The sequence below is a fragment of the Dromiciops gliroides genome, chromosome 3, assembly GCF_019393635.1.
Source record: "Dromiciops gliroides isolate mDroGli1 chromosome 3, mDroGli1.pri, whole genome shotgun sequence".
NCBI classification, from domain to species: domain Eukaryota; kingdom Metazoa; phylum Chordata; class Mammalia; order Microbiotheria; family Microbiotheriidae; genus Dromiciops; species Dromiciops gliroides.
In genome coordinates, this window is record NC_057863.1 from 555,091,078 (window position 1) to 555,235,256 (window position 144,179).

General features: G+C 35.9%; 1 pseudogene; it reads right to left on the reverse strand.

Annotated features, from left to right (window-relative positions):
* Positions 1–38,148: 38,148 nt before the first annotated feature.
* Positions 38,149–119,871, reverse strand: LOC122747937 (annotated as a pseudogene).
* Positions 119,872–144,179: the final 24,308 nt, after the last annotated feature.

The following is a 144,179-nucleotide window of genomic DNA, read 5'->3' on the forward strand; positions in this document are numbered from 1 at the left end:
TTTTCCTTCCTTCCTTCCTTCCTTCCTTCCTTCCTTCCTTCCTTCCTTCCTTCCTTCCTTCCTCTCTCCCTCCCTCCTTCCTTCCTTTTTTCCTTCCTTCCTTTCTTCTTATGAAGAACTACAAATGCCATCTAAAGATCAATCCACAAGAGAATTTTAACTAGGATTAAATCCTTACAATAAACAAGCTAGTTTAGCAAAAATAGGAAAACTCCCATATTAAAAGACAGAACTCAGAACATGTAAAGAATATTAAATCCCTGCACCCATCTCAACTACCACATCCTTTAGCCTGTGGTAGAATCTCTGAAAATCTATGGAATCTATGAATTCTATGAGAATCCTAAGTCCAAGAGCTTATAAAATAGCAGCATTCTTCCATCCATCATTCAATCAGTCCTTATTTTTACCCAGCCCCTGTAACCTTGATCCAGGGAAGAAATCCTTAAGAATAGACCTGAAAATCTTACTACCATCTACACCAATTGCCAAAGAAACCAGCTACTGCTATCTAGCAGGTAAGCCCCAAAGATCTGATACTAGTAGTACCTTCCAGACAATGAAGCCTAATAGCAGTTCAGCATATTCAACGATACAGGGAAAAAATTCTTGTAGAAATATATTCTAGAAATTTCTGCAGGCTTCTTTATCATCACCATCCATGCTTAGCAAAGACTCAGAAAGAAAATTCTCATTGTTCAGTACTTCAACACCAGAAACCAAAATAGTGTTAATGACTTTGAAGAAGATAAACTAACATCTCATTTGCTGCTATTCCCTTTTTATATGACTTGAAATATGACTTTACATGAGTTGAAGACTTATATACATTTTGTTGCTTATTAAAATGTTAGCTCCTTGAGATTCAAAGCCATCTAACTTTGCTACTTCTATCCCCAACCCTTATATATAGCAAATAGTTACTAAATGCTTATAAATTCAAGAGAAAATCTGTATGATGAAAGAAGGGAAGGAATAATCATTTATATAGCATGTAATTTTGCAAAGCACTGTGCTAAACATTTTTAGGGATATGATCTCATTTTAAGGAACTTCGAACTATGAAATTATTGAAAACAAGTTTTAGAGTGAAAATTATATTCAGTACCCCTTTCTTTAACAGGACAGAAGTAATTACCTCTCCTGAATTTTAGATCAGAAAGATCATTCAATTTTGAGCCAGGGAAAACTTATTTGTATCTTAATTATGAAAATGTTTAACTGTGTGATTTCCAAATATATAATTGCATAAGAAAATAAGTTCAGAGGTGCTTGACATCAGAACATTTGTCACCATATGGTTTTTCCTTCCTTTCATCCTTCCTTCCTTCTTTCCTTCCTCCCTTTCATTTTTCTTCTATAGAAACTCAAAACTAAGATCTCCTAAAGTAAGGGGTAAGGGCAATAGCTCCTTTTGGGTAGTTACTCCAATAAATTCAAAGATCCCTATTAATAATATTTTCCCCAAACTCAAGTTTGTCATATTGAAAGGATGGATTAAAATTCCTTATCTTTGTAAACCTTTATAGCAATACTGTTGGATCCTTTAGAGTTTTAGAGTTTTTTTCATTAATAAATACTTATTGCATGTCTCCATTGTACATGGCACCAATCACAGTCTTGAAATCTCTTTACACATCATTTCTTTCAGTGTGTTATGTATAAACACTCTTCTTTCACTCATAATAAAGAGAGAAAATTATTCTGTCTCATCAATCGAATGAAAACCACTTATCTCCCTTTCATCTCCACAATGACCTTTTCTCCCAGTCTGAGCAATGTCTGCCTAGGACTGTTTGTAACAGGGATGGATTACTTCCCTTTCTTTCTGCCTGATGACATACTGATTAATAACAGCAAAAGTGCTAGCTCCTTGAGATCAATTAATCACCTGCCATAATTGTTCAGCAGTTAAATCATTATTAATTTGGGATGCACAGAAGAGTAAAGGTTGACAGTGTTAGGAAAGGGGAGAGTATTCTCATTAGGAGGCTGGTTTGTATTATTCTTTGGCAAAACATGTTTGACTCCAAATTTCCAAATTATGACTGGATATGGAGGGAGGGTAGGTTCCAACCACATTACTGAATGCTGAGTGTCCATATGGATCATAAAACTTTAAGGACACTATTTCCCAGTCAGTGACTTAGGATACCATTTTGTTCATTGCCTAGGTGTACTTGTTGTCATTGATTCACTCATTGATTCATTTATTCTTTCTTCAATCCATCTATCCATTCATACATCTATATATCCCTTCATTCATAGTATAATTTCTGCTGGTCAGAAGATCTGGATTCTAGTTCTCCCTCTAACAACTTTGTAGCTATGTGACCATAGACAAATAAATTCCTTTATCCCTCCACTTTCCTCAATATCTAAATGACAATGATACTTATACTAGCTACTTCAAAAGGTTGTTCTGAGAATGAAATGTGGCTTTATGTAAAGTATAAGACCTGAATTATAATCTTTACTCTATTTTCTCCCTATATGACCTTGGTTGGGTCTCTTAGCTTATATGTGATTCAGTTTTCTCATTTATAAAATTAAGAGATGGGTTACCTTTAGAGGTAATGCTTAGGATACCCCTAAGGTTCTTTTCAACATTAAATATATGGTCAAGTGAACAATGATATTTGATGAAGGATTAAGTGCCAGAATCTTGGAGTTTGAAGGAACCTTAATTATTTATTTTGTGTTTAATGAATTTAAGGTATTATTACAAGGTTATATAATATAATGCCTAGTGAAATATAAAATCATTTATGTATATATATACATATATATATATATATATATTCAATTATATAAGTAATAAGCTACTATGTACAAGGCACAATGTTTGATGATAAAGATATATAGGAAAAAAGTCAACATTTCCTGTCCTCAAGAAGAATAAAGTCTATTAAGGGACAAAGGAAGGAAAAAAGAAAGGAAGGAAGGAAGGAAGGAAGGTAGGAAGATAAAATAAACATTTGTTCATACCTATTATATATCAGCATTGGGTTATGGCTTTACAAATATCTGGTCTTCTACCCTGTGAGGTAGGTAAGATTCTCATCCCAGTTTTACAGGTGGAATAACTGAGGCAGAAAGAAGTTAAATGAGTTGCTCTGAGTCATACAGTTAATAAGTGTCTGAGTCTGGATATGAACTCAGATCTTTCTGATTCCAGGCCCAGTACTCTATTTGCCTTGCCACCTAGCAGCAGTGAGAAGAAGAGTATTTATGTACATAATTACAAGAACTTTTGTGAAAAAAGAAAACACAACAAACTAAGTGGAACAGAAAAGTCTTCCTAGAATTAATGGCACCTGAGTTGAACTTTGAAAGAATATAAGACTTCTATATACCAGGGATGAGGAGAGAATTTATTCCCGGCTAAACTATAACTGGAACAATGTGACCAGAGCTTTGGCCCAAGACAGTGGTGTGGAAGTGGTCATACTTCCTCCTCCCAGGACACCAATATCTGGAGCACTACTCTTACTGACTATAATTCCAAGTAGAAGGGACAGAAAAGGACTTTGAGTAGTCACTGAGGGCTCCACTGCTGACATGCCCTTCTCTTAAAATCTTACTCCCCATTCCACAACCCCCACCACAGGGCAGAATGCCTATATACCCATGTGATTTAGAGGACCACACTGTATATAGGGCACTCATTACTACAACCAAAGGCAATGACACATGATCTTCTTTTCCAATCACTTCATTCCAAATTATTGCTTTTATCCAGGCATTCCTATATTTGTCTAAGTGACCTTAGACAAATTGCTTAACTTCTTGGCATATAATTCTCATCATATTTCACATGTATAATTTGATATCATACTATTTGCCTTCTCACTGGATAGGGAAGGAGCAGGATGGAAAGAATCTGGAAATCAAAATTTTAAAAGAAAGAATGTTAAAAATAAATAATAAATATTCAAATTTTGAAAATAAAATCATCATAAAATAAGAGGATTAGACTAAATAGCCTCTAAGTACCCTTCTAGCCATAAACTTATGATCCTAGGATCTCAAACAGGAGTTAATGAATAAATAGCAAAACATAATAAAAGCTTGTCCCTAAAGTGGTCCCCAAAATGGTACCAGTAGAGTGCAAAAAGGGAATAAGTAGTCCCTAAGAAGGCTTTTTTATTTTAGATATATGAGGCTAAAATGGATATGTGCAATGCCCAGTGTCTGGCTATCATATTTAAGCTGATTAGTGAATGGAAGGCACAAGCAATGCATCTCTCAGACACACATCCTCATTTGTTTGAAACAGGCATTGTGATGGCTGACCTAAAAATTACACATTTGAGAACACCAAGTTTTAACAAAAGAATGGATTATGATTAATGGGTTCATGCCAAAGGAATTAATGATTTTCCATTAGAAAAATACTACACTCATGAGTCTTGGTCTGAATTGTATGAGAGATTCCATTAAACTATTTACCCTTAATAGATTGCTTTTTCATACATAGTTTGTGTGTGCCTATAAAACATTAAATAAACGAGGGAGAAGGTTGACATTGTTCACAGTGGCCAATCCTGACTCTTATTTTCATGATACCAAGGACAGAAAGAAGGAAGTTGCCTGCAGATTTGCCAATGTCAGAATGGGACTGTGTGCATGGTAGTTAATTAATATTTGTTAATAATCATAGAATCTTGAGGCACAGAGAAAAATGAGGAATCTGAGTGAGAGATGATGGAAAGGAATGAAAAAATGGAAGAGACTTCAGGAATAGATCAAAGGAAGGATGGTGAAGGTGAAAGATTTTGTAAAAGAAAAGTTGATAAGATTTTGCAACTGATTGGATATGGGGGTATCGTAGGGGTGGAAGGAAAAGGAATTCAAGAATGGTTCTGTAGTTGCTAATGTTTCCAGGAGGCATGGTCAGTAAATGTCTTGTGTTGAAGATAAGAACTGAGCTATATTTTGGAATGAGTTAAGGATTCCTACAGGTAAACAAAAAAGAAAAATAGTAAACCAGGTATCAGGGCAGCATACGGAAAAGTGTGTAGGTAGGAGATAGAATTTTGCATACTGAAGACATTAGGCTAGTTTGGCAAAAATAAATAAAACATGAGAAGGGGTAAAGTGGGCTCAATATGAGAATATAGTTGGGAGCCAGATTTTGGAGGGTTTTAATTACCAAAAAAAAAAAAAGCATTTGTATTTTACCCAAAAGGCAAAAGGTGGGCATTGAATATTTCTCAGGAGGAGAATCATATAGTCACAACTTTAGGCTTTAGGCTTTGGGTGTAGTGGATAGTGTTGGGCCTGAAGTGAAGAAGACTCATCTTTCTGAGTTAATATCTAACCTCAGACACATATTAACTGTGTGATGCAGGGAAAGTCACTTAACGTTATTTGCCTCAGTTTCCTCATTTGTAAAAATGATCTGGAGAAGGAAATGGCAAACTACTCCATTATCTATGCCAACAAAACTATAAGTGGGGTTCACAAAGAGTCAAACACGACTGAAAGAACTGAACAACAACCATAAAATTCTTTATGAATATAAATTTGACTGCTATATTAAAGAAAATTGAGGAAGGTAGAGAATGAAGGCAGAAAGGAAGGGGTAATATGTAGAAGGTTATTGTAGTCATCCAGATGAGCCAGAATAAGGGCCCGAACTAGAGGGATTGTGATATGGTTCACAAGGATGGGCCAGATTTTCTAGTTGCTGAAAAGGTAAATCAACAAAACATGGACTGATTGGATGGAGGGCTGGACAATGAAAGCCATGAAAAATTCAAGGCTGACCACAAGTTTGTAAACCTGGGTGACTGAAGACTAGGAAGTGCTCTAAAAAGAAATAGATAAGCTATAAAGAGGGACAAGTTTTGTTGGGAAGATGACACATTTGGGATGTTTAAGATAATTGAGTTAAAGAATCCTATGGGGGGGATAGCACAGTGGATAAAGCACCAACCCTGGATTCAGGAGTACATGAGTTCAAATCCTGAATCTGACACTTGACACTTACTAGCTGTGTGACTCTGGGCAAGTCACTTAACCCCCATTGCCCTGCAAAAAAAAAAAAAAAAAAAAAAAAAAAGAATCCTATAAGGCACCTAGGTAAAGATGTTCAGCAGGTAGTTTTTGACAAGGAGCTGGAAATCAAGAATGAGATGAGGGCTGGATATATGGAATTATGAATCATTTAAATAGAGATGATTACTGAACACATAAGGCTTGGAAGATCATAGAAAGAAGGACTGTGGACTGTGTTTGTGTGTGTGTGTGTGTGTGTGTGTGTGTGTGTAGTGAATAGAGAAGATGAGTCAGAACAGAACCCTGGGGTACATTCACCAAAAGGAGGGAGGGTAGGACATGCATGGATAAGAATCTAGAAAAGGCAATTGAAAAGGGGCAGTCAGGAAAGGAGGCAGAAACAAAAAGAACAGTATCATGAAAACCCAGAGACATGAGAGAAATGATAGAGAAATCCAAAAAGAAATTTAAATTTATCCAGTAGGAAAAAATGATTAGCAGTAACAAATACTTAAGGGGTATCAGGAAGAATGAGGACTGAGAAAAGGGCTGTGTATTTAACACTTGTGACATCACTGGCAGCTTTGATGAGAATAATTTCATTCAAGGGGTAGACTCATAAGTCAGAATTCAAAGTGAGAAATGATTATGAAGTGAGAGTGGCAAAAAGATGTCTAGCATTCATTTAATGCCATCCAATTATTTATTAAATGAATATTTATTATTTTCCTATGGTGTGCAGGGCACTGTGCCTGCTTTATATAATATACATTCCCTGCCCTTAAGGTACTTATAGTCCAATGGGGTATAAATCACATACACATGGTGGAACAGAACTATATGTCATCAAAATGTGTCTCTCAATAAAATATAACTATCTCAAATGAACTTTACTTACAGCTTTCCTCTGAAGCAGATAGAGCAAGAATTTTTATCCCCATTTTATGGATAATGAAACTAAGGTTTGGTAAAATGATTTGTCCAAAGTCACATAAGTAATAATAGCAATGATAACTCACATTTATGTAACACTTTAGGATTTGCAAAGAACTTTACATTTATCATATCTTTGGATCTTCACAACTTCTCTGTGAGGTATGTCCTATTATTTTCCCTGTTTCACTGATTTGTAAATTGAGCCTGACATTTTAAGTGACTTGCTCAGGCATATGAGGATTAAAATTCAGGTCCTTTGGAAGTGTTCTGAAAGAGTCAATGCTTAATTGTGTGTGACTGACATTTCTGAGTAGGGAAAGAGGCAGTTAGGACTGATGGGAGAGCAGGGAGAAGAAAATGAAGAGACACAAAAGGCTACAAGTAGTAACATAGCTGCCTCCCATTCAGAAAAAAAAAAGACAGTAGACAACACCTACTTCAACCATTGGGGAGATCAGGTGAAAATAGCTCTAAAGTATTCTGGTTTAAGAGAATATCAAGTTTCCCAGATAACTAAGCATTACGAATTACTGTAGGCATTTTACCCTGCTTAGATGTCTCTCCTTTGCTATATCTTATTACTGGCTCTGCTGATCTATTACTTTGTCTCTTTGTTCTAATTCTGCCTGTCCTTTGGATCCTCTAGCTGACTTTCTGGATGACTGTAGCTATAGTTAGTATATGGACACATTCATTCCCTCTGGACTTTTAAGGATCATCCATGGCTTACCTCTTGCTGAGACAAGCTTCAACTCTTCCCATTCTTTTGACCTGAGCATGGTTATCAGAGCCTATATTTCTGTAGATTTTCATTCCTATATACCAGAAGGATGCTCTAGCTTCTCAAATGTGGACTAGAGAGTCTTGGAAGTCCTGGGGCCCTCTTAGGTGGTATGCAGGGTCATTTATAATACTGTATTGATTGATTGAAATCACCCATATAAAAAGTTCTTTTGGGGGCACCCAATAATTGTTAATGTATAAAGGTTTCCAAAGATCAAAAAAGTTTGAAAACTGTTATCCTAGGAAAAAAAATTGGCAACCTATGCTGAGGCCATTGCCCCTGGCCAGAACTATGCTGGATAAACAGGGAAGATCACCCTACAAGTTGGGAAGGAAGGAATAAGAGATGCAAGTGAAAGAATCATTAGAACATTGAAACATCTGAAATTATGTCAAAATATAAGATATTCAAAGATGGAGAAGGAAAGGCAATAACCCTTCAGACTTCCTGACACAATTATTAAAAAAAAAAAAAAAAAACAACTCCAAACACAGCCAGAAAATAATTCCTTGAGCAGCAGAACCCATAAAAAGACAGCTGAGATTATTTTGTAGCCAAAGACATCTTGGAAGTTTGGCAGAAGGGGGAGCCAGGCTGGGAGTGGAGTCCAGCCCTGCATTTGGTCCAAGACAGGCCCAGGCAGGCTGAACCAGGGAAACTTACCCCCAAGCCTCCAAATCAGTTGCAGTTCGAGCATCTACTGCAAGTAAGCTTACAGTCTGCTGGGAGAGCTGAATGGCTGGCTGGGGGGTGGGGGGGGAGTCCAGGAGGTGTATGCAGGAGCTAAGGAGGAATTTGGATGTCCTAAACCTGCAGGGAACCAGGAAGAATCCTTGAGCAGTGGTGGCCCAGGTAGGGGAGGATTGCAGGCTCACTGGAGCTAGCAACCACAACACACATTGCTGCCTGATTGATTGCCAAGTTGGCCTGGGGTTAACTACAGACCAGAGAAAGGGCCAGGCAAGTGAAGAGACTGCCTCTCATTAAATCAACACCTGAAGCTTGGGATAGTATATCCTGGAAGCAGGACCCTATAGTAAGAAGGAGTTAAAAGTCAACTGAAAGACAGGCAGGATGAACAGGCAGAGAAAATTGTGGACCTTAGAAATCTTCTTTAATGACAAGGAAGACTGAGGTGCACCCTCAGAAGAGGACAGCAACATTAGGGCCCCTACATCTAAAGCTTCCAAGAAAAATACGAATTGATCTCAGGCCACAGAGTCACTTAAAAAGGACTTTGAAGATAAGGGCAGAAATATAGAGGAAAAAATGGAAAGAGCAATGAGGGTGATGCAGGAAAGACATGAGAAAAAAAACAAAGGGTTGCAAAGCCAAATGGAAAAGCTCTCTGATGAAAATAATTGCCTAAGAGTTAGGATTGGACAAATGGAAACTAGTGACTTTAGGAGAAACCAAGACACAATAAAGCAAATCCAAATGAATAAAAAAGTAGAGGGCAAAGTGAAATATCTTCTTGGAAAAACAGCTGACCTGGAAAACAGATTCGGGAGAGATAATATAAAAATTACTGGACTACCTAAAAACCATCATCAAGGAAAGAGCTTAGACATCATCTTCCAAGAAACTGTCAGGGAAAATTGTCCTGATATTCCGGAAGAAGAAGGTAAAATAGAAATTGAAAGAATCTACCAATCACCTCCTGAAAGAAATTCCAAAAAGAAAACTTCCAAGAATATTATAGCCAAATTCCAGAGCTCCCAGCTCAAGGAGAAAATATTGCAAGCAGCCAGAAAGAAGCAATTCAAATACTGTGGAGCCACAGTAAGGACAGCACAGGATCTAGCAGCTTCTACATTAAAGGATCAGCGGGCATAGAAAATGATCTTCTAGAGAGCAAAGGAATTGGGTTTACAGCCAAAAATCAACTACCCAGTAAAACAGAATATAATTTTCAGGGGAAAAAATAGGACTTCAATGATAAAGTGGACTTTCAGGTATTTGTGATGAAAAGAACTGAACTGTAAAGAAAATTTGACTTTCAAAAGCAAGACCCTGGAGAAACATAAAACGATAAACAGAAAAAATAAATCATGAGAGATGTTATAAGTTTAAACTGTTTACATTCCTACATGGTAAGATGATATATCTAAATCATAAGATCCTTCTGAGTATTAAGGCAGATGGTAGGAATAAATTTAGATAGAGGGCACAGGTGGGAATTTATTATGAAGGAATGATACCCATGAAGCATTTATTTTTTTGTTTCTCTTTTTTTGGTGGTTGGGGAGGGGGGTGCAGTCAGAGTTAATGAGTGTCTTGGGTCCAAGGCCAAATTTGTGCTTGGTTCCTCCTGGGTCCAGGAAGGGTGCTTTGTCCACTATGTCACCTAGCTGCCCCATGATGACATCTTTGGGGTAAAATTGAGGAGGGAGAGGAACACACTGGGGGAGCAGGGAGGGGAGTGGCAGAATGAGGCAAAATCTCACATGAAAGAAACAGGAAAAGGCATATGGAGTGGGGAGAGAGATGGGGGAGATGTGGGGAAGTAAAGGAGCCTTATACACATAAGAATTAGCTCAAAGCACTTAATCTCATCAGAGTTAGCTCAAGGAGGGAATACATACACACCCAATTGGGTGGAGTAATGCATCTAACCCTACAGGAAAGTAGGAGGGCTAGGGGATAAGGAGGGAAGGGTGAGAGCAGGGAGGGCAGCTTGGGGGAGGAGGAAATCAGAAGCAAAACACTTCTGAGGAGAAATCAGATCAAAGAACATAGAAAATAGAGTAAATATAATGGGAAGGGAATAGGATGGAGGGAAACAGTTAAGATGATTGATTATAATGGCAAAACGTATGGTAATTACTGTGTTGGGCTATTGTGAAGAAAATTCTTTGTCAGGTTTAAGGTACTGTAGAAAAGTTATGATGAATAGGATGTTATCAGAAAAACCTGTAAAGCCTAACATGAACTGAAGCAGAATGAAATGTATTGTATACAAAATAACAGCCAAAGTGTAAGATGATCTGCTGGGAAGGACATGGTTATTTTCAGCAAGGCAATGATCAAATAGAGCCTCAAAGGACTCATGAAAATTGCAATCCATCTACAATGAAAGAACTAATGGTATCTAAAACCATCTTGAAGCATATTTTTTTGATAGTTCCTTAATCTGAAGTTTTATTTTTGTTTGTTTTCTTTCACAACCTGGCTAATGTGGAGATGTTTTTCATGACTACTCATTTATAATTTATATTGAATTCCTTGAGTTCTTGGGGGTGGGGGATGGGGAGGGAGTAAGAGAAGTTGGAACACAACGTTTTTAAAAAATGATGTCAAAACTTTTTACATGTAATTTGGAAAAAAATTCTAAAGATATATATATATATATTATATTATGTACACATATACATATATATTATGTACACACACACATAAACATATATATGTATATATATGTATATATATGTGTGTATATATATGTATATGCTATTCTTATATAGTAAAAGAACACTGGTTTGTAGGATTATAGCTAGGATTTGATTACTGGCTGTGTCCCATACTGACCTATGAGAGCTTGGAAAATCAGTCAATCAACAAGCATTTATTATGCATCTTCTACTTAACTATGCTGGCACCTATATGACTCAGTGGATAGAGTGCCAGGCCTGAGTCAGGAAGACCTGAGTTTGACTCCAGCCTTAGAATCTTACTAGCTGTGTGACCCTGGGCAAGTCACTTAACCCTGTTTACCTCAGTTTCCTCATTTGTAAAATGAGTTGGAAAAAGGAAATGGCAAATAGTTCTAGCATCTTTGCCAACAACACCTCAAATGGGGTCATGGAGAGTCAAGCTCACCTGAAAATGAATAAACAACAAAACAGAAACTTATCTATGCATGAAACATTCTTTAAGAAACTGGGGAAACAGTGATGAAAATGATGCAGTCCTTGTTCGTGATGAATTTACATTTACCTCTCTGGGACTCAGTTTTCTCAGTTGATCTCCTACAGGGTTGGACTAGTGACTTCTCTCCCATCTCTCAAACTATAGTTCTATGAGCCTACATCTCTTCTCTGTGTGCATGTGTATGCCAACAAGGAGCCAGCTATACAAATTATCTCTCTCTATATATATTATTACATTCTCCTCTTTTTACTACTCTTAGATTTGGCCTCTGGACAATACAGGTATGATGAAGAAATTGGAAGAAGTCAGCATATTAATAAAGAAGATTTATTCCCTGTGGTAGATCAGGATTCATTAAATTGGACTAAATTATATTATATATCTTATATTTTTAATGAATGGTTTGAAGTAGCATGACGATGAATCCATATATGAGCAACTGAGCAGCGATCAAGGTTGGTCAAATAAATTACAGTAATACAATTTTCAGAATATGGTCATCATTTTGATCATTCTAGATTTAAAGTGCGTCCTTCATATTTCCCAGTAGCTTTTAAAATTCACTCAATGGCACATTATTGCTATAAAACCTTCTCTGGAAACCCCAACTTCCAAAATAAATGTAATACTGAAATAAGGAAAGTTAAAGGGAACAAAATGTTAACAACTGAAAAAATAGAATATTTTTAAAAAATGTTGTTGTTTTCTAACACAAATATCACCTTTAGTGCCCCTAAGGATACATTGTAATTCTCTGCTACTAGGCTAGGTCCATTCATTTATCAGGAAAATCATACAATATCTGAATTGAAAAAGATTCTTTAGTCCAACTTTCATCTTAGAGATAAAGAAACTGAGGTCCACAAGGGTGAATGCCCTTCTCAAAGGTCATATAGTAAGTGGCAGTGGAAGAATTTGAACTGAGGCCTTTGGATGCTCTCTCCAATACCCTTTCTTCAGGACCAGTCTAAAGATTAATGTATTCAAACTCAGTATACTGTAGATCTGAGGAAATTTTCCAGATAACTTGACTTTCTCTATCCCAGTGCTGCCACTTAAATAGCCAGCCTCCTTAAATAAATAATTCTACATTTCTTTTAGTTTTGGAAAAAGGATAAAATAAATCCTTCTCCCAATTCCATTCCAAACTTTATTCAGTTTTCAAAATTGATCTTCCTAAAGCTCAGAGTTAACATGTCATCCCCCTACTCAGTAAACTCCACAGACTCCTTGTTGCCATCTGTACTGAAGATAAAAATCTTCTGACCCTGATAGCTCTTCATCATATTTTCCTTCCCTTCAACTTTTACAGTCATCATATAACGTACTGCTACCACTTTCTCTCTGATACATTGATATTGACCTCTCAAAGTTCCTTAAACAAAACACTCTATCTCCTGACCATGGCTATTTTCACTGGGCAACCTTCATAACCGGGAATCTATCTGTATCTGTCTCTTTCTATCTCTGTCTCTCTGTGTCTCTCTATCTCTGTGTCTGTGTCTGTCACTGTCTCAGTCTTATTCTCTTTGTCTCTGTCTCTCTCCTCTCTCTTCTCTCTCTCTGTCTCTCCATCTCTCTGTCTCTCTGCCTCTTTCTGTATCTGTCTTTTCCTGTCTTTGTCTCTCTGTCTCTTTGTCTCTGTCTCCGTCTCTCTTTCTCCATCTCTGTCTCTTCTTGTTCTGGATTCCTTGGCTTCCTTTAAGTTCCAGATGAAATCCTACTATCTAGCAAAAGCCTATACTGATTCCCCCTTACCTCTAGTCCCTTATTTGTGAATTATCTCCAATTTATTCTACTTATAACTTGTTTGTGTATAGCTCTTTACATTTTATCTTTTCCCATCAGACTGTGAGTTCTTGAATAGAGGTCTTTTGTCTTTCTTTGTATCCCTAGTGCTTAGCCCAGTGAATGGAAGATAATGTCTTAATGTATATTGACTAACTGGGAGGTGGGGGAGGGAATTTGGGAAATTAACTATTTCCTTTAAACAGGTTCCTTTAAAAAATCTGAATGTAACAGAGATCCAAGTAAAATTACTATTTCCATAAAGAAAAGTAGGAAAAGTATATAACATACTTAACCCATAATATTTTAAAACATAATTTGGAAGACTAAAAACTATGCTGAAATGTTGCAGGGGAAGTCAACTTAACTATTAGAATTATATCAGATGAAATCCTCAGTCAATAATCTCTATTGGTGAATGTGTGTAGAGAAAAAAAAATATAGACACCCAAGAAACAAAGCTAGATATCAAGGCATGTTTTTTAAGTAAGGCAATTAGGGTTAAGTGACTTGCCCAGGGTCACACAGCTAGTAAGTATTAAGTGTCTGAGGCCGGATTTGAACTCAGGTACTCCTGACTCCAGGGCCAGGGCTCTATCCACTGCACCACCTAGCTGCCCCCAAGGCATTATTTTTAACTCAGAAAAAATGTAGAATTTAAGGAGATGAAATTAACAAATAAAACTAGTAAGCATTTGTGACCAATACTTCTGAAAAACATTATGAACCCAAAGATTATTCCATTGACCAAAAATGAAATGTTACTGGATGAAGAATAAAACCAATGATCAAAAGCAAATGATATTTCACTGATATGGTTTTTAAAGGAATAGGAAGTGACCTTCCTATTGTCACTCAAAGGAGTCCTAATGTTTTCCCCTCCTTGACTGACACAAATTAAAATTAACATCATTAGACTCACTTCTTGCTGGCTGCCTATAGGAATTTCATCCGACATCAGGGATTATATTACATGAGAAAGGTAAACGATTATCTAGCTACTTCATAAAATGTTATTTATCCCATATCCATGAAAGTCCTAATGTGATGCCTCCTCATGGTACAAGGGTGATGTTAGTTTGTCAAAGCCTATGTCACAAAAATATGAGGTCTTTTAGGTCTCACCAAGATGGAAAGGGTCAGTGTATAGGTCCTGTAACATATTGCATGAGAGTAATTCTAGCCTATTTTGAAGAGGTTTGCCACCAGATTGGTTCTTGTGGAAATTTTTTTTAACTCTACTATCTCTTAAAATTAGAGAAGTATTTGCCCCATCAATGAAATAGTAGATTCTTAAAATCCTGCAATCAGTACCTCTTCATTGTCCCCTAGCAAAAAAGCAGCATATAGAAGAATAAGATACAAGACACAGACACTTTATGAAAGGAGGGAAAGAGAGGAGTGCAGGGCCTTAAGAAGCTAATTACCAGCCAAAAAAGAAAGGGTGAGTTCCTCAAGAGCAGCAGCTGTATAGTACATTTCTTCCCAGAGCTTAGCATGGTGACTGATGTATAGTAAGTGCTTGATAAATGTTTATTGACTGACTTTTCTTCACACACATCCGTTAGTTTGAGTGGACTTCATGGTAAAATGAAGACCCAAAAGACAAGGAAAGAAAATAGCCTAGCTGTTTATAATTAATGTCGAAAGCATCATAGAAGATTTGACTCACAGAAAAACCAAGGAAGAATATTAAGAGGATGAGGGAAAAAAGTAGTCAGCCTTGCTATACAAGATCACAAACCTGAATAGCTATAACTCACTCCAAATTTAAATTATATAACATCATCTGGGCCCTCATCACTGTTTGATAGTCATTTCATGCTAGCATCCCTGATTCCTAATCTCATTATATACAACATATGTTTCAAACTATTTTTTCTTTCTTTTAGCTATGCCCCCCAACCCCATTCACATTCCAAACTTATGCCACTGAGTATATTTGGAGTAGATGATCTATAATTTCCTACTTCACAGTGAAATTTAAGTCCATCTGGGGTTAGTTCCATCATTCCCTCCCCACTCCATTGCAGACCCTTTTTTAGCATCAACACCCACTCACTTCTTTTCCTTCCCAGGAACAAATGATGTTAACCCTACCACTCAATAATACTAATTCTTCTACCTCTAATCCTCTTCTCTCTTCCTCCCTCAGAATTAGTTCCAACAGTCATCCCTTCTCATTAATGCCACCCTCTGCAAAATTTCTCTTTCCAGTGACTTCTTTGTATTTGTCCAAAAACATGTGTAAGTGTGCCCCAAACTTTAAAAAATTAAAAGAATTGGTTTTTTTGTTGTTTTTTGAGCGAATTAAGGTTAAATGACTTTCTCAGAGTGACACAGCTAGTAAGTTTCTGGGACTCAGGTCCTCCTGACTTCAGGGCCACTGCTGTATCCACTGCAAAACCAGCTACACAAAAGATTTCATTATTTTAACTTTTCAACCGCACTCAGCAATTTCCTGTCCTTGTCATCATCCCCATCATCCCCATCCTTCCTCCTTCCTCCTTCTCCTCCTCCTCTTCAAAACTAGCATTTATTTAGCACTTTAAGGTTTTCACAGTGCTTTAAAATCATTTCAGTCTCTCCTCACCACAATTCTGTAGAGTAGGTTATAATATTTCCATTTTACAGGTTAGATTATAAACTTCTTGAGATCAAGGGTTTTCTTTGTTTTTTCTTTGTATCCTCAGTACTCATCACACTGTTTGATACATAGAAAATACTTAAATGGGTATTGACTGAATGATGGGGAGACAGAGCTAAAATTAATTACAAAGCAAGTATCTGAGGTAAGATCTAAACTTAGCTTTTGTTTAGTTGCATTTGTTCCAATTATAAGTCCAATACTTTACGGCAGCTAGGTTGCACAGTGCATAGTGTGCTGGTCCTGGAGTCAAACTCATTGTTTGTGAGGTCATTTCTGGCAGACACTTACTAGCTGTGTAACCCTCTTTGCCTCAGTCTCTTCATCTGTAAAAATGAGATGGAGAAGGAAATGAAAAAAATACTCCATTGTCTTTGCCAAGAAAACCACAAATAGAGTCACAAAGAGTTGGACATGACTGAAACAACTGAAGAAACAGCACTATAAAGGTCCATTCCAGCTCTAAATCAATAAGTTGATGATTATGATGATGCCACCACATTCTGTCATTGAGCTTCTCTACATTTAAGTAGGTTAGTGGTCACATGGCTGACACATGGTTTCATTATAAACCTTTAAAGCTTTTCAAACATTACCAAAACCTACATTTCACTGTCTATTGTCTTTGAGAACCCAGGATCTTGTCCTTTTCATGATAAAGTATTGTCATAAGAGTAGGACTTTAGTGGAGGAAGTCACCTGTTTTGGTCAGACCATATTTTAGGAGGGTGGGAATTGAGAAGGTGATGTATGTCCAGATGAGAGCAACCAGAACTGTGAGGACATTAAAAACCATACCCTCTTTTCTGAAATAACTGGAAACATTTAGCCTGAAGAGAAGGATATGATCATTCTGTCCAAATATCTGAAGGATTAAAGTAATTCAAAGAGTATTATCTAGAAAAGAAGAAGGGATTAGCATCATGATACAAGGGGAAGAATTCTAGATTTGGAACAAGAGAACCCGGAATGTCAGCCCTGTCTTTCCACAAACTAACTGTATGATCCTGTATAAGAAATTTAAATATCCCTAGATTCTACTTTTCTCCACTCTACAGAGATTGGACTAGATGAGAGCTGAAGTTCTTTCCAGTTTGAAATCTGTGCATGAGATCTCTTTCTCTCTACTGTTCTTAAATAGAATTTTCATTCAAAGCAGTTGCTAATAAAATTAAAGCTCATGGTATAATACCTGGCACATAGTAGGCACATAATAAATCATTATTGACTGACTGACTGACAAACTGCTCTCACTAACACAGAAGCAGAAGGATGCCTATCCTCAAAGGGGTCCTTTTCCTAAGATTACTTTGAAAATTAAATGAGTCACTATTTCTTATTACTGCCCAAGTTTATGGAGAGAGGTTTGAAAATCCAATAATGAGGCTGCTCACTGGCTTGCCAAGGCCCTTGATGGGGAGAGCAGTAGTTTTCTATGTCAGTTTGTGAATGACAGTTTCACTCCATAGAAAATATATACTGGCTAGGAAAGTCTCAAATAAATCTTACATAAGATTTTTGAGTGCATGCACAGATACACATATGTATGTATGCACATATATATATATATATATATATATATATATACATACACACACACACACACACACACCTTTGGAACCGGTGTTCCAAAGGTTTGTCGTGCCAGGGTGGGAGTGGGGATAAGCTCCCACTCTCTATAAAATGCTCCAGTAGCATTCATCTCAAATAGCCTCTGATAACCAAAGCCCAATTCCTGTCCTTCTCGTGGCAGAACTGTTTCCACTATCAGGAGAAGGGGCGAAGGCGAGTCACTGGTGCCTGAAAACCAGTCACTTCGGGCAGGTGGGGCTGTTAGCCTTGGCAGGCAACCCGCCTAGGGGAAGGAAACCCTGATTTTAAACCTCCACTGCCTTGTGGCTATACCCATATATGGGAAAGGCTTTGGGAGTTAACCAGAGGAAAAAATCAGGAGTCAGAGTCCCTTAGGCAGTTAGATGTTGGGCATCACATCCCCCTGGCAACTCCTGCGGTGGCACTGGTACCAAACTGTATTGGCTCTGCCTCTCCTTTGGATCCACAAATGTCGTGGAGAGGGAAAACCTGTTGCATGGGCAACAGCTTGTTTTCCATATTGATTCGCTCAGGCCAGCGCCCTGGAGAGGACACTCCAGCTACTCCTCATAGGGTAGAAACAACACGGGATGCAGCAGTTACTGGTTATAAGTCACTCAGGAGCTGTGGCTCCCATATCAGACTGCACAGCCACACTGTGGCCTGTGGCTCTTCAAGGCACTGATTCATAGGAGTCTGCAACTGGTGGAGGCCTACTACTACTATATACACACATGCAATGATATTTATAACTATCTAATACTTACACATTACAAATAACAGAGAACAATGAGGAAAAAGGAAGAAGGGAAAATGCTTTTGATAAAAGAATTGGTAGATGACCAATGATAGGAGGGAGCTAAGTGGTGCACTGGATAAAGCACCAAACCTGGATTTAGGAGGACCTGAGTTCACAATCAGCCTCAGAAACTTGACACTTACTAGCTGCATGACCCTGGGCAAGTCACTTAAACCTCATTGCTCTTGGGGAGGGGGGACCTACCTGACTAAGGTAGATGTTTTATGTGACTGCACATGTATAACTTATATTGAATTGCTTTATTTCTTAGGGAGGGGTGGGGAGGAAGGGAAGAAGAGAATTTGTAACACAAACTTTTAAAAAATCAATGTGTGATGACCAATGATATTTGCACCTAGATTACCAAGTCTATGACTTACATTCAGCTGATCTTTTGTGTTGGACAAATACATAGATGAGAGAAATCCCTCAACAATAATATTGAAATTGAGATTTATATAGACCTGTAACATTTGCAAAAATGCTTTATATACATTGTCTTTTTTGAGTCACTCAATGAATGTGTCAAGGAAGAATTAATGATGGTATCATTCCCATTCTGAATATATGGAAAAGGAAAGGTAATGGGGAAGAGAACAAGCATTTATTAAATGCATACTATGTGCCAAGCACTGTACTAAATTCTTTACAAATATTATCTTATTTGATTTGGACAGTAATATTGGGAGGTAGGTACTATTGTCATCCCCATTTTATAGTTGAGAAAACTGAGGCAGAGAGGAGTTAAGAGATTTACTCAAAGAGCTAGCAAATATCCATGGTCAGTTGTAATCTTGGGCCTTCCTGATTCCATGTCCACCATTCAATCTATTGTGCCACCTAACTACTAAGAGAGGATATGACTTACTCATGAATACACAGCCAATAAGTGCTGAAGCCAGGATTAGAATACAGGTATTACACATACCATGTTGATTCTACCATACTGCTTCTTGGACCCTAAACTCAGGGATGAATAAAATGAATGATGGATGCTTGGAAGCACATATAAGCAGGTCTGTGTAATTAAAAATCCATCAAAATATGACCAGTCATTGGTAAATTGTGACTCATTCTACATTTGTCTGATACAAAAAAGCACATCTTATAAAGCAACAATAATTCACCTTGGGAACAAAAGCATAATCAAAAGTACAGTTAATAACTTTGCAAGTGTCAACACAATCTGTTGATGTGCTAATTCCTTCTAATATAGGCAGGTTGGCACTTGCTTGACTTTAAATTTCTTTCCTTTTTCCAGAGAGGAGAAAATTTAGTCATTTTCCTGCTCATAAAATATTTTCTTTATGATTAAAGATGTCTGAAACTCTTCTTTCATTTGCTATATAAACTAACTCCCCTGTCAAAAATGAGAAATTAATAGCAGGTAGGAAAATTCATGTCTCATTTCTGACATCCTTTATTTGGGGTAAATAATAGTCCCTACTCTGTGGCCAGGTACTGTACTAAATACAAGGCATATAACTGTCTAGTCTTCAAATACCGTGTAGCATCAAATTAAGTGTCCTGATTAAAAACTTAGAATAAAGGAAGATGTTTTTTTCAGCTCTTTTTTCATAGGAATTTTTGTGTCATTGGTGTTAATTGTGATTTCTTTTTACTGTCAGTGTGTCTATTTCCAGTAGACTTCTCTCCACACTTCAAAATGATCTCACCTACTCTTGTGGACTGGTAAACCATATTACAAAGGATGTTATAACCATGTGTACAGTAAAAGTAACCAGGGAAATAGTGAGTTACTAATGTTCTTCTGTGAGAAAACTATGTGTACTTTATGCATTTTCTAGAGTGCTCTTCAGTACTGGACAAGGCATCCATTTTGTAGTTCATAGAGTCTTAGATAAAACTCCTGAAGTGAAAAGGATAATGAGGGTCAAATGTTCCTTATCCCATCGTAAGTCTCCAGAAGATAATTTTAAATGTCATTCCTTTTATTCAATTAATAAAGATAGTTATTTTATCCCCCTATGGAATAATCTCCAGAACATTAAGTTTAAAAGAATAATAGCAGAATAGTGAGTGACTGTGCTCAGGATTATTTCCATTGAACATGAGTAGAAAAATGAGATAATGATAAGAATTTAAATTTATATAGCACTTCAAGTTTTCCAGAGAGCCTTCCACCTGGTATCGATTTCTTCTGCTAGGTCTCTACATTTTAATTGTGTTTTTCTTAGTTTCACATAAATTGAATAATTGGAGTGTTAGGAATAGCACATTTTAATTAATATTTTTCATGCCTTTATGGATCATTTTTACATCTGGTTGATTATGGACAATTGTTTTGTCCATGATAATGCTCCAGTTCAAATACATTTTATTACATTCTTAAGGATATTTTGATGTTTCTATTTGTGGTATGGTACTTTAGCATCTATTAGTTTGTAAAACATAGTAAGCTTCTTACTATCATGTCATATCCTGCTAGCTGTTCATTACTAAATTTTTGCAACCTGAGGAATTATGCTAGACTTTTTTTGTAACCATTCATTTGTATGCTTTTCAATGGCCAATAAGTGTCCAAGTTTTAGGAATTACTCTTCTGTAATTTCTCATGGGGATGACTTGATATAAATTTGTATGAAAAACATTTCCTTTTCTATTAATAAATCCAGGGGGAGCTATGTGGCACAGTGGATAAGGAACCAGCCCTGGATTCAGGAGGACCTGAGTTCAAATCCAGGCTCAGACACTTGCTATGTACTAACTGTGTGACCCTGGGCAAGTCACTTAACCCTCATTGCTCTGCAATAAGTAAATAAATAAATAAATCCATAAGACTAAGACTGGACATTTTTATTCCATTTTTCTATATTATGTGTTTCTTAGGCTTCAACTGGAGCTGAACCACTCTTAGTTACATACAATAAATTTAGTGCAATGGACCTATTGTTAATTTCTCACTCTTACATTAATAGAGCCCAGGATCTAAGGCTAAGATGACCTGAGTTTAAATTCATCCTCAGACACTTACTAATTGTGTGGTCCTAGGCAGGTCACATAACTTTGGTCAGGTCAATTTCCTTATCTTCTGAAAAGTATGGATACCAGTACAATATAACTACTAAGGATGTTATGAGAATAAAATGAATCAGTGTTTTTAAATCACTTTGCAAGATTTAAAGATATAAAAAAATTTATTATTGTTGTTATTTCTATTTTATTTTAATTTCCCATGTACTCTAAGAACATGTATCCTTTTGTCTGGCTCTCCCTAAATGTGTGTCTATCTCTGTCTCTGTCTCTTTCTGTCTGCTTCTTCCTCTGTCTCTGACTTTGTCGCATTGTGATTGATATTGTAGAAGTTTTCATGGTTCTAAATATTCAGTTAATGGATATTGTATTGGAATAAATTGCTTTTAACACATTCTTTAGATTATGTTTTGATTATAGGTAACATCTAAATACACTTCTAAATAAATAACTCAATAATTTCTTTTTTGGGCTTGACATAACTTCATTGGTATTTGGAATGACTGGGGATCAATGCCCTTCTAGTAATGTAGATATGTGTTTGCTCAGCCAATTATAAACTGAAAGAATTGCCTAAGGCCCTGAGTAGTTAAGTGACTTTCCCAAGGTGACACAATCTATATATGTCATAGGCAAGATTCAAAATCAGGTTTTTCTGATTCTGAAGGTTGTTCTATTTAGATTTTAATAGACTGCCTCTTGCATATATCTAATACAAAGTAGAATAAAAGTACATATAAGATGTAAACATTGTGCATTGAAAATTAAAAGGAGGAAAATCATTTCTATTTGACTGAGTAGGAAGTAGAGAAGAGAGGTATCAAACATGTGGTCCACTGACTGATAGGCCCTTACCCTTCCATGTGTAGTCCAACCAGATTGAGACTATGATAAAATAATGGGATTTGGCAGACCCCAGTGGCCCCCACCTGAAGACTGATTTGGAATTGATTGAATTGGGTAAGAGTGACAGACTGACTGAGAACCTATTTAAGGATGATTAAATTGAGACCACATCTGGATGGCGCTGAGTGGGGTGTTGTTCTCAGAGGCTGTGGACTACGACATCAACAGGAGACCACCCTCAAACAATTAACTTGAAGGTCCTCCCCTTTTGTAGAAGAAGAGAGGAAATAGGAAGGGGAGGCTGGCTCCCTGGATTGCCCTTTTTTTCATCTGGGACTTCAGTTTGGTGACAGAGAAAAAGGAGAGAAAAGTAGATAGACTGTTCTGGCATTACAGGATCCCATGTGTTGTCTTTACTCTTTAATAAATACTTAAAAGCCTAAACTCTTAATGAATTTATCTGTAAATCTTACCCAGTTTCTCCCCGAGAGCAGGGGAGGGAGCAGGTAAGGATCCACATTAGATTTTAAACATCACAAAATGTTGTTGAGAAATTTTTAACAAGGGAGCCAAGATAGTGGAGGAAAGGCTATGACTCTCCCACGCTCCCAACAAACCTGTCCAAATATTACAAAAAGAATGACATAAGACAATTCCTGGAACAGCATAAACCATGAAAGAACAGAGTAAGACTATTTTCCAGCCAAAGATGGCTTAATTAGGTGACTGGAATCACCTCCTGTTTGTGGTGAAAGCATACGGCATGGATCCAATCCTAACCAGGCTACACCTCCAGAGCCTTGGAATCTTCAGCAGCTACTTCTGAAACTCAACTCACAGACTGGTTAGGACATTCAGCAGTTGGTTAGTGGGAAATAATTTTTGTCTCTGCTGGAGCTAAGAGGGAGTGCTGATATTCTGATCCAGGCACAACCAAGCTTCCAAACATAGAAAATCAGATTTCAACCAGACTTCTGCTTCCAGGTTAAAGAGAAAGCATGCCATGGTTACTTACAGGCCAGGCAGGCTAAAAACATGCCAAATTGTAAACCTTGGGACCCACTAGCTTGGGTCAGTGTCTTGGAAGCAGTGCTACACATCAAGAAGGGGTTAAAAGCAAAGAAATAGAATACATCCTCATAAGAAGATAACAACAGAGTCAAAGTTCTTACATCCAAAGCTTCCAAGAAAAAGATGAATTGGTCTCAGGCCATGGAAGCTCTTAAAAAGGATGTTGAAGAGAAAGTAAAAGAGGTAGAGAGAAGATTTAGAGAAGTAGAAGTGACAATGGAAAGAGAAATGAATGTGATGCAGGAGGGTAATGAAAAAAAAGTCAAAAATTTGAAAAGCCAAATTGGTCAATTGGAAAAGGAGGTACATAAACTTCTCTGAAGAAAAGCATTGCTTAAGAATTAGGTTATAGCAAATAGAAGCTACTGACTATATAATAAATCAAAGTAAATCCAAATGAATAAAAACAATAGAGGGCAATATGACCTATCTCTTTGGAAAAAGAGCTGACCTGGAAAATAGATTCAGGAGGGATAATTTGAAAATTATTAGACTACCCAAAAACCATGATCAAAATGAGAGCTTAGACATCATCTTCCAACAAACTGTCATGGAAAATTGCCATGATATTCAAGAAGCCCAAGGCAAAATAATAATTGAAAGAATCCACTGATCATCTCCTGAAAATATCCCCAAAGGAAAACTTCCAGGAATATTATAGCCAAACTTGAGAGATCCCCGATTAAGGAGAAAATATTGCAAGCAGCTAGAAAAAAAAGTAATTCAAATACTGTGGAGCCACATTCAGAATAACAAAAGATCTAGCAGCTTCTACACTAAAAGACCAGAGGGCATAGAATATGATATTCCAGCGGGCAAAGGAACTGGCATTACAACCTAAAATCACTTACCCAGAAAAACTGCATATAATCTTTCAGGGGAAAAATGGGACTTCAATGAAAAAAAGGATTTTCAGGCATTCATGATGAAAGGAGAAGAACTGAACAGAAAATCTGACTTTCAAATAAAAGACCCTAGAGAAGCATGACAAGGCAAATGGGAAAAAGAAATCATGAGGGATACTAAAAGTTTAAACTGTTTACATTCCTATATAGGAAGATAATACTTCTAATTCATAAGAATTTTCTCAGTATTAGGTCAGCTGAAAGGAATATACTTAGAGGGCACAGGTGTGAAGTGACTATGAAAGGATGATATCTGTACAGCATTTATTTTTTGCTTACCCTTGTTTTTTGTGGGGCAGGTAGGATGGGATGGCTTATGTCTGGGGTCAGATTTGGGTTTGGGGCCTCCTGGGTCCAGGGCTGGTGCTTTGTCCACTGTGTCACTGGCTGACTCATGCTTACATCTTTAAAATAAAGTTAAGGGGTAAGAGGAAGGCACTGGAAGAAAGAGAAAGGGAGAGGTAGAAGAGCCTAAAGTTTCTCACATAAAAGAAACAAGTAAAAGCTAATGGAGTAGAGGGGAAGATGGGGAGCGAGCAGGGGAGTGAATGAGCCTTACTCTCATAAGAATTGGCTCAAAGAAGGAATAACATACATATTCAATTGGGTATAGTAATATATTTTTCCCTGAAGGACAGTTGAGGGGAAGGGAAAAGGCAGGGAGAGGCAGAGGAAGGCAGGGCAGATTTGGGGAAGGGGTAGTAAAAATCAAAACACTTTCAAGGATGGATAGGGTGAAAGAAGATAGAAAATAGAATAAATATCAAGAAGAGGGAATAGGATGGAGGGTAATACAGTTAGCAATAGTAACTGTGAAAGAAATGATGAGCAGGATGATATTAGAAGGATGTATAAAAAATGCAAACCATCAACAAAGAACTGATGGTATCTGAATACAGACTGAAGTATAATTTTATTTCTTAGTTCCACTTACTAAAGTTATTTAGAAAGTTATTTTCAGAATGTAGTTATTTTCAAAACCTAACTAATGTGAAGATGTTTTGCATGACTACACATGTATGACATATTGAATTGCTTGATTTCTTAGGGAGGGTTGAGGAGAGAGGGAGGGAGAAAATTTAGAACACAGTTTTAAAAAAAATCAATGTGAAAAAAAGTTTACATATAACTTAGGGAACATTCTAAATAAAAAAGAGAACTATTTAACAAAATAATTACAGTACAACAGAGAAAAATTTAACATGGGGCTTTTCTAAAACAAAATTTATCCCACAGGGATTGCTGTTTAATATTTAGAGGCTCCTAGTTGAAAATAGATATGGACACCACTGAAACAGACAACTACATGATATTATCCCCATTTCCAAGATGAACAAAGCAAGGCTTGGAGTAGCAGCATGCTTTATGAGGTGAGGGGATTTATGTCTGCTTCTCAGAAAATTAGGAAACCAACTTTTAAGAATTCCTTTTTTCCCATTGGAACTGTACAGCAGGAGGTTGTTAGTCAGCCTTGTTTCCAAAGGCTAGGCCTTAGAAACAGATTAAAGCTGGGTTAGAACTTCCCTGAGCTAAAGAAGTATTCAAGAATAGTTAGAAAGCTACTACATCTAACAACTAACACACCACAGCTGAACCGCTTCAGAACTATAAATCCAACATAAACCAAAGCAGGTTTGATGACCTGAAAAGCAAGATGTAGTATTCACAACTGGAAAGATTTTAAAGAAAAAAGCACTTTCTTAGAGAGGAAAGGACCACTCATACTCTTTCATTACATTTCACTTGATTTTGCCTCTACATCCACACATGGTATATCAGAGAAATAATAACCTGAACCTGCTAAGTGCTATTCAATTATTTAAACTGTTAAAAATCATTTCCAAGATTGAAATCCACTTGTATCCCACTGAAAGAATGAAAAAAATATATGACTAGCCATGTACTGTGTCTGGCAGAGAAATCTCTAATTGCATCAGTCAGAGCAATAGACCCCAGTAACCTGTTTAGCTCAGGGGATTCAATGATATTTCATGCTTTGCAACAGCCAGAACTGAACTAATAAAATAAATGTAACTGGTTTTTGTTGATATGAGCTCCACCTCTTAAACTTCTTGAGAAAGAGCATAAAAACTAGATGATTCAGGGGTGAGGGGTGACAAGAAGAAGAGGGAAGGAAGAAGGAAGAAAACAAGAATTTATTGAATGCCTATGTGTCAGACATTGTACTAAGTGCTTTATGAATATCTCATTTGATTCTTACAACAACTTTGGGAAACACATGCTATTCCTATTCCCATTTCAAATTTGAAGACACTGAGGCGAACAGAGGTTCAGTGACTTGCCAAGGGCAACTCAGCTAATGTCCAAGACTGGATTTAAACTCAGGTCTTTCTAACTCCTGACAAATGTTTATTGAATTCTTATATGCAAGGGAATGTGGGGAAATGAAAAAGTATGAGACAATTCAAAGTGAAATGACTTGATCAAAGACATAAAGGTCACAAAGCAAATTGGTAGTGGGGAGAATGAACCAGAATTGTATGCTTAACCATGCAATGCACTTTTGAGTGTACAACTGTTTCTTCTTATGAATGCCTATCATGTAAAACAACTTTTTTAAAAAGGGAATGGGGGTGCCCAGTGAAACCAGCCTTTAACAGCAAGTCTGTTGTCAAATAGAATAACCTCCTGAAATTTAGTATCTGGCTATACTAAAAGGTAATGGACAAGAGGGAGTTTTCCAACATGGGAATCTTTAAGCATAAGTTGGATATAACAATGTTATAGATGGAATTTATCATTTAAATGTACATTAGCGTTAGATTAGGTATTGTTAGCCCATGTCTATGAATAGATTTCAAGATTTTCTATGAGCTTGGATGGGAAAAATGCACCTTTTATTTTTACTATCACCTAACAGAAATGATCATATCTTTCAGTTGTGTTTAAAAGAACAGGAGGGGTGGAGCCAAGATGGCAGAGGAAAGACTGTGACTGTCTCAGCTCCCAACAAACTGTCCATATACCTCCAAAAATAATGCCATAAAACAACTCTTCAAACAGCATAATCCACATAAGAACAGAGTGAGATTCTTTCCAGCCAAATACAGCTTAATTAGGTGACTGGGATCAATTGCTATTCTGGCTGAAAGAGGAGTGCAGCACTCAGAGCAGGACCATCCTTGAGGAAGCAGCATTTCCAGAGCCTTGGAATCTCCAGCTGCTTCTTCTTGAAGTTTGGCTCATGGACCATTGAGAGGGTCCAGTGGTTGGAGGAAATAGCTCCAATCTTTGCTAGAACTGGGGCAGGGCACCCACATTCTGAACCAGCAAGCAAATTTGAGGTATAGCCACCCAGTGGGGGAGGGGCACAGGCAGTCTAAGGTTCAGGTCATAGAGAATCAGGTTTCAATCAGACTTCTGTTTCTGGGTCAAAGAGAATATGGAATGTGGTTACTCACAGGCCAGGTAGTCTGAGAACAAGCCCAATCACACCCTGAGCCAAGCTGTAGCTCAGAAGAGTGTGTCCTGGAAGTAGCACTACATTTTAAGAAGGAGTTAAGAGCCAAGAAATAGGAGGTCATGATAAGTAAGAAGAGAAAACAGAAGACCATCAAAAACTTTTTGGGGGAGAAAGGTAGACCAGAATACACTGTCAGAATAAGATAATTACAAAGTTAAAGCTCCTACATCCAAAGCTTCCAAAAAATATGCATTGGTCTCAGGCCATGGAAGTACTCAAGAAGTACTTTGAAGAGAAAGTAAGTGAGATAGAGGGAAAATTTAGAGAGGTAGAGGAAATAATGGAAAGAGAAATGAGAGTGATGCAGGAGAGTCATGAAAAAAAGTCAAAAGTTTGAAAAGCCAATTGCAAAAAGAGATACAAAAGCTCTCTGAAGAAAATAATTTCCTAAGAATTAGGATTGAACAAATGGAAGCTAGTGAATTTATGTGAATCCAAGACACAGTAAAGCAAATCAAACTGAAGAAAAAAATAGAGGGTGATATGAAATATCTCCTTGGAAAAAATAGCTGACCTGGAAAACAGATTCAGGAGATATAATTTGAAAATCATTGGACTACTTGAAATCCATGATAAAAATAAGAGCTTACATATCATCCAACAAACTGTCATGGAAAATTGCTCTGATATTCTAGAAGCCCAAGGTAAAATAGAAATTGAAGGAATCCACTGATGACCTGCTGAAAGAGATCCCAAAAGGAAACCTTCCAGGAATATTATAGCCAAATTCCAGGTCAAGGAGAAAAATACTGCAAGCAGCTAGAAAAAAAGGAATTCAAATACTGTGGAGCCATAGTAAGGATAACACAAAATCTAGCAGCTTCTATATTAAAAGACCAGAGAGCATAGAATATGATATTCCATCGGGCAAAGGAACTGGCATTACAACCTAAAATCACATACCCAGCAAAACTGAGTATAATCTTTCAGGAGAAAACTGAGACTTCAATGAAAAATAGGACTTTTATGCATTGGTGATGAAAAGACCTGAACTTAATAGAAAATTTGACTTTCAAATACAAGACCCTAGAGAAGCATGAAAAGGCAAACAGGAAAAAGAAATCATGAGGGATACCAAAATGTTAAACTATTAACATTCTTACATGAGAAGACAATACTTGCAACTCATAAGAAGTTTCTCAGTATTAGGTCAGCTAAAAGGAATATACTTAGAAAGAGGGCACAAGTGTGAAATGAATATGAAGGGATCATATTTGGAAAGCATTTATCCTCGTTTTTTGTGGGGCAATCAGGGTGGGTTGCCTTATATCCGGGGCTGGATTTGGGCTTGGAGCCTCCTGGGTCCAGGGCTGGTGCTTTGTCCACGGTGTCACCAGCTGACTCATGATTACATCTTTTAAATAAAGTTAAGGGGTAAGAGGAAGGCATTGGAAGAAAGAGAAAGGGAGAGGTAGAAAAGCCTAAAGTAGCTCACATAAAATAAACAAGAAAAAGCTTATGGAGTGGAGGGGAAGATGGGGAAGGAGTATGGGAGTGAGTGAGCCTTACTTTCATCAGAATTGGCTCAAAGAGAGAATAAGAAACATTCCAATGGGTATAGTAATATATTTTGCCCTAAGGCAAAGTGGGAGAGGAAAGAGTAAAGGCAAGGAGAAGCAAAGGAAGGGAGGGAAGATTGGTGGAGGGGGAAGGAAAAATCAAAACACTTTCAAGGATGGATAGGGTGAAAGAAGATAGAAAATAGAGTAAATATAAAGGGGAGGGAATAGGATGGAGGGTAATACAGTTAACAATAGTATCTATGGAAGAAATAATGGGCAGTATGCTATCACAAGGAATTATGAAAAATGCAACCATCAACACAGGAAGGACTGATGGTATTTGAATACAGATTGAAGCATAATTTTATTTGTTAGTTACTCTTTCTAAAGTTGTTCTATTTTCTTTCACAACTTGAATAATGTAAAGATGTTTGACATAATTACACATTTATGTCTTATATTGAATTGCATGATTCCACAGAGAGGGGTGAGGAGGAAAGGAGGAAGAAAATTTAGAACACAAAGTTTTAAAAAATCATTGTGAACAAACTATAAGCAGGCAGATTTCAGAGAAATCTGGAAGGATTTACATGAACTGATGCTGAGTGAGATGAGCAGAACCAGGAAAATATTGTTCACAGTATCAACAGCATTATGTGATGATCAACTGTGATAGACTTGACTCTTCTCAGCAATACAATGGTCTAAGATAGTTCCAAAGGACTCATGATGGAAAATGCTCTCCAAATCCAGAAAAAGTGAACTATGGAATCTAGATACAGATTGAACCATACTATTTCTATTTTTTGTCTTTTTCTATTTTGAGATATTTCCCTTTTGCTCTGATTCTTCTTTCACAGAATGAGTAATGCAGAAATATGTTTACTGTGACTGTATATATATAACCTATATGAAATTGCTTGCTGTCTTGGGGAGAGGGGAGGTGAAGAGGGATGGAGAAAAATTTGAACCTAGAAAATAATAAAAATAATAAAATATTTTTTAAAATAAAATAATTTAAAAATTAAAATAAAAAATAAAAGAATGAAAAAAGTTCTCAGGGGGAGCCATAGCCATCATCAGACTTCTATATGGATGCAGCACACACATTCACATGCATGCACAAACACATAAACACACACACACACACACACACACACACACACACACAGATAAAATCCCTGATTTAATCTGGCCAATCTGTCCTGTGATTCTTATGATCTTACCAAATCTTTGTTCTTGTAAATAGTGTTACCTCTACTCTTTTCCTGCTATTTGCTTCCTAAATTCATTGTTTCTTTATGTGTGGTCTAATGTTTAGATTGTGAGATCAATTACTTCCTTTCGGGAATATCGATTTACCTTATCTATGCTCCTGCTAAATTGATGAAATACCCTGGAAGATTTTGGTTCTGTTGTTTCTCCTATTGCTTTATCTTAGATCTTTTTTTCTTCTGTTTATATTTCTCCAGCAGAGGAAAGTGGAACCCTTTCATAATCTTTCTCATAAGCCCCTCTTTGCTCTTTTTTCATCGTTCTAACTACAGAGCTTTTCTGCTTCTCAGATTTATGACATTCTGTTTGCCTCTGGATATTGGCCTCCCTTGATAATAAGGCATAGGTCATTTCAAGTCTATAGAACTGGAGGCAGCTAGGTGGTGTAGTAGATAAAGCACCAGCCCTGGATTCAGGAGTACGTGAGTTCAAATCCAGCATTTGACACTTACTAGCTGTGTGACCTTGGGCAAGTCACTTAACCCTCATTGCCTAGCAAAAAAAATGAATAAATAAAAGTATATAGAACCTATGAAATTATTATTCAGTTTTGGCAAGGGTCCTCTGCTGATTACATTTTGCTCTTCTAACCCTCTAAACCAGGAACACAAAGTTTCAATAATGGTAGAGATGACATGGAATTAGATGGATCTTCTCATGTCATTTAGTACCAGAAATGAAAAATTATTATTAATAACCAATTATTTGGGGAGATCGAAGTTCCCCCTTTCATATAGTACTCATTTAAAATATTAGTCTCTTGAAAGACATTAAATCTTAGTCAGACCTCACCCAACCTTACAGATGAATGAACTAGTAGCATAGGATTTATAAATAAAAGGAATTCTAAGATGATGTAGTCTCAGAGGAAACAGAGATTCAGAAAAGTGGAATTGCCAAAGGTCACCCAAGATGCATTTGACAGAGCCTGGATTTTAATTCAGACTTAAGACCATGTGGAATGCACTACAGTTAATGTGCTGCTTTGGCCATCTTTCCCAAAAGTCTCCCAGAAGATTCTATTACAACCATGAGTTGGGAATGCCATGGAAGGATTTTCTTTCATGTACAGGTTGCAATAGATGATTGCTGAGGTTTCTTCCAACTCATGAATTCTTTTACTTTGTGATTAAATAACCACGGTTTCCTCAATTGGACTTTTCCTGAAAGATATTGTGAAATATACAAGTTCAGACCTACTAAGTGGTAGGGTTGAGGAATATCATATAGTTATTCTGAAATCAGATCTATAGATCTTTCTGGGACATTTTGTATTACTCTTCATAATAACAACTTCATCTTGTTGTGGTGGTGTTTGTTCAGTCATTTCAGCTGTGTTTGATTTTTCTTGACCATGTTTTGAAGTATTCTTGTCAATGATACTATAGTAGTTTGCTATTTCCTTTTCCAGCTCATTTTACAGATGAGGAAACCGAGGCAAATAGGATTAAGTGACTTGCCCAGTGTTTGAGGCCAGATTTGAACTCATGAAGTATAGTCTTCCTAACTCCAGGCCCAGAACTCTATTACTACATTACCAGGCCACCCAAATTTGATACACACACACACACACACACACACACACACACACACACACATGCACACACACACACACACACCAAGGCAAAACTTCCAACATGAGTTCTCAGTTTTTAATGCAATCCTCCTTTTTTTCCATGATCATAATAATAAAAATTAAGAAATTAAGAAAATGAAGTTATGACTTGCCCCAGAATCATAGTATGTCAATAGTAGCATGTTAAAACTAGGGAACCCTAGACATTATCCCCTCATTTTACCAATGGGGAAATTGATCCCTAGAGACTTTAAATAGAGTGACCAGATTAACATAGCAATTTAGTGCAGTGCTGGGACTAAATTTCAAGATGCCAAGGCCAGTGCTGCTTTTTACTGTACAACCCTACCTTCTTCCCACATAACTGTAATCAATGAATGGGGAATTACAGTCTCTAAAGAAATTATCAAAGCCCCAAACTGGGAGGTTTATTATTTCATGCAGTCAGATTCACAATTCATTCATTCAAACCAATACTTATTAAATATGAAGTGAAATTGCTCAGGGCCATGTTAAGAAGACACATTCACAATACTATTAACTGAAAGTAATTGAGAGGCCCAGGTATATTTCTTCAGTGGACATTAAGGGGTTTCTCTCTACACAAAACTTCTATGTGTTCTTATAGTTAAGATATATTTTTGAGACTAAGGACACCAAATTTTCTCCAGTACCCCCTTCCCACCAACTAGCACAGTTACATTAAAGCTCAGTTCTTTCACTTCCCTATTAGATGAATATTTTCCCTGAGGACTGATATGGAGCTGTAGAGTGCTATCTAATCAAGAATGTTACTTTTTGAACACTTTACATTATTCTTTGCATGACAAAGATGCTTTTCCACAGATTAGCAGGTCTACTTCCACTGGTAAACAAGCAGTCACCCTAGATGACTATTGTATTCCTTTCTCTTGAACAAAAGAAAATGTAGAAATTTAATGGCAGTTTAAACTGGTCAGAAATCTTCAAGCCTGAGATCCAAATTCTGTCCCAGGGAACATGGAAGGGGTCATTCAAATTTTGTAACCAATTTTAGCAATCATTCCCAATTTATTAGAATAAATATTTATTTCAGTACACAGAGTAGATTTTATTCAATTAGTCAAATATGTCAAAAGCATCTAATCTTTGTCAAGTACCATGCTAGCCACTTTAGACTTTAGATACTTAAAATCTTAAGAAGGGAATCATATAATCCCACAGGTGGGAGGGTGAACAGAGGTTGAGAAAGAATCATTTCCATAGCATCCTTCAAATACTCTTATACAGTTTCCTTTTGAGAAGAACTAGTGGAAAGAAATATATTACCACTAGACGTAGCTCTTTCCACTTTTGGACAACTCTAAGGAAGACATTCTTATAATTTGTAGAAATCTGCATCATCAATGGTCCTAGGCCTGTTCTCTATACAAAGAAGAGCATTTAGAAAAAAGAATGAATTTTTCAGGACATTCTTTATATTGTATCATTTTAAGTTTTGTTGTGATGTTATGTTATATCATATCATAACATATTATGTTAGCTTAGGTTATATTAAATTAAGTTATATCATATTAGGTATATTATACTATTCTATACCCTTTGTGGGGAATTTAGGTGGTACAGTAGATAGAGTGGCAGGCCTGAAGTCAGGAAGACTTGAGTCCAAATTTGTCCTCAGACAGTTAGTTACTAGCTGTGTGACACTGGGCTAGTCAGTTAATCATGTTTTCCTCCATTTTCTCATCTGTAAACTGATTTAGAGAAGGATATGACAAACCACTTCAGCAACTTTGCAAAGAAAACCCCATATGGGGTCATAAAGAGTTGGACACAACTGAAATAACTGGACAACAATTCCCTCTGCACCTTTTTATCTTTAACGTATTTGAAGAGTGTCTAATCCTTCATTTAGTCCCTATGAATATGCCCAGCATTCAGATATAAGGACAGAGATCCAGAACATTGGGCTCTTGATCAGGGTACATATCCCAAAGCAGGGATTTGCCATCCCCATGCATATATGCATGGGTCTGAAGGGCTGGAGAAGCAATTGTTTGCATGTCTGTGATTAATAAACTGCCTAGGGGCAGCTAGGTGGTGCAGTGGATAGAGCACTGGCCCTGGATTCATGAGGACCTGAGTTCAAATCCGGTCTCAGACACTAAACTCTTACTAGCTGTGTAAGACACTTAATCCAAATTGACCCTCAAAAACAAACAAACAAACAAAAACAAAAACAAACAAAAAACAAAAACAAACAAAATAAAATAAACTGCCTGGCTTGTGATCCTTTGAGTGTTTATGTTCCTTCTCGGTTCACCTAGCTTCTTCTTACACTTTCTACCTATATTTCAAGGGAGAAATATTTAAAGGAGATGAGGGGCAGCTAAGTGGTGCAGTGGATAAAGCACTGGCCTTGGATTTAGGAGGACCTGAGTTCAAATTCAGCCTCAGACACTTAATACTTAATTAGCTGTGTGACCCTGGGCAAGTCACTTAAGCCTCATTGCCCTGAAAAAAAAAAAAAGATGAATGATTTGTGTAAGTGACAGAGTCAGCTTTATGATTCTCCTTTGGGGTTAGCCTTATGATACAAGATGGGTGTAAGAAGTCCTATCCAACTACTTCCCCTTGGCTTACTATCAGCCATCAATGAATCTGAATACATAAGACTTGCTCCTATTCTTTTCTCCCTTGCTACCCTACTCTGCCTTCCTCACCTCCTCTCTGCAGGCTTTTGAATGAAGGTTGGGATGTAATAAGCACTAAATGGTTTTCATTAAACATCCAACCTACATGTTTTTAGGGAAATTAACAATAGCAAAACCAACCACTGTTGATTCCATTAGAGCAAGGAGCCAATGGAATTACTGTTGATCAAGTATAATTGTAATTTGGAGGTGAAGCATGAGGGAAGAGGGGGAGGCAAGCAACCAAGTATGACTAGGAAGCCATTGGAGGGTACTAAATAATGCACTATTAAAATAACATGCAACACAAGCCATTTAGAGGAGATATATTGGAAAGGAGGGGGCACTAATGAGGTGTGTCCAAAAATATACAACCAGAAATGGATGTGTAGCATGAGGCTAATTTCCCCTCCACTGTGACCATATGCTCTAAGAGTGCTTTAATAGGCCTAATCACCAGGGCAGGATTCCATGAGATGCATTGTATCCCCCTTGCCAAAACATGATTCGGTCAAAGCATCATCTCAAGATTGTTGTTTCCAACAACTTTACAAATAAGTCAAGATTTATCTGTGCCATGTTTGGTGTGATAGGAGCAAGCATATTTCCAATCTGTGAGGCCCCAATAAATCTCAGCCCAACCTCGAGGAGTAAGGTTCTGCAAATTAACTCTTCATGGATGAGTTACTTGATGCCATTTCTGAATCAACACAGATGGGGATGCATATTATGATACTGTTCTTTATGTGATACTCTGATTATTAAAAATAAAGGAAAGGAAGTAAAAGAAATCAGCAAAAAGGAAAAGAATGTATATATGAAGAAATACAGAATTTAAGAACTCTTAGAACTAGCCATTTAGTCTGATCAGCTTTTACCTAAAAAAGTATTCCTACTACAATGTACTCAAATTGTCATTAAACACTTTTTTGAAGGTTACCCATGAAGGACAACAGTGCTCCTTATATCAGCCCTTTCTGAATAGCTGATAAGACAATTTCTTTATGTAAAGATTAAATTTGTCCCTTTGTAATTTCCACACATTGCTACTAATTTTGCCATCTGGAACAACAACAAAAGTTAGATCCAGTCTCTTTCTCATCAGGTAGCCTAAACTGCTTATATCTACCATGTCCTCCCTGAACCTTCCCTTCTCAAGGTTATTAACCCCTAAATCTCTTGACCAATTTTCTGTTGACATAGGGAATAAACTGAAGTGACTTTTTTCCTTCATTGGTCATGTTGTTAAAGAAGAATCAGAACAAATGGGAAAAACCTCAAAAAGGAAAAAAGCAAAAACAAAAACAAAAGTACAAACAGTATGGTTCAATCTGCATTCAGAATCCACAGTTCTTTTTTCTGGATGTGAAGAACATTTTCCATTATATGTTCTTTGAAAGTGTCTTGGATCATTGTATTACTAAGAAGAGCTAAGTCTATCACTTTTGATCATCACACAATGTTGCTGTTACTGTGCACAATGTTCTGTTGGTTCTGCTCACTTCATTCAGCATCAGTCCATTTAAGTCTTTCCAGGTTTTTCCTTAAATCTGGCTGTTCATTTTTTACATCACAATCATATTCCATTACATTCATATACCACAATTTGTTCAGCCACTTCCCAATTGATGGACATTCCTTTGATTTCCAGTTCTTTGCCACCACAAAGAAAGCTGCTATAAATATTTTTGTACATGTGGGTCCTTTTCCCTTTTCTATGACCTCTTTGTGATACAGACCTAGTAGTGGTATTACTGGGTCAAAGGGTATGGACTGCCCTATGGCCCTTTGGACATAGTTCCAAACTGCTCTCCAGAATGGTTAGATCAGTTCACAAATCCACCAACAATGCATTAGTATTCCAATTTTTCTGCAGTTTCTCTCACATTTATTATTTTCCTTTGTCATATTAGTCAATCTTATAGGTTTGAGGTGATACCTCAGAGTTGTTTTAAATTGCATTTCTCTAATCAGTAGTGATTTAGAAATTTTTTTTTTCATAAGGCAACATAGCATTGATTTCTTCATCTGGAAACTGCCTGTTCATATATCCTTTGACCATTTCTCAATTGGGGAATGACTTGCATCCTTAAAAATTTGATTTAGTTGCCTACATATTTTAGAAATGAGGCCTTTATCAGAAACACTGGCTGTAAAAAAATGTTTCCCAGACTTCTGCTTCCCTTCTAATCTTGGTTGCATTTCTTCTGTTTGTACAAAATGTTTTTAATTTAATTTAATCAAAATCATTCATTTTGCATTTCACAATCTTCTCTCTTTCTGGTTTGGTCATAAATTCTTCTCCTCTCCATAGATCTGAGAGGTAAACTAGTTCTTCTCCTAATTTATTTATGGTATTACCCATCATGTCTGAATCATGTACCCCTTTTGACCTTATTTTGGTATATGGTGTAAGAGGTTGGTCTATGCCTTATTTCTGCCATATTATCTTCCAGTTTTCCCAGCAATTTTTATCAAATAGTGAGTTCTTATCCCAGAAGCTCGAGTCTTTTGGTTTATTAAACATTAGATTATTATAGTAATTTTCTACTGTGTCTCCTGTGCCTAATCTATCACATTAATATACCACTTTATTTATTAGCCAGTATCAAATAGTTTTTGTTTGTTTTTTGGTGAGGCATTGAGGGTTAATTGACTTGCCCAGGGTCACACAGCTATTAATTGTCAAGTTTCTGAGGCTGAATTTCAACTCAGTTTCCCCTGAATCCAAGGCCAGTGCTTTATCCACTATGACACCTAGCTGCCCCAGTATCAAATAGTTGTGATGACTGCTACTTTATAATATAGCTTCAGATTTGTTTTGGCTAGCCCACGTTCCTGTGACTTGTGACTTTTTTTCCTTTAGAATTATTTTATTAAATTATAAATGTATAACAGCTTGTTAACTCTCCACACACACTTAAATATTTTTAAAGGAAAACATTATGTCTTATTACAACATGATCCAGTCTTTTCAAAACTGAGAAAAATCTTAAAAAAGGTTTCACATGTCACCTGAAACTTTCAAATTTAAAATTATCAAAGAAGGAATGCTTCTACACTCTTGCAAAGACCACTAGAAAGGAACAACAATTAAAAAGCTAAGAAGAAACTGTCTCAAAGGCAGTGTGTGTGTGTGTGTGTGTGTGTGTGTGTGTGTGTGTGTGTTTTACAAGCCTTCCTCCACAGGAAGGTAATGTTATTAACTAATCCAATCCATTCACAAAATGACTTTCTACTTCTGCTCTGGTGTCTTCTGCCATATCACTGCATATTTATGCATGACTGAGATAAGAGTTTCCTTAAAATTGTTATTTTGATAACCTGAATCTGTTCTGTTACCTCTGGGCTCTCATCCTCTCCTTTATATATACTGAAGCCCATGGAAAACAGGCAGAAAAGCTCAATAGTGGCTCCTCCCTCTATAATCCCCACTTCCTCCACTGCCTCCTGGACCATAGTTTCCTCCACTATATGGTCCTCCCATGTTCCTACTACCACCAAAGTTTCCACTTTTCATTGCACCATAGTTTGAAGGTTACTGATTATAGTTTCCAAAATCATGGTAGTTCCCACTTCCATAATTTCCTCCTCCATAGTTGTCCTAACCACCTCTGTAGCCCCCACCCTGGTTGCCATAGCCAGGTCCTCCACCGCCATATCCTCCTCTTTCTCCTCCATAACCAGGACTACCTCCAAAATTGAACCTCCTGGTCCTTCTCCATATCCATTGTAACCATCTCCAAATCCATGGCCACTTGCATATCCCCCTCTGAAATTACTGCCTGGGCTTGGTCCAAAATTTCTACCACCACCACAGGAATCCCCCAAACCTAAGTTTCCTCCTCTTCCATTCCTAGAACCCTGAATTTCCTGCATCTCTTTTGTAGATTAAGTTTTTCTTACTTCTGCATTATGGCCATTGATGATGTGGGATTTTTACTTTGTGCTTTTATTCACTTATTCATTTGTTTGTTTATTGCAGGGCAATGGGGGTTAAGTGTCTCGCCCAGCATCACACAGCTAGTAAGTGTCAAATTTTTGAGGCTGGATTTGAACTCAGGTCCTCCTGAATCCAGGGCTAGCTCTTTATCCACTGTGCCACCTAGCTGCCCCTGATGATGTGGTATTTTGCAATACAATTTTATCAAAAGAATCATGGTCATCAATTGTAACAAAACCAAAGCCCACCCCCCCTTTTTTATCAGACTGTCTATCTGTAATTATTTCAATAGTATCTATTTTCCCATATTTCTCAAAGTAATCTCTAAGGTGATATTCTTCAGTGTCTTATTTAATTCCACCAACAAACAGTTTCTTCACAGTAACATGAGCACCAGATTTTCCAGATTCTTCTCTGGCCACAGCTCTCTTAGGCTCAACTACTCTTCCCTTGATCAAATGAAGTCTTCCAGACATGGCTGCATTTACTTCAGCCCCAGGTGAAAATGTTACAAAGCTTAATCCCCTGGATTCCTCATAACCACACAGTCTGTGAGTTTTCCCCATTGTTCATAGTAGTTTCTCAAATTTTCTTCTGTCGTTTCAAATCTCAGGCCTCCAATAAAAAGTTTATGGAACTAGTCCTTTTCTCTCTCTGTGGTGGTGTTGGTTGCCTCGGGTTGGGGCCCTGAGACCAAGTGAGATGAGAGGGATCTCCACTGATGGTTGTGAACCAGACTCATCCTGGTGGACTCAAGTGACTCTTGACCATTCTAAGTACACTCCTAGGTATTCTCTTTGGTTTATCAGCATCTATACTATTCAAACTCTTCTTGGCAATATAAGAAAAACGATTTGAACAATCTGGGAAACCACAAGGCAAATAGATTCAACATTATTTCATTTACAGGTAAATTGTGACTCAGATACTTTTCCTGTATTCCATGGAGCAATTCAGTTATCAAAGAAATTTTCATTTTCTGACAACATTTTAAAAACAATTATTATTTAAAAATCATATCAAATTGCTTTCATTCATATGGTTGAGAAGAGGTAGGATCAAACAGACTTGTAGAAACAAAAGAGGAAACAAAATAGACTTGAGAGGTCATTTGTTCCAATAACCTGACTGATGCATATTATCTATGAGATCTCTGTCAAGTGGTAATCCAGCCTTCATTTGAACACCTCTTAGTCTGAGGAGCTCACTACATTCTGAGGTATTTCATTTTTTTTTTTAGAATGAGTACAAAGAGTATTTAATAATTAATACTTTAATAATAAAAGATATTTAATAATTTAATAATTAGATATTTAATATCTAGTAAACAACTAAGAAGTCTTCTGATTTCATATCCAATGTTTTTTGGTTTCATTTTTATTTTCCTGACACCTCTGATTTTCATAGGGGTCTTCCTTATATTAAATATGAAATTACTATAATTACTTGTTACTGATAAAAGTTAGGAAATAAATCTTTAATTTCATATTCTCTTAGTCAACAACCATTTTTTAAGCTTTTACTATGTGCCAGACACTGTTACTTCCTGTGGAAAATCTTTAAGATCACAAAAATACAACCTGCCAGGGCTCTCAATGAGCTCACATTCTAACGAGGGAGATGGTACATATATAATACATACAAAGCCATTGAAAAATCATCTTAGAGGAAAAGGCAGTAGGACATAAAAGGACCAAGGAAAGCTTTCTGCTGAAGATGAGGGAATCCAGGGAAGCCTAAAGGCAGAGTTGAAGCGAAAGAGCATTTCACATGTGGGGCAGAGCAAATACAAAGGTACAGAGAGACAATATGGAGTATTATGTGGTTTTGTAGCCATTTTGAAGAAAATAGGAGGCACAAAGAATGGATCAGATGACTCCCCCGAGTAGATAGGGTTATTATACTGGATGAAAGAGAGAAAACAGTGCTGTTGAACATTTATTTTGCTTCTGTTTCCCTAGCCAAGAGGGAAATGTAAAGGACAGAACAATTACTGAGTTGAAAACCTCAGAAAATAGGGGAATAGCCAGGCCACCTAGATTCTCTTGATTAATAGAAGTCACCTGACCCTCAGGAACTATGTCACAGGATATGGAATGGACTGACATATTTGAGGACTGATATCCAGTCAGTGATCTTTGAAAGACCATGATTAAGCATAGAGATAGCACAGGATTATAGAAAGGAAAATGCTGTTGAGATTTTCAGAAAAACAGAAGAAGCAGAACTCTTCAACCTATATGCCAATGAGTTTGACTTTGATTCTTTGATTCCTGGACACACACACACACACACACACACACACACACACATGATATGTGTGTGTGTCCAGGATGATGTGTGTGTTTATGTATATATGTATATATATGTATATATAAACTTATATATTTATATATCTATTATATATATTATATATGTATATACATATATATGTCTGTGTATATATATATAATTATTTAGAGCAGGTAAATAGGCATCAAACCAAGGAAGGTATAATTTTACAAAGTCAGGACACTTTCATAAAGAAGCGATAATCTAAATTATTTCCATTCTTGACTAGTGTCATATAATCCGATCATTTTCTATCTTCAGGATGTAATACTCATTTTGAGTTTTTTTCTCCATTCCTGTTCCCACACCAGTGGTCTAATTCTCATGCTCTACCCTGTCATCCTTTGAATCAATTTCTGTAAATGATGGAGTATTATTGTAACATGCATTAATGAAGTCATGTGCAAAACTGACCTTATTTCTGGCCCACCACTTATACATTCAACATTGAGAGGGAATGGTGCACTCGCATGATAAAAGAATTTCCTTATTGGCCACTGAGCAAGAAGAACTGATGGACTGGTGGTTATTTAATAGTGAGCAACTGGGTGTCCTCTTTCCTTTAGGCTATGTATTAGGGCAGCAGGGTTCTGCATGACTATCTATGAAGTGTGGGGGAAGGGCTGCTCAGCTCATCCTCCTTCAGCAAGGGGCCTAGGCATGCGTGATCCTCAACTCTGGGGCTGTATCTTTGGTGTTTAGTCTTTCTCTCTCTAATAGGAAGATATGTCCAGAATGTACATATCCAGGTTCAGTGTCACTCTGGTGAGTTCAAGAGGCATAAAGGCCTAACCAGGGCAGAATATGTTGAAATTATCACCTGTCTAGTCTTAAATTAAACCATGCCCCTATTAATGCAGCCCATGTTTGTGTTAGCTTTTTTTTTTCCTTCCATGTCACACTATTGATAGTCTTGATAAACTTGTAGTTTATTACAATCCTCAGAGATTTGTTTTGTTTTGTTTTCTCACAAACTATTCTCCAGCTGCACAAAGCTGCACATGATAATGGGCACACATTTAGGGTGAATAAAGGATTAGGTAATGTGTGTATTTTTATATTTTTATTGAGTCACAGTCCACTTGCCTTTGGACCTGAATGAATTCCAACATTATTCTGATACACTGATTTTAAAGATAGCTGAAGATTCTGAACACACTCCTTTTAAACATAAATAATATTAACGATGCTTTATATTTTGGGCATTAAAGTTGTCACCTTGGTGGCAGGGCCCTTGGAGATAAAAATCATGAAATAATTCATTTCCAGGATGTTTGGGGGGGAAAGGGCTTTATTTCTCTTTTTTTCTTCTTCATTTAGAAAACATGCATACAAATTCATTAATGGAATGTGACTCAGTGGAATAAGTAGCTGAAGCAAACACTGGATGATAAAATTCAAAAACAAATAATCCAAAATCTTGGAATGCAAGCAGGTTGATGTCCAACCCAACTTATGGTGCTCTGTCAAAACTCAGTGAGAATAGCATCTTTTCTTTGATTAGAAAAGAAATGAACAAGGAGTGTACTATCCCATGGCTTTCTTGTTACTGAATTTCCTTTTCAGTTTTAGATTAAAGTCATAAATTCAATCTGTCCAGGCACATGTTCCCACCGACTCACAAATTGATCTTTTACTTAGAAATGGCAGGTTGGGTGGCTTTGCCTGCTAGTATCTATAAAGACAATTAATCCTTTCTACCCCATCATAAATATTTCCTTCCCCTTCCATTCCTCACCCCCCTACCCATAATACTTTATGTTTACTATTTTTTTCCTGATAGCTCCCTCTACAGTTAGAGACTCGTGAAATTTCAGATTCGTATTGACATTTATGAATTTTTCACCTAGTATTATACTATTTTTTCAGTGATTGATAATTTATTTTTACATCTCAGTCACATTCTAGGGTTAGGCCAGGTACAGAACCTTCCATGGTATAAGTCTAAAAGTCTTCCATTGGTATAGAACTCTCCCCCCATCCCATTATTTATTTATTTATTTTTGGTTATGAGTTATTTAGCAGTCTGTTGAAACATATGGACATCTTTTCAGAATAGCATTTGTAAGTGTAAGAAATAAAATAATCATTTTTCAAAGAAAACAAATTACATTAAAATGCAATTATTGGAATGCATTTGTGAAGAGCCAAGAAGGGGAAAGTAAAGGTAGCAACTCAATTGAACTCTCCCACTATTGTCCTCCAAACAACTTTGAAATGATGCCTCGAATATAATTCTGGAATGGCAGAGAACACAAAAGGTCAACATGAGACATTTTGCCAACCCAAGGCAACTTATGATGTTGTCAGGAGAGGTCTGTGCAACCAGGGTGGGTTATGCCAGCTGTGGGCCTTGAAGTAGCAACAGCAGCTTCAGGAACTCTCAGCCTAGAAAAAGCACGGGGCTCACACAACTGGTCAGAAAGAGAATACAGGATACTTTTGGCTAGGGTCAGGGACCTGTTGATTTGCCCATATGTAGTTTCAGGTCACAGTTAAGGAAGGAGAGGGGAGTACTTGTAGTTGGGAACAGGAGCCCTGGTGTCAGTTCTAAGAGAAATAGAGAGAGAAGAGCCCTAGTACTTGTGGATACAGGGAAACAGGGACCCTTCATGGTAAGCACCCTGGGCACAGACCAGGAAAGGAATGACCACACCTCTCTCCAGATCATGCCACTTTAAAAGCATTGAAAAATTAGAGACCTCCAGAACTAGCGCTGAAAACAGTAGCTCAATAAATCTGAAGCTTGAAACAATGCCTTCTCACCTCCAGATGAACAGAACCCAACTTTAACATAAAGTTAAAAGTCAAGAAATAAAAGAGAAAGAAATGAGCAAAAAACCAAATATGAACTTGGCCATAAAAAGCTGTTATGGTAGCAGAGAAGAACAAGACATGAACTTAGAAAAAAGACTACAACATGAAAACAGCTAAAACAAAACCTCACAATAAAAATGTGAGTTTCACACAAGCCCAACAAGAAATCTTAGAAGAACTAAAAAGAGAGAAATGAGTGATAGAGGAAGAAAAAAGGTAAAAGAAATGAGAGTTATACCACAAATTTATGAAAACAGAATTAACAGGTTGGTAAGAGGCACTTAATCCTGTTTGCCTCACTTTTTTCATCTGTAAAATGAGATGAAGAAGGAAATGACACACCACTCCAGAATCTTTGCCAAGGAAATGCCAAATGGGGACCCAAAGAGTCAAATACAATTGAAAAATAACTGGACAACAATGATAAAATATTTTGCTAAAAGGTGTCATGGACAATGAAGTGAAATCAACACATTTTATAGTAAGTTTCTCTGATAAAAGCCTTATTTCTCAAATAAAAGGAGAGCTAATTCAAATTTATTAAAGGATATGAACAGATAGCTTTCAGAAGAACCCAAAGCTATTTATAGTGATATAAAAATATTCCAAATCACTATTTATTAGAGAAATGCATATTATAACAACTCTGAGGTACCACCTCATACCTAGCAGAAATGACATACTGCAGGGGATGTGGGAAAATGGTACACTAATGAACTATTGGTTGGAGTTGTGAGTTGGTCCAACCCATCTGGAGAACTATACCACAGTTTCTTTCTTTTCTTTAAAATGGGATTAATTTCATTTCCATTTTAATGGCTTTTATAGACCCATTCTCACTCATACAGATCACAAATGTTCTCCAAGGTACAGATGTACTTGTATTTATTTTTCCAATGTTGAAAATAACTGGGAACTGAGAACTGTTATTTAGATATTGTATATTTGAGGACTCTGCATTACTGCTCACACTTGTTGATTGTGCCTATGAAAAACCACAAAGACCCTAGGCTATATATAATTTAGGGGATCAACCTATTAAACAAGACTTTCAATTTTGTTCTAAGCTCACTATCCATTCTTTCCATGTTCCCCCAAAGCAAGAATTTTCCTAAAGACAAATCAATTTCCTAGGGATCTACACCCTGATAATTGTTCACAAAATGTAGTATTGACACTTTGCTTCCATACAACTATAACACAATATTCCTTTTTTCTTCTCTTTCTTATTAACACTTTCATCAGGAAACACATGATTATTCATTGCATCAACTGAATTACAGATGACATCCATTCACTGTTCTCTGAATAATCTTTCACACCAGGGACATGACCTCACAACATCAGACCAAACAAAGTCATTTAACTAAAAAGTAAACAAACAAACAAACAAAAAAATAAAACCCCAACAACTTTATGCTCTATCACCAACCAAGAAACTCAGGCCAATTGTGATGAACCATGGATTCTCTTTGTCTTCTATGAACAGCTGTGTGGCTTTTGATATTCAACTTGTTGCAAGACTGTTAACTACAGACTTATTTCAAGGAAACCATTTGGTGACATGGTATGAATAAGAAACTCAAAATATATTAATAATAAGGCCTTTCTTATGAGCTGTAGGATAAAAAATAATCCTTGAATGTATAATCAGTGAAAGAGATATACTAGTCATTTAATGAAAGAGATAAGGAATGGCCATCTTAAATGCTGAATAGGTACTATCACAATACACGTGACAAAGAGGAAGAGAAAGGCCTCCTGAACATCACATGTGTCCTCTGTGGAGAAGTTAATGAAAGGCTCTAGGTCTCAGTTTCCTCCTCTGAAAATGCAAAAGTATAAAGCAACCTGATTTCCATGAACCTATTAGACAATGATAATTTTCAGGGGCCAAGATGATATATAGGTGTTGCTTCTGGTATTAGTAGAAATAGAAATATTCCTGATAAGATCATCTAATTAACAAATAATCTAAGCAGAGATTTCATGAAGAATATAAAGGGAAATACTTTATAAATTTAAAAGGATGCTATAACTGTGAATTCCTATAAAGTTCTAGGAGAGTAGGAATACATCTTTTTTTATTTTTTTTAACTTGGTTTAGTACAATGTTCTGACTCAAGTAGTTCCTTAAATGTTTATTGAATAAATAAGTGTGTTACCCACTCTGTTCAGATCACCTCTGTTCCTTGGTTAATGTTTGGTATATAAATTTCATTAATGCTATTAGAGCAGTAACAGATAAGTTACTAAACATCTGCCTAAAATCAATATTTTGAGCAAGATTACAGAAGAAAATTAATCACTTAAAGGATAATGGATTTTGTTTTGAAAATTCTTGCTATACCTGATTTTAGGTTAAGTGATTCGACTTTGGTCTTGGGTATTGGACATGAAATATCAAATCTCTTCTGTCATGGCGATTTGTGCCAGGGCTACTCAGGGGGGAAAACTCCACATTTCCATCCATAAATAAAATAAAATAATAAAACAGAAGAAAACAAATGGACAGTAAGAGGGGATTCAGAACATGAGAGAATACTGCTGGTGAGTAGTGCCCTTGAAGATGATCAGGAGATAATTTACAGGGTTATTTATGGATCAAAACATGGCATATCTATAGCCTCTCCGTGAGCCATTCAGAATATTTCTTAGTTGCCAATATGGTCTAAAGATATTCATTTCAAGAGTAGTTTTTAATAAGTCTCTGGGTGCACTATTACATTTAAACACAAGAAGGAGAGTTAGAGAATGTATGCTAAAAAACTATTAGAGAGCTGAATATATTGTGTAATTTAACATTCACTGAACTGCCAAGGGATCATTTCTTTCCCTCCTCCCCTTAACCACAATGAATGTATCTCTCCCTATGGCAGTATGTCTAATTCCTTGATGGCCAGAGAATCTTGATTGCCCTTCAGTTAAATTATTGTATAATGTTTATATGAATGCACACTATCACTACAGTTCATAAATGTAAACCTACATTTTATTGTAATAAGCTTGGTGTGTTGGAAAGAAGATTGACCTTAGAATTAGAAAACCTTGGTTGAAGCCCTGGCCTTAAAACATCATTCATTAAATTCAATATCTATTAAAATTCCTTCTGAATACAGGACAGTATGCCATGTTACTTAATAAAATGCCGATTTCATATATCACATTCTAGCTGTGTGACCTTGGGAAATCACTTGCCCTCTCTGAGTTTAGCTTTTTCATCTGTCAAATGGGAACTGTGAGAAGTATTGTGTAAATAGTAAGGTACCATAGAAATGAAATTGGACATTATTTTTACCAAAAAGTATTTATTTGAAAATGTAAAATATTTCTCCTAAAAAATCCATTCGTTTCAACTACCAATGATTTACAGAAGAGATTCATTCATTCGTTCGTTCATTCATACAACCATATATTCAATGAGAATTGAACACTTATTAAACATCTACTATGTTCCAGGCACTGTGCTAAGTATTGAGGATGCAAATAAATGCAAAAGACATTCTCTATTCCCAAAAACTCACAGACCAGTTGGGGCAACAACAAGCAAATATCAAAGTACATACAGGCTGAGTTAAAAAAAAAAAAAACACCAACAACAACCAACTACAGAGAAAATTAAGGATAAAGATACAGGAACTATAGAATGTGATATTTTGGTTAGGATTTGAAAGAAGCCATGAGACAAGAATGAGGAAAGTGAGAATTCCAATCTTGGGGGATGGTCAGTGAAAATAACTTGAAACACAAGATGGAATGTCTTCTCAGAGGAATAGGAATAAGGTCAGTGTCACTGGATCACAGTGTGTGTGTGTGTGTGTGTGTGTGTGTGTGTGTGTGTGTGTGTTGGTGTTGGTGTTGGTGTTTCTGTGTATAGGCAGTTTAGAATTATGAGTAAGGTACAACAATAAAGAAAAGAGGGGAGACAAGTTCTGAAGTGGTCTAAATGCCACACATAAGATCTCATTTTATATTAATAAAAATTATTTGAATATTTAATAAATATTTGATTTTAAAGGGGGTAACATGATCAGGCATCAGCTTTTGAAAATCATTTTGACATCTGAGTTTAGAAGATTGACTTGATTGGAAAGTGATTTGTGGCAGGGATATCAGACAACTAGGTAACTGGCCTAAATATAGATGACCCACAGATGTTCTGTCATAGGCCCTCTTCTCTTTTTCCTCTATATAATTTCACTTGGTAATTTCATAGACTCATGGATTCAACGATCACCTCTATGCTGATGATTCCTCAACCTACTTATCCAGCCCTAATATCTACACTGACCACTTGCAGAAATCATTTAGAAAGCTATTACACTAGACCAGATGAAAAATGATGGAGATTTGAACTAGAGAGATGACTGAGGTTGGAGAGAAGGCATGTATAGGCAGATGTTCAGAAGAAATAAATTGAGTGGATATAAGAATTGAGCAAGAGAGAGGAGTCAAGAATGACAATGAGAATGACAGAAGAAATGGTGGTAAAAATAATAAATTAATGTAATGAAATATTTTTGTGTCAAAAACTGATGAATATGAAGAATGGAAAGAATTATTGAATACATATATAATGATACAGACAATCCATAAATAAGAAACAAAAAATGGACATAATTATATTTTTCCTTGACCAAGGACCAGATTTTCTTCATGTAGAAGTAATGTATTGTAGGACAAAGGACACTCAAATTGAAATGAGAGCACCTTACTGGAATTAGGAAGATTTGAGTTAAATTCTGTCCTCAAACACTTTCTTTTTTAAGGATGGGCAATGATAGCTAAGTGACTTGCCCAGGATCACACAGCTCGTAATTGTCAACTGTCTGAGGTCAGACTTGAACTCAGGTCCTCCTGAGTCCAGGGCCTGTGCTTTATCCACTGAGCCACTTAGCTGCCCCCTCAAATATTTATTAACTATGTGACCCTGGCAAGTCACTTCTGTCTGCTTCAATTTCCTCATGTGAAAAAAATAAAAGATAATAATAGCAATTCCCTCCTAGGGTTGTTGTAAGGATAAATTGAGATTGTTTGTAAAGCACAAGGCACATAGTATGAACTAACTAACTAAATAAACTAAATAAATACTTGTTTCCTTCTTTTCCTCCTTTTAATTCTTACTAATATCACCAGGGACAAATGAGCCTTTAATTTGGAGCTTGGAAACCCGATGATTTCTAAGTTCCCTTCCAAATCTACACCTCCCTCCCCCATCCCAAACTAAAACAAAAATGAAAACAAGTTTTAGTTTTATAGAAAGTATTTATGAACTTGCACTGTGGAGTAATGTTGAATTCCCCTTTACTGATGTCAGCAGTTCCATGTTTAAAGTTACTGGAGAATGAGGGGGCAGCTAGGTGGTGCAGTGGATAGAGCACTGGCCCTGGATTCAGGAGTACCTGAGTTCAAATCCAGCCTCAGACACTTGACACTTACTGGCTGTGTGACCCTAGGCAAGTCACTTAACCACCCCATAGCCCCGCAAAAAAAAAAAAAAAGTTATTGGAAAATGGATAGATATTCAATATGACTTTATATTCTAATGAATTTCTTTATGCAGTAAAAGAAATTTAAAAATAGAGTAGTATAGAATAATTATACATATATACACATATTTGTTTATAATGGTAGCCATCTTTAGGGTGGGAGGGAAAGGAAGAAAAAAGGGAAAACAATTACAACATAAAATTATTATATATTTAAAAGAAATAGCAAGTTGTACATAATACATTTGCAGTTTCATGTGCAATTGTTCTTTTATTATACTAAGTAATGGAAACAATTGTTTTGTTCCATAAATTAGAAATAATGATGAAATAAATAACAAAAACAAAATAAAATTTAAAACAAACCTCTTGTGCTTGCAAGTAATTTGGGTTGTATCATACATGGGATCAATTAGAAATTCCATGGGATCAATTAAAAGACCTGGACTGGGCTTAAATTCTGCCATTTCCACTTAAGACCCACATGACCTTGGGCAAATTATTTCCTTTTCTGAGTCTCAATTTGTACATCTCAAAAGAGGAAATAAAGTAATTCATAAAAACAATGGACAAATAGTTTGGTTTTGCTTGCCTCATCTTTTCGGGGAGAGTTCTTAGATATTCCAAAGACAGTATTATCTCCTGCCTAGCACCTCCTTCCTCTTATGACATTGGAAGTGACCTTTTATGCTTCAACTTCTCTCTCCTTTAATTAAATTTTAACAGTAAGCACCTACATGCCTATGATATATGAATTAGGAAACAAATCAGACATATTTGAGCATATCCTCTCCTCTTCACCAGCCTGGAGCTTCCCAGATACATGGAGTGACAAGAGAAGTCATAAGAACTTTGTCTAATTGAGTCCTTGGTGATAGTCTTTCCAATGCTTATGTTGGACTCCCTCCTCATGCCCTTATACCCAAAGGTTTTTCTGTATCTGCTCTTTTTTTCATTATTTTAGTTTTCAAGATTTGTTTAGATAAAATTTCCAATTTAAAATTTTTCTCCCTCCCTCCCCTCCCTCCCCCCCTCCCCTAGACAAGTAATCTGATATATGTCTATGTCTATGTCTATGTCTATGTCTATGTCTATGTCTATGTCTATGTCTATGTCTATGTCTATGTCTATGTCTATGTATACACACACACACACACACACACACACACACACACACACACACACACACATATATATATATATATATAACATTAAACATATTTCTGCATTAGTCTGGTTATAAGAAAAGAATCAGAGCAAAGAGGAAAAACCTCAAGAAAAGAAAAATAACAGCACCAAAAACAAAAGCAATAGTATGGTCCAATCAGAGTCCATATTCCACAGTTTCTTCTTTTTTTCCTGGATTTGGAGAGCCTTTTCCATCACCAGTCCTTTGGAACTTTCTTGTACCATTGTATTGGTGAGAAGAATCTAGTCTATCACAGTTGATCAACATATAATGTTGATGATATTGTACACAATGTTCTCCTGGTTCATAAATGCCTTTATCTATGTAAAAGATTTTGCTGTATGACCCTGGGCAAGTCACTTAACCCCCATTGCCCCGCAAAAGAAATAATAATAAAATCAATACTTCTTTTAAAAGACCAAAGAGGAAAAACAAAAGAATAATTAAAAATAATGATTTTCTTGGCAATTATGAAAATTTTGTGGTATGGTATAGACAATGGAAGAAATCCTAATTGGAGATGATCTCTCCCTCCATAAAACACTTTGGCCTTACATTTGTTAAGGTGTGAGAATATAGAGGACTTTGGGTTCCAGAATCAGAGGAAAGGGTTGATGATCCTTCTTCAGAAATTGGCCAAAGATTTAGCATAGTGCCACACCCAGTCCCCTCTGCTCCTCATTTCCTTATTCCATCCATCATAGAAGCTCAAGCATGTCAAGGAAAAAGAAATGTTTCATTAGAGGTCAGGTATCCTTCAAACATGTCTGATCAGCTTTCCATATTCAGTGCAACAGGTAAGAAAATGCCTCTTAATGATAGTGGGGAAAGTACAAATTTTGAGCTGAATTTTATGGTAGATTTGTGTATGGTTCCATTACCTTACCAGACTCCAAAACTCCTTGACTACTGGAACTATGGCTTACATATCATGCAAGTGTTCAAGAAATGCTTGTTTTTAACCTGGTGAAAGGTCAAGAGGATTTAAGTAGGACTCAGAAGAACTGGGCACATGTATTATACCTCTTACATGCACTATGTGTCCTACAGCAAGTTTCTTCTCTTTTTTTCAGTCTGTTTCCCCAGAAATGTGGAAAATGTGGAAAAATGTTATAAACATTATATACCTCACAGGGCTATTGTGAATAGAGATTATGTACCTCTAAGTGCTATACAAATCTGAGCTATTAATACTGAATTTAACTGTAAAAAGTGAGTTCCTTGGGTTATGTAATTCAATTATTTTTCAAAAGCTTCATTTACTACCATATTTTATTTTTATTATTATTAATTTTCCCAATGTTGTTTGATCTGAAATGTTGCATTTTGCAGACTGGCCTATTTTTTTAAAATCTATACTTTTTCTTCTTGCCCCTCCACTATATATAATACACACACACACACACATATATGTATATATATATATATATACATCTATGTACATATGTGTACAAACACATAAACACATATATACTTACACTCATATGACTGGCATTTCTATGTGAGCAGAGAATCTTAGGAGATTTCTACATGTGAATAATATATACATGGGCTCTCTACCTTAATAGAGTTTTCTCCTCCTTCACTGAGCCCACACCCTACTGATAGACCTAGCAGTGCAGAAAGGTAGAGGTATCCTGCCATTAGAATATTTATGCCTTTGTTGTTCTTTTGTACGTGCACAAGAAAGGGAGGCAAGATAATATCTTTTTAAATACATGTTTCAAAGATGGCAAGGGATAGTCTCTCAAAACTCTATTCTTGGTCATAAATGATAATAGTATTAATACTAATAATGGTGGTTACTATTGCTACCATTTATACTGCAAGACTTTTACATACATGCAGACACACACAAACACATTTGTTCCTTCCAATAGCTCTTCTGAAGTAGTTGCAGTTATTGTAGAAGACTCAGACCAAGAGAAATTCAATGAATTACCAAATGTCACACAGCAAGAAAGTATATGACATAGTAATAAAACTCAATTCTCCCTGATTTGATATCCAGCACCCTATCCACTATACTAAATAGTACATTTTTGGGGGGGTAGGTAAAGAAATTTTGTTTGCAAACATATACACATATACATACATATGTGTATAGATAGATGATAGATAGAGAGATAGATAGAGATTCACTCTTCAAAAATAGTTTAAGTTCTTCAGAAAATGGAAACTTCCATTTGGATACATTGCCAAAACATGGGAAAATTGACTCAGTCATAATCATTGGGTTAGAGCAAGAAAATTTATGCAGTAGGATAATTTGAACAAAAGTCTCCTTATCTCTCAGCTCAATTGTACATTACACCAGGAAGCCTAACAGAGGTCTGAAAGAGGAAATGTGGAATAATGGCCAGAGTTATGAAATTTACATCAGGAAGACTTGGTTTCAATCCCAGCAATGATACTAGCTATGTGACTTAGGGCCAGATCACTCTGAGCCCTGGTTTCCTCATCTTTGTAACAGGGATCATAATTTCTTTGTCACAAGGCTACTGAGGGGTTTAAGAGCAGGAGTCAGAGACTTTGTAGAGAGATGATCTAGTTATAAATGGCACCTCTGATACTCCCTGGGTGGCCTTGGAGAAGTCAATTTATCCCCTGCACCTCAGTGTTCTCATCTGTAAAATGAGAGTTAGAGGTGATGACCCCCAAGGTTTCTTCCAATTGTCATCATAAGTGCCACAAATTTTCTAGTTAAGCTAAAGACCTATACTACCTAACACACAAGGCCACTGTGGGGATTAAATGAAACCTTTCACAGGTCATTTACTCCCTCTACTCCTTAATTTCTTATTTTAAAATGACTGGGTCTTTTCCTGACAGCAGACAAGATGGCAGAAGTGGAGCAGAAGAAGAAGCGAAACTTCTGATGTTCAAGTACCATGTGTGAACCTGGAGCAGCTCCTGGGAATGTCTTATGAACAGCTCATGCAGGTATACAGTACTCAGCAGCAATGAAGACTCAACCAGGATCTGTGGAGCAAACAGCATTCATTCCCTCCTGAAGCACCTAAGGAAGGCCAAGAAGGAGGCACCCCCCATGGAAAAGCCCGAGGTCATGAAGACACACCTTCAAGACATGATCATCCTGCCAGAGACAGTGGGCAGTATGGTGGGTGTCTACAATTGCAAGACCTTCAATCAGTTTGAAATTAAGCCCAAGGTGATGGGACACTACCTGAGAAAATTCTCTATCACCTACAAGCCTGTGAAACACGGCTGGCCCGGTATTAGAGTCACCCACTCCTCTCATTTCATCTCTCTCAAGTAACCCAGATGCTAACAATAAAAACAAGAAGGTTCTTTAAAAAATTAAAAAAGACTCGGTTGGCTTTATGAACTCTAAACTAATCCCCAATGAGTCAATATATATATATATATATATATTTTTTTAGTGAGGCAATTGGGGTTAAGTGACTTGCCCAGGGTCACACAGCTAGTAAGTGTTAAGTGTCTGAGGCTGGATTTGAACTCAGGTACTCCTGACTCCAGGGCCAGTGCTCTATCCACTGTGCCATCTAGCTGCCCCCACCGAGTCAATTTTTAAAATTATTCTATTGTTTTACATGTCTGTAATATTCCGTATAATGTTTACTGAATATACATGCATGCAAATACATATATACATACATGCATATATATACATATATATACAAAGACATAGACACACACACACACACACACATATATATATATATGGAAGCAAATATATAGAGAAAAAAACACAGTGGTTTTAGTGGTAGTAATATCATTAACACAACACTTAAACATTTGCAATTTTTTTTACATATATTATCTCTTTTAATCCATGCAACAGCCTGTGGTTTATAGACTATTTTACTCAGATTTTACAGAAGAGAAAATTAAGTCTGAGAGAGGTTAATTAATATGCCCAAGATCACACAACTAGTATACATCTAAGATAAAATGTGATAGGTCCTCTTGGCTTCAAGTCCAGTGCTTTATTCACTGCACCACATAGATATGTGCTGTTGTTGCTGTTTAATCATTTCAAACATGTCCAACTCTTTGGGATACCATTTTAGGTTTTCTTAGGAAAAATACTATTAACTTACTGGATATGCTTTACCCAAGATTATAGAAGTGATAAGTGACCAAGGTGATATTCAAACCCAGGTCCTCTGGCATGAAATGAGGCACTCTTCCTCCTGCACCAAGACTCTCTCTCCCAGGGCATCTTCCAACTTAGACATGTTATAGTTCAGGGACTCATTCACAGTATAGGTCAAATCAGCCATTTTTGTTCTATATAAAACCAGAAAACTGGTTAATTGAATTTCAATTTATTTATTTTTTATTTATGTAACAATTTTTAATTTTAATAGGTAAGTATATATATTTATGTGTGTGTGTGTGGACATGTGTTCAGTTGCAAATTTAAACAAAAATCCCATCTCCCCTTAAAAGATTTCTTTTGGTGATAAGTGTATCATATTTCCTATTTATATAAAAGCTGCCTCTGTAGCTTCATAACACCCACTGCTGAGGAAGAAGCAAGGCAACATTAGGCGACCCTGGCCATTTCTGATAAAATTAGCATATCAGGCAGAAAGCCATCCTGCCTGTTCAAGGGGCAATGAAATCACATGGATGAGCATGCTGGCCCTCCCTCTGGCATGAATAAGCATCAGCACTCATTAGCAATTTATTCTCCATCTGTAGTTGTAATACTGATAAAAAACTAGCCCCCCCCACCAGCCCTCTCATTACTCTCATTATACATGCAGGGTTCCAAAATGCTAATATAGGGAGATCATCCAAGCCAGCAAAAAGAACAGTGTACTTGGATGAGTTAGTCTAGTTTACATATCACCACTAACACATTTTTAACTCTATTAACTCAACAAAACACTCTTTCAAATCATACTATTTTAAAAACCCACTTTGGTTGGTATGTTATTTGAAAGCCAGTGATTTCTTAAAATTTATTGTAAAAGGGGCAGCTAGATAGTGGAGTGGATAAAGCACCAGACATGAATTCAGGAGGATCTGAGTTCAAATCCAGCCTCAGGCACTTGACACTTACTAACTGTGTGACCGAGGGCAAGTCATTTAACCCTCATTGCCCTTCATCATCATCATCATCATCATCATCATCATCATCATCATCATCATCATCATCATCATCATCGCCACCACCACCACTATAAAAGAAAAAATCAGGGAGGGAAAAATGAAAAAAAAAATCATTGCACTGAGTGTGAATCCTAGCCCCAATACTTGCTAGCTGTTGGATTTTGGGCAAGTCACTTAATATTTGATTTTATTCATCTCTAAAATGGGCATAATGATAATTAAGTCCCTTGATGACAAGATTGTTATTAGGAAATGACCTATACACCATAATACATGTTATATTTCTCTTTTGCTGTTATTTTTCCCCATTTTATCCCAAAGGCTAGTTGTGTTTTCTTGGTTGTTGACATTTTTGTGGTTTGAAACACAAAGTGGGTGGAATGTGAAAGGAACAGTGAACTTGGAGGAAGAAAACATTTTTCTAGGTCCAGGTTACAATCTGTGCAAGCCATTAAACCTCTCAAAGGTTCAGTTACTTCATCTGTGAAATGGGGATATTAGCACTAGTTACCTTAATGAATACTATAAGGACCAAATGAGAGAGTGAGTGTGATAATGATTTGGGGGAAAATTCCCCTTCCAGTTATTTTCTATTTTATCCAGACTTCAAACAAGAACTGACTTTGAACATGTCACAATATGAAAGTAGCTGCTATATCACAAATGTGACTCAGATGAAGGCCCCCTAAGCAACATTTAATCTGAGAAGTGAAAGGGAATATAGAGGTCATTGAATTGCAAGGTTACCAATCTATTAGTCATTCCTACAATATATTTGACAAATGCACATCCATCCTTAGTATTAATACTTCCTGTGATAAGGAGCTTGCTAACTATGTAGGCATGGTTGACCTTTTTTTTTTTTTTTCTTTTGATATCAATCAAACAGAATGTATTAAAACACTTACTGTGTGGCAGGAACTGGGCTAAATTTTCAGTATGCAAAAAGAAAGGAAAATGGTGCCTTTGCTGAAGGATATTGTTTTCAAATAAGGAAGAAATCATGTACACATAAAGGCATATACTACATAAATACAAATTAGAGTAAAGAGAACACAACAGTAACTAAGGGGAAGAGGGCAAGGACAAGAAAAGTCTTTTGCAGAAGCTGTCACATGGGCTAAGTTTTAAAGAATTCTGACATTCTAAGAGAGAGAGGTCAGGAGAAAGAGCATTCTAGGCCTGGTAGACACTCCATGCATGGAAAATTTTCCAAAGGCATTAACACTGGAAATGGAGCATGACTGACAAGAAAGAATAAGTAGACTGTTAGTATGACTAGAAAATATAATCTCTAGAGCACGGTAATATGGAAAGAGATTAGAAAAACAGAAAGGGCTTAGATTGTTGAGACCTTTAAAGAACAAACACAACTTTGTATTTGATATTGAATATAAGAGAAACCACTGGAATTAATTTATCAGAGTGGGGTGTTGAGAAATAATTAGATTTATACTTTAGGAAAATCACATTCAATTTTGTGGATATAAAAAGGACAGAATTTAGGACTCAACTGGATATGTAGGGTGAATGAGAGTGAAGGCTCAAGGATGGCACCAAGGATATCAGCCCAGAAAAATGGGGAAATGTTGGTGCTCTCAATGGTAATAGGGAATTTTATTTTATTTTTAATTTTATTTAATTTAATTTTTAATTTTTAATTTTAGACTTTTATTTTCCAAATTACATGTACAAGCCAATTTTGACATTAATTTTTTTTAAACCTTGTGTTTCAACTTCTCTTCCTCCCTCCCCTCCCACTCCCTGTAAAAGGGAAGTTTAGAAGAGGGAAGGGCTTGAGAGAAAATAGAATGACACATTTTGTACACTCTAAGAGAGCACCATGGGATATCTAGTTGGAAATGTCCAATGGCGGTCTGTGATATGGGATATAAGCTCAGGAATGAGATTTGGAAATTTAGATGTGAGAGACCTTTGCATAGAGATGATAATTGAATTCATGGAAGCTGATGAAATCACAAAGTGAAAAAGTAAAAATAAAGAAGAGGGCCCAGGACAGAGCCAAAATTAATGTACATCAAAGACCCAGAAAATGAGATGAAAAAGGAATTCTGAGAGAGACAGTAGGAAAACTGAAAAAAATAGTGTCATGACAATTCAGAAAAGAATGTGCAACCAGAAAGAGGTTGTCAGAATGAAATGTTGTGGAAATGTCAAGAAATAAGAGAATTGGGGAAAAATTACATTTGACAATTAAGGGTTCACTGGTAATTTCAGAAAGAGCAGAATTTGGAAGCCATACTAGAAAGGGTTTAAAAGATGGTGAAGAGGTTTGGAAATATAGGCAGAAGAGGAATAAATATAGAGATAATAAATAATAGCATGGTCGAATCTATAGGGTTTCTTTGCTGTTATCATCAATGTATTTGTCATTATCGTTGTTGGTGTTTTAATATGGAGCAGTGAATTGGGCATGTGAAAGGTAATAGAGAAGGAATCAAGAAACAAACATTAAAGAGAAGACACATGATAGTGGGAGCAATTTTTGGAAAAGATGGGAGGTCAGGAGATTAAATGGAAATATAGAGGAATTGACTTGGTGAGGAGAAAGGCAAAATATCCATTAGAATCTAGAGTGATGGAAAATGTAGTAGGAAGAAAGTTTCAAATATATGTGATAAACAAAGGGAGGAAAGGGAGAACTTATGATAAATGGCCTCAATATTTTTGCTAAATTGTGAGCTGAAATGATGGGGTAAGTGGATTATGTGAGAGGGCTAATGGGAGACGAGAAACTGAAACACCTGCTGTGGTGAGTAAGATAAATAAACAATTAAGAAGAAATAGAAAGATTACCTAGCTGCACTGAGAGCCTAGTTGATATTGGAATATATAAATTTATAACCAATCCAGTCATCATCTTTCTCTGATGTTCTCCAGCTCAATTCCATAGCATGAGTTTACATAGAGACAGAGGGTAAGAATAACCCAATGTTGTTGTTTGGCATGGTATAAACCAAGATTACAGAAAAGAAGGATTGAAAGTATAGGGTATTGGAATGTAGACCTGGGTTACTAATTGCTTGATGCTGGGGAAAGAGGATAATGTAGTCAGAGCAGGAGTGAGTACCTAGAAAATTAATGAGAGGCATAGAAATTTGAAAACATGGGATGTATGAAGAATGGGTTTAGGAATAATTAAGCATAGGGACAGATATAATGATAGATAATATTATTCATGGGTAACACTAAATGTTTGGAAATTTCTTATGCTGAGTTAAATTCTACTATCCTTCAAATTCCATACTTAATTCCTAGTTAAATGATCTAGACTCAAGTACAACACACTATTCTTCTGCTTCATGTTATTTTTTTTCTTAACAATGAAGATAACTATCAGGTTCTCATGTCCTCTTTCTAGTTTTCTTGATCCATATTAAATTGTCCTAGTTTCTTCAAGTGATTGTTATTTACATAACCTAGTTTGTAGTCCTCCCATCCCTCTAGACAACCTCCCATTTAAAAGTTGGCTTCCAATACTGGTTAGAGAGATTTAGTGCCAACATTCCCATGAATACATAGCAAGTACTTGGTACCAAGTACAAACTAAATAGATACTTATTGTTGTTGGTCAACTGATTAGCATGAAAAAGAGATTTCTGTGTTGGGATGTTCTATGAAACCCAGGGTAGATATTTTTCTGTATTGCAGCATTTTCCAACACCAAGAATGGTATGCGGTGGTTTGGGGAGGGAATAGTTATTTGTTTGTATCTCCTTTCATAAAATCAATGATTCAAGAAATCCTTTCATTTATTAGTAGAATGGAAGCTCCTTAAAAGCAAGTAGTATTGGGGGCACCTCTTTGTTTATAAAATACTGATAGATGGGGGCAGCTAGGTGGTGCAGTGGATAAAGCACCAGCCCTGGATTCAGGATGACCTGAGTTCAAATCCAGCCTCAGACACTTGACACTTAATAGCTGTGTGACCCCATGGCAAGTCACTTAACCCTCATTGCCCCACAAAAAAGCAAGTAGTATTTCTTTTTAGTCTTTGTGTAACTGTCCTCTATCAAAGTGCCTTGTACATAGTAGGGGCTTATTGAATGTGTGTTTAGCTGAATTAAATCAGGAAAGAGTCAAGTGTCACCTAACAATTTTAAGCTAGCATGTATAGGTCATTTTCAGATTTTAAAACATGCCATAAATCTTAGATTATTTTCTTCTCACAACTGCCCTAAGAGACACTTGCTAATATTAATCCCATTATGCAGATGAAAAATGAGGCAGATGAAGGTAAGTGATTTGTTTAGGGTCACCTAGCTTGTAAGCGTAGCCAAATTTGAACTGAGGTCATCCTGACTCCAGGACAAGCACTCTATTCAGTTTGTCACCAGATGTCTAGTTCCTTACTTGAAGAACTTTAAACTTGGCATTAGTTCTCATCTGTTTCATATAATTTATCTCATGTCCATCATCAAAGATTTCTTTGTCCTCAGAGTCCCTCACTGAAATGTGCTAGTTTATTGCTCTTCCACCTGAATTTGTTATACCTGATTTAAAGTGACAGGAGAAGGAAAATTGTATTGACAGGCTGTTAATAAACCTAATTACTCACTAGATACAACCTGAATCAATTAAGTACAGCATCTAGTGAAGGTGAAGTCTTAAAGCTCCTTCATGGAAAAGACAGCCACTCCCATTTCCTTGAGGTTTCATTTTAATAAATAATTTCATAATTTTATTAGTGAGCTATGAAACAATAATATTCCTTTATATTTGTATGAAGCCTTACCGTTTTCCATTCACTTTCATATTTAATGATATGAGCTATTATCTTACTCTGCCCTCTAAAGAATCTTTAGATTATAAATGTCCATAAGATCCACCTTAGGATAGAGTAATCACTTAAACCTGCTCCCTCACTTAATAGTTGAAAAAAAATAGAGAGGTTAAATGACTTACCAAAGGTTATTCAGATAAGGATTTCTGATGCCAGATGCAGTGTTTTATTCCAAGACATCACACAGGTAAGGTATTATGATCTCTCTATTTTTTTAATCCAAAATTTTATACATCTTAAAGTTCCATACAACACTTTTGCCCCAGTGAGATAAGTAGTATGAATTTTATTGGGCCTATTTGACAGACAAGAAAACCAAAGTGTGAAGAAGTGCGGAGATTCACATTGTTTGGAAGTCAGTAATCAACCAGGCTAGGTCTAAAGTTCACATTTCCTGTTTTTTGAGTCCAGGGGTTTGTCCAGCATGCCATAAATCATATACACGGATGCTTATATCGGTTATTTGGCAAAGGAATCAGTTGTATTGATGATATAAACTATCAGACACCTGAACCTTTTGGATTTTGAAACGTTTGGTCCTCAAGTATTTACAACTACTGTAAAATGTTTCCCAAGTTTCCCAGGTATGGCTGGTTTGTAGTAAAGCACAGTGTAACTGCACTTTTCTAACTTCAGTCTGGTCTAAAAATGACCTGTCCCTCTTCTGTATGAACTATCTAATAATGATGTGCTATTCTAGGACATCTCTTCTACTGTTGTCTTGAACAGATATTTATATTATGGGATCATAGATTTAGAGCGAGAAGTAATGTTAGATGTCAGTGAATTCAAGCCTTTCCTTTTTCCAAATGAAGAAAGCGACATAGAGATGTTAAGTGATTTGTCTGAAGTCATAAAGTTGTTGTTGTTGTTGTTGTTGTTATTATTATTATCATCATCATCATCATCATCATCATCATCATCATTATTATTATTGAGGCAGGATTTAAACCCATGTGTCCCTGAATGGAAGCCCAAATCTCTTCTTCCTATGGTACCTAGCAGGCATTCATGTTAAATACTAACCATTTGCAGACATTTAATATTTAACTTGTTTGGACTTGTCAATCCTGAAGCTTCTTAAACTGTGGGTCATGACCCAATATGGGTTCACATAACTGAATATGGGGTCACAAAAAAATTGGCAACAGTAAAAGGTTATGTATACCTATTTTATATATGTATATCCTCAGGGTCCTGTAAAAATTTCTTTGACCAAAAGGGGTCACAAGTGGAAAAAGTTTAAGAAGCCCTGGTCTTTTCAACTAGATTAGAAATTCCCTGAGGTCAGGCATTAAACACAGTTACAATACCCAAGACAAGAAGAAATGGAAAAAAAATCTTATTGTTGATTCAATTTTTAAAGTCATTGAACAATTACTATCAATACCTAGAATGACCATGTTGACAGTGTCATTTTTCATTCATATTTTGAACTTTTAAAAGTTTGTGTTTCTTTCTCTAGGAGATAGTTATGGACATAATGCATGTTGACTGACTCCTATATGTGATAGTGGTCAGGTCATTTAACATCTTTTGCCCTCAGTATAATTATCTATAAATTGGGAGGTTGGTCCTCTTAGCTAATGCTTGCACACAGTTTTTCACAGTGCCTGGTACATAAGAAGCATTTCCCCTTCCTTCTTCCTATCTCTTTCATCTCTAAATTTTATGATTATTCAGTCTACTATGCTTCTGTATAGGTCAGTGTCATTTGCTTATTGTTGACTGCAAATTACTAGAAGTTACAGTACACTTCCTTTAGAAGTCACCCCAGAAAATGATAACCAAATCTATATTTTGAATTCCAAAATTTCAATTTGATGTAAAGGAATGATCCAGACACAAAAAGTAAAGCTTTTCATTCTAAGGCACTATTAATAGAACATCAGTGTTCACAGTGACAGAGATATTTTAAAACACAAACGTATTTGATTATTTTCCATTTACATTTAAAGATAGTTTTCAATATTTGTTTTCATAAGATTTTTAGTTCCAAATTTTTCTCCCTCCCTCACTTCCCTCCCCCCTTCCCAAGACAGAAAGCAGTCTAATATAGTTTATACATGTAGAATCACATTAAACATATTTCTGCATGAGTCATGTTGTGAAAAAAGAATCAGAACAAAAGGGAAAAACCTCAAAAAATAAAAACGAAAACCAATGTAAAAATGGTATGTTTCAATTAACTGCATTCCAAATCTATAGTGCTTTTTTCTGGATGTGGAGAAAATTTTCCATCATGAGTTCTTTAGAATTGTCTTGGATCATGGCACTGCTGAGAAAAGCTAAGTCTATCACAGTTGATTATCATGCAATGTTGCTGTTACTGTGTACAATGTTCTCCTGGTTCAGTGACAGAGGTTTAAAGCTCAATGTCCTCTTCCCTGGCCAGACCTTATCTAAAGTTTCATGTTAAGCTGACTATATCTAAGGACTTTGCAAATCTGAAGAACACAGAAAGAAGAAGGTGTAGAAGGATGAGGAGATAGAAAACGGAGGAGAAGAGGAGGAGGATTAGAAGGATGAAGAGGATTAGAAGGAGGAGGTGGAGGAGGAGGAGGAGGAGGAGGAGGAGGAGGAGGAGGAGGAGGAGGAGGAGGAGAACAACAATCTAGCTGGTAGGTAAAAATACTCCATAAAAGGATCAGTTGGAAAAAAAATTATAGAGTTGTTCAATCTGGAGAAGAAAAGAAATGAGCATGTGATCCTTTTTGGGCTGATGAGCTGTCAATCAATAATTGATGAAAACACATTAATAGCTTACTAAACAACACTCTTAGTAAGTACGTAGTTAATAACTACTAAGTGCTAGGAACAGTGCTAGATACCAACACACACACACACACACACACACACACACACACACACACACACACACACACACACACACACACACACGAGAAAACCCCTGACTTCGAGGAGCATAGATTCTCTTACATTCTATTGAGGCAGCTACAACATGGTCACAGATAAGTAGACACTAGTGTGTTGATCATTAATCAATTCATGTGTTTTGGTCATAGATGCAATACGTTCACAGATAATAAATAAAAATACAGGAAAACTGTCTTTGGTTGGTGTTGAAGAGGATTAAGAGCTGTAGAAATCACTCTTTAAGGAGGAGTCCCTATCCCCCACCCCATGTACTGGGTCCTGAAGTGAGCTAGGTGGCAGATGTAAAGACATATAGCATTCTAGGCATCAAGGATAACATTAGGTCAGAATGTATAGTGTCCCAGTCAGATATAGTATAATCAACCTAAAGAAATACACCAGAACCCAATTGTGAAGGCTTTTACATACCCAACAAGTGTGTATTTCATTCTGGACTTGAGGCAATAGGTAACCACTGAAACTTCTTGAGCATGTGAATGTCATGTGGAGGAGGGATTAGACTTATTTTCCATGTTCAGAAGGCATGATTAATAGTACAGAATTAGTTTGGGGAAGGTGGTTTTCAATTTAATATGTACATGAATTTCCTATTGACCAAAGATACCTGATAACACAATAGAATGAATTATGAAGAAATAAGATCCCTTTCCTGGAAATTATTAAAGAAAAGTGACTAACTGCCAATGGCAAATATTGTAAGAAAGGGAGAGTTTAAAGTAGATTTAGTCACTTTCAACTTTGCTGTTCCATGACTCCATGATATATTTACCATTCCCCCTTGGCCTCAAGGACAGAGAAGAAAAGCTCTCTCTCTCTCCCTCTCATTTATTCTCTCTCCCTCTCTTTCTCTTTCTCTCTCTCTCTCTCTCTCTCTCTCTCTCTCTCTCTCTCTCTCTCTCTCTCTCTCTCTTTCTGTCTCTCTGTCTCTGTCTCTCTCTCTCCCTCTCCCCCACTCCCTCCCTCCATTCTCTTTCTGTCTTTCTCTCAATCTGTCTGTATCCATGTCTGTATCTGTCTGTCTCTCTCTTTTCCTCCATTCTTTTTCTCTCTGTCTTTCTCTCAATCTCTGTCTGTCTGTCTTTGTCTCTCTCTCTCATATATACACACACACACATAATACAGAACACAAGTATTTAAAATTCGTTGGTGCATATATTCAAGGCTAACAGCCTCTCTAGATATCACTGTCCACATTGAATATGCTCCTAATATCAGTAATCTAACAAGCAGTTGAACTCTCATGATAACTCAGAAGTAAAATATTGACCTAACTTAGGCTATGGAAGGATACTATTAATATTTTTTTTTTGTTATCCTCTAAATTAATTGTGTCTAGACATCCTGCTCCTCTTCACAGGAGCTGTTACCATCTTTTGTGTGTGTGTGTGTGTGTGTGTGTGTGTGTGTGTGTGTGTATGTATGTGAGAAAAGCAAGCTTGTTAGATTGCAGACTGTAGGAATTATATTTTGCTTTTTGTCCAACCTAGGAAGCCATTGATATAGTAGCCCTTCAGTGTAATGTATTGTACATACTGTAGGAGGTACTTTTCCAAAATGCCACATCTGGGTGTAGGTGGGAAGTTGATTACAATTACTTCCCAAGCTAAAGGAGGAAAATCTATCTATCTATCTATCTATCTATCTATCTATCTATCTATCTATCTATCTATCTATCTATCTGTCTGTCTGTCTGTCTGTCTGTCTGTCTGTCTGTCTGTCTGTCTGTCTGTCTGTCTACCCTATCTCTGGGTCTGTCTGTTTGTCTGCCTGCCTCTTCATCACAATATGAGCCACACAGATAGCCAATAGATTTAGGTCACAACTTTAAAAGAAAACAATATAAGGGCTGGGTGACTGATGGGAAGGAGGGTAGAGCTTGGTGGTTTAGAAAAGGATTAAAAAATAAAAGCCCAGTTTTGTAGTCTATGATAGAATAGAACATGATGAATTCTGATAATGAGTTAGCAAGAATTTTCTTCTAAGTGCTATCAGCACTTCTGGGTGGAAATCCAATTTGAAAAGTGATGTAGTGTCAAAGGTAAGGAGAGAGAAGAGTGAGATTCCAATCCGAACTGCTACCTCGTGGCTATGACCATCAGTGACATGGGAAATTAAAGGAACAAGATGATAGTCACCTCCTTCCTGGGGAAAAGCAAATATTCCTTTCCTTTTTTAATGTTTTCAAATAATTACACTGCCCTTAAGTTATGTTTATTAACTTGTAAAGAAATGACTAATATCCATGATGTCTTGTCAGTGCATAAAGCAGTGCAGTGCCAATCTAAACTGAACCAACAAATATTTATTAAACATGAGATGCAAAGATAAAATGACAGTTATAGTCCACAAGGACATTGCAAGGGAGAAGGTGAGGGAGTGGGATACAGCATACAAATAGGGGAAAAAACACACACATACATATATATGTGTGTGTGTGTATATATATATATATATGTATATACACACACATATGCATATACATGTATACATATACTAAAGTATATATATAAATGTATATCTATATATGGATAAATATATACATATGCATACACACATATATATGCATACAAATAAATATATACATAAAATTGGAAGAGGAATTTTAAAATACTAACAAGAAGATTGGGAAAGAATTTCCCTAAGTTATAAACTGAGTCTTTTCAAGGCAATAGAAAGGAAACAATACATTTCAGGAATGGAAAGTGTCTATACAAAAACACAGAAGCAGAGGATAGAGTGTTAGGGTTACAGAAAATAGGACAATTTTCTTGGAAGATAAATTATCTTGCAAAGAGCAATAGAATTGGAGGAACAAAAACTGACTTCAAGTTCCAGTTCTGTCATTTAATGTGAAAATATAAGTAAATATGTTAACCTATCAAAGTCTCATTTTGCTCATCTGTAAAATGGGAATATCCATATTAACATTACTATCAGTTTCATAGATTTAGGATTATCTGATCCAACCAGATCAAATGGATTAAGTTTGTCAAAGTCTTTTCTAAGTATAAATTGTTGCTTAAATATTTAAATAAAATAATTTAGTTTTTAAAAGATCTGATAAATCTGATATCTAAAGCAAAATGGCCAGGTTCAAGGCCCAGTGCTGTTTTTACTAACATTAATGTAGTCCAACAGAGGATAGCAGTATGCTTTAGTGGTTAGAGGGCCAACTTTATAATCAACAATACACGATTCAAAACAAAATCTTTTCTCTGGCATGGCAGGCTGCATGAACCTGGACCAGTCACTTACTTAATTTTTCAGTTCCTTTTGTAATTCTCTAAAACTAACTTGAAGAACAACTGCTAATGTTAAGTGATGAAGGGATATTCCAAATAGGAAATTACATCATAGGACCTGTCAAAAATATGCTAGGTAAACCTTTCTACCACCCTCCTCATATACCTTTATGCATATATATATGTATGTATATATATATATATGTATATATATATATATATATATATATATATATATATATATATGTATATATATATATATATATATATATATATATATATATATATATATATATATATATATATATATATATATATATATTCTGAGGCTCTGTCCTTTGAATATTTTATTTGTATCAATTCACTGGCAATTTCCATTTTGATGTACTGGATAAGTGTGAACACTCACTGGCTTCCATGTACTCTATACACTAATAACCCGGAGTGTACTTTGTTACCAAACAAACTAATTTGTCCACATTCATGTGGGTCTGCATAATCTCTTTCATAATCATGATATTTCTTCCATTTCTCATTTCACATAGTGAGTTTCCATCCATCTTTTAAAGACCAAATCAAACAGGTTAAATCAAGAAATTTCCCTTGATCTTTGCCAGAATTGATGGCACCATGGTCAGGAGACTTTAGTTCAAGTGTCTCACATGCTTACTTCTTCTGTAATTCTGGGCAAGCCACTTAACCTATACCTGCCTTGCTTCTCTCATCTGTAAAATCAGAATAATAGTAACACTTACCTTGTAGGGTTGTTGTGGGAATAAAATAAAGTATTTGTAAGCTATTTGTCATCTTTAAAATGTTATATAGTTTCTAGCTCTTATTTGCAACTTTCTCTTTCAAGGCCCATGCTATACTTTGTTTTCTAAATCCCTAAAGCATTTATTATGTAGTATTGTGTAAATACACAATTATCTGTATGTGTTATCTCCTGCCCAGAGTGTATGATCCATGAGAATCAAAGAATAATATGAGAAAGGATCTCAGACGCCATATAATGCCATCTTATTTAAAGAGAATCCCTTCTATAACAAACTCAACAAATGGTTATCGAGCTTTTGCTTGAAGACCTTCTGTCAGGGGGAAGCTACTACTTACTTCCTGAAACAGCTGATCCAATTTTTAAATTCTTAATTGTTAGGAGTCCCCCTTACCATTTTATCCAACAAAATAAAATCTGGCCTTAAATCCTCGGAACCTTCAATTGATTCTCTTGTATCATGATATCATCATGTTAGTTGACCTCTGGATATTCTCTAGCTTATCAATGTGATTCCTGAAATATAACATTCAAAATTCAACAGGATAGTCTTGATGTAATGTGAACAGAACAGAGGTCATTAAGAGTAATTACCTTACTCGTCCTGAATATGACTTCATCAATGCAGCCTAAAGTCATGTTAATAGTTTTGGCTTGTCATAATGATGGCCCATTAGGAGGTTTCAGTCCACTAAAACCTCCAGCTATTTTTCAAACTGATTCCTGTCTAGTCATGCCTTCATGCATTTTATAATTGTGAAATTGATTTTTGATTTTATTCTTCTTAATATCTCATTAGATTTGCCCTTATTTTTTAGATTGTCAGGAACTTTTGGGTTGATGACACTGTCATCCAGTGAGGTAGCCAACTTTGTGGAATCTGCAAGTTTGAGAGGTATGCCAATCATGCTTTTATCCTAGTCATTGATTAGAAAACAAACAAACAAAAAAGAAAAGAAACACTACGCATTAAAGGTCCAAGTAAAGATCTCAGGGGCATTCCACTGGAGACCTACCAACCTGACTGACTCTTCTTTTACTCTAGCTTTTAAACCAGTTCTAAATCCACTTCAACATATTCCTGTTTATTCCTTCTATCTTTATCTTATCTAAAAAAACGTCATGAGCATTTTGTCAAATGCTTGACTAAAATCTAAAGAAACTAGATATTTAGAATTCTTTGATCTTTGATCCATCATCCTAATAACTCTGCAAAAAAGGAAGCCAGGGTGATGCTGGCATGAACTGTCCTTACTGAAGCTACACTTGCTTTTTACTGATTCCTAGTTCCTTTTCTAGAGATACATTAGCCATCTCTTTCATCAAATATTATATTTTTCCCCAGGAATGAAAGTTAGTTTTACTGCTTTGTACTTGACATACTCTATTCTCTTACTTTAAAAAAGAAAAAAATATATCAGTACATCATTTCTTCATCTTCAATACTGTTACCTTTCAGGTTCTCTATAACCTTTCAAAGATTATATCATTTGACTCAGAAGGTACATTAGCCATTATTTCCAGTGCCATTGAATGTGTATTATCTTGTCCTTTGGACTTGATTTAATAATAGTTGCTAGATGCTGTTATTACATTCTCTTCTATCTTGGGACTCAACTGCCTAATAATCCACACCCTCTTTCTTTGCAAAAACCTAGTCTGAGAGCAGTAATTTATCTAAGATTTTTATCTCTTCCAATGTCTAGCAAAATAATCTGAACAAAGTAGGCATTTAGTAAATGGTGTTTGGATTTATTTGAATTTCATTCTGTCCTTTTCTATTCATTTTGTTACACCTGTTTTGGAATTGGCTTATGTGAGAGAGGGTATAGGATAATGGTCTTGCTTTGTTGGGCATATGCAGATGTTGGCTTTGGGACGCTAATTCCTTGACATCTTTGTGTTCATTGAAATGAGGAGCAGGGGCATTTGGCCTGACTGCTATAGTTTCTAATAAGGGTCTTTCAAGTTCATTCCAATATACATCATTCTACCCTAGTCATTTTAGCCAAGTCTGAGGAAACAGAATCTCAGAGACTTAATTTGATACAATTATGAATTGAAAATACTCTCTACAATCCATCCAAGAATCAGCCTCTGTCTCTTTATGTCTCTGTCTCTCTGTGTTTCTCTCTCTGTCTCTCTGTCTTTCCATCTCTCTCTGTTTCTATGTCTGTGTGTCTGTGTGTCTGTGTGTCTGTCTGTCTGTTTGTCTCTCTCTCTTCAACTTTCTGTTTCCAGTCCTGTCAAGCTAGCATTGGAAATACCTGTGCTCATGGAAAACCAGACCTCACCCTAAATAAAAGTCATTTAATTGGGGTGGGGGGATGATAAATTAACAAAATTAGAAAAGAGACTTAGTCATGCTTAGACATCTTATATAAGTGAACTTAGGCAAATCACTTCAGCACTTTGAGCTCCAGTAGCTTTGTTTGTTTGTTTGTTTGGGGGGCAATGGGGGTTAAGTGACTTGCCCAGGGTCACACAGCTAGTAAGTGTCAAATGTCTGAGGCCGCTTTTGAATTCAGGGTACTCCTGAATCCAGAGCCAGTGCTTTATCCACTGTGCCACCTATCCGCCCCCTCCAGTAGCTTTTTTTTGTAAAAATAGAGAACATGATATGCGTAAGGCCTACTTTTTAAGGGTTGTGCAATTCAACAAGATTTTAATATATTATTATGCTTGCTGTTGGAGACACAAAGACAAAACAACGTAGCTCTTGTCTCAAAGGAATCAGGATTCTACTAAGAAAAGGATTCTATAAAACTTGAAACACTATAGAAATGTGACCTTTACCTACATGTGTGAAGTTGAGGGAGTCATTTGCTCTCTCTGAGCTTAATTCCCTTGCTTATAAGATTATATCTCCTTTTTGTCTCTCATAAAAGGTAGTTTTGTGTAGTGGATAGACTTGACTTCAAATGTTGCAACTGACTTCTGACTCTTTGACATACTTTATGTGGGAAACTGTGAGAACCTCTGACATATTTGCCTCCCTATTGTTTAATTCTCAATATTCTAGAAGAAAGGTGTTAAACATATGGGTGCTGCCTATATCAATCCAAAGTGGTGCTGGAAGCAAATTAAAATGTAATTGGGAAATGTTTACCAAAATAAATAAACATACAATGGAACATGGATAACGTTAATATGAGATTTTCTAAGTTAATATGTGGCCACAGGGATATTTATGTATGGTTTAATGGTTTAGTTTCTATTTGAGTTTGACAACACTGCTCTAGACAAGTCTATGAGGCTCTAACTTGTAGAAAAGATATCAACCTTTTTTACGCAGAGGGAAGTTTGTTGTTGTTGTTTGTTGTTGTTGTCTGTTTGTTGCTGTTGCTTGTTTGTTTTTGCTAGGGATGTCCCTACACCAATGGAATCATAGGTCCATTCTCTTTCTTTACCTTTCTAATATAATTGTTACTTGGCTCAAATGACTATGAAGTATTTTATAATCTCAAAGTACTATAGAAGTATGAGATCCTGGTCATAAGAGGACATTCTGCCATGGTTTAATTTCTAGAAATTCTATCTTTGTGCTTTATAATAGTATCTCCCAGTAAAGAGTGAAAGACTTTCTAACTCAATGTGAACTGATATGGTAGAATGGAATGAATGATGTTCTACAGTTGAAAAACCTGAGGTCAAATTCTAGCTCTGATAATTAATGTGTGTATATTAATAATAACACTAATAGCTAGTATTTATCCACCTGTCTATCTCTAAGTTTTGAAGAGAATCATTTATTTTATGTTATCCCATTTAACCTGTGAGGTAGCTGCTATTTTTACCCATATCTTTTTTTTTTAACCACTCAACCTCCACAACATTTATTTGCATTCTTTTTTTTTAAATTGAATAGAATTTTATTTTCCAAAATATATGTAAAAACAAATTTTAACATCAATTAAAAAAAAATTGTGTTCCAACTTCTCTTCCTCCTCCATTCCCACTCCCCACCCACTAGAACTCAAGCATTTCAAAATAAATTATACATGAGTAGTCATGGAAAACATTCCCATATTAGCTAGGTTGTGAGAGAAAACAGTCTAAAAAACTCCCAAAACTTCAGACTGAGGAATTGTCAAAGAGAAAAAAAATTTAAATGTGTTTCCATGGGCATCTAGGTGGCGCAGTAGACAGAGCACCGGCCCTGGAACCAGGAGCACCCGAGCCCAAATCCGGCCTCAGACACCCAACACCCACCAGCCACCCAACCCCAGGTGAGCCACCCAACCCCAACTGCCTCACCAAAAAAAAAAAAAGAAAAGAAAAGAAAAGAAAAGAAAAAAAAATGTGTTTCCATCTATTTTCAGATACTATCACTTCTTTCTCTGTAGATGGGTTGCCATTTTCATAAGTCCTTCAGGGTTATATTGGACCATTGCCTTGCTGAAAATAACCACATGCTTCCCAGCAGATCATCCCCCACTATTGCTGTTATTTTGTATATAGTACATTTCACTCTATATCAGTTCATGTAGGTCTTTCCAGGTTTTTCTGATAGTATCCTGTTCATCATAACCTAAATAAAGTACCTTAAACTTGACAAAGAATTTCCTTCATATTAGCCCAGCAAAGTAGGTACCATATGTTTTGCCATTATATTCAATCATCATAACTATTTCCCTCCATCCTATTCCCTTCCCATGATATTTACTCTATTTTCTATCTTCTTTTAAACTATTCCTCCTCAAAAGTGTTTTACTTCTGACTGGCCCCTCCCCTACTCTGCACTCCCTTTTTTTTTCACCCTACGTTCCTTATCCTCTTCCCCTCATACTTTCCTGTAGGGTTAAATAGATTACTCCCCCCAACTGGGTGTCAATGTTATTCCCTCCATGAGCCAACTCTGATGAGTTTAAGGTCTTTGAGCTAATTCTATGTTCCAAATTTTCTTCCTCCCTCTCTCCTCAACCTTTCCTATGAAATCAAGCAATTCAATATGTCATAGTTGTGCCGTTATGCAGAACATCTTTACCTTCCTCAAAAGTAATTTGCTTTTCACTGCTCTCTCCCCGAATCTGTCCTTCCCTCCTTCCCCTCTCCCCCGCCCCCTCCCCTCCCTCAGGGCAAAAATATATTACTATACCTACTAGAGTATGTATGCTAGTCCTTCTTTGAGTCAATTCTGGTGATATTAAGGTTCACTCAGTCCCCAATTCCTTCCCCCTCTTCCCCTGCCCTCCATAAGCTTTTTTCTTATTTCCTTCATGTGAACAACCTCTCCCCAGACCATCTCTCCCCTTCCCCCTCCCCCAGTCCATTTCTCCTACTCCTCCTCAACTCTATTTTAAGGATGGCATTATGGGTTAGTTAGGTGGCACAGTGGACAATGCACCAGCCCTGGACCCAGGAGGCCCCAAGCCAAAATCTGGCCCCAGACATAAGACACCCCACAAAGAACAAAATATAACATCCCTTCGTATTCAGTTCAGACCTGTGTCCTCTGTTAAATCCTTGCTGAGATAGTTCTTATGAGTTTGAAGTATTATCTTCCCATGTAGGAATATAAATAGTTTGATCTTTTAATATCCCTCATGAAGTCTTTTTCCTTCTTATCTTTTTATGCTTCTCCAGGGTCTTGTATTTGAAAGTCAAATTTTCTATTCAGTTCAGGTCTTTTCATAACAAATTCCTGAAAGTCTTCTTTCTCATTGAAATTCCATGTTTGCCTCTGAAAGATGATGCTTAGTTTTTGCTGGTTACGTGATTTTTGGCTGTAGTCCCAGTTCCTTTGCCCTCTGGAATATCATATTCCATGCCATCCGGTCCTTTAATGTAGAAGCTGCTAGATCTTGCTTTATCCTTATTGGAGCTCCACAATATTTAAATTCCTTTTTTTCTAGCTGCTTGCAATATCCTTGACCTGGGAGTTCTGGAATTTGGCTATAATATTCCTGGAGGTTTTCCTTTTGGGATCTCTTTCAGGAGGTGATCAGTGGATTCTTCCAATTTCTATTTTAGCTTCTGCTTCTAGAATATCAGGGCAATTTTCCCTCACAATCTCTTGGAGGATGGTGTCTAAGCTGTTGTTTTGGTCTTGGTTTTCAGGTAGTCCAATGATTTTCAAGTTATCTCTTCTAGATTTATTTTCTAGGTCAGCTGTTTTTCCAAGGAGATATTTCACATTGCCCTCTATTTTTTCATTGAGTTGGATTTGCTTTACTGTGTCTTGGTTTCTCATAAGGTCAATAGCTTCCATTTTTTCAATCCTAATTCTTAGGCAATTATTTTCATCAGACAGTTTTTTAATCTCCTTTTCCATTTGGCTTTTCAAACTGTTGACTTTTTTCTCATGACTCTCCTGCATTGCTCTCATTTCTCTTTCCATTCCTTCCTCTCTTTCTCTACATCTTCATTCTATTTCTCCTACTTTCTCTTCGAAGTCCCTTTTAAGAGCTTCCATGGCCTGAGACCAGTTCATATTTTTCTTGGAAGCTTTGGATGTTGGAGCTTTGACCCTATTATTATCTTCTTCTTCTGAGGATGTATTGTGGTCTACCTTTCCCCCAAAGAAGTTTTCAATGGTCTTCTGCTTTCTCTGCCTACTCATCCTGCCTACTCATCCTTACTATTTCTTGGCTTTTTACTCTTTAAAGTGTAGCACTGCTTCCAGGACACAGTGTTTGTGCTACAGCATGGCCCAGGGGGTGATTGGGCTTCTTCTCAGCCTGCCTGGCTTGTGAATAATCACAGCCACTTTCTCTTTGACCAGGAAACAGAAGCCTGATTGAACTCTGATTCTCTATGGTTGGAAGCTTGGTGTGCTTTTACTCCTCCCCCACTGGGCCACCACCACTAGATTCAGCCCACTGGTTCAGACCCAGGGCGCTTTGCCCCAACTCCTGTAGATACTGCCTCTACTTTACCCTGGCTTACCGTCAAACCCCCTCACCAGTCCGTAATCAGAGCCTCAGAAGCTGCTGGTGCTGAAGACTCTGACTTGCGCTGGAAGCCGTGTCCCTGGCTGGGTCCGGACTGCGCGCTGAGCTGTTCAGCCTGATCAGTAGGTGATCAGAATTGCGCTTTTTTGCAGAGAAATAGCCTCACTCTGTTCTTATGTGCATTAGGCTGTTCTGGATTTTGATTTTTACCGCATTATTTGGGCATGAATGGACGGGTTTATCTGGAGCTTGTGGGAGTCACAGCCTTTCCTCCGCCATCTTGGCTCTGCCTCCCTCACTGTATCTTAAAGATGAGGAAACTGATGCTCATAGAAGTGTATGAGGTATGATTCAAACTCAAGTTTTCCTGTCTTTAAGAGCAGCTCTTTATGTACCATGCCACCTACTTGCTGGTATTCCTTAGTTTACTCATTTTAATTGTTCATACTGTCAGGAATGTGACCCTAACATCTTGAAGATTCAGATCTAGTACATTCTACCAAGATAATAAGGTTTTTAATATAGGCTAAATGAAGAGGTTCTTTGAGGATGTTGCTTAGTAAGTATGGAGAAACATCACCAGAATGATGTCCAGTGAAATATTTAATAATAGATTTATAGTTGGAAGAGACCTTAAAGGGCTCTTGAAGTTTAGTCTTATGCTTACACTTCAAAGTTGTTCTTGTTGTTTTTCCTTCATTCTTGAAGAGGACAAAGTCATCAGGGTGATGTCATAACTTGCTCTGTATTGGATTTAAGTGAGGGAGGGCTGCGCAAGATGACCAGCCTCACTCTCTCCTCCAGGGCCATCTGGTTCCAGTGGCACAATATACATCAGGACAACTGAAGATGGCCCAGGATGTTTAAGGCATCCTGGGTCATACACCTATTAAATGTCTAAGGTAAGATTTGAACTCAGGTCCTCTTGACTCCAGGGAAAGTGCTCTATCTACTGAACAACATAGTTGCTCCATTTTTACAAGTGAAGAAGCTGAGGAACTGAAAAGTAAAGCTATATGACCATGGAATATAGGTAGTGAAAGATATAGCTTGGAATTGAACCCTGGTTCTCTGATGACAAGTGCAGGTTTCTTTCCACCCTGCCTTTTTTCTAGATGAATTATTTTATGACTGTGCTCAATGTAACAGATTACTCAACTCAAATTATGTTTTTGTGAGAAAATTGCTGTGTAAGTTCTGATAAAACAGGTACACAAAAGCAATATTAGTGGCCATTTCTTGTCTTTTGTGTATTTTCTTTGGCTTTCAGCTGGCTGTCTAATTCAGATTCTGTGACATAATTCACTGTCTTAATTAACTCCATTTGTTTTATCAGTTTTGGTCAAACCAACTTCTACTCAGTAGTCATATGATCTTAAATAAGTCACTAGCCCCCAATGGGCCTCAATTTTCCCATTTATCAAGTGAGGCAGTTGTATTAGATAATCTCTAAAATTTCTTCAAGTTATAACATTCTATGATATTACTAAACTACATATTTTATAAAGTGGGACCAGTCCCATTTCTTGCCACCTTTCATATTGGACAACTCATTCTACTTTTTGTCCCACCTCTTCTGGTGTCCTTCATCTAATATGATAGTAACTGAAGACCTGGGTTTGTCCTGGATATACCACAAGCCTTCCTTATCAGTAAAGTGAGAGGAACAAATTATATCACCTTTAAGGTCCCCACTTGGCTTTAACATTCTCTATTTTAAGGTCACTTCCAGCTCTGGCAGTCTTTGTTCCAATACCTAGACCATTACATGGAAAGTGTTCTAAAAATAGAATAATGAAGACCTGAATTAAAATTCAGCCTCAGCCACTCACTAGCTGTGTGACTCTGGGCAAGTCACTACACTACTTTTTTTTTTTAATAATTTCTTCATCTGGAAAAATGGAAATAATCACATCATGCATGTCAGAGTTTTGGGGAGGATTAAATGAGATAATATTTATTGTGTAAAACATTAACAGTATCTAAATGGTTGCTCCTGTTATTGTATATTCTATGATTTTGTTGTCTAGTATCAGAAAAAATTCAGGCCACTAATGTTCACTTCTGAGCCAAGTGAGAAGTTGGTAGCCTTTGCTGTCTACAGTGAAATGTGTCAATCTGCAAGCCTGCCCTGATGTATCATTTGCTGAGTTTGCATGGGAGAAGACCCTTGGATGATCAATTCTGTACAATACCAAGATTTTGGTATCATTAGAAGAGTGAAAACTGGAAATTTCTAGACTTTCCCATAAGACCCACCTTATCCAAAAAAAAAAAGATCTTTGTGTTTGCATATGGAGGACTTTAGATTAAGATGGGATCAGAACCCAGGATATAAATAATATTTTCCCCCAAATATAAACCTCCTCCTGTCCCAAGCTGACATTAGTCTATAATCCTGGGGACTAGGAAAGTATATTTTCTGGGCTGATGGACATTAATCCAAGGATTTCAACAACATGACAAGAAGTTCAATGGATGACTCAAACCTCAGGGGAAGTGCAAAATGAAAGCAGCCATCATAGTGGAGAGGAAAAATAAAGCTATGAAAGGGTCTGTTAAAACAAGATTATTTCTCCCAAAGGGAAGTGGTGAAGCCACAGAATCACACAATCATAGAATTACTGCTTTAAAAGCAAACTCAGAGGCCATGTATGCTTTGGAAAGATTCACCTCTACTTGCTACTGTACTTAAAGAACTCTAATGAGTAAGAACCCACTACCCACTGAGTTAGCCCACTGCACATCTAAACAACTTGAATTATAAGGTAGCTTTTACTGATATCAAGCCCACGTTGGCATCTTTGCAGCTTTTACCCAACCACAAAATTCCTCACTCTGTTCTTTGGTGGCAAACAGAACAAATCTAATAAATGGAATAATAAACACAATAAATCTTTCCTACATCAGAGCGCTTTAAATGCTTGAAGATAGCTATCATGATCCACCCTACCCTCCTCAGTCTTCTATCCCAGTTTCTAAACATAGTTCCTTTAACTCCACTGGCCCCACAACCACCCAAATAAAAGGCTAGGAGAATAGGAATAGCTAGGATGAGCACTAAAACAATTTGACCAACCCATTTTATATCTATTTCCAGCTAAAGCCTATTCTGTGTCCTTAGATGCTTCTGTGATCAGGTAACACAGAAATAGTCTATTTTGAAGGACTTTATTATTGTTGTTGCATTATATCCAAATCATGTCCCCATTTGGGGTTTTCTTGGCAAAGATATTGAAGTGTTTTGACATTTCCTTCTCTAGCTCATTTTACAGTTGAGGAAACTAAGGCAAATAAGCTTCAGTGATTGGTGCACGGTCACACAGCTAGTGTCATAAGCTGGATTTAAACTCAGGAAGATGAGTCTTCATGATTCCAGTCCTGGAATACTATCCACTGCACCACTAACTGCCTTATTTTTTTCTAACTGCCTTATTTTAAAGGCTACCAGTTCCCCTTTTTTCTTGAAGAATTCAGGTTTGAGTGTAGTTCTACAGGGATGATAGGCTCCTGCAATGGAAATGATATATTCTATAGTACTTCACACTTAAGGGAAAAAACTGACCAATGTGACTTTGTGATAGGATGTCATATGTTCTCATTATATATGCTTGATATAGTTGGCCTTTGTCTTAGAACCATAATTTTGTGGCTGCAGCAGCCTGCCTCTCAATTTAAGGGATTACTGATTTATAGACTTCTGCTTTTTATATGTAATTTTAAGTGATACAACCATCTGTGTGGCATGGGACTGGATATAATCATTGTATCCTGGGAAGGCCTGTATAGGATACACATTTTGAGAGATTTCTTTCCTTAACAGCTAAAAAAGATATATAAATTGTAGTAACATTTTTTTTTGTTTTTTGTTTTGGGATGAGGCAATTGGGACTAAGTGACTTGCCCAGGGTCACATAGCTAGTAAGGGTCAAGTTTCTGAGGTCGGATTTGAACTCAGGTCCTCCTGACTCTAGATCTAGTGCTCTATCCACTGTGTCACCTAGCTGCCCCAATTGTAGTACCTTTTTGCTAATTTTTCTTTTGTAGTTTTTACCTACCAGTTGCCTCCCAATCTTTCCCATACAGTGTAAGAAAATGACAGCTTCTTTCAAGACAATACTTCAATTATCTTGCAGAATAAAAACAAAAGCAAAACAGAAAAAGAGTGGTTGACCACCAAATAAATCACTTTTGTCTAAGGATGTTGAGGATATTGGATGTGTGTTCATGGCTGGGTAACTTTTCTGGAAGCATACACTGTATCTTTCTTAGATCCAACCAGACATCCCAGTCATTCAGATACTGTACTTACCCTGAGTCACAGTTTTAATATAATTCTCTTCAGAATGAGGAAAATATTCAGAGTCATGAAATCTTCAGGAAAGAAATTTACTACTAGATTTCTAAGTAATTATGATGTAAGATAAATCACAGACTCATTTAATCTTAGGATAGGAAAGGATCTTAGTGGTTATCTATGGCTACCTCCCACTATATGGATGATGTGCTTCTCTAGCATCCCTACAAATTATTTTTTAAAATTTTCATACATATTTTCACTAACAAGTAACTCACTGCCTTATGGGACAGACCTTGCCATTGTTAGAAAGACAGTAGTTAAAGAACTATATTTTATACTTCATGAAAAATCTGTCTACCGCTGATATCTACACATTACACCTAGATTTACTAGGTGTGACAACATAAATATCAGACAACTCTTTCACTCCAAGTTAACATCAAAAAAGGATAGTGTCTATTTTCCCCTGCTTTACCCATAAAGCACACAAAAGGGAGAATGAAGGTTCTTCCCCCCACCCCCACAAAAAAGGTGAACTAATTTCCTCTTCCTTTTCTCCTATTATAACAGGAATGGAAAATAGGATAATAGTATAGTTTCATGGTTTAGAAGGGTACATTGTTTAAAGCAATAATAATGATGGTGGTGGTACAAGTGATCATATTGTGATAAAGATTTCAGCAACAGCAAAATAAGGAAATGCCTGGCAGGGTTACTTAAGGTGAGGGCTTTGTGGGTGTGAGATGGCAATGGTAGTTGTCAAGAATTGGCAGAGACCCTGAAATACTGCCTATTGTTCTTGGTTCTGGCAATAGGCATGATTGAATTAGGACGCTAGCCAATGTGAAGAAAGTAGACTCATGGATCTAAAAAATAGGGTAGAAAAGAATAACATGTTGGCCCTTCTCAAAACCATCATGATGATTATCTTGAAAGAGAAGATAATAGGATGAGAGGTGGTTCTTCATATTCTGATGCCACAATATGATAAGATGAATCACAAGATAAAAGAAATACCAGTATCCAAGTTCCACAAAAAGCTTCACTTCAGGTGGTTCCAATCATGTATATGAAATACCTGTACAAACCATAAAAATATAAAAATGGACTGGACATGAATGATTCTAGTATTATTCATATGAACTATATCATAAAAAAATTTGGAAGTCAATCTTATTATTTATTAAAGAAATACATGCAATTTTTTCTCAAAGATGATCTAATCTTCAAGTCCCACAATATATGGCTTACTGGTATGACAATCATACAAAACAAAATTAAAAATTAAAAAAAAAACAACAAGCAAGAGTTCTTCATCCCTAAATGTGGATTAGATAAAAGAAAATATGAAAATGGGAAGGTATAAAGTTGGAATAGGAAAAAAAATGTTGCAGACTCAGATCACTGAATATTTTCACTTAATGCAATCTCTAGATATTCTATCCAATAATGTGAAGAATGACAAATATAATCAATATGTTAAATAATTTTAAAGGGCAATAAGCATGCTTAGAATAAAATTCCAAAAACTCTCACACCCAAAAGGGTGTGATGACTGGGATATCAACAAAAATATATAAAATAAATTAGTCGAATAAAGCTGATATCTACGGTGTCTATCATGAATAAACAATTCTCCTATAGCATTTGACTAAAAGTATGAAAATATTCCAGCACCTGCATGTAGAAAAATATCTATCAACTCTTATCTAGGTAAGAACTTTACAAGGAAAGGTGGAGTTGTCACAAAGTAACTATAAGGGTAGGGATTAAACACAAATGTGGAAGGAGTGGTGACAAAGTACAATTGAAGATATTCAGAAATTCATTAGGAAATTAAGTAAAAGTATATAGCCAGTACTTATAATAGAAAAGTTAAAAGGTATATTTTCATTAAAAGTAATTCCTGTCTACCAAACTCCTCACATTCAGTTTATCAGCAGAATTTAATACTTTCATTTTCAGAACTCCTACCTCCCTGCCCTAATTGATAAGCAACCCACATTATATACTGTTAAGATAGCTCCATCATGCTTTACTACACTCTCTCAGCATTTTCTCATCAGCCACCTTGATGCATAGACTTTACATAGACTATGATCTCAAGGACTTTATCTAACTTGCAATAGAACACAGAAAATGAACATCAAAGAATAATGACAGGATACTAATTGTCTCAAAGTGGAATCCATTCAAAATTGTAAAAATGAGACATTAAATAAAAATCATAATCATAAATGATCACAGCAACAATAACAACAACAATTTACATTTATGTAACAATTTCAAGTTGGCCAAACATTTTACTCAAGAGTAGCCTGTGAGGTAACCTATGCAAATATTATTATCAAAGTTACACATACCAAATGTTTAAGTGTAATATGCATTATTAAAATTGTCTTCATGACTTTCTTAAGTCTAGAAATTCATCAAAATTGTAAATCAAGCCCCTTATTAGTAGCATTTGGTTATTTCTGAGGACTAAATACTCACATTGAAGTTTTAATAATCAGTTCTCACAAGTCATTTGAAGATCACTATAGAACATCTCAAATTACATCCCTCATTTTATAAATAAGAAAGCAAAGAGTTATTGATATGAAGTGACTGAACCATGGTTATTGATTGATTAGTTTCCATGATCCAAGCAAGAACTAGAATGATGGTTTCTGTTCTATGATTCAGGTTTCTTGTGACTACTAGATATATAGAGAGGGATTCAGACTGGAGCTAAATATGAATCACTGCCTCAGGTCTCAACAACTACTACTACTCTTCCATAATGAAATTAGTTATAATTTCATTATATATATATTTCATTATATATATATAAATATACATATATATATACATATATACACACACATACACACACACATATATATGAAATTTTACCGCTAGTCAAGTCAATAAGTTAAGTAACATGCATTTATTAGTCACCTGATATGTACTAGATATCATGCTAAGCCCCAAAGATACAAAGAAAAGTACAAAACTCAAGAAATATGCAGTCTAATGAGGGCCTAAGATGGGCCTTTGTCATAATCATCTTTAAGTGGTAGCCTTGGAGAAATCATAGATTGGAAAGGATCTCAGTGGTCAGCTCATCCAAGTCATATATAAACAAATATCCAAATCTATAATACATTTAAAAGTGGTAATATAGCTTTTCTTTATATATTATGTATATATTAATTCATCTACGGACAGTCTACCCACATAAGTTCATCCTCCTTAAAGATAACTATAAATTATATATATATATATATATATATATATATATATATATATATATATATATATATATATATATATATATATATATATATATATATATACATACACATATATATATATATATATATAAATAATTAAATATTTGTCAGGACTTTTTCTTACAACAAACAAAAATATATATTTTAGAGGACTTCCAACACTGCTTCTAGTTCTCTCCTCTACCTAAGAGGGAGGGGGATCAAGGCAAAAGGACAAATTGGATTCCTTTTCAATATTACAGGTTTTGAAATTATGGAAAACAAATATCATGTCCAGCACTCTCCCCAGTTTTTTTTTTCTTCTCAAGGTTAAGTACCCCCAGTTCCTTCAGCTTATCCTTGTATGGTATTTCCTTCAATCCTTTTGTCAGTCTGGCTTACCTCCTCTATACACTCTCCAGATTAGCCTAGGCAATCCTAAAGCAAGGTTCCCAGAATAGAAATAATTATTACAGATATGGCCTGACCAGGAGAAGGTACAATGGATCTATGATTTCTTTCTTCTGGGTTATGTCTCTCTTAAGGTAGCCTAAATTCATAAGTAGTAAAAGGCCTGGAAAATTTTATCCACCTCTGTTCTTTCTCTAGCTTTACTTCTCTGACTCATTAATCATCAATTTAAATTATGACACTTGATAATATTTATGTATTAAATGAAAAACTTGCCTATTTCCAATCACTCTAATCTTTAGAGGCTGAATCAGAAAACCTCCTTGTAATCGCAGTCAACTTCAGGGCTCCCAAGTCATTGATGGTCCTGTCATTAAATGAACCAGGTGCAAGTCAAGTTATACAATGCTTTTAAATATATCAAACACTGAATGTTGGACAGTCCCTCTGGCTAAAGTTAATAAAAGCTCTGATTGACACAAGATGTTGAATGTCTCTCTGTCTCCCCCAACTGTCCCTTTACTTTTCCTTTCTCTTTCTCTGTTCTCTATCTATATGTTCCCCAGTGAAAAGAAGAATAAATGCTGACATATTTCTGCCTACAGGCATCAGTTCTATAAAAAGAAACCAAAGAATCAAAGTTGTAACCTATTTAACCCCCCACCCCTCACTGCCTTGGTTGATATTCATGATGATGGTCAAGGAGGACAGGAACAAACATCGGCTTTCCTTCACACTTCTTGGTTCATTCTCCAAATTAATAACATCTTCTCTAGTGCAGCCAAGACCCTGGATAATGAATGTTAACAGCCGTTCCTGCTGCCTGCGCCTGAGGAGGCATTTATTTTTCTCATTCTCTTGCACACAATCTCCCAGCCATTGTCTGCCACTGCTGCTCACTCAGGAAGCAGCACAAAGTGCTAAAGATGTCACGAAGCAATAAGCTTCATTTATTTTTATGGCCTTCATCAGCACTTTTTTCCTTTTTTTCATTCCTTTTTTTTTTTCTTTTTGCTTAAAGGCCTATAAAGGAATCTGCTGATTAGAATCAGAACCATAGCAGAGTGGATATAGGGGAGCTCTTTTTTTGAAGGTGAGGAGGCTATGCAAGGACACTGCCCATTTGATATCTAGTAGATATTGAAACAAGGTGAACTTAATTGTTATTTCTTCTCTTTTAAGATATTCCATGGAAGTTTGGTGATGGATTTAATTACATAATACTTGATTTGCATATAAGTAGTTGGATCAGAGAATTAAAGAAAATCATTTAGATCCTATAATAGTGGCAGTAGGAAAAATGAGTAATCTTAATAGAGGTAGTAGAGAATAGTAGTTAGTTGGTTGACTTTGGAGTAGGGAAGAAATGAGTTCAAGTCCTGTTTCTGACACATACTAGCCATGAGACTCTGGGGAAAAACAAAAAAACAAACAAAAAGCCCCCTAGAATTGTTGCCTTAGGAAATTCTCTAATAAAGGGGTCCATGGATAGATTTAAGGGGTCTGTGAACTTTGATAGGTGAATGCAAATATACCTTTATTTGAGGACAATTTGTTTCTTCCATAATCCTATATATTTTATATATTTCAAAACATTATTATTAGCAAGGGTTCATAGCCCCTATCATGAATGTAAGTCAGTCAACTAGCAATTATAAAGTGCCTACTATGTGCCAGATACCATTGTTTCTAAAGGCAAAAAGTTTATATACTCAGGGGATCATAATTTAATTGAATAAAAATGCAAACAATTATATACAAGCAAGACACATATAGATATACATGTATACATGTGTGTACATAAACATGAAATATATATAAATAATCATATATATGTATACATGTATGAATGTATGTATGTATCATTAACACAGGGAAGATATTAACCTTAAGCAGAATCAATATAAGGGATGCTTTAGCCAAAATTGGAAGAAAGTCACAGAGGAGCTCCTAGGAGGAAATGAAGGGGAGATTATTCCACATATGAAGGACAGACAGTGAAAATGCCTGGAGTCGGGAGATGGAATGTCTTATGGGAGGAACAGCAAGCAATCCAGGGTCATTAGATCAAGATATCTATATGTGGGGGGATATGAGAAGACTGTAAGTATGGGGCTAGGTCATGGGGGATTTTAAAAGACAAATAGAATATTCCTTTTTTTTAATACCAGAAACAATATGGAACCACTGGAGTTTTTCAAATGGAGTACAGAAGTGATGTAGCATTGTCAGACTTCACTTAGGAAGATCAGTTTTACATTTAAGTGGTGGAAGATCAAGAATATGGGAGACTTGCTTCAGGGAGACCAACCAGTGACCAACTATAATAGTCCAGGCAGAAGATGATGAGTGTCTGTCTCAGGGAAGTGTCAGTGTCAATAGAGAGAAGAAGATATATAAAAGAAATATGATGAAGGGAGAAATACTATAGCTTGAGAACTGATTTTATGTGGGTTGAGAAATAGTGAGGAATTGAGGATAATGCCTAGTTAGAGAATCTAAGTGATTTAGAAGATACTGGTGACATCCATAGTAATGGTAAAATTAGGAAGACATATTTGAGAGGAGAGGGTGAAGATAACGTCAGATTTAGACATTTTGAATTTAAGATATCTATGAGACATCCGTTTATATGGTGCTTTTTGAAGATGTAAGACTGGAGGTCAGGACAAATAAATCTGGAAATCATCAGCATAGTCACAGTGTTGAATCCATGGGTGCTGCTATGAACATCAAATGAAATAGTACAGAGGAAGAACAGAAGTTAGTTCCAGGGAACAAGCTTGGGGATACCCAACTTTAACAGATATGACCTGGATAAAGACCCAGGAAGCAATACTGAAAAAGGAGGAGGCATCCATTTTATCCAATTAAATAAAACTTTGTCTTTCTTTATGCTTGTATTATATCACCCTCAGGATTATATAATACCCTTGAGGCATTTATCTATTTAAAGCTAACATTTATTACCCTGCTTTACATATAATTAGCACTGAATAAATAATTTTTCAATTGAATAGAATGTATGAATTTTGATTCCTTATTAGATCATAAGCCCCTTGAAGACATGGATTATATCACTTTTATCTTTGTGTTCTGAGCAAACAGATAATATGAAAACTAAAGATTTATTGTTCTTAACTGATGGGGAAATGGTCTTAAGCAAACTACTGTTCTCTTCTCCAGACACTGTCCTGGATGGATATATAAAATGGAATAGTGTTGTAGAGCTTGAAAGAACCTTAAACATTTAGTCCAATGCTTTTGTTGAATGAATCTGAAGACACAGAGGAACAGCTGAGTTAAGAGATTTAGCCCAAGTTACAATGGGAGTTGGTTGCAGAACAGAGAAGACATCCCACTGTTCCTGACCTCTGGTTCAGGGATCTTCCCAGAGTAGTTAACACTTCCCCCCTGTGTGTCTGAGGCACCAGTATTATTGAGCCTTAAGTTACATCTCATTTTCTTTCTGTGCATATTTAAATCCCTGTTAAATTCAGGTCAATTTTCTTTTCCTCACAGTTTGCAATCCTTACACTTTGTAATCTTGCAAATTTGCTATCATTTGGCAATTCTATTAATATGTCATTTACTCCCTCATTCCAGATCTTTAATAAAAATGTTAAATAAGACTAGCCCTGGTATTTGCTACATTTTGTTTATAAGCCTTCCCTCCATTCTAATCTGACTGATTTTCTTGTCATCTAAGCTCATTTAAAACAAATTTGCAAGTAAAATATCATCAGACATAGTATCAGATGTTTTGCTAATGCCTAAATATATCATGTTCTCTCCTTCATCCATTAATTTTGTAAATTTATCAAAGGAAAGAATGCAGTTCATCCCCCTTGAATTTCCATTTATAAACTCCTGCTGTTCTGGGTTTGTTACCCAGTTTCTCTGAGTTGCTTAGAGATGTCTCACACTCACTATTTGTTTATTTCTTTTTTTCTCCAAAATGGTGCCATCTGCCTTGTAAATTTATAGCATTTGCACTGTGGGTCCAAGCACCAGCAAATACTTACTGAGCACCAACTGGGTGGGTGAAACTTCCTAAGCTCTTGTAGGTGGGTTGGCATCTCATACCGTTATCCCACTGCTCTTCTCTTACTAGTATTGGTTGGGATTCATTCACACACATAGCCATTGTCATTACTTTCCTTCAGACCAAATATATAGTTTGAGAGTGAAATAAAAGGTGTCAGGGGAATACCCTTGAGCACCTTTAGGGAATTTCTGGAGCAGGTAAGCCACACTAAATTACAGTCCAAAGACATGAGTAATAGTTTCAACTCAGCTACTTACTATCTTTGTGTCCTTACTCAAATCTCTACCCTCCTCTACTGCTTCTTCTGTAAAATAAGAGGATAATAGATGACCAAAATTGATACTTAGGGATTGGGATTACCATCACCATCACCTGAACTTAGCATTTATCTTTTGATCGAATAAACAGGCTGGGGAATGATCAATAGTTTGAGCTTAGAGGACAATATTAGAGAATCTCCACGGAAAAATAATTTATATTGTTTAAGATGTGTTCCTAACCAAATTACCTATGATTTTCTTTGTAAGACTCTTTCAATTCTAATTCTATATTTTTTCACATTACTTATCTCCTATTTTCTTCCTGCTATTCTACTATATTCACCTCTTTCTATTCATAATCACTATTCTAGTCTTGACACTTAGGAAAATGCTTGGCATATAGTTAGTGTTTAATAAATACTTATTGCCTGATAATTTCTTATTCCTGTGATGGCAATGCACCCTCTTAACCCACATCTCTTCCTTTTTAAATCTTTTGCTCCACACAGCTTCCAAATTGATATTCCTTGATATCTGATGATGATGATGGTGAAAATGAACTGATGATGTTTCCCCTCTGCTCAATAAACTCCAGGAATAAAACCAAACACCTTATTATTTTACAAGTCTAATATTTTAGGTGGTGATTTTTTTGGTGAAAAGAAAATTCATCACCTGATCATAATATCACAGTTCTGAATTCAATTTTTTTAAATAAAAGGGAAATAGCAATGATCTATTCCAAGACATTATTATTATTGGTGGTGGTGTTATTGTTATTGTAGTTATTATTATTATCTTACAAATGAGCAAACTAAGTGTCGTTGGAAGTTAAGTGATTTGCCTATGCCACACAAGTATTAAGTAGAAGATCTGAAATTCAAGCCCAGGCCCTTTGATTTAAAATCAGAACTTTTTTTTTTTTTCTTCTTTGTACCACATTGCCTCTTTGAGTCTATGCTCATATCCTTATTCCTTGCCCTAATGAATTTTAATGATCATGGAGCATTTCCCTATCTTCTTTGAGTCACAGTTTCCTCTCCTTATAATGCATATAGCAATATTACAGTCCCTATTTCAAAAGCATACCAACAGTAAATGGGCAGCTAGCAGGCACAGTGGATAGAGTGCTGGCCCTGGAGTCAGGGAGACCTGAGTTAAATAAAATCTGGCCTCAGACCCTTCTAGCTGTGTCACCCTGGGAAAATCACTTAACCCTGATTGCCTCAGTTCCTCATCTAAAAAAATGAGCTGGAGAAAGAAATGGCAAACCACTTATCTTGCCAAGAAAACCCCAAATGTATAAGGTGTTTTCTCTTCTGATAAGATTGTTTTTGTTACATCATTTCAGTCATGTGTGACTACTCATGACTCAACAAGAAAAACCTTATCAGGAGATGGTCTAAATGCATGGTCTCATTTCAAATTAGAGTCTTCATAATTCCACACAGAATTCCTTTCCATAGAAAGGTTTGCCACCCCAACCTCTGAGAGGGACCTCCCCACTTAGTCTTCCTAAACAATTTGAACTACTGTTAGAGGAGTGATGACTTGAGTTAAGTTATCCACGCTCATCAATCTCCTCTCTGCCAATGTTAGTAGCACATATTCCTGAAAGGACTGAAGTGAATTCAAAGTCACATGGAGAGAAAAGAGGCTTCCTTTGTATGAAAGTCACTGACTTCAGGGGTACTATGATTCCACAAAGTCCAATATAAAATATAGTTTGCTTTCAAGTGTAAGTAACTCTTTGTATGCACCCTTAAATAGAATTGTAAGAAAACCATTTCCTAAACTCAAGATGAATCACATTTCTCACAGCATGCATTTATTATAATTTAGATATTAAACCCTTTGGGCAGAGATTCTGTCTTCCATGGCTGTGGGTTACCCAGTGCTAAGTACATTGTCAGGAATACTAACAGATGATGTTCATAATTCCAAAGCATTTACATTTTGATCAAATTTCCATGGCTCTTTCATTCATTCTCTGCTTGTTGGACACAACAAGAGAGCCTTCAACCTGTCATTTCTTTTAATTGGGTTCTGTCTTCATTTATTGAGCAATGTGAAAGGGGAATACCTGAGAATGACTAACTACATTCTCCAAAGTCATTTAACTGATGGATGGATTTAATAAATTTCCAGCAAAATAAAACATCCAGGTCAAATTCTGTTCTGTGGAAGGCAGTGTGGTTTCATGAGAAAAACATAGGACCTCTAGGTCTGATGTTTGGATTTCAGTCTCTGCTCTGGTGATTTCTGGTTTGTGTGGCCATCATCAGCTCACAGCTTCTTTTCTATTCAGTTTCTGTGTGTGGCACCTTCACAGAGTAGGTCCGGAATAAATGTTTTATTGAATTGAAAATGGAAAGAATTATAAATGAATAAATCATTTGAGAAAACATTTTCTAGACCTTAATGCATCATATAATGGACTATTACAATTGTTTGTCTGTGTCCTCATATTGTCACTTCTCTCACACCCCACTCAGTAACATCATTGTTTTGACTTTTCCTTGGAATTCTTCTAGCTGCATGAGATCTCTCTTCAGTTATGATGATGAAAAAGTCGATAAAGCAGTCCATATGTGGCTGTGCACTATTTTTATAGTAATATTTTAAAGGTCATTTGAGTCGCAAAAACTTTTTGCACCAATGCATTAAAGAACAATAAGGTGAGAATCTGACTCAGGGACTTTGCCTTAAAGTTTGAAGACTAGCTCTGACATTTTGAAGGATTTGTAATTTCATTCATATATCTGTTACACCTAAAAACACTAGAGGATATCCTTGCCATGCTTTCTTTCCCTCAGTAATTCTTAGCCATATTTCTCCATGGATTCTATCTAGAAGTTCTATTCAATAGCTGGGAAGTCTTCTTCTGATTGTTCTAGGATTATAGTACTGATGTATCATTCCAGCTGCCCATCTATTGTGTGCCATCCTTTTTCCATGGCCCGCCCACCTCCTTTCATGGTCACTTCATTTAATAGGATAAAAGAACAATAATACCACACATAAATCTACAGAAAACGTGGCCTATGATAACAAATGTCAGCTAACTCGTTTGTATTCTTTATCATTAATCTCTTGGACATGACAAATCTTGGTAGCAGAAGGGAATAAATTCCAGATAATAAGTTCTAAGGTAATGAATGACCCTTCCCTATGAAGTACTTTAATGGCTCTCCTTGTCAGAATTCAGATTTTATTATTAACACTGGAGAATGGCAGCCTGAAGAGATACAGTTACAAATCAATTTCACTGCTCCTTCATAATGAGTCCCTAATTGACCTCAATTTCTGATAGAGTCACATATTTCCTTTCATACTTTATTTTAATGACATGTATCAGAGGATTTAGTGACTGAGCATAAAGGAATTTATTTTAATTCTGTATTACCTCATGTTGAATTTAATGGAGGAAATATAAATCATCACCACACTAATGCTGATGATTAGAAGGGTATTTATGTCTCTTTGAAGATAAGATGATGATCACTTTGTTAAATTAGTTTTACTTATCTCATTTAAAATAAATGAGGAACAAGAGTAACTGAGGAAAAAAACCACAATTCCAATGTTTACCTTATAAGGATCAGAGTAGGGAGATTTCTGAATGTTTGTGTGTATTTGTGAGCGGTAGTTTTTGATTACCTGACTTTCTTTGAGAAGTAAACATTAATGTCACCTTTCTTGTAAAATAGATAACTTGAAATTAATACTCAAGAAATGAATTTGCCTCATAATTCATATGTCCCAAATAGAATCTAAATCCTGGTGTATGTGTGTATGTATATATGTATATATGCATATATGTGTGTATATATGTGTATAATGTATATATGTGTGTACATGTATATGTGTATATAAGTATGTGTATGTGTATGTGCATGTATACCTATACACACTCATACATGCATATATACATGTGTGTATGAGTATGTGTATGTGTATGTTTACACATGTGTGTGAATGTACACACATACACATGTGTTCATATATAGGCTGTTCTATCTATAAAAACATACATATACAATATACATATATGTATTTGTACATATACAATACAAATATACATGTATAATTCGTGTACATATATGCATTTATATGAATATGTGTGTATATATGTGTATGTGTATTTATATATGAATGATTATTCCTATCCAAGAATAAAGAGCCCCAAACAGAAGTTATTAAGAATATACTAAAAAATCAAAACCAAAGGGCTGTAAGCTGAAAAAAAGTTAGGGAAAGGAGAAAGATTATCAAGCTAGGTATCATAGTTGAAAAAAAATTATGAGCAAAAATAATAGCAGTAGGGAAATCCATATATTCACAGGAGACAGCTTCCAAAAGGATATCATCAGCAGTAAATCAAAGGCTTCAAGTTTTCATACACAAATATATAAAGTTTAAGTAACAAGTAAAATGAGCTAGAGGTCCTATACAAATGAGAGCTGATGGGATTAGAGTCATGACTAGAATGTATGTCTGTGTGGCTATATTTTAATCCAAAGAAACTAATGAGGCAAAAGCTGTCAAGGATAAGTTAGTATTATATATTAAAAGGTATTCACATATACAGAAATCAAAGAATAAGGTAGGGGGAAGCAAGAATCAATAATAGAGAAAACCCGAATGAAGATAAAGTGAGGAAAAATACAGGAATGATTTGTCATTGGCAAATCTTACAAACCTACAGGAGAGAAACAGGGATAGGTAAGGAGTTCAGGAAAAAAAAAAAAAGATACACACGCCTAAGACATATTATGGTAGGAATGGGGGATCTAAACATTCACTGAAACTCTTTCATTTAAAACAGATAAACTAATAACTTTTAGGCTTGATTAAATTATAATTTCATCCTTCACAAAATAGAGAAACCAAATAAGTGGTTTCATTTTGAATTTGATTCTCACTAACAAGGAAGAATTTTGTAAAAATGGTGAGATCCATGGATGGGGAAGCAAACAATTACTCCTAGAGTTTGTGCTGGCGAAAGAGAGGGCAACTAGAAATAATATGATAAATGTGCAATATTTTGGAAGGGAAAAATTCATATGATTAAGAGGAAGCACTGGTAGAACCCAATGGACTGGAATTATATGGAGCAAGTTAGACAAGGGGGGTGAGACATTTTTACAAATGCAGTTTTATAGGTGAAAGGGAAATAGTTCAAAATAAGGGAAAATGAGAGTTGTCTAAGGAGACCAATGAGGAATTTGAGGGTAAAACATATGGTACTTACAATTTTAAAATATTCTATTTAAATGAGATAAAAAAGGCCAATAAAAAACATGGCATGATACTCTAAGAATATTATCAGGAGTGGTAAATCCAGCAAGAGCTGTAACTGAAAAAATAAACAAACAACAAAGAGTATTTTAAAAAGTAGAGTAAAAAAGTGGAGGAAAAAAGACAAGACCCTGATGTAGATGGAATTATATTAACTGACACCAGAGAGAAAATTATTATTCTCAAAGCTTACATTTCATGTTTTCTTTTCCAAAGATAGTGAAATGTATAATAAAAAAATGCATTTGATATAAAATATGAAGAAATATTAAGGGAGTCCTTATTGTATCTTGTAGGCATAGGGTGTATTCAGGGAAGACTAGTACCTCTGTTATAAGGGCGACTGAGCCCCTTTCAGGTCTATTTCCAAATTTGGTGTCCACCTGATTCACCCAGCTCTCCCTTGTGGCTCTAGGAAGCATGTACTATGGTCACACCCTGATAAACTATTTTGGAAGAAGATGGGCTAAACTGGGTTAAAGGCAACAAGGGGTCTCAAAACCTATGGTGAGGTTAAAGAAGACGTCCGCTGGTGTGAGTGTTAGATGAGAACAATTTGTTCCAATTGGCATGAAAGAGGTGAAACAGACAGTGTCAAGTGCTTAGATCTCAGAGACTGAAGAAACCAAGGTTATCTGCTGCATCCCAAGCCAACACCAGTCATCTTGACTTTTGTTTTATCATTGGTGTTTTGTGACTCTGGAAGAGAGAGTGGGGCTATCATGCAACCCTGTCTCACTTAGATCTAATTTATGCATAAATCAAAAGAGAACACCCATATCATTTTAACATTTTTACCTATCTCAAAGTCCTCTGGTGACAAGCTAGTGACAAAGCAGCAGGTGTAGATATATAGGGAGCTGTAATCACAACCTTACATATGACAGAGTGGGCCATTGACTTGTTGTTTTATTCCACTGGACTGAAGTAGCAGAGATATTCAGGCACCCCCTGGGTGTATGAGGAGCCTTTTGGAAGAGCTGTCCTGCTTACCTCCTGGTTTGAGGAAAGGACAAGAATAGGTACCCTAAAATTGTCTACTTCACCTTGGTCTAGCCTGTTTACCTCAGCAGATGGCGATCCCACCCTGTGATCAAAACACATACACATACACACACACACACACACACACACACACACACACACACACACACACAAATGCTGTCTTTTGGGATACTTTATATTAGTTTGTATCATTTATAGCCTGTTTATACACTCCATATATATATTCATTGTCCTTTAGGTTACTTTTCAAATATATTATCTAGGGATCGAGCTGAGTCCCATGGTTCTTTTGATGGGGAGCTAGACATATGCTTCATCAAAGTAGGGAACTACAAACGTGGAAAACCTCTTTTAGTGTACAGAATAACAGATTATAAATTGTCTAGGATTCTGGGAAGCCAATTGACTTTTCATTGGTGACACAGCTAATACTTGTTGAGCCCAACGTCTTCCTTACTCCTAGATTATCAATTTTTTTACACTCCCCTGTTGCCCCTCCACTAAAAGGATATTCATATTAAAGACTTAAGATTTTTACAGCACTTAGGAATAATTTAAACCACTGCACAAACTCTGATGTGTAATATTTTATAGCAGAAAGAGTGATGAATCTAGTATTAAGAGACCTGGACCACTATCAGGAAGCTACCAATTTGGTGAACACACTCATCTTTCCTGAGCCTCTGTTTTCTCACACATACATGGGAACTATGGTAGAGGGAATACTATTTGTCCTGAATACATTGCATGGTTATTTTGTAGAATGTACTTTATGAATATTTATCTATTTTAGAAATTTGAATTATCATAAGCATTATTACTAATTGCAAAAATATAACATAAATTCACTCCAATCATTCACTGTTTTGCATTTTTGGTGTAACCTCTGTCACATTTCAAGAATGGTCATTTGTTTATAAGTCTATGTCTTAAAGTTCTAAAAGCTCTGACTTTGTACACTATGTTTTAAGGGTGCTTCCTGCTCATTATTCCATGTTCTAAACTTCCTATTAAAACACTCAATGGTTCTATACATATATGGAAATAAAAGTCCTCTTAGAAAGGAAACAGTTTTGATCCTCAATATCATGCTAGTCTCCCTTTGGGAATATTCTCAAGGATTTGCTTCACTGGGAGTTCTGTGATTTCAAGGGGGAGGAGGAGGATTAATTTCATGTACTTGATAGAGGTCAGCAAAATCAATCTTTTTCTTTTCAGAAATCACTTTGTTGTTGTATCTCTTAATGTAAAACCATCTTTCATTTTACTAAGAATGCAAAGAACAAATGACAAAGTATTAAACTGATACATTTGGAGATGCCTGAGTCTCTAGTGTGGTCTAGACCAATTTAGCATATCTCAATGGGACATAAGAAAATCAAAAGAGAAGAGCAAAAAAAAAAACTGTCTTATTTTTCCCAGATTATTTAGGCCTAAATTAATATATACTATTCTAAATTAATGTAGGAGATACACAGAAAGAGGAGGAGGAGGAGGAGGATTTCAACATTATTGTTGAGGAAATGGGACAAATATATTATTTCATGGCAAAGATTACTATTAATGAAAAATACTGGCTCTTTAAAAGCAATGGAGCCATTTCTATAGAGCTTTTCTCGTTCTTTATACAATTGGTGCTACAATGAAGGTTTCTATTTTTGGAAGACTTTTCTTTGTTGCCTTTTTTCACCAGTTAAAGACTGTGGGTAGCCCCATCAGTATCTGATTTGAAGGCATGGATATGTAGAACCGGCAGGCATTTTTGGTCATTGATATTGGAAACAAAGAGTTCTTAAGTTCTAGGATGATACAGAGTAGTAACCTGAAGTAGATAAACATGCCAGCTATCTTCATACTGGAAAGTGGCAGTGACAATGTGCATCTCTTTATGTATTGAGTTTGTTTAGCAAATACAAGGTTTATATCCACATCACTGAACAAGTCAAAGGCAGTCCTCACTTTACATAAAAGGTGCACTATTGATTCTCCTATTTTACCACTGTTGCTGCTATTACTGAGAATACTGCTCTTGCTTCTACTCAGACTCCAATACAACATTGACATCCTGCTCCAATTACTGCTACTATATTAACCACTATTACAATTCCTATTACTGAAAGAAAAGAAGAAAAGAAGAAGGAGGAGGAGGAGATCAGGATGGAGGTGGAAGAAAAGGAGATGGAAGAGAAGGAAGTAAAAGGAGGAGATAGACAAGGTGAAAAGCAAGAGAGAGGAGGAGGAAGGAGAGGGAAGTTTAATCAGAGAGGAGAAGAAATTCTTTGTGATTATGAAGCTCTCTCTATATATATGTTTTTTGTTTGTTTTTTGGTGAGGCAATTGGGGTTAAGTGACTTGCCTAGGGTCACAGAGCTAGTAAGTGTTAAGTGTCTGAGGCCAGATTTGAACTCAGGTCCTCATGACTCCAGGGCCGGTGCTCTATGCACTGTGCCACCTAGCTGCCCCTTTATATATGTTTTAAGTCTATTCTCTCAACACTGAAATAAGGATTATTTTCCATTTCATAGATAAGAGAACTAAGACTCGGACAAAAGAAATAACTCTTTCCTACTAACAATGCTAGAAACATGCAGAGAAAGTGCTCCTTTTATTACTCTGACTCCAATAAATCATTTGTAAAATTAATTCCTGTGAGGTAGGTCTCATTCTTCCCCTCAACCTAAGAAGGGCATGACATGCAGTTTATCCTTTATATTTAAAGAGAACCAATGACATCATGAGGTTATGTCTTGACTCATTCTTGAATTGGATTGAAGTGAGGCAGAGTTATAGAAAGTCATCAGCCACACTCTTTCTTAAACAATCATCAAAGTCCAATGGCATGACAAAAGTCAAGATGACTGGCAATGGCCCAGGATACAGTGGCTGAATTTTGGCTTTTTCAATACGTGACCAAAATCCAAGCACTTCAAGGCATCTGTGTCAACTGTCTTCATGGCCATTGGAACAAATTGTTCTAATCAGGGGAACTTTATACATGCTTGGGGTAGACAACACCAATGAGTTTGAGGGCCATCAGTTACCCTCAACCTGGTTTAGCCCATCTACTGAGACAGTTTACTGAAGTGTGGTTGCTTCATGTGTGATAGCTTCTTTCAGCTACAGGTGAAGTTGAATGCCAGGAACAAAGCCAAAAGTGGACAAGCATCCCTGAAAAGGGTTCTGCAAGCCCTCACAACAGAGGTAGTGGTCCTCCTTGAAAACCCAAATACTTCACCATGATATCAAGAGTTAAAATAGACGCCTTTCTACTAATTAGAAAATTCAGGCCCAGAAATATTGAGTGACTTCCCCAAAGATACACATATATTAAGGCACAGAAGTAAAACTCAGTCTTCCTTACAAAATCTAAGTAATTGTAAAAATATAAATGAAGGCCCATGGGTGGAAAGGAGAAAACTCTAATACCCCTATTTTGAAATTAGTTGTAAGAAAGGAGTTGAGCCAATGACCAACCAACACACATATTAGATGTACTACATTGAGTCTTATGTTGTCGGCACGGCAAATTTTGTTGGATTTCTTTGTGGCTAACTTTGAAGTTCTTTCTCCATTATAGAATTTCTTCATTTTGCTGATCAATTTGTTTTACATTCATTTTTATGCTTTACTAGGTATTTTGAAAAAAGATTAAAAATGTATGCTGATGCTGCTGTTTTTGGTCCTACTAAAAATAAAATACATATACAACTAAGGTTGCACAATATCACATGGACTGTATTTAATGATTATTCTCAGTAGCAAGATGCCAGCAAAGAATCCAAAGCAATATAGCATAGTGAATGAGATTAGCACTTGAGAATAAGAAGTCATAGCCTTTAGTTAAAAATCTGACACTTATTTTCACCATGACTGTGCAAATCACTTCCCCTCTCTGAGCCTCAAGTTATTTTTTAGTAAAATTAGAGGGTCAGAATAAGAAGTCTCAAAAGATTCATTATTGACACTAAGATGAAATAGTATCCAACTTCTATTAAGCATGGACTGTTTCTAAATGACTGAGAAGTGTGGGAGGTGATACCAAGCCTAAGTAAAGGAGGGCCCCCTGTCCTCAAGGACTTTAGTGTCATTGGAGAGAAACAGAGAGCTAGGCTATAGGAGGTAGATAGATTGATAGGGATAGATATTGATTATAGATAGAAAGATGGAATGCTAGTTAGCTAACTAGATGATGGAAAGATGAATGGAATCTGTATTAATCACTATGGGCCAGATACTCTAACATCTATTCAGTATGTTTTTGTTTTGTTTGTGTCTGTATATTCCAGTCACTTCAATGAAGTATGCCTATATGTGTATGAGTTTATGAGTATGATGAGTGATGTATTTAATATCAGTTTATGAGATGCATGAATTTATGTGTATGTGCATATGCATATGTGTTATAAAATATACACATAATACCTGTGTTTATGTGATATACATATAATCATACATATATACAAACATTCAAACATACATATGCATGCATTTGTCAACACACACATACATAAATATAGAGGCCCCATTCATTTAGTTTGTTGAAAATTAAAGTGCAGACCAGGCTGCCAGCCAGTACCTTGTACTAGTAAAAACTTATTGAATTTATTCAAAAGGGATAGAAGTTTGCTCTGAACAAAATTAGATCAGTCTTTCTTTACCACCTTGAACATACTCTTATCTTTGAAATTCACATTTTCACATGGAAAAATCCTTGTGGGCTAATACCTACAAGGAGGAAACAAGTAGGAGGTTATTTGTCCAGCATACTTATATTTACATATTTCCACGCTTGGTGAAAATGGGCCCTGTGACAATGAAGTTACATACTTTATTTTGGCCCATAGTGAGAACTTTGTAATCCAAAGTATTGCCTTTTTTCATTTACTATCTAGTTTATTATGTTTTCAATTTTCTAATGATTTTGATGTATTTTGTATATAATTTTGCAACCTGTCCCATTTTTTTTGGAAATAGGTAAGTCCAGCATGATTTTGTGTCATAATCGCTTTTCTCAAAATCAGGAGAGCCCTAGGTTCAAATAGTGCCTCTGACACTTATGATGTGGGTGATCATGGAGAATTCACTTGACCTCAATTAATCTGTTTTCTTTCAGGAAAAAATAATCAGGAAAATAATTTCTGTAGTTTGTCCCTTTACAGTTTATTGTAGGATTCATTAGATGCAATGTATAGAGTATGTTACAGAGCTTAAATCTTATATAAATATAAATTGGTAAATCCCAAAATGGAATAATTATTTATTTATACTGAAGATCATCATCTACTACTACTGCTACTGCTGCTACTGCCACTACTACTACTACTACTACTACTACTGCTACTACTACTACTACTACTGCTACCACTACTACCACTACCACTACTTCTACCACTGCTACCTGTTTGTAAGAGATAACATCTACCCAGCATGGCTGAGTAGATCAGTCCTATGATACATGCTTGATCTTTCAGTTTTATGGACAAACATTTAAGATTGTAAATTGAACAAAACTTGATTCTCTGCTTTGGTAAGGTGGTAAATGGAGTTTGCTCTTGAGAGGGAAGAAGAAGAGGAGGTGGAGAAAAAGACAAAGAGAGAAAAAGGGAGAACAGAATGGAAAGAAAAAGAGACAGGGAGAAGGAGGCAGAAAGGAGAGAAGAGAAAAAGGGTAATATCAAAGGCAAAGAAAAATATTGCCAATGAGTCATGATTTAAAATAAAGGAATATAGCCATTTTCACAGACCTGATGATACTTTACAATTACTACAAAGGACTGCAGACAGGGCCACTTCAACAACCAATGTATGAGTAGCAGCATTGATTGCCACTCATCATGTTGTATGCATCCTTTCAAGAGTCTCCCTGAACTTATTTAACTGAAGAATGTTGATAGATATCACAGTCAGGTTCCTTGAGAACCTTAACTAAAAGTCATTCAACATTAATGGAGATTAAATAAAGTGAGGAGCAAAAATTAAATGAAAGGAAATATATCAGAAAGCTAAAAAAAGACTGGTAGCAACCAGAGCTTCCTAGGGTACTTGTTTGATTCTTATAACTTTTCAGGCCTGCTTAATTTATGCAGTCATTCAATGTCATTTTACAGAAGTGATTATGGACAAGAAATTCCTTTGACAGGAGAGAGAACTCTCTATACAAAGAGGGAATCAGCCGCCAGGAAATGGTGGGAGGAATCACAGGGTGGCAGAGTATATTTTTCTTGCAAGTGGAATCATTTGTTATTAGATTAACAAAACACACTTATTTGAAAGGCAAGAAAGAAAAAAAAAGGTTAGCTAAATACTTTTAAAAATTTAAGAAGTCAGTTTATCAAAAACAGCAGGATTGAGGGAATCACTTTGACAAAATTACAGGTGTCTTATACAAGGACAATAAATAGTTTTTTAAAAGGTGGTGTGACTACCTTCTCTATGTCCTTATGTTACTTGTTATATTTCTTTTTCCTTCAGAAGTCCATGATCAGGACTATTCTTTTATAGGCTTTGTACTCATAACTTCATAGAATTCAAAGCTCTAAGAGAAGTAGCTAAGTAGAAGGAAGAGAGAGATTAGGAGGCACAACACTGCAAGAATCCCCAACACAAGTCCATCTAGAGTCTGTCTGCAAATGCAATGCCACACACTGTGAAGTGCCAGCATACAGGGCTCCATGGGCCAGCAGTTTCTTAAAATGTTCTGTATATTCTGTTTCTAATAAATTAGGTTCTGAGCCAAAAGTTTCTCCTTCTAGCCTGGAAGCTTTAATTACATAGTGACATTTTCATTCTCTGTTATTTATTTGTATTTCCAAATGTTAATTCATCAACTAACTTTTTTCTTTTTTTTATTCCCTTGCTAAAAATTAGGTTAATTAATATGCATTTCATTATCTTTCTCCTCACCATTTGTAACTATTTAGGGAGCATAATTAATAAAATTTGACTTTATATTTTTAATTGCCTGCTTCTCTGAGGTACTCATTAAGTATCATGACAGCTTTTGCTAGAGTGGACATCCATTCATCTATCTATCTAGACTGAACAAATGAACAACAAATATATAACATATATAATGTATATAAAGATAGATATCTAATTGTGTCTAAATCTTTCAGATCATAAATGATATTCTGTTTTGAGGATTTTTGCCTTCCTTGTGTAAGAAACTTATCAAAATGCAAAAAAAAAATATATGGTTCCAAAGGCGGTAATAATTGGAATGTGTACTATGATAAACATGTGAAAAGAAATAAAATAAAATCTATTTATTTAGAAATATACTAAAAAGCTTGGTTAAAAAATTTCACTTGAATATGCCACAGATTGTGTGTGTGTGTGTGTGTGTGTGTAATTGGCACCTATTTAAATTATTTTTAATTAAATTATTAAATTTTAACTATTTAAATTATATATTTAAATTATAGGATCATAAATTCTTGAAATGAGAATAGGCATTATATAGTATAATTACAAATTTTTACTATATGATACAATGGGATTAATAGTCAAATTACATAATTTTACAGATGAGTAAACTGAGGGGGTAGTTAATAACAAACTCTCATTTGATTATGGCTTTTAGGGAGGTAGTTTGTTTAATTTATATTATAGATGAGGAAACTATGGTCTACAAAAAGGAAGGGGTTTGTCCAAAGTAAAAAAAAATACATAAATGGCAAAATCAGAATGAAGGATTCATGTCGTCTAGAGCTCTATTCCTCTGCTATTACTGAGCAGCCTCTTGACTCCCATGCTAGTGGGGGTTTTTTTGTTTGTTTGTTTGCTTGTTTATTTTTTTCTATTAGTCTGAAGTAGTTTGATAGACGTCCCAGAACACTTCTGAGGAGGTACCTTACAATTATAGCCCAGAAAGGTGGTCAACATTTCTGGAAATAATTCCAATTCTAGGCATTTTATGCATTTTTAAATACAGAACTTATGCCTCCTATGTTAGAGGTAAAATCCTCGAAGGCAGAAGTCATAGCTCTTCCCCAGTCTCTTCAAATGTACTATACCACATATGACAGGAGAGTTCATTAATTTCAAATTGATGGGATGGCTGAGGTAAGGTCATGGTTTAGGTGGGGTCTTTTTCCAATCTATTTAAAAGTTGTTAAGAGAAGTTATGAATATGGTGCCAGAGGAAAGTTGACAAGCCATGGGAGTCCATCAGGGATTAAACTACATTCAATAGAAACCAGTATCCTAAATTAGACCTTCCTGAACTACTGTTCATAGAATTGTGTTTTGTTCTTTTCCTTTATTAAATTTTTCTTTTCAATTTATGAAATAAACCAACATTAGTATAACATAGTATAATAAAAATGATGGTTGCACATGAAACTGCAAATATATTATGTACAACTTGCTATTCCTTTAAACATATAATAAAGTTATCATGTTATTTTTTTCTTTTCCCCTTTTGTATTTCCTCCTCCCATTCTAGAGATGGCTAACATTAGACAGAAATAGGTATGTATATATGTACATATACATGTATGTATATGTATATGTATACATATAAGTACATATATAGAGAAACAAATCTGAATTGTGTGCACATACATATGTGTATACATATAAAAATGTGTGTGTATGACCATTCTATTTGTCACTTCTTTCTCTGGATGCAGATAGCATATACTTCCATAGGTCCTTTGTAGTTAATTTAGGTATTTTTAAGAGTCAAAATGACTTAGTCACTCAAAGTTGTTCTTAAAACATTATTGCTACCACTACATACAATGCTCCCTTCTTACAAGTCAGAAAAATCAAGATATCAAAGGTCAAAGTGACTTGAACAAACGACTTCAAGGTTCAAAAGCAGAATTCGAACTTAAACCCTCCTATCATTTCAGATTCCATTAATCCCACAATTTGGAGAAAACACCTAAGAAAAACAGGCTACTTACACACAGCACCTCCTTTTAAAAGCTGTGTCTATCTGTAACTATGTGTTTATGCTATGAAACCATACTTCCTCCTACCTACAGTGGAGATGATATCCACTCTAAACAGAAGTTTATCTTATAGCTTCTTCTCAATTATTCCACTGGTGCCTTATTCAATTTGTAGGTGATACATAGTAATTGTTTATTCCAGTCCAGGTTTCCCCAGCTGGCTTGTGATAAGTAAAGTCAAAGAATATTAGTTTATGATATATGGACTTCCAGAGCCACATTTTCTATAGAAGTACTTGTAGCATGGTAGAGAGAAGTCTTAGATTTCTAGAAATTGCTATTGATATAGCAATAAAAGGAGATATAGCTATAAGTAGCAACAGATATAAATATGCAGATACATAAATGCAGCTATAGCTATAGGAATAGTGATACAAAAATCCGGAATTAACTACAAAGATAGCATAATATAGTGGTTATACCTGGTCTCAGATAAAGGAAGAGTTAAATTCAACTTCTACTCTGACACAAAATGACTGTGTGACTCAATAAATCACATAACCGCTCAAGGTTGTCCCAAGTGATTCCATATCTATGAATTTCAGAGAAGGTTCCAACCTGTATTTTTAAGGGAACTTTTTTATTAGAAGTTGCCTTTGGATGGCACAGTGGTTAGAGCACCGGCCCTGGAGTCAGGAGGACCTGAGTTCAAATCCGGCCTCAGACACTTAACACTTACTAGCTGTGTGACCCTGGGCTAGTCACTTAACCCCAATTGCCTCACCAAAAAAAAAAAAATATATATATATATATATATATATATATATATAAATAAATAAAAAGAAGTTCCCTTTACCAAGGAAATCACAGGTCTATACTGCACCCAATTGATATCAATTCTGTTATATCTATAGGTATAAGTTGAGAGAATAATCTGAATATATCCTTGAACTCCAGAAGATCATGAAATATGTACTGAGCTCCTAGCACAATTCTTGGCACAGAGTGAGATTATTTTAAATCATAAAAGTATTTTATTATTTTCTAGTTACATGTAGATATACTTTCCAACATTTGTTTTTATAAGATTTATAGTTCCAAATTTTTCTCCCTCCCTGCCCTCCTTCCCCACACCCAAAGACAGCAAGCAATCTGATACATGGAGATTTTATATATATATATATATATATATATATATATATATATATATATAATCCCATTAAAGATATTTCTGCATTAGTCATGCTGTGAAAGAAGAATCAGAACAAAAGGGAAAAACCTCAAAAAACAAAGTAGAAATAGTATGGTTCAATCTGCATCTAGATTCAACAGTTGTGTTGTTGTTGTGTTTTTAATCTGGAGGGCATTTTCCATCATGAGTCCTTTGGAACTATCTTGGACCACTGTATTATTGAGAAGAGTCAAGTCAAGAGTCAAGTTGATCAAAACACAATGTTGTTGATACTGTGTATGTCCAATGTTCTCCTGCTTCTGCTTATCTCCAGAGTGAGAACTTAATAAGTGTTTTTCCATTCTATTTTATTTCAATGTAAAAGTAGCTAAAGGTAATTATAGATATATAGCTATGAAGACAGATAGAAAACACAGATATAGCTTCCTTTTTTTTAATGGAATCACTTTGAGAACAGAAAAGACTCTTGTCTTTGTATGTACTGAATTAAACTTGCTATGCAGGAAGCTTTTAGTTCAATTATTTAATCTAGATATAGTTGTCTATAAATATAGAAATCGATGTTAATACTAAAATCTATATAATAATAGCTAAGATCTACATAAGCACTTTAATAAGAGTGTAAATCCTGTCTTGAGGGTAGCCAGTCGGTGCAGCAGATCAAGTGTTGGGACTGGAGTCAGGAAGACTTATCTTCCCAAATTCAAATCTGGTCTCAGACACTTACGAGTTTTGTCCCCCTAGACAAGTCATTTAACCCTGTTTGCCTCAGTTTCTACATCTGTGAAACGAAATTAAGAAGACAATGGCAAACCACTCCAGTATCTGTGCCAAGAAAAATCCAAATGGGGTCATGAAGAATTGGATGCAACTGAAACAACAAAACATCGCTAAAACATGAAGAACAATAAAGTTGGTTTGAAAGCTTAACATGAATAAAAACTGAGATCATGACACTTGGTCCCCTCACTTCCTTGAAATTAGAGGGAGAAGAAATTGAAGCAATATCAGATTTTCTATTCTTGGGCTCAATGATCATTCATTGCAGGAATGCTATAGTAGGAAAGCTATGGCAAATCTAAATGGCTAACAAAAAGCAGAGACATCACTTTGACAACAAAGGTCTGTATAGTCAAAACTAGGTTTGTTTGTAAGTAGTAATGTATGGATATGAGAGCTGGACTATAAAGAAAACTGAGTGCCTCAAAATCAACACTTTTGAATTGTGGTGCTAGAGAAGATTTTTAAGAGTCTCTTAGAGAGCAAGGAGCTTAAATCAGTTGATTCTTATAGAAATTAATTCAGATTTCTCATTGGAAAGACAAATACTAAAATGTAAACACTTTGGCCATATAATGAAAAGAAACGACTCATTGGAGTAAGAAAGAACTGATGTTGGGAAAAATTGAAGGCTAAAGGAGAAGGTAATGGCAGAGAATGAGATGGATAGATAATGCCATGGAAGCAATGAACATGATCTTGGGCAGACTTCAGGAGATAGTGAAGGGTCTATGATACTATAGCTCATGGGATTACCAAGAGTCCGGTACCAATGAATGAACAAATACCACCAATAATTAAGGTTTCTCTTAGTTCTTTCCTATGTTAAATCATTTGGTTCTCACAATAACTCTGTGATGTAGGTGCTATTATCATCTCCATTTAATGGATGAGGAAACTTAGATCAAACTTATTTAAGATACTTTCTTAGGTTCATATAGTTGGTAAATGTCTGTGGCAATCTTTGAACTCGGGTCTTCTTGACAGTTAGTGATCTATGCACTATAAATTTTACACAGAAGTCCCCCTCTTTATCATGAAATTGATGTGGCCCTACGTTTGGCAAGGCCTACAAAGTTTGACAGGCTATACCAAACTGAAATGGATCTGAGGACAGGAAGGAAATATACTCTATATCTGCTCTTATCACCAACCTGGCTAAATGTAAATGAGCTAATTACTAAGTTGGTTGTAGTTTGAAGGATTTGTCAGCCACAACTTCTCTAGAAGACAAATAATTAAAGAATATATGACTTACAATTGATGTTAATACTGGAAGAACCCACACTAAGGAAATCACTATTCTCCAAGTATATTTATGGCTGTACTTGGCCATATACTAAAATGCACTAAGTTGCAGTCTGATACCTCATCATATTATGGTAGTAATTGAGGGTTCATAAGACCTATGTCAGAAGAATATAAACACTAGAAGATTCTTCCAAGCTTGAAAGGGCTAGAATACTGACCAATAATTGCTTTTACAAAGCACTATAACTTTTGGGACACATTGTACTGGTGCAAAAGCTATAACAATAATAATAATGACAATGATGACAGTGATGATGATAACAATGATAATTACACTATCTAATTATAATGTTATGATACATATTTTACTATATAATTACAATATTAAATAATAGAATTTTATCACATTATAACCTAAAATGTATGTTCTAATGTGATATATATATATTATATTATATCATAACCAAATTACAATATGTTTAATGTGATATGTAATCTAATATATTATCATCTATCTATACTATACATATGTTTATTTTTATTATTATTATTATTATTACTACTATTATTATAACCTGAGTCTGTTTTATCAGTCCAAAATGTAGTAGGAATAACATTAGATGCAGATGCTACTTAAAGGAAAAGATCAATTGACTACAGAAAATAATAGTTCATTAATGAACATTTATCAAGTACATGCTAGGGAAGGCAGCATAGCATCCGGAAAGGGCACTGACTCTGGAGTCAGAAGATCTGCATTCAAGGCCTGGCTCTGACATTTACCTGTGAAATCTTAGACAGTTGTTTTAGCTTCCTTGGGCCTATTTTCTCATTTTTAGAGAGGCAGTGTGACATAATACATTAGACACTGACTCTGAGTCAGAAGAACCTGCAATAAAATCCATTCTGACACACTTATTAGTTCTGTGAGCCTGGGTAAATTATTTAAATTCTCTCTTTCTCAAGTTCCCCATTTGCAAAATGGGGTGTTAGACTTAATGTCCTCTTACATCCCTTCCAACTCTAAAACTAAATCTGTAATTGTAAGACTAAGGCACTGTGCTAGGTGCTGTGATACAAGGACAAAATTAAAACAGCCCTTGCCTTCAGAGAGCTTAAATACTATGGAGAGGAAGCTGAAGGTAAACAGGTAAATAGATAAATGTTTATATGAAGCAGCTTCATGACAGACAGCACACTAATCACAATGGGACAGAAGGTGCCAAAAACTACCTCAAAGAGGAAGTAGCAGTAAACTATACTTTGAAAGATGGTAGGAATTCTATAAAGAAGAGATGAGGAAGAAAGGTATTCCCAAAATAGGAGGCACCTATATGAGGCACAAATGGAAGGAGACATGATGTTCTCAGAAAAATGATTGTAGTCACATTTAACTGTAATGGGGTGTGAAGGGTAGGGAATATATGAAGGAATAATATAAACATTTATTAAGCACTTAACAATGTGCCTAGCACTGTGCTAAGCACTAGGGGGTACAAATAAACTCATGAAAGATAGCCAATGCTTTCAACAAATATGTATTCTAATGGGGAAAGACAAGTCATGAAGAAAGATATTCTTAACTGTTTTTGGTGTATCACAAACTGTTTAGCAGACTAGTGAAACCTCTGGACACCACAGATTTTTTTTTAATCCTAAAGATGAAATATATACAATTATAAAGGAAATCAATTATATTGAAATACATTTGTCAACATATTTTAGAAGTTCACAAATTTCATGTTAAGAAGTGAAATAAATGACCAATCCACATATGTTAGTGTGTATTCTTTTAGGAACACCTTCATTTGGTCTTCCTCAAAGAGTAAAATCATATTTTAAGCCAGATGGCCTGTCATTGTTTTTCAGTTTGTGTTTCAGACAAAATTATGTGCTAATTACAAAGGACAGTTTTGGAGGGTCTATCTAAAGTCATTGGTCATTATCATGCATTAGAAAAGGAAAACAGCAATCATGTTTTTAAAAAGGCAAACATATTGCATTAAACACTATTTCCTGCTTCACTGCATATAAATCCAGTTTGAAATGTTTTAAAATTCAATCTAATTTGCTAGACATCAGTGGAAAGTCCCATACAACCTACCAGCCAGATGACTTCCAGATTTCTAGATGCAAAATATGTTCCTGTTCTTATTCTAGCATGCCAACACTTTGTGATTCCATTTGGTATTTTCTTGTCAAAGATACTGAAATGATTTGCCATTTCCTTCTGCAGCTCTTTTTACAGATTAGGAAGGATTAAGGCAAATGGGGTTAAGTGATTTGCTCAGGCTCACACAGCTAGTAGGTATCTGAGGCCATATTTAAACTCATTAAGATGAGTCTCCCTGACATCAAGTCCAACATTCTATCCACTACACCACCTAACTACCCAGATCCAAAATGTGGTTGTGGTGGTTACTGTTATTAAGACCTGAGTTAAAATCTGGCATCAGACATTTAATAGCTGTGTGACTCTGGGAAAGTCACTTAATCCTGTTTGTTTCAGATTCCTTCTCTGTAAAAATCATCTGGAGAAGGAAATGAGAAATCCCTCTGATATCTGTGCAAAGATATGTGACCCTAAATGGGGTCACAGACAGTGGGACACAGCTGAAAAGACTCAATATTAATAACAACAACACCACCAACAACAACAACAACAAATGAAGAACAATTAATTTGTCAAAACAAACAAACAAACAAGCAGATGAAATAAGATCCTATAAAGGTGCTCAGGCCCTTGGTAAGATCTTACCTATAGTTCTATCTTTAGATCTGACTACTATAGTCTTTAACTTATTATCTCTCTCCTAAGACCACTCTTTTTTTTTTCTTTTTTTTTTAAATTCTGTCAACAGCTCTATTTACCTTTTGTCCCATAAAATCATAAGATAAGATAAGATAAGATCATAGGCTCAGATTCCAAGTTGGAAGAGTACTTAGAGATCTGTGACACATAAAAAGTTTGAGAGACATTTTCTGGCTAATTAATCATTTTATTAATTGTGCTAGTGGGTAATTAATAAAAGAGGTCAGTGGCACTCCTGAATGCCAAAGACCCCTCATGGAACCCACTTAACCCTTATATGCCCTTGGAACAGTGAGGTTGGCAATCAACTCTAATTGGTTAACAATTAATGAAAAAAGTAATATTATAATGAGAGATAGGTTTATTCTAATGAAGGGCTGGGGGGATATAATTGATCACTCTGTCTTAGACAAAGGGACTTATTTATCTCTTAACCAGACCACCACTCCCTAGAGAAGGCTAGATAACCGGGAATCTACCTCTATTCAGACCTGGCTAACTAAAACACTTTGAGACTGATTTCACCTTATATTAAGTTCTTTGTAAGGTGCTCTAGTTGGGTAAGATCTCCCAGTTTCAAAAAGCATCTACTGTGGTGATTTAGGCAAACTTATCCATCAATAATGTCCTTCAGTTCAATGTCCTGAACAACCTACATGTTTTTGAGAAAAATCCAGGTCGTAATTCAATAGCTGATTATTAATATGAGAGAAATAATAGTTTCTCTCAGGTCATAAACTCCAATCCCTTAATTTTATAGACCAGAAAACAGGCAAGAAAGAGTCAAATGACTTTCCCAAGATAACACAACTAGTGTCTAAGGTGTGACTTGAATCCAAGTCATTCTGACTTCAAAGTTTAGTGTACCATGCTATTTGACTTACTAAGCATTATTTTTTACTATTGCCTTTACTTCTCACATACCAACTATCCCCAAATCCACCTACTTGAGGTCTCTTACAACCACATTTCCTCCATGCTTCTATTCCTATAACTCTAAAATAATCTATCCTTATCACTTGCTATTGCTAGAGTTGCCTCATGGTCTTTAAATGTATTCCTCTCTCTATATAATCTCTAAAGTATCACTTTTGCTTCTGACATATTAAGCTTTCCTATGTATTTATAAAGGTATTTCACTGATGAACCCACAAATCTTTAATTAGCTCCTTATTGCCTATTTCAAAGAATAAATAAGTTAAATGGTATTGCCCAGTGTTCAAGGTCTTCCAAAACTAGCAGCAACATAAATGAACAGATTTTTTTCTTTCTATATTTTATGCTTCCCAACCTCAATGGACAGACTGCTCTCTAGCCCTTGAAAATCCCCTTAACTTTCTTATAAATAGGTTTTATTTATTTTCATATCTTTCATTTCTAGTTCTCCCTCTCTGCTCCCCTTGTATCCTTCCTTGCTTCAAAGGAAAAAATAGGGGGCAGCAAGGTGGCGCAGTGGATAGAACACAGACCCTGAAGTCAGGGGGACCTGAGTTCAAATTTGACCTCAGACACTTAACACTTACTAGCTGTGGGACCCTAGGCAAGTCCCTTAACCCCAATTGCCTCACCAAAAAAAAAAAATAGGAAAAAAAAGAAACATAAGTAAAAATGATGAAGTAGAGGGAACAATTCTGACAATATAGGAAGAGATTTTAAAAAAAAATCAGTATTTTCTTGCTTCTCTGATGAGAAGAGTAAGTTATCTTCCATTATTTGTCATAGCCATTTATTTTTTGTTCTACTTAACTTTTTCAGTTCATATGCATTTCCCCATTTTTCTTAGTTCTTCACATTCATTGCTTACTGCAAAGTAATATTTCATTATGTGTACATATATGTGTATATATATATATATATATATATATACACACACACATATACATGCATAGCTAATTCAGCTATTCCTCAACTGATAGACAAAAACTAGTCTCTAACTTTCCAACTTTCCTGTTTTTGCACACTCTTTACTCTATTCCTAGAATGTTGTTATCCCTTCCCTTTTGGCCTTCTGAATTTCTACCCATCTATTAAAGCCAAAATCAGGTGCCTTCTTCTCTGTAAAGCCTTCCTTGATCCCAGGACTCTATAGATCCTTTCTGTTGGACCTAACACTGACATCATTTCATTTTTCTAATGTACTTACCATGTGATATTGTATATGTTTATTATCTGCATATAGGTCTAAGATGCTAGGAAATAAGCCCCACCAGCAAGGAGACAATTTTCTTATCTATACTTTGTGTCTCCTCCAGAGGTCATCAAAGTATTTCAAACAATAGTTGATTTATAACTTTTTATTGAATGGATTATAGAGTCACCAGGATGGTAAGAGGGGCTTTCAAATAATAAATATGTAAAAGGCACTTATGCTGTTCTTTGAGGTTTTGTGATCATTTCCTCTGGAAGTGTGCAAAACATATTGTTTAATTACTTATGGGAAATGTAGAGATGGATTCAAACTTCTACCAGTGGTATGATGTCTTGATGATTTTTTGAAATCCCTTTCAAATTTGGTGATGAAATATTATTGTGCTATAAGGAATGAAAAGCAGGATGATATCAGAAAGGCCTACAGAGACTTGTATGAACTGATGTATAGTGAAGTGAGCAGAACCAAGAGAATACTGTGCACAGAAACAGCAATATTGTTTGATGAAGAACTATGAATGCCAACTATTCTTAGTAATAAAATTACCCAACACAATCACAAAGGAATAATGATGAAGCATACTATCCACCTCTAAGGAATGAATATTAATTGAACACAGACTGAAGCATGCTATTTTTCATTTTCTTTTATTCAAGTTTTCTTATACAAAATGACTAATGTGGTAATGTTTTACATAATTGCACATGTATAACCCACATCTGATTGATTACCACCTCAGAGAGGGAAAGAGGGATAAAAATTGGAACTCAAAATTATAGATAAAAATATTTATTATTAAGAAAAGAAATCCCTTTCAATATGAGGATACTTAATAGGACTTTATAGTTACTTTTTTTAAAAAATGAAGAAAGTACTAGAAAAATAAAAAAAAATACATTAAGGCCTGGGATATTTTGTGGGTGTTCCTCTCTCAACTTTTTACATGTCTTCATTATAGTTTTTTGCTTGTTTTTGTTTTGTTTTGTTTTTACAGATCATAATTTAAACAGCTATTCTATGCTTTCTTTTGCCTACTGAAAATTTTATTGAGTTTTGTTAAATAGTCTTTTTGGATGTTGAAAAATATACTGATGGAAAATAATATTGCAATCCTTGTAATACCCTAGAAATGGAGGTCATATTCCACAACACTGCTTTGCATTTAATATATTTTTAGTCTATCTCAAGAGACATTTAGCAAGGATTTTACACAATGATGTACCATCTTTGTCAATAAAGCTTAAACCTTTACTGACATAGATTTCAATGTAATCTTGTTTCCTCTTATTGGAAAGAATCTCAAATCGTTTCTCTCTTGGCAAGAACAATGTCCCCCGAGATGCATTACCAAGGAAAATAGCACGGACAGTTCTTCATAATCTGTTTTGGGGAAAACTATTCATAAAAGGAGAAACCAAATAAGAAATGTATATGCAAAGAATATAATAAAACAAACAAACATACTAACCACTCTGTGACTATTATTTGACTGGGACTGATCACCTTTGAAATTTCAGGCTGTCATGCATGGATTTAATAATAAAGCAAATAATACTATTTTATTTTCATGGAAGGACCTGAGAGACATAATTATACAGAAATAATTCCTCTTCTCTTGACTTATAGAACAAACCTAGCACAACAAAATAATAACTTATATTTACATAGGGTTTTATGGCCCAAAAAACATCTTCCTGGGAATCTGATTCTCACAGGCTCTCTGTGGGGTCTGTAGTTCCAGTAGTATAATCTCCATTTTACAGATTTGTAGACTAAGCTTCAGATTAGTGGACATGGGCTGAAATAATAAGTATGGGCAGATCCTGGTCTCAAAAATTGAGGCTTTCTGAAACACAAGTGAGGGTATTTCCACAATGCCCTTCTACTTTGGTTGGGCATTTAGTCATTTCATGCAAAGAACTGCCAAGAAAATATTCTCAGTCTATCAACTTTATTATTTAATAACTCTATGATGTTTAGAAACTAATGTTTCTGGGTCTCGGTTTATACAGCTAAAGTGTGTATTACTTTATGCTTCATTTTAAATTTCTACTTGTTATTTCTTTAGATCTGGCAAATTACTCCACTATTTTGGAACTATTGACTGGGTAAAGACTCGTTCATCAAGAGTTAAAGTAAATGATGTAGATGAAAAAGTGACTATTCTTTTGATTATTTAGGAAAGAGTAATAACTGTCATTTCTAAAAATTTTTAAGACCTAGAATATACAAATTTTGGAAGCATTGATTCTTACTGAAGCTTTGTATCTCTCCCTACTTTCACTCCACCCTAACTACCTTCCCAGCCTCAGACATTCAGAATACCCCACATTTCTTAGTTAAGAGAAAGGTGAATAGCTTTTCCAATGTCACATTACCAGTAAATTCCATAGATGAGATTTTAATCTAGCCACAGGATGTTATATGATGAAAAGCTGGAAATAAATACCTGTATTTATACAGATGAAAATAATGAGGACCAGAGAGTTTAAATGCCTTTCTGAAGGTGTCAAAATAGTAAGGAGCACAATCGGATTCACACCTTGATGCTCTTATTAAAAATCCAAGACTCTCATTATGGATTATAAAGCCAGTGTTCTTCCTACCTCATTCAATGCAAACAAAATATGTTTTGAAAGGGGCAAGGGATGAAGGATGGTCAGGAAGAACTAGTTGGTACACTGGATATAGCACTGAGCCTAGAGTTAGGAGAACACATCTTCCGGAATTCAAATCTTGCTTTTGTCATTTACTAGCTGTGTGACTATGAGCAAGTCACTTAACCTTGTTTGCCTGTTTCTTCATCTGTAAAATGAATGGGAGAAAGAAATGGAATTCTCCTTTAGTATCTTTGCCAATAAAATTCCAAATGGGGTAGCATTTCAGTCAGATAGGATTGAAATGAGTAATCAACAACACAGCAACAAACTGTGCAGATACATCATGAGTTAGTCTAGATGGCAAGTTGCCCTATAACATCAGATTAAGGATTGACTAGAAGAGCTCACCATAAATGTGTATACAGAATTATTCCAGCTCATTACCTCCAAAACACTCAGATTAAATTGTTTCCATTTGAAAAAAAAAAGAAGCAAATTTTATTACTTTCTAAATCTTCCCAATTGACTGCAAGAGGTTTTAGGAAGATAATATTTTTCTCTCGTGTTTTTTTTTTCTTTTCTAGATCCAATTAATGATGCTGCAGAATGATAGCAGAAAATAAAAGAGGATATGAATTCCTGAGCTAGTTTCCATTTGTAGGAGACATTAAGCCTAAAACACTGATTAGATTTCACATCTCCAGTCCCAGCATTCATGGCATTATTTTTGATAATTATTTAATTTATAGTTATAAATCACAACCAGATAATAAAATTACAACTCCAGAGGTGCATAAAGTAAACATATAATTAAGATGACTCTGTACTTGAGCAAGGTTACTGTTATTTATGAATATTACACTGGTTAAAGTAAATAATAAGGGCAGTTTGGGGGCCTCCTGAATAACCTCTTAACTTCTTTATGCTCTAGACCTGTGGTATCAAATTCAGAAAGAGGGGTAACAAAACTTTACATAAGGATCCCTGAGGGCTGCATAGAGACTTAGAAAACCAGGAATGTTTATATATTTCTTTCTTTTTTATTTATTAACACATCAAAACATAAAAATCAGCTAGGAACTACTTTTTAAACTAGTTTGGGCTTATGTTGTGGCCTCTAAGTAATATGTTTGATACCTTTGTTCTATATGATTTCCAAAAATTATAAATTGTAGAGAAGGTACCAATTTGCATTGATAAAAGAACCTCAACAGAGGGGTCTCTCTACTAATGGAATGACACATCAGTCCCATAGAACCTAGATACATGCTCCTTTGCATGAAAGTTCAGTAACTCTCCCATAATGTTCCTACCTAACCCTCCCCTTGCCTTTACATTTGGAGACATCGTTATTTACATTGCATCTCCACCCCCAACAACCTGCTTATTGTTTCCATTAAACTCCTCAGTTTGCTTTACATAGAATTTTACTCCTGAGTTCCGCAATTACATATGTTTTCACCTCTAAAATCTCAAACTAAAATATCCTCTTCTTAATTATTATTTCTTTTCTTTCACTCTTTCATGCTACCAAATTCCTGCTAGCCTTATGTGTTATCCTCACAATGATTTCTAAGACCTCTACTCTAGCAACCGAGACCCTTCTCTTCTCTACCAACCAACCTCTTTCCCACAGATAGAGAATGGACTACTTTGGAAAGTAACATCTTCCTTTACTGACCTTCAATCAAGCAGAGTGTGGATAACCACTTTTTAGGAATGTTATAGTGTACTCTATTTCTCATATGAGTTAAAACATTTTTTAAAAACTTGAATGTCCTTTCCATGTCTGATATTCTGTGAACAGTAATTACAGCTACCTAGGAAAATGCCAGATGTATCAAGATAATAGAATGTGGGAGATGAGGAGATTTAACAGATACTAAGGGCCCACCTGGAGATTGATTTAAACTGATTGAATTGGATAAGGTGACTGACTGACTGCTGACTGGTTTACAAGATTGTAAGCACATCTGGCTGGTACTTAAGAAGGTACTTAAGTAGGTATTGTTCTCAGAAGCTAAAAACTTTGAACTTTACATCAAGACCACCTTTGGGTCCAGTGAACCAATGAATCTGAATGATGCTAGCCAATCAGCTTGAAGAACCTCCCATTTCTGGGAGGGGAACATGAAGGAGGAAGCAGACAACTGAGAGAGAGTTGTCTCATTTTTGGTGTGAGAGATCTGCATGGTGGCACAGTATATCAGAAGTGGGAGGTTTAGGAAGGCTAGGATTGCCAGGCTATAAGAAATCTGTTCTCAATCTTTCTCTTTCTTTTACTATCTCTTAATAAACCATTACAAACCTAAATTCATTTATTAGTGATTTTAGTCAGTTTTTCCCCAAAACTGGGGGAACAGATTAGAACCCACATTTAGCATTTTAAATTACACACAGAGAAGTGGGAAAATATAGAAAAGAATAATGGTCTTATGAACAGTGATTAACCTGGAATCAGAAGATATTTATTTCAATTGTGTAATAACCCCAGTTATGCCATATTCCACCCAGGGAAACTTCCAAATTCCTGAGTCTTTTTATCAGATTAAGAACAAAAGTAATTGTTCATTTACCCCAATACCTGGTCCTACTAGATGCAGATAACATCTCTATCACCATCCACTCCCAAGATTTTGATTTGGAATGCTGGTCCTTTCCTTGCAGGACCCCAGTACGGCACAACCAATTCTACCCAGGACCTCAGCAGACCTGCTCCATATATGTAATTTTCCTTCAGTAAATGAGATAGTATTTATAAAGTTCTTAGAAAAGTGCCTGGTACTTAGTCTCTGATAGAGGAATGATTCATTTCTTCCCTTTTCTGGCCCCATCTTTGGAAATCTTTTATATTTTTAAATCTGTCCCCTTAATGAATCTGGCTTGCTTTGGTATTGTGTGTGATATATTTCCTTGCACTGGATTATTGGTATTGAGAAGCCTTTTGAGTCTAAATTAATATAAAATCCTACCTCAGACATTTATGATCTGTGAGATCATGCTCAATGTGCTGAATCTCTAAAAGCCTCTGTTTCTTCATCTGTAAAATGGGAATAATACATTATGATCTATCTCACATGACTATTGGGAATACACATACTCTGTAAACCTTTGCGGTGTTCAGTCATGTTTTAGCTGTGTCCAATTTTTCATGACCACATTTAGGGTTTTCTTGGTATAAGGAATTAATTGTGATTTTGGGGGTTTTCATAACCCTATCTTTGCTTCATTATGGTCAGACTGAAAAAAAAGGTAAGTGTAAAAGCCTAAGAGAGGATGGGTATGTACTTTGAGAAAAAATTGAACAAACAAGAGGAACTCTGACCACAGGGAACATTTACTGAAACTAAGTAACTAGCTCCTCTAATAGTTTCCCCATTCCCACATGGATGTGGCAAGATTATAGTGGGGACAGCCCATGAGGGTGTGCTGAGCCAATTGGAGACTCAGCATGACTAAGAGCCACCCCTCCCCTTCTTATGGGGGAGTCAGCTAGATTCAGTTGGATACAGTTAAAGAGGCAGTTAGAGAGGGTTCTGAGGAAAACGGGGAAGGAAGGCAGACATTTAGAGGAGCTGCTGGTGTTTGACCTTCAGACCAAAACAGAAAAGACTACAGCTAATAGCTAAAGATTTGGGGTATTGGTGAGTTTGTGGTTTTTTGTTTGTTTGTTTGTTTTGTTTTGCTTTGTTTTGTTTTTCTTAGGCAGAGCTAGCTCTTTGGAGCTGGCTGGGCTGGAGCCAGGTTAGGGCCCTGGGGCCTTTTTACCCCAGAGATTTATACATTTTTTCTAGTTCTATTAATCTCACTTGTGTAACTCAGATATTGTGTTTTAAACTTGTTACCATTAATAAACCTGTGTTTTATGTTTTTGAAAGAGGCTGTTTCTTTTCTTACCCCAATGTTAAGGCAAGCCATCCAATTAACTCTTCCCATACTTAATTTGATCCTTATGTTAGCAAAGATACTAGAGTGATTTACCTTTTCTTTCTTCAACTCATTTTCCAGATGAGAAAACTACGGCAAACAGGGTTAAGTGACTTTACCCAGGTCACACACCTAGTAAGTTCCTGAGGCCATAACTGAATTTAGGAAAATGAGTTTTCCTAACTCAAGACCCAATACTCTATCCACTGCACCATTTACTTAGCTGTCCAAGCTTTTGTAAACCTTAAAGCACTAAATAAGTGGGATTTATTTTTATTGTGAGTTCTGCAAAGACATTTCCTGTAGTCAATACTCAGGTGTATTGGAGACTAGCTCCCTCTTCTTTCTAAGTATTTGATTCTTTTTAAAAATTAAATTTACTGGTTATCTTTATGTTGTTTTTTAATAGGGCACATAGTACTTATTACAAAGGAAGCCTAAACACACTTGATGGCCAGAGGCCATGATTCACTTGGCTGTTCTAAAGAATTACTTATCATTATCCCTTGTCCCCAGTCTCAAATTATCATTCATTCTGTATACATAGTGATTTTCTTTACCTGTATATATGTTTTCTTCAGTAGATTCTAAGTTCTTTGAAGTCAGGGACTGTTTTATTTTTGTCTTTGCATCCTCTTCACCTTGCAAGGAACAGGGCACATAGGACAAACCCAATGAATATAACTGGAATTGAACTGAATTGAAAGACCCAGGGAAGAAAGTTGATCTCCATTCACCACAATTTGTTTCTGCCCTTATCCTCCCTCAGGGTTCCTTTATACTTTTGTCCATAGGCCATAATCATTCTCTAATGGTAGCATTGATACCCACTCCTTATTCCCCTCTCTCTCTTCCCATTTGCATTGCTATGAATTCCTGTCTGGCCTCTAAATTACTCTAATTCTCCATCCTAAGAGACAGGTTGACCTTTCAAAAGTGGATTTACTAGGAACTAAAATAAATGGGCAAAAATAAAGCAATTTATAGAGTATAGAATAGCTAAGTGATAGAGTACTGGAATTGTATCCTACGGCAAAGAGTGACAAAATCCTTTTAAGGGAGAAAAGTAATTTCTTAGTAACATTCTTAGAATATTAAATTCTGAATAGTTGCATGATATTTTATACATACATACAGACACATACATGTGCATGTGTGTGTTTTTTCAATTGATGTCAGTAAGTTTTACACCAACTTCATCTGTGCTGGTTTATCCTTTTTTATTGCCTACAACAATATTTCACAGATCTAGTACATCATCAATGTGGGTATTCCCTTTACTGGTACAAATTTCAGCCCAACCATGGTTTAAGATATGATTTTCCTGACTCATAGTGGCTAAAAAAATGCAATTCTTATTGATTACCTTCTAGTAACAAGTTTCTCCATAATTACCTATACTGGTAATTAAATTAGTGGTAAGCAGTCTATTTCTGGGTCCCATACTCAAAGACTTTTGGGGGAGGGGGAAAAGAGTAATGAGTTTTATTATGAATTTTGTTGTTTAATCATTTAGTTGTGTCTGACTCTTTCTGAACCCTTTTGGAATTTTCTTGGCAAAGATACTGGAACAGTTGCCATTCCCTTCTCCAGTTCATTTTACAGATGGGGAAACAGAGGCAATTAAGTGACTTTCTCAGAGTCATATAGCTAGTAAGTATCTGAGGCCAGATTTGAACTCAAGGTGATGAGTCTTCCTGGTTTCAGGTCCAGAGCTCTATCCAATGTGCCACCTAGGTGCACATTATTATCAATAATATATTTTAAATATATAATTTATATATATATATACAAATATAATAAATATTAGATATAAATAATAAGTAATAGTATTAACAGAAATAGAAGTATCTTTCAGGTTTTATGCTCTGCTAGCATGGCCTTTGAAAGTTGAGAATTTACCTGCATAAAATGATGATGTATCAAAGACAGACCAATGAGAATTATATCATACATTAAATAGCAAAGAGGACATCAGAGGCTGATTCATTTTCTAGAGAAGGAAATTAAGGGACGAGAAAAGTGAATTGTCTTAGGCAGTGTCCTTTTTGTAGAATTGTCAGGATTTGAACCTAGATCCTCTGTTTTCCATGCTTCTCAATCCTTCCCCTGTACCATGCAGCTTTCATGGAGGCATACATGGGCATTTATAGTCTAATTTATATGACAATAAATCTAAGCACTCCCAAAACCTATTATTGTGTTCAGGCTACCTCTGAATAGTAGTATTACCTGATACAGAGTATTCTGGGCCAAAGTTTAGTTTGGCAGATTTAGGTTAAACTTGTCCAAATCTATCACACTTTTGAAAAGAAAAGAAGGAAACAAAAATTTATTAAGTACCTACAATGTACTAGGCATTGTGCTAATGAATATTTATGTTATGCTCAAAACAACCTTGTGAAGTAACTGCTATCAATATCCTAATTTTACTTGAGGGAACTAAGACAAACAGGTGAAATAACTGGCCCAGGGTCACATAGCTAGTAAGTATCTAAGGTCATATCTGAACCCAGATCTTCCTGTCTCCAGACTCAGAGCTCAATATACTGTCACTTAGCTGCATTTATCATCAATCAAAGACAACACTAACATTTCCTTTTGTTTCATTTGTCTGGGTACAACCTGCTACTTAAAATCAACACTGAAAACTTCTAATATGTTGTGGGATAGTCATTGTTAAGTTTTATAAGTCTTATAATTATGTAAATATCTTATAACACATCTTATAATTCTTATTTATAAGTAATAAAATATATGCACATGAATAATATGACTCAATACACTGATATACTTGTTATTTTATATTGACTATAAAAGCTAGTTGTGTCTTAGAGTCTTAGGTTTTATACTTAGGTGGGACCTTATAAAGATGATGAAACTTGAGTGTTGTCAAATGCCAGGTTACCAGCATAATTATGAGTAGGACTATTCAAGCCTCAGGGAACCTTAAAAATTAAGAAGTTTTGACTAGAACACTTCTAAGTCCCCTTCCAACTCTATAATTTTGATGAACTCACCTTAAACCTAGTTTTTAATATCAACTTTCAGTCCATCTGTTTCTCTTTCTCATCTCATTCCACCTAGATCAACTCCCATTTCTTTGCAGTTTTGGCAACATGGTATACTGAGAATTTCCTGTACATACTGAAGTTTTATATGATCCAATTAGCACTTAAAAAAAATCCAGGTAAGGGTTTACACAGGCATATAGAATAACTAGAAGAATGAAGAAAAAAATGTTCCAATTCAGATAATCAACTTTTCTGAACTTGAAAATTTAAGTTACATGTCTAAGGGCACAAATACAATAACTAACCTAGATGTATCAGAGGTAAGACTACCATCCTCAAAAGTGATTAATTAAAGATCTCACCATTAATAGGAAATCCTTTCATTTGGATATCTTCCACAGAAGTGGCAACAAACCTGTGCTGAACATAGTTCATCCTGCTTTATATCTTGTACAACATTAAAAATGAGAAGGATTTGAAGAGTTGTCAGGGGTTGCATTTATCAAGCAATCAATTATAATCTTAACAAATAATGCAGAGAAAGACATTAAATGCACAGAGCTCCTCATACAATTACCCCCCAAAACAGCAATAAAAGAAGCCTTGGAGCAGAAAAACCCACAAAAATATGGGCAGTGATTATTTTCCCACAATAGATAGATTAAAGGGGGCCTTCCTGGGCTATGAGTAAAGTCCAACCCTGCAATCTCACCAACAGAGATCCCAGGCAAACCGCACCAGAAGAATTTACCCCAGAGCCTCTGAAACAGCTACAGCACCAGCATCTTCTGGAACTGAACTTATGGTCCAGGGAGAGTTATGAATGGCTGGCTGGGAGGGGGGCAGAGTGCAGGGGTATCAGTGGGACCTAGGGAGGAATTTGGCTGTCCCACCCCAGTGGGGAACCAGGAAGAAAATCTAAACTGGGAGAGGCCCAGGTCGGGGAGGTACCAGTCTCATTGAAGCTAAAAACCTCCACAGTGCTCTGCTGGCTGGTTAACTAGCAAGTTGGCTTGAGGTCATCTTCAGACCAGAGAACAGGCCAGGCAAAAGAAAAACCTGCCCTCCCTCATACCAAAACACCTAGGACCCTCTGAAGCTAGGGACAGTAGTATAGCTGAGAAGCAGGGCCCCCCAATGGGGAGTTTAAAGTCAAGTAAAAGATGAGCAAGCAAAGAAAGTTCAGAACAAATAATGGAAGACTCCTGGTTGAATAGAGGGGGCTCATCAAAACGATATAATCAAAAATAAATAGTTTACTCTACCTAGATATTTTTGTAATCAATAATTTAATGTCATAGTTGGCTCTTATGTTCTACAAAATGCATGTCAACTCATGATTATAAAAAGAATTCTCCTATAAATAGTTGTTTATGGAAACCAACCTACACAGGCCTCATATTTTCAGAAAGAACATCAACATTTGTGTGAATAAGTCTTATAAATATTGTACAGAGGTCAGAAAATAGGCTTCTGAGTTAATAATTATTATTGTTTCATCAATTGCCTTGGGTGGGGAGGAAGTGGAATACAGATGTCATTTGAGGTTCAAAAGTATAATCATGACTCTTAGAGTCTTTGGGTCTCAATATCTATAGAAAATGAATGGTCTGGACTACACAAGGAAGTTTATCAATTCTCTAAGTTATTAGAGTTGAGGGTTTTTATTTAATTACATGAATTCTATCAAATAAATAGCTTAGGAAACATTATTGCCTACAATTTATGAAAAAGTGAGCCAGAGCATAATTTGCACACAATCCTATAATTTGAAATGACTCAAAATTCAAGCCTATTTCTTTTAATTGAAATACACTTTGTATCAAATCACAGTGTTTTCAACAACGTTTCATTTGTTGTTTTGTGTTTCCTTCTAGAATTTAAATTTTGTAATTTTATAAAATGAAGTAATGGATATGAAAACTGCCTGTTCATATCCTTTGAACATTTTTCAATTGGGGAATGACTTATAATCTTTTAAATTTGACTTAGTTCCCAATATCCCAATATATTTTAGAAATGAGTTAAAGACCTCATTTCTAAAATATATCAGGAACTAAATCAAATTTATAAGAAACCAATCAGTTGGGGAATAGCTGAACAAGTTGTGGCATATGAATGTAATGGAATACTATTGTCCTGTAAGAAATAATGTGTAGGCAGATTTCAGAGAAACCTGGAAGGATTTACATGAACTGATGTTGAGTGAGATGAGCAGAACCAGGAGAAGATTGTACACAGTATCAACAACATTATGTGTTGATCAATTGTGATAGACTTTATTCTTCTCAGCAATACAATGCTCCAAGATAGTTCCAAAGGACTCACGATGGAAAATGCTCTCCAAATTGAGAAAAAAAGGAACTGTGGAATCTAGATACAGATTGAACCATATTATTTCTATAGTTTTTGTTTTTGTTGTTTTTCTTTTTTGAGGTTTTTCCTTTGTGCTCTGATTCTTCTTTCACAGTATGACTAATGCAGAAATATGTTTAATGTGATTGTACATATATAACCTATATCAGAATACTTTTTAATTTAATGTAATCAGTCTTCCATCTTGCATTTCATAATATTCTCTGTCTCTTGTTTGGTCATAAACTCTTCTCCTTTCCATAAATCTGAGAGATAAACTATGCCTTCCTTTTCTAATTTACCTTTGGTATCACCTTTTATGTCTAAATCTCATCATGATAACAGTATACATTAGTCAGGCCCAATCTAAACCAATAAAAGAGAATTATTTTATTGGGCTCAGATAATTGCTTATTTTTTTATTATCTTTGTGATTTTCAGGGAGTCTGCTGAACCAGTTTGTCATCCAGCTCATTTTCTACTGCTCTATTTGTTATCTGTCGGTTCACATGGCTTGTGGTCCCTTCTAAATAGCAGCTTGATGTCCCTCAGCATTTCAAAGTCTGGTCCCTTTTTCTCTTTGCAAGACCAAAGTAGAACTTAATTACATACTTAGTCAACCCTCAGAAACAATGGTCAGGTTTGACAATAGCAACACAAATGGACACACACACATAATCCATAACATTCTTGGGTGACCTATTGATTAGTGATAGGTTACTCATAATAGTGTCACAATGACCCCAAAGCATTTGAGAACCTTTCAAGCATTCTTGATCACTAAAAGAAGAGACCTAAGGTGATAGAGGGCATGGCCCTGCCTTGTGCTTATAGGGGGAAAAGCTTGTTTGAAGACAGCCATGCTGACTTCTTTGTGTGGCTTACATAAAGGATACAAAGAATTCTCCCCTGTTCCAGACTGCAAAGGCTACTGCAAAGATCAGATGGGAACAGTGGGACAAATCTGTCTAGGAAGCATTTTTTTTCTTGAGCACAAAAGCACAGATATATCCAGTTTCCTGACACCAATGTATCTCTTTGTAAATGAAAGAATTGAGGAAGGTTAAATAAAGTCATCCATTATTTCATTAAAAGAGGAAAAAGCTATTTCAGTACCTCACTTAAAATAACTCTGATTCCTCAGCAAGAATAGACAACTTGTGGTGGAAAACGAGGGGGGTTCATTAGTTTTGCACATCAGAGCTCCAGCCCTAAAGGCTTAAAGTTTTCTGTGTTCAAATATTCTAGGAGTTTGTCTGTTGTTGCTCAGGTTCCCTTGCATTTCCAATGAACACCAAAATAGTTTCTTTCCACTGTTTGTATAATTCTCTTTCTGTCTTTTCATTTGTTGTTGGCTTCACATTGGAAATTCCTGGAGGGAAGAGACATTTTGCTTATCTAACCTTACACAGCTCCATAAGCAGTCAACTAACTCACAGCCTTTATTATCTGCCATTCAGTTGGCCCTGAATTGTGTATTACCTTGGAACATCTCTGGTGTTGTTTTGTATGGTTCAACAACAAATCAAACAGATTTTTGTTAAGCAATTTCTATCAGCAGCACACTGTCCTGGGCACTGAGGAAGATATAGAATTTATATAAGAGATTGGTAGCTGCTTTCAAAAGGATAACCATCTGATTAGTAGTTAAAACAAAGATGTAGTCTTATAATGTGAAATATTTCAGTTCAGCACAATTTTATGACAACTATAAAGGGGATACTACAGGATAAGGGAAGGGTCCTTAGAAGGGGCTCTATTTTAGTTGAATGTTAAAGGATAATTTGTATTTCATCAAATGAATTGATGAGAGAATGACAATAAAAAATTAGGAAGCAGCTTAAGGAAAAAATAGAAGTGGAATAAAAATTGGATTTGGGAATCAGGGGATGCTAGTTCATTTTTCAGTCAATAATCATTTATTAAGTATTTGTGTGTTAGGTATGGTGCTAGGCCATGAGTCTGCAAAAAAAAGAGAAAAAAAAGGAGCCATGAAGGGAAATAGAGAGAAAGAGATAGAGACTGAGAGACTGAGACAGAGACAGAGAGACAGAGGAGAGAGAGAGAAAGGGAGGAAGGAAGGCAGGAAGGCAGGAAGGAAGGCAGGCAGGAAGGAAAGAAGGAAGGAAGGAAGGAAGGAAGGAAGGAAGGAAGGAAGGAAGGAAGGAAGGAAGGAAGGAAGGAAGGAAGGAAGGAAGGAAGGAAGGAAAGAGAGAAAAAAAATTCTGTCCTCAAGGAACTCATTTTTCATATTCTAATGGGGGAATACAACCTGAAAATAACCATATGCATAGAATATTTAAATAGTATAAATGGAAAACAAACTCAGAGGGAAGATACTATAATGTGGGGGGTAAAGAAGGGAAGGAAGGAAGTGGTGAAAGACTTCCTGCAGGAGAGCATAGAATCTAGGAGACAAAGATAGGAAAAGAATAGATTCTGTAATGGGAGACAGAGAAATAGTATAGATTTTGATTCTGGGAATTGTGTGCTGTCTGTATGAAAAACAGCAGCAAGTATGCCATTCTATCTAGAGTCTGTGGAGGGGAGTAGAAATTGCAAAGCTAGGCAGGGGCTGAGTTAAAGAAGAGCTATAAATGCTAAAGAGATTTTATAATTTCTTTGTAAAAATCTTAGAAGTCAAAGTACTATGGAATTTAATTAAACTAGATTTATAGCCCCTTAAGTTCCTAACAAAGCATTGGAAAAGTCAAGACAAGTATTTGTTAAGCACCTACTATATACCAGTCATCTAATGCTGGGGATAGAAAGGTGAAAAACAAAACAAACAAACCACAAAACAAACAAACAAAAAATGCTCCCTGCTCTCAAGAATCTCACAGTCTAATGGAGGAAATAATATTCAAACAACTGTGTACACACAAGAAAGTTTCAGATATATTGGATTAGTAACAAAAAGCTGAACACTTGGGTTTCAAAGACTTGGATTCATTCGAGTTCTCCAACAGACTTGTTGCATGTTTTTGAGTAAATTGCTTTGTGTAGTTGATCTAATCCTTAGTTTCCTTCTTATTTGAGGACTAGGGATTACTTGAATCTGTTTTGTTTTCTATGTGAAAACTAATAAAATGTCTAATTCCCATTATAATTGTGAGGATCAAATGAGAGAACTTATATAAATAATATTATAATATATAAAATTATTAATTATTAATCATGATTTAAAAGAAATTAAGTGGGGGCAGCTAGGTGGCACAGTGGATAAAGCACTGGCCTTGGATTCAGGAGGACCTGAGTTCAAATCCAGCCTCGAACACTTGACAATTACTAGTTGTGTGACCCTGGGCAAGTCACTTAACCCCAACAGCCTCCCTTAAAAAAAAAAAAAAAGAAATTAAGTGATTCTGAAAGAGTCAGCATTTCTACATGAATCTCATAAACAAATATTTCTTGTCTAAATGTTTAAAAATAGAGATCGTTGAGTGCTGTCTTTCTATAATCAGGTATTATAAAATACTTTCTATACTTGCGTGGATTCAAGGAAAAGGAAGACAAGCTGATTATGAAGCTATGTGTGGTTGAAATGGGTTTGGATAAAAATACTATTATTGAAAGATCTGGGACGAGTTTAAGGGAATACAGGAAGGGAAGAAGCATACTTAGTTTAATCAATATGAACTATTCTTTTTCTTAAATTGAAAGAATTATAGGATATCAGGTAAAAGTTACCTTAGCAGTGGAATGTAAAATTTAGAATATAGAATATTACAAGTAGAAAACAAATTAGGAAAATGATATCAAAGTTAAAAAGTCATTGTAGAGTAAAGAAAAAAAAAACATTATATGTTTGAAGGTAGCACCTCAGAACATATGATGCAGTAGTTTGGGTGGACTTTAGAACACAGAATGTTAGAACCAAGAAGCAACCCTCAGAACCAAGAATAGCAAGGTTACAAGGCATCTCAGAACATAGAATGTCAGAATTGGGAGGAACTTTATAACAGATACTATTAGAATATGAACAATATATTAAATGTGGAAATGGCCTTAGAAAATAGAATTTGCAGCTAAGAAGGACTTTACAAGATGTCAGAAATAAAAAGGAGCTTAGAGAATAAACATGAATATACATATGTAGTTATCCACAAATACATATGCATAAGCATACATATCTATACATATATTCATATATACACTCACTCACTCACAGGTGCAGTCTATGTTTCAAAGTTCTACATTCTATATGTATATCCCTCTCTGCTCTAATATGTATTATATGATGTGACTTACTTAGAATACATGTGCATTGTATACACATTAATTAAATGAATGTATAAATTTACTGTTTTGCATATTATTTTATTTTTTAAAAATATTTAATTTAGAATTTTATGTTCCCAATTTACATGTAAAAACACATTTTAACATCAATTTTTAAAAACTTTGTGGTCCAAATTTTCTTCCTCGCTCTCTCCCCTCCTTCCCTTAAGAATTCAAGCAATTTAGGGGCAGCTAGGTGGCACAGTGGATAGGGTACTGGCCCTGGATTCAGGAGGACCTGAGTTCAAATCCGGACTCAAACACTTGACACTTACTAGCTGTGTGACCCTGGGCAAGTCACTTAACCCTCATTGCCCAGCAACAAAAAGGAATTCAAGCAATTTAATATGTTATACACATGTAGTCATGCAAAACATTTGCACATTAATCAGGTTGTGAAACAAAACAGACAAAAAAACTTCAGAAAAAGGAACTAACAAAAGAATTATGCTTCAATCTGTATTCAAACACCATCAGTTCTTTCTCTGGAGATGGATTGCATTTTTCCTAAGTCCTTCAGATGTTTTACCTTTTAATATCTTGAAATTTTACATTTTGGAATGCCATATATATATACACACATACATACATACATACATACATACATACATACATATAAAATGCACACATTTGTATATGCATATGTGTTTGTATATTCATATTTGTTCATATATGGAGATAAATATATATGTAAATTAGATTTAAAATATAGAATGCCAGACCTTGAAAGAAATTTAGCACATAGCATATATAGGTGCTATAAAGGATCAAAGAGCATAGAATGTTCAAATAAATAGGATTTGAGATATAAACAAGACATTAGAGAACATCCGGTCCAATTTCTTCATTTTATATTAGTGATGGTAACATTAATAAATATATCCCCTGGTGAAGGGTGTCACCATGGAGACTTGGTGGAGCAAGATTGTCTACATGAAAGAAAGCATTTTATTAGAGTTTTCCAAGTTTTTAAGGGCTTTTGTCTTGGGAAGGGACTTCTTTCCATGAAAAAAGCAGGTAGACACACAGAAAGACAGGAGAGAAAAAAAGAAAACTGTTCAAAGAAACAGTGTTGGCTGGAAGCACCTCCTCCAGCCATGCACTATACATAATGCGGCGAGTTGCTGTGACGAGGCAAGCAAGGAACAGTGTCACAGCCAGTGACCACTGCTCACCTGATGATATTTCCCAGTGGAGGATAGTAGAGGACAGAAGATTAAGCAGAAAGCCTGGCAAAACTATATTCATATGTATATGTGTATGCACACATACAAATAGATGAAAGTATATATATGATTTAAAATATATAATTTCAGACCTTAGAAAAACTTTAGAATATAGCATAGAATGTTCAAATAAAATAGACAGGATATCAGATATAAGTAAGACACTAAAGATTGTCTGGTTTAAGTTTTAAGATAACAGAGAAAAATGGGCTCATGTATTAGGTTTGTTCTTAGAAAGATAACAAATCCAACATAGAGTCTTTTCCCCCTTTTATCTCTCTTTCCTGAAGCATTACCCGTGCAAACTCAGTTATCATAATTTCACTTTTCAAATTGTTCTTCAACCAATGAGTTGAAAGTTTGGGGGATGGTCATGGAACATCATTCTTTCCTGATTTCAGCCATCGTAGGGTACTTGGCAGAGGGGATAAAATTTGCACCTTCATGTAGCTTTCCCTGATTCCCCCTTAATTCTTATATCTTTCCTCTATTATTTTCAGTTTCTCCTGTATATAGCTTGTTTGTGTACACCCGTTTACATGTTACTTCACCCAACCCACTATGAGACCCTTAAGAACATAAGACCTTGGTTACTGTCCTGCCACAAACACGTAAAATTTGTATAATTCTGAGTAGGTTACTAAATGTTTCATTGTTCCCAGGAAATCATTTTAAATCATAAATATTATAGAAGTTGCTGATCTACATTGTTAAATTGTCCATCAAAGAAGGTCCACCCAACTCAGTGAAATCATGCATGTGACTTAACAAACACTGCATTGATTCTAATACTGTCTCTGTCACTACCTGTGCCATGTTTGGCTAGTAATAACTCCTCTGAGTCTTAGTTTTCTCATGTGTAACATGAACAGGTTAAACTGGTTAGGAATATAAAGTTACTACCAGCTCTAAGCCTATGATGGGTAGATGGATCCATGGAAAGGAAGGGGGAAGAAGGAAGGGAGGAAAGAAGAAAGGAAGGAAGGAAGGAAGGAAGGAAGGAAGGAAGGAAGGAAGGAAGGAAGGAAGGAAGGAAGGAAGGAAGGAAGGAAGGAAGGAAGGAAGGAAGGAAGGAAGGAAGGAAGGAAGGAAGGAAGGAAGAGAGAGAGGGAGGGAGGGAGGAAAGAAATATTTGTTAAGTGACTTGCCCAGGGTCACACAGCTAGTAAGTGTTAAGTGTCTGAGGCCGGATTTGAACTCAGGTACTCCTGACTCCAGGGCCAGTGCTCTATCCACTGCACCATCTAGCTGCCCCTGTTAAGTATCTACTACATGCCAGGAACTGTGCTAAGCCCTTTGCAAATATTATCTTATTCATTCCTCAAAATATCCCTGGAGATAGATGCTATTATTATCAGTATAGTAGAATTGAAGAAACTGAGACAGATATTTAAATGACTTACCCAAGTAGACTTGCCCAAATGTCTGAGGTAACATTAGAACTCAGATCTTTCTGATTCCAGTGCTAGTGTTCTATCCCCTGAACCTCATAGCTACTATGATAAAAGAGAAAGTATGGTATAGTGGAAGGAGTGTTGCATTTGGTTTCAAAGGTCCTGGGTTTAATTCAAGTTTTAAGTTGTTAGCCTTGTGATCTTGGGCAAGTCCCTTAATCTTTCTAGAATTCAGTTTTCTCATCTGTAAAATAAGGGTTGGAGAAGTTGTTCAAATATTTTGAATTTCATTTAAAACTGGATCCCCCCAAAATCCAAGTTTTCAAAATACATCTAGCTCTTCAAATGTTACTCTCAGAAAATAATTGAAATAGAACTAAGGCACCATCAAGGCACCTCTGCTGTGTTCCACTGGAAGAAAGAGGTCACATCTGAATCAAAATATGCTAGTAATGTGAAATAACAGCAAGTGAAGTAGCATCAATACCACATTTCTATAATATTTTAATATGCATTATATATTATCTTGCCCCACAACAACCCTGTGAGGGAACTGCTACATGTATTATTATCCTTAATTTACGAAGGAGGAAACTGAAGCTCAGAGAGCAGGAGTGACTTGCTCAATAATCATTTCAATTTGCAAGTGTGAGAGTAGAGATGACAAGGTGAAAAGCTGGGTTGGAGTAGACAGCTTATCTCACGAATGGAGTAAACTTCCCTTGGAGTCTCTGAGGAAGATGCTGGCATATGTGGAAGCCTCCTCCTATCAGGCTCTGTAAACATCTCCAATTCCTGCATTTCAAGGTAAAATGTTGAACAATTCCTTGTCCATTCTGTATTATCACCAAAGTAAAATTAGCCACACTAACATCCAGTATAGCATTCTAAAAGTAAATCTTCTTTGTGTTTCTTTAGTGACTGCAATCAGTTCTCTCCTGTTTGATTCACTACTGCTCTTTGAGAAGAGATAGTATTTGTCTGTTTCTCCTGCTCAAGGATTCTGTGCTTCCAGCTAATAGTTCTCATTATCTCGTTATGCTTTAGAAGACCATTCATGTAGGAAAAGAGAGGGGATGGGCGTGGGGGCATAAAGGAAAGCCAGGAAAAAGCAATGGATCATCATCCTGGAGATTTCTGCTTCCCAACTGCATTTCATGCTTGTTTTTGACTTTTGCATGGGCTTTTCAGCACACAGTGACACTCAGTGGTAATAAAGCAAACAACACCTAGTAAATTCAACTCCTCCACTGGCAATTTATGTTGACTTTCAGACAGCCCCTATTTGGAGGCATACAAACATCCTTTCCCTGGAGTGATTCTGAAGACAAGGAATAGGCATTGTTTGTATTCCCTAGACAAAAAGATGTTAAGTTTATAATGAGTATAGGTCTTGAAAGACTGTGTAATCACCAAATATAGAATCATTCATTTTTAAATGAGGCACTTTTCTAGGTAAGAAATTTGGTTTATTTATGGTAAATATATGAATATTAAAAATATTTTTAAAGAAAGTCAGAAGCAGAAGTCCTTTTTTCCCCTTCCAAACTTCTCCATTCTTTTTCCTTTCTCTTTCTCTCAATTCCCCTCCTCTTCTCCTTCCTTTCCTTCTATGTCTCTCTCTCCTGCCTTGTTACTCACTTCCCGCAACCCCATCCTTCTCTACTCCCCCAGACCTCCTTCTCTATCCCCATGTTTTAACCTCTAATCCTCCTACCCCTCTCTCAAAGAAGGTCTCTAAGATGACTTTTAACACCTATTATCTGTTCAAAGTTGTGAAGGTCACAGGCTTCTTTGCTTCACTTTCCTTATCTGTAAAAGGAGAGAGCGGGACTAGATAGCCTTGATCTTCTGAAAGTAACCAAATAGTCATTTTTCTCATCCCCAAGTTTTACCTAATGACCAAAACAATAGCATGGAAATAAGAATGTTTGTGCAATTATTTTTTTAGGAATATCTGTTCAATATACTGAAAATAATACTATGTCATGATAAAAAGATGGATTTCTCAGGTCCAACCCTGTCACTCATTTGAGTTAGTTGCTTAAACTTTCTGAGGCTCAGGTCCCTCATCTGTAAAATGAAGATAGTAATAGTTGCCCTACTCATCCAACAATGTAATGTTTATGATCTGATGAGATAATGGGTGTGAAACACCCTCGCAAATGAAGAAATGTCACGCAAATGTGCTGGATTTTCTTTTAAGCATAGGAGATATGATAACAAATGGATGTGACTGATTTATTAACAGACCAGGATTCTTATAAGCCATTAAATGTTGTCATTGCTGAGATAGTCACCTTGGAATATCACATGCTTATTTTCTTCTCATACTGTCTTAGATCACTTTGTCAGGATTTCTCCTTTATACCTATCCTGTTCTATACTAATAGGCCAGGTCAAGTGAGAGAAGGTCTTAAAACAAAACAAAACCAAAAACCAAAAATAAAAAGACAGAAAAATAACAACTTTACAAAACTGGATAAATATCAGCTATTAGTTACCAAATCTCTCTTTTTTTCACACAAAATGTCATTTACCAGTTGTCTAGTATACATAACCATCATTTGGTTTAAAATATTTAGGTAGCTGTATCTAATATGTTGATTATTAAATACTGTAAATTTCTGTAATTTAGCTCTGTTCTCAGTTTTTACACAGAGCTAGAATTCTATTTGCAGTTTATATTCACACAGAGCCTGATAAAGCAGCTTTCTCATCATTCTGTAAGGTAAAGAAGGAGATATTGATGTCATCCTAATTTTAGGGATAAGAAAATTGAAGCCAAAGGTAGTAAATGGACCAATGCAAAGTTGCAAAAAAAAAAAAGCCTAAGAGGAAGATACTTATATACAAATCCTGGTTTTCTAATTCTAACTATTATGCCCCTTCAATTGTGATAAAATAATGGGATTTGGCAGACCCCCAAGGGCCCCATCTGAAGATTGACTTGGAATTGATTGAATTGCAGCAGACAGAGAAACTGACTGAAACCCTATGTAAGAATGATTAAATTGAGGCAGAGCCAAGATGGCGGAGAGGAAGCAACAAGCTGCCTGAGCTCTCCTTCTGTTCCCTCAAATAGAACATTAAATCAAGCCTCTGGACAGATTCTGAAACTAGAGAACCTGCAAAGAGACAGAGAGACACAGTCTTCCAACCAGAGATAAATTAGAAGACTTCAGGAAAAGGTCGGTCTGACTCAGCAAAAGGGAGGCTCAGCGCAGGGCAGCAGCCCAGCGCCAAGGGGGTCGGGGCAAGTCAGCAGGAAAACAATGCCTTAAAAATTAAAATTGGAAAGCTGGAAGATAAGGAATCCATGAGACACCAGGAATCAGTCAAGCAGAATCAAAAGAATGGAAAAATAGAAGAAAATGTAAAATACCTCATTGGAAAGACAACTGATCTGGAAAACAGGTCCAGGAGAAACAATTTGAGAATCATTGGACTGCCTGAAAGCCATGACCAGAAAAAGAATCTAGACACCATATTCCAGGAAATTATTAAGGAGAACTGCCCTGATATCATAGAATCAGAGGATAAAATCATCATTGAAAGAATCCACCGATCACCTCCTGAAAGAGACCCCAAAAGGAAAACTCCAAGGAATATTGTAGCCAAATTCCAGAATTATCAGGTGAAGGAGAAAATATTCCAAGCAGCCAGAAAGAAGCAATTTAAATATCATGGAGCCACAGTCAGGATTGCTCAGGACCTGGCAGCTTCAACATTAAAGGCCCGCAAGGCTTGGAATATGATATTCCGGAAGGCAAAGGAACTTGGATTGCAGCCAAGAATCTATTACCCAGCAAAAATGTGCATTCTCTTTCAGAGGAATACATGGACATTTAATGACATTGGGCACTTTCAATCTTTCCTGGTGAAAAGGCCAGAACTGGATAGAAAATTCGATCTTAACATACAAGACTCAAGAGAAGTTTAAAAAGGTAAACTGAGGGAAAAAAAAGGTTACTCAATTAGGTTAAACTGTTTATATCCCTACTTGGGAAGATGATGCTCATAACTCTGAATAACTAGAAATTTATTTGGGCAGAGAGAAGGACTTTGCACAGAGGGTATAAATACAAATTGTCTTTGATGTGATGATACAAAAAAAATTAAGGGGTTGAAAAAGGAGTCTATGGGGAGGAGAGGAAAGGGGAGGGGTAGAATGGAATGAATTATATTATATGAAGAGGTGAAAAAGAAAACCTATTACAATAGAGGGAAAGAAAGGAGGGGTGAACATTGATTCAACCCTACTCTTATTAGAATTGATTCAAAGAGGGAATAACATATCCGTTCATTGGGATAAATAAACTTAGCTCATTCTTTAAGGTAGCAAAAGGGGAAGGACAAGGGTGGGGAATGATAGAAGGGAGGACAAAAGCAAGGGAGAAAAGGGTAAAGAAAAGAAAGGGGGTGATAAAAAGGGAGGGCAGATAGGGGGAGGCAAGATTAAGAAGTAAAATGTCGGTGAGGAGGAATAGGGAGAAAGAAGCGGGGGAAAGTACAAAGGGGGTAAATAGAATGGAGGGGAATAGACAGTCAGTAATGATAACTGATTGGCAATAGGATGAACTTTGCTATAATATGGAAGCAAATTGCAGAGTGGATTAAAAATCAGAATCCTACAATATGCTGTTTAATAGAAACACATTTGAAACAGAGAGATACACACAGAGTAAAGGTAAAAGGCTGGAGCAGAATATATTATATTTCAGCTAAAGTAAAAAAAGCAGAGGTAGCAATCCTTATCTCAGACAAAGTGCAGGCAAAAATAGATCTCATTAAAACAAATAAGGAAGGAAATTACATCTTGCTTAAAGGTTCTATAGATAATGAAGTAATATCAATATTAAATATGTATGCGCCAAGTGGTATAGCATCCAAGTTCTTAGAGGAGAAGTTAAATGAGTTACAAGAGGAATTAAACAGTAATACTATAATAGTGGGGGATCTGAATCTCCCCCTCTCAGAATTAGATAAATCTAACGAAAAAATAAATAAGAAAGGAGTGAAAGAAGTGAATAGATTACTAGAAAAGTTAGACATGATAGATGTCTGGAGAAAACTGAATGGGGATAGAAAGGAATATACCTTTTTCTCAGCAGTACATGGCACATTTTCAAAAATTGACCATGTATTAGGGCACAAAAACATCATAGTCAAATGTAGAAAGGCAGAAATAGTAAATGCATCCTTCTCAGGTCATGATGCAATAAAAATTACATTTAAGAAAAAGCCAGGGAAAAGTAGAAAGAAAATCAATTGGAAACTAAATAATTTCATTGTAAAGAATGAATGGGCCATAAAAGAAATCATAGAAACAATCAATAACTATATCCAAGAGAATGACAATAATGAGACAACGTACCAAAATCTATGGGATGCAGCCAAAGCAGTGCTTAGGGGAAAATTTATAGCTCTAAATGCTTGCATGAATAAGAAAGAGAAAGAGGAGATTAATGAATTGGGCATGCAACTTAAAAAGTTAGAAAAAGAACAAATTAGAAATCCCCAATTAGATACTAAACTAGAGATCCTGAAAATTAAAGTAGAAATTAATAAGATTGAAAGCAAAAAAACTATAGAATTACTCAATAAAACTAACAGCTGGTTTTATGAAAAAACCAATAAAATAGATAAAATATTGGTTAATTTGATTTAAAAAATGAAATAAGAAAACCAAATTACCAGTATCAAAAATGAAAAGGGTGATGTTACCACCAATGAAGTAGAAATTAAATCAATAATTAGAAACTATTTTGCCCAACTGTATGCCAATAAATTTGACAATCTAAATGAAATGGATGAATATTTACAAAAATACAAACTGCCCAGGTTAACGGAAGAAGAAATAAAATCCTTAAATAAACCCATATCAGAAAAAGAAATTGAACAACCCATTAATGAGCTCCCTAAGAAAAAATCCCCAGGGCCAGATGGGTTTATGGGTGAATTTTACCAAATGTTTAAAGAACAATTAATTCCAATATTATAAAAATTATTTGGAAAAATAGGTGAAGAAGGAGTTCCACCAAATTTGTTTTATGACACAAATATGGTGCTAATACCAAAACCAGGCAAAGCAAAAACAGAGAAAGAAAATTATAGACCAATTTCCCTAATGAATATTGATGCTGAAATCTTAAATAAGATATTAGCAAGGAGATTACAGCATGTGATCACCGGGATAATACACTATGACCAGTTGGGATTTATACTTTGAATGCAGGGCTTGTTCAACATTAGGAAAACTATTAACATAATCAACCACATCAATAAGAAAACCAACCAAAATCATATGATTATCTCAATAGATGCAGAGAAAGCTTTTGACAAAATCCAGCACCCATTCCTAATAAAAACACTAGAGTTTAGGAATAGGTGGAGCTTTCCTTAAAATAATAAACAGTATCTACCTAAAACCATCAGCAAGCATTATATGCAATGGAGATAAATTAGAGGCCTTCCCAATAAGATCAGGGGTGAAACAGGGATGTCAATTATCAACCCTATTATTTAATATTATCCTAGAAATGTTAGCTTTAGCAATCAGAGAAGAGAAAGGAAGTAAAGGAATTAGAATAGGCAAGGAGGAAACAAAACTATCACTCTTCGCAGATGATATGATGGTATACTTAAAGAATCCTAGAGAATCAACTCAAAAATTACTTGAACCAATTAACAACTTTAGCAAAGTAGCAGGATATTAAATAAATCCACATAAATCATCAGCATTTCTATACATGACCAACAAAGTCCAGCAGCAAGAGATAGAAAGAGAAATTCCATTTAAAGTAACGGTAGATAATATAAAATACTTGGGAGTCTACTTGCCAAGACAAACCCAGGAACTCTATGAACACAACTACCAAACACTCTTCACACAAATCAAATCAGATCTAAATAATTGGAAAGATATCAATTGCTCATGGATAGGCAGAGCTAATATAGTAAAAATGACAATACTGCCTAAATTAATTTACTTATTCAGTGCCATACCAATCAGATTACCTAAAAATTATTTTATAGGGCTAGAAAAAATAATAACAAAATTCATCTGGAAAAACAAAAAATCAAGAATATCTAGAGAAATAATGAAAAAAATTCACAGGAAGGTGGATTAGCAGTGCCAAACCTGAAGCTTTACTATAAAGCAGCAGTCATCAAAACCATCTGGTACTGGCTAAAAAATAGAGTGGTAGATCAATGGAATAGGTTAGGCACAGGAAATGCAGTAGTAAATGACACTAGTAATGTAGTGTTTGATCAACCCAAAGACTCCAGCTTCTGGGATAGGAACTCAGTATTTGACAAAAACTGCAGGGAAAACTGGAAGATAGTATGGCAGAAATTAGGCATAGACCAACATCTTACACCTGTAACGATTGGAATAACGCCACCTGCTGGATACTTACTGTAGAGGAGTTCTGCCCATGAAGGGAAGGTCTTTGAGGGCAAGACCAGGAGTCAGGAAGTGACGCGGGCTAGTGGGAGGAGGAAGGAAGAGACTGGCGCTCAGTCTCGCTCTCTCTTTCCTGAGGACGCTGGCGGAGAAGGGAGCTAGAAATGTGCTCTCCCTTTAATAGATAGGAATCTATGCCTTTTTCTCTCTCTTTACCAAATTCTTATTCTCCTTAATAAATGCTTAAAAGTCTAACTCTTGCTAAAGCTTATAATTTATTGGCGACCACTCATTAGATATTTTAGACAGATTAGCTAGAATTTTAGCCCTTAACAGATGGCTGACCACGAAGAGGAAAGCTGAACCCTCAGTCTTCTGATCTTCTGGTTGGGTAAGAAATTTCCCCTACCCTAACCCTTTAACTGCTAAGTACTGCTGACTGGCCTGGTGTTTTACCTTTAAATTTTTTCAAATGGACCTTTTAAACTCCCTAATTATCCTATTTTTGATTTTAGTCTGTTTAACCAGACAAATGGGAGATAAGATCATGTTAATGCTTTGTTTTTGTGGATTTTCTATTTTTCTTTTTATTTTTGTTAAAAGAGCCAGCAACTTACTCACACAAGGAAATATCTCTCCCTCTCCCAACCATGCTTTTTCAGAGAAACCTGAAGAGATTCCCACAGCTTTTCCCAGTTCTAACACTAATTGTTGCTCTAATTTTGCATGCCTGGAGGCAAAGACCCACCCTCTAGAAGCTTTTAATCCCCTAGCACCTGGAGGCAAAGTGGGGGAAGAGGAATCCAGGCCTGAGTTCAAAATCAAGTCTGATTCAAATTGCGCTGGTCCCTCCCCCCCTCTCTAGACTCCACCCTCTACTCCTCCCATGGCCAAGCCCATTGCTTCCCAGGCCTGGGAAGTCCAGAGATCTAATGCTCATGCGCAACTTTCTCTAACTACATTTGCAGCTTCAGGCTCAGCCCTTCCCCAGCCTGGCTGTGCTTCTGAGACAACTTTAGAAAACCCTTTAAATTCCAGATATGCTCGATTTATTCATAATTTTGCTAACCTGCTTTTGTCTTTAATTAGTAATCTTATAAAGCGTTTGTATGGTGAAAAGCCCGACAGACAATATAGAGGGGTTAAAGAAGAAAAACTTAAGCTGAATAAGAATGACAACCATCAACATAGTTCAAGACTCTGCTTCTTTTGCCATGGAAGGGTATATATTTTAGAGAAATGTAGAAGTAAGCAGCAAGGTATTGATATGAGTGTTGGGGATTTTAGATATCGGAATCAAAAGTGTTCTGAATTCACTCAGAGTATTAATGTCAGTTCAGAGGTTACATAGGATTTCTATGCTATTATATATACATTTTGAAATTAATGGTATGGGTTTATTTTCATAGAGATTTTCATGCTTTTGAGATTGTGTCTTATACTTAGTTTTTAAAACAAGGAGAATATTTGTAAAAGCTTTTTATAGTCATGTGATCAAGTTTATATTTTATAGTACTCTTATTGATATTAAATTCATATTCATTTAGATTTCCCTAGTTTGAATTTCATTGTCTTTTATTATTCCACGTGTATTTTCTTCTATTCATTCATCTATCTAATTTTGAAACATGGTTTTGATTTCATAATACAATGTTAATTCTAGGAGTATTGTGCTCCCATATTCTGAGTTGTTTGTTTTTGTTATTTTTTTTTCCTCAACTGATTATTTGATCAAACTCTTTAAAGCATTTCCCTGGCAAATTGGTTGCCATGGCAAGTGTAAATTGATTCTAGAAGTATTATTTTTGATAAGCATATCCCCCCCCCCAAAAAAAGAGGGGAACATTTGTAAAAGTTTTCTTTTTTCAAAAAAAAAAAAAGTTCTTTGAGATTCTGTTGTGCTTTAACTTGTATTTAAGTATGTTCTGATTTTTCACAAAAGTAATTGTATACTAAGTAAAAAAAAGGGTATTATTTGAAATTGTTGCATAATTATATATTATATTTTGAGTCAAGATGTATTCACGTTTTTTGCAATCATTTATTATCTCAATTTTAAATCCATATGAGACTTGGATTATGGGAACTTATCATTTAAGACATTAATTGCCTTTATTCTGAGTTATCAGATGCCAGTTGGCCAAGGTGCCATCCAATCACAAGAGGAATACATGCAAGAGCAGACACTGAACTGTCACATGAGGGGAGACATGCATGAAGTCAAGGTATGGCTGAGAGAACGGCTTTTGACAAATGTTGAGGTTGGATTCTCTTGGTTTAATATTTTATTTTATTTTTCCCCACAATATTGTACAGATGGCTGGAAGTATTCATCCCACCCATCTCACTTCTACACCTGGCTTCTATGCTCCCTCCTATATGCCTGATGCCATGGACATCTCAATCCCATGCATCTGATTAAGTCTGACAAAGTTTCTTCCAATATGTTCGGTGGCATGGACATATATTCCATCCACCTATTTTAAGCCTGGCATACTGTATGGGCAGTACATATTGCTCAAGTGTGGGAATGCTCATATCCCATCATTTCTCTGTTCTTTTATGGTAACCCCCATAATTATCTCAGGTGTCATGATAAATAACAGTGTTGAATTTGGCCTTGACACCTGTTACCAATTATATTAGATTTTCTAATTTCTCATAATGGCATGAGGATAATTAGGCAGATGATGCAAAAAGTGATGAAACAAAGATAAAAATTATTTTTAAAAATTAATATCGCAGCAATTGTCTTCTCAATTACTCTCCATAAGGGGGGACTATAATAATAATATAATTTTAAAGAATGTTTCAATTTTTGTTTTATTATATGTTTCATGTGTAACAACTAAGATTCTGAATTCCCTTAGACATGTTTTTGAGAACTTTCATTGTTTGATTTGATTATTGACAAAGCTATTTTAAAGTTGTGTTAAGCTCAATTTTGTAGGAAATTTTCCTGGCTGATTACCAGCATCCACACATCAACTCCTGTAAAGACTTCCATTCCACGACTACACCTAGAGGACATCTGAAAAAAAGACTTTCAGAGACTTTAAATGAACAGTTTTGATTTGTTGTTTTTGTTGTTTTTTTTCTCTTTCTGTTATAATATACACCATCTGTAACATGTATTCTCTGCAGAGGCCCTCCCTTTGCAAGACTAATGTCAAAGCGTCGGTTCATGAGGACAAAAAAAAAATCGCCCCTCTGGACAAAACTTTCCTCTCTTCCTTTTCTATATTGTCGTTCACATATTATTAGTTAGCAATAGTTATTGTATTCTTTTTACTGTTCCGTCAAGGAAACATTTTGTTTCTTGAGGAACAACAGGGGGGACTGTAACGATTGGAATAACGCCACCTGCTGGATACTTACTGTAGAGGAGTTCTGCCCATGAAGGGAAGGTCTTTGAGGGCAAGACCAGGAGTCAGGAAGTGACGCGGGCTAGTGGGAGGAGGAAGGAAGAGACTGGCGCTCAGTCTCGCTCTCTTTCCTCTGGACTCTGGCGGAGAAGGGAGCTAGAAATGTGCTCTCCCTTTAATAGATAGGAATCTAGGCCTTTTTCTCTCTCTTTACCAAATTCTTATTCTCCTTAATAAATGCTTAAAAGTCTAACTCTTGCTAAAGCTTATAATTTATTGGTGACCACTCATTAGATATTTTAGACAGTTTAGCTAGAATTTTAGCCCTTAACACACCTTATACTAAAATAAGGTCAAAATGGATACATGATTTAGACATAAGAGGTGATACCATAGGTAAATTAGGAGAGAAAGGAATAGTCTACCTATCAGATCTTTGGAAAGGAAAACAGTTTATGACCAAACAAGAGATAGAGTATATTATAAAATGAAAAATGGATGATTTTGATTACATTAAACTTAAAAAAAATTTGTATGAACAGAAGCAATGCACCCAAAATTAGAAGGGAGGCAGAAAGCTGGGAAACAATTTTTGTGGCCAGTACTTCTGATAAAGGCCTCATCTCTAAAATATATAGGGAACTAAATCAAATTTATAAGAATCCAAGTGATTCCCCAATTGAAAAATGGTGAAAGGATATGAACAGGCAGTTTTCTGATAAAGAAACCACAGCTATCCATTCCCATATGAAAAAATGCTCTAAATCTCTAATGATTAGAGAGATGCAAATTAAAACAACTCTGAGGTACCACCTGACACCTGTCAGATTGGCTAAAATGACAAAAACGGAAAATAATAAATATTGGAGAACTGTGGAAAAATTGGAACACTAATTCATTGTTGGTGGAGCTGTGAACTGATCCAAGCATTCTGGAGAGCAATTTGCAATTATGCCCAAAGGGCAATAAATCTGTGCATACCCTTTGACCAAGCAATACCACTTTTGGGTCTTTTGCCCAAAGAAATCATGGAAATGGGAAAGGGACCCACATGTCCAAAAATATTTATAGCTGCTCTTTACATGGTGGCAAGGAATTGGAAGTTGAGGGGATGCCCATCAACTGGGGAATGGCTGGACTAGTTGTGGTATATGAATGTAATTGAATACTATTGTGCTGTAAGAAATGATGATCAGCAGGAGTTCAGAGAAACCTGGAGGGTCTTGAGTGGGCTGATGATGAGTGAGATGAGCAGAACCAGAACAACACTGTGCACAGTATCATCAACATTGAGTGTTGATCTACTGTGATGAACTATATTCTTCTCACCAGTGCAATGGTGCAGAAGAGTTCCAGAGAACTCATGATAGAAGAAGATCTCCAAATCCAGGAAAAATAAAAATAAAAAAGAACTGTGGAGTATAGATGCTGAATGAACCATTCTATTTCTTTTGGTTTTGGTACTGATGTTTTTCTATTTTGAAGTTTTTCGTCATTGCTCTGATTTTTCTCTTATAACATGACTAATGCAGAAATATGTTTAATGTTATTATGTGTATGTGTATATATATGTATATATATATATATATAAAACCTGCTGTCTTGGAGAGGGGCGAAGTAGGGGAGGGAGGGAGAAAAATCTGAAATTGGAAAGCTTGTATAAACAAAAGTTGAGAACTATCTTTACATGTAATGGGAAAAAATAAAATACTTTATTAATTAAAAAAAAAAAAGAATGATTAAATCTAGAACGCACCTGCCTGGAACTGAGTGGGATATTGTTCTCAGAGGCTGTGCACTACTACATCAACAGGAGAACACCCTCAACTAGTTCGAAAGGACATCCCCTTTTGGGGAGGGAAAAAGGAACTAGGAAACTGAGGTTTGCTCACTGTATTTCTCTCTTTCCTTTTAGGAACCGGCATGTGGCAGCAGACAGAGAAAAAGAGAGGGCCCTTTTTCATCCAGGATATTGGCTTGGTGGCAGAACTTCATGTGGACTGCTAGGGAAAGACAAGGTTTCTCTCTGGCTAGACAGAATAGATCTAAGCTAGGGTTTTCCATTATATAAGGGATCTGTTCTCAACCTCTCTCTCTTTACTAACTCCTAATACATTTTAATAAATACTTAAAAGCCTAAACTCCTTCTGAATTTATCAGTAAATCTTAGTCAGTTTCTCCCCAAAACTGGGGGGTGGGGCAGGTTAGGACTCACATTTAGATTTTAAACATCACACAAACTTCTGAGCTACTAATTCATCCTTACCTCTACCTGCACCTTCCCAAGGAGTTGACTATCCCAGATTCAGAGAAGTCTGCTGGGACATATTCCTAAAGCTTCTTGGTCCCCATCTATCTCTCCATCCGTCCATCCATCTATCTATCTATCTATCTATCTATATCCCTTTAATAGTAAGATTTAGAAAAATGTATTCCAAAGCAAAGGCAAAACCCCTCCAAAATAGCGTAGTAAAAATAGTAGATAAGCAAGTCATTATCCCCTAAACCTTGAGCATATTATCTGCCCAATACAAATAGCCTCAGTGGACAGTGGGAAAATAGAATACACAAGTAAAGGGGCATACAGCTAGAGAATATACAAGGTCAAGGTTACTCATGTTTTATTCTGAAGAACCAGAAAGTCCTCGCTCTCCTGGTGTCCTCATGCTATTCTTTCCTGAGCAAAACATCTCTGTTGGGCAGGTCACACAACCAGACTCTCGAGGCCTTCTCCTCTTGACAAGTTGACTTCCAAATGTCAGCACTAATTCTCACTTGAATATATAGATGGATACAGATCTAATAGTGGTATCTCTGTGAAAGGAATGCACAGTCCCATAATACTTTGAGAATAGTTCCAAATTGCTCTCCAAAATGGGTGTTTCAGTTCACACCTCCACCAACAATGCATTATTGTTCCAATTTCTCCACAGTTTCTCCAACATTTATTATTTTCCTTTTTTGTCACATCAGCCAATATGATAAGTGAAATCATACTTATTATGTTTAATGGAGCATATATATATATACATATATATACATATACATATATACACTTTAATAAAAATCTTAATACTTTATTTTTTTTGTTTGTGTTTTTTTTTTAGGGAGGCAATTAGGGTTAAGTGACTTGCCCAGGGTCACACAGCTAGTAAGTGTTAAGTGTCTAAGGCTGGATTTGAACTCAGGTACTCCTGATTCCAGGGCCGGTGCTCTATTCACTGTGCCACCTAGCTTCCCCTAAAAATCTTAATACTTTATGAACTCTGCTATATAACCCTTACTTTCTCTGATTACATCATCTGGGCTATAAGGTAATAAAATAACCACCCATCTCTCCAATCACCACACATAAAGGTATTTTGGTAATACTGCTTCTGTGCCCTGTGGCAGATATTCAAAGAAAAAGTTGAGGCAAATCAAGTTTTTGTATTTTTTCTAAAAAGAGAAATGATCTGCAAGAATTTGAAAACAGAAGACCAGATCTGATGAATAATCAATCCCATTTACAGCTGAGGGTTATGATTTTTCCTTCATGTCATTTGACTTGAAGTCAATACTACCTTCTATGATCATTATACTAACAGAAATGCAGCCTGGTTAAAAAAATGTTATCTTACTATTGATCTGAAATTCAAGCATGCAACTTTTGCAAAACTGCAATGCATCACTCCAGAACGGGTAATAAAAGCATTAAAAACCCTTATCAATCCCCATAAGCATAGCATGATCTCAGTAATGAAAAATTAGCTTTGTAGCAGCCTACAATTAGCAAGGGAATGGCAGACTCATTCCAAACCTTTCTGAACATATGGGTAATTATTGAGGAACTATGACAGTATTGCCACAGCAAGCAAAGCCAATTTACTATAGTTTAAAGAATTGGCTGCTTTTCCCTTGGTTTCAGGCTGTCTCTGTTTCATGGTACTGTACATTAGTATCACGGAGCCCAAGTGCTATTCCATCTGATTATATTGAGCTAAAATATCCATCACTAGTTCATAGATCAGACATCTACTAAGGCAAAGATTTCAAGATTTTTATGATGGCACAAGTAATTTCCAAGAATACAATATGCTTCAGATCCAACAAGAGATGGACAGAAAAGAATGGATGGGGAGGAGAGGGAAACAGAGAGATCCATAGGCAGAAAGACAGAAACAGTGAAAGACAGGGAAACAGAGACAAAGAGAATAACATAAAGGGACAAAGTGAAAAGGATTCTTACTTTTTTCTAAAAAATGAAGAGATGATAAGACTGCAAAGGCTCTTGCTGATAGGCTAGTATCTTGGACTTCTGTAGCTCATATAGGATCAGAAAGAAGAAAGGATGCTAAAATGGGCTTCATGAAATCAAGGTAAGTTCCACCTATTTTGTGGGAACGTGAATGATGAATCTATTTGTTCTTTACTACTAGACTTACTTCTAAACTCTTTTATATCCATGTGTTTGGATATAAATATATTTATGTGTAAAATGATCATTTGTCAGATGATGAGCTTATTAAAATGAAGTCAAATTCAAATGTCCTCAACTTTATCTTGGTGTGGTCATGGACTATTATATTATTACTTGTTTAAATATTTAATTTTAGTTATATTTTTATCAATTACATATAAACAAAATTAGCATTCTTTTTTTAACTTTAAGTTCCATATTTTCTCCCTCCCCTCTCCTTAAGAAGACAAGCAATTTAGGGGGCAGCTAGGT